The 122043-nt window shown below is 44.0% G+C and overlaps 1 protein-coding gene across 1 annotated transcript; it reads left to right on the plus strand.

Annotated features, from left to right (window-relative positions):
- Positions 1–57153: 57153 nt before the first annotated feature.
- On the plus strand, positions 57154–121323 carry IREB2 (iron responsive element binding protein 2). The gene is made up of 23 exons (XM_082255899.1): positions 57154–57242; positions 69514–69574; positions 73894–73983; positions 74121–74286; positions 77633–77770; positions 79270–79482; positions 79581–79650; positions 81169–81352; positions 84130–84269; positions 87627–87798; positions 90582–90679; positions 96590–96706; positions 98111–98270; positions 105221–105356; positions 110855–110939; positions 111033–111189; positions 114686–114810; positions 115308–115412; positions 118231–118373; positions 118482–118629; positions 118848–118970; positions 119309–119494; positions 120935–121323. The coding sequence occupies exons 1-23, from the start codon at positions 57186–57188 to the stop codon at positions 121043–121045; spliced, it is 2985 nt and encodes a 994-aa protein (XP_082112025.1). The 5' UTR covers positions 57154–57185; the 3' UTR covers positions 121046–121323.
- The last annotated feature ends 720 nt before the right edge of the window (positions 121324–122043 follow it).

The raw sequence follows: 122043 nt of genomic DNA on the forward strand, positions 1-122043 counted from the left end.
TGACAAAACAAGATGAATATATTTTCAAAGGTGCAGGAATCAAACAGGTGCTATTCCAAATAATAGGTGCAGACTCCCACCACCTTGTGGATTTCCCCCTTACCCGGCGGATGAAGGTAAGTGCAAAATAATATCCAAAAAGACTCTTCCAGTGAAACAAAACTGCAAAACCTGTGCTCTCAACTTCCAGTGAAAAAAGCAAAATCAGCCTCTTACCAGAAAAAAGGTCTATGTACGCTTGTGACTCTCCTTAGTTGGGGGAGGTTCTTTTTCCCCTTAACAGCAGATATGTAGACCATTTTATTTATACATACAGTAGCATTTATTTTTGTATGCGCTGATTTACACATGACATTACAGTAATCCCCCGCTACATCGCGGTTCAGTTTTTGCGGTCCCGGTAATTCGCGGTTTTTTTTGTAATGTTATTTTACTATATAAATCATTAAAAATGAAAGATTTTTGTGTTTTTCATAGCTCTTGCTCTGTCTCTAAGTATCTTTTATGTGTTTAAATGAGTTTCTATTGTTTTAAAAGTGTGTTTAAAGACCTTAAAATGCTTCTACACGTACAGTGACAGTAAAAAAATCATGCCTACAATGCATTTTAATAGGGTTTTTCTATTTCGCGGTAAATTTCACTTTTCGCGGCTGGGTCCGGAACGTAACCCCCGCAATGGAGGGGGGTTTACTGTATACACATTTTTTTTAACTTCATGAAACCTGACATCTACTGTTCTGGCAGTGGTAATTTTTATAATTGTAACGAGTAACTATGCAGCACAAAAAAAAAATATCGGAGTAGAAGTATTGAAATCATCTAAAAAATATAGTGAAGTAAAAGTTGGAGTAGGAGAAAAAAATTATACTCCAGGAAAGTACAGATACCGCCTTTCGGTACTTAAGTACAGTAGTGAAGTAGTTCTACTTAGTTACTATACATCTCTGCCTATATATGTGTATGTGTAAAATACATATAAGTGTGTGTGTGTGTATATATATATATATACCCCTATACAGAAGTTCAGATGTTTTGCATGCCTCCAAAGAACCCAAAAAAATGCCCAAAAAAACACCAGCGCCAAAAAAAAAAAAAAACGCCCAGGTGTGTTTTTGCAGCAGGCGTTTTTTTGGGCATTTTTTTGGGGTCTTTGGAGGCAGGCAAAACATTTGAACTTCTGTATAGGGGTATATATACACACACACTTATATGTATTTTACACTTACACATATATAGGTGTGATAGGAGCGGAGCCATATTGGTGTTAATTATTTCATTAGCACAAGTATAGTGTTCTGCTACTTTCACACCTATATATGTGTATGGGTATATATACATATAAGTGTGTATATATACCCCTATACAGAAGTTCAGATGTTTTGCCTGCCTCCAAAAAAATGCCCAAAAAAACGCCTGCGCCAAAAAAAAACACCCAGGTGTGTTATTGCAGGGTTTTTTTTGGGTTCTTTGGAGGCAGGCATGACATCTCAACTTCTGTATAGGGGTATATATACACACACACTTATATATATATATATACCCATACACATATATAGGTGTGAAAGTAACAGAACACTATACTTGCGCTAATGAAATAATTAACACCAATATGGCTCCGCTCCTATCACACCTATATATGTGTAAGTGTAAAATACATATAAGTGTGTGTGTATATATACCCCTATACAGAAGTTCAGATGTTTTGCATGCCTCCAAAGACCCCAAAAAAATGCCCGCGCCAAAAAAAAAACGCCCAGGTGTGTTATTGCAGGGTTTTTTTGGGGCATTTTTTGGGGGTCTTTGGGGGCATGCAAAACATCTGAACTTCTGTATAGGGGTATATATATATATATATATATATACACACACACACTTATATCACAAGACAGGGTAGGGGGTAAAAGAGACCTCAAACTCCCCAATGTAGAGGTACTCAATGGCAAAGGGGATAGGGAAAAGGGGGAACATTTTCTGGATTTTAGGGTACCAGTAACTAATAATAAGAGAGGGTGTATTTTATTTAAAAAACACATCTTTATTACATATAAAAATTGGAACAAAGCCAATACATGTGAAAGTAACAGTCAATGGTTACAGACATTCAAGTAGCTAGTCATACTTTTGGAAAATGACACAGAGGCTATGGAGAATAGTCGGAATGTCTCCATAGTTAATTGTAGTCTGATCTCTACATGTTTCGCGGACTAAGCCGCTTCTTCAGGAGAAGACACAATTTAAAAAAAAAAGGAGAAGCAGCACGATTCTAAAAGATAGAACAGAAGTTGTTAGATGAAACCAAAAGGACACCTTTACATATTACATGATGGACAACGTTTAATCATATAAGTGGGGAGAATTATCCATATTACCTGGAGTCACCATAAAGCGAAGTATGCCATAGGGAAAGGGCAGAATCATCAAATTGTCTCACCGGCGGGTGTGGGAGACCTTAGTAGTAATATAAAACAAATAAGTACTTGGGCAATTGATGCATTAATTTGGTGTGTCAGTATGCATATCCAAAGTCATAGTGTAGATAAGCATTAACTGATAATGTTCCAAATAAAATAGTTACCTTTCATTAGGCTTAACCCTGTTTAGACCATGCAGAGAGGGATCGAGGAAGTAGCGAGGCTATGAACGCAGCTGGGGCCATGAAAACCAATATCATATAATATATCCCTGGGGGGATTCAAAATGGGGCTGCGTAGATCCAAAAGAGATCTCACCAGGGTAACTTCATCATTGGCCTCACTTATAGTGATATACGGTATATAGTTGAGCCATCCTATCCAAGAATGTGCTGATAGTTATATCACAGGACGCCCTTACTCATTAAGGGGAAGGAGACCGTTTCCTGAAAGAAACATAAGCGAGGTAAAAATAAAGGGAGATTCCCATAAGAAGTCTAATGACTATTGTCTCAGAGTAGATAATGGCAGATTCCAAATATCCCAAATTTATGATAATTACCTCGTAGTTCGCCCTCAAGACATCCTCTCTTCATGGAGCATAAGAAGCCGACGCCGCCATGAAGGCAGCGCCGGCTTCTTATGTGTCTCCAGGCGCATCTGACGCCTCGGCGCCGCAATAAGCGGCGTCTGATGTCATACGCCCAGTCCCACCGAAGTGCGCATGCGCGTGATCAGCGCCGTTGCACTCTACCGGATTTCCGGCTCGGGGGGACACACACCCGCCGAGGAGAACTGACTCCGTCTAGTGTCCCCAGGCACACGAAGCCTAAGTGACAACAGGACAAAACAAAAGATTAATGCATTCAAAATGTACAGCATATATTACAAAGCCCATAGTAAAATACAATGCATCATAAATGGACATAAATTAAGAGGAATATGACAACCAACATAGTACATATGCTTTAGCATTGAAATATCAATACAAACACTTTTTTTGAATAAGTGATGTGTAGAATATCATCTAGGTGATGAAGGCCAACAGTATACATCAAAAGATGTATATGACATCCATTGGAGGTCAGAGAGAGTAATAAAAGGGTGAAAGTGAAGAGGGAGGGAGGGAAAGGGGAATTGGGAAGGGGAGAAAAAGGGGAGGAGAGGGAGGGGGGGAAAAGGAGGGAAAGGGAGGGGGGAGGGAAAGGGGGGGGGATTCATGAAGGGAGGAAAGGAGGATATGATAAGGCCATTCAAAAGTCTTAAAATATCGCAGAAGAGGCCAGAAAGATATCACAGAAAAGGCCTGTATGAAATTACTTCATTCAGGCCTGGAGGAATGGTGGCATTAAGTCTTTCAATCCACTTAGTCTCACATTGAAGCAATTTCTTGTCCCAGTTGCCACCCCGAGGATCTTCGAAGATGGCATCCAGAACAAAAAACTTTTACAACTTCAGGGTGGTATCTATGATGGATACCTATATGGCGTCCTACTGCTGTGAGTTTTCCACCTGAAGAGCAATACAGGTGGTCTCCTATTCTCTGGCGCAGCTCACGTCTAGTCTTACCGACATAGAAGGAATTGCACTGACAAATCATAAGGGAAATGACACCTTTTGTTCCACATTCACTGTGGAAAACGGGGTGACCACAATTCCCCATTGGGGAGTCGATAAGATGAGCCATCTAATATCCAAGGGCAGCGGGGGCAGTCGCCACAAGGGAAAGTGCCCCTGGTGCCCGTGGGACGTGGTTTGTCTGTTTGATAATGACTATGGACCAAATGGTCACGAAGTGAGGTGGCCCTCCGGAAAACTAATTCTGGAGTTTCCCTGACGTAATTCTTGAGAATATGGTGATCTGTGAGTAGATGCCAATGGCGCGAAATCACTGTACGTAGTTGTTGGTGATGTGCTGAATATTTTGTAATTAGCTTAACTGTTTGTGGTGAAGTAGATTTTCTGGAAGGATATAGTAAAGACAATCTGCTCCTGGCGCTGGCCTTGTTGAAGGCTTTTCTTAAAGTTGTACGGGAATAGCCCCTTTGAAGGAGGAGGTCCCGAAGAGAGTTTGCTTGTGTATGGAAATCATCATCCCTGGAACAGTTGCGTCTTAAGCCTAGATATTGCGCAAACGGAATACTTTGGATTAGTGGTTGGGGATGCGCACTAGACGCATGTAAAAGGGTATTTCCCGCTGATGGTTTGCGGTAAAGATCCGTAAAGATGGTTCCATCGGGTAGTTTAGCAATTTTGAGGTCAAGAAAAGTGATTTGAGAAATATGATAGGAATATGTAAACCGTAAATTCCAGTCATTTGTATTCAGCCTGTCCAGAAATAAATGTAACATGTCAACGGGGCCAGTCCAGGCCAGGAGCAGATCGTCTATGTATCTGTACCAGAATGGTACAAAAGACAAATACTGTGTTAGAGTTTCGTCTGCAAAAACAAACCTCTCCCAGCCCCCCAGGTAGAGATTCGCATAGGATGGAGCACATGTGGTCCCCATGGCCACGCCCTGCCTTTGGAGGTACATGTCCCCCATAAATGTAAAATAATTACGGGTAAGAATAAATCGCAGTAGAGCAAGGATTAAGGTATTGAGTTTCCAAGTTGATCTATTTTGTTCCATAAGGAAGCTACTCACCGTCCCCACGCCCCGCTCGTGTGGGATGATAGAGTACAGAACCTCAACATCAACAGCCACAAGGAGGGCATCAGGGGACAGCTGTACCCCTTCAATATGTTTTAGGAGGTCTGTAGTATCCTTGATATACGAGGGCAGGGCGTGGACATGGGGAGCAAGATGCGAATCAATGTACTGGCTGGCACAATCAGTGAGAGAGCCAATACCAGATACGATGGGTCTACCTGGGGGGGAGGAGAGTCGGTACCTGTATTAATTAGACCACTATAGGCATTTAATACACAACACACACTTATATGTATTTTACACTTACACATATATAGGTGTGATAGGAGCGGAGCCATATTGGTGTTAATTATTTCATTAGCGCAAGTATAGTGTTCTGCTACTTTCACACCTATATATGTGTATGGGTATATATACATATAAGTGTGTGTGTATATATACCCCTACACAGAAGTTTTGATGTTATGCCTGCCTCCAATAACCCCCAAAAATGCCCAAAAAAATGCTTGCTACAAAACCGGCAAGGTGTGAAAATAGCAAAGCCATATCCCTGTTCTATAAGTCACATAATACAAACAATCTTTTTTTTTTATGGTTCTGGACATGCTACAGACCTGAAACTTCACAGGTACACTTTTTAGACACTAAATCCAAAGTCAAAATAAAAAAAATTGCTCTTTTTTTTTTTTTTTTTTCAATAATTGGCTCTCTATCAAAAATTACAATTTTTAAGAACTTTTTTTGTGTGATTAATAGTCCCTGGGGCATGACCCAGAACCCTAGGCACTTTTTAAGGGCATTTATTGGGTTTTAGGGCTTCAAAATAGTGTTTTTTGATTACCGAAGTTCGGGTCCCATTGATTTCAATGGGGTTCTGAAATCCGGGCCGAACTTTTGGGAAGTTCGGGTGTTCTGGTCGAACCGAACTTTTCAAAAGTTCAATCATCCCTAGTTAAGATCTGTTGGGTCCAGTGAGGGCTTTTTAAGTATGACTAGTGCATGTTTAGAGAGTTGGGGAAGATGCCAGAAGAGAGGGAGAGATTGAAGATGTGGGTTAGAGAGCGTAGAATAGGGCCAGAGGGTGAACGTAGCATTTGCGAGGGAACAGGATCCAGAGGGCAAGTGGTTAAGTGGACATTAGCAAGTAGTTTAGCAACCTCGTCTATAGTGGTGGGGTTGAATGAGGGAAGTAGTGATTGCACCTGTGGGCATGAGGCGTAGAGGATGGCAGGTATCTGAACGGCAATGATCTCCTTATGGATTGTATCAATCTTTTGTTTGAAGTGGTTGGCAATCTCCTGGGCAGTGAGTGAATCAGTGGGTGGAGGCAGTGGAGGACGGAGTAGAGAATTAAAGGTAGCGAAGAGTTGCAGGGGTGAGATGACAAGTTGTTAATGAGAGTGATAAAATAGGTTTGCTTGGCAGTGTGGAGACTGGAATTGTATTTGTGGAGGGCAGATTTATATTGGTTGAAATCTTCCTGAGACTTACGCCATAGGCGCTTTTTCAGACTTCTAGTGTTATCCATTTGCCAAGGTTGAAGGGGTCGGGGTCTGATTCGGTGTGTAGTGAGGGGGGCCAGAGTGTCCAGGGAGGGTAAGAGTGAAGCGTTGTAGACAGAAGTGGCTAAGTTGGTGCAGGACAGGGGTGCGATTTTGTCATAGAGGTGTCGGTAGCAGAGTAGAGAAGAGAAGGGTTGAGATGGTGTAGGTTTCTGCGGGTAACTGTAAGGTAGCTTGCAGGAGAGGAGGTGGAGGAGAGGGAGAGAGTGAAACTAATAAGGTAGTGATCAGAGAGAGGGAAAGGATTGTTTTAAAGGTTGTGCGGAGTGCATAGGTGGGAGAAAAAAAGGTCAAGGATATTGCCTTCAGAGTGAGTAGAAGCATGTATCCATTGCTTCAGGTTAAAGGAGGAGGTTAGACTGAGAAGTTTAGAAGTGGCAGGGGTGTTAGTATTAACAGGGATGTTGAAGTCGCCGAGAATGATTGTGGGGATTTCAGAAGAGAGAAAGTAGGGGAGCCAGGCGGAGAAGTCGTCTAGAAAGGTGGATACTGGTCCAGGTGGGTGGTAGATCACAGCTATCCTTAGGGAAACAGGGGAGAAAAGATGAATGCAATGTACCTCAAATGAGGAGAGTGACAGAGAGGGAGGTGGGTGAAGTACTTGAAAGGTGCTATGTGGGGCTAGAAATCTGCGGCTCTATATTTAAATACATCCATGTTGGACATATTGTTATAGATTAGGGACAGCTGCAGTATAAATTGTCCACGGATAAGTATAATGAGAGGGGGATACTGTGCTAATGTCCCAAAAAATAAATTATGTTCTAAAGCAGCCAGCATCACAAAGGAGAAAATGTGTATACAAATAAATAACAATAAGTGCAGCGCTAATTATTAATAACACCCGTGATTATTTATACTGCACCTGTCCCTACTCTATAAAAATATGTCCAACATGGACATATTTGAATATAGAGCTGCACGTACTTTAAATACAGATAGTGTGTTTATTGTTACTAGTGGCGATACCGAAATAGGTGGACTGTTTCTGAGACTTAAAAATCTAATAGTATCAGTTACATCTACAATGGGATATAGCCTTTTTAGAGCAATATATATTCAAACAAATGGTACCTAGAAGCCTTAGGTGGAATGTTCATCCCCAGCAAGGAGATTCAGATTTTGACTCTTGGTTTAAATATTTTAATGAAGCAGGTACTACATTTCTAAACTTTTTGATTACTAAAAAAATAAATAGACTAACAACTTTTGACAGGGAGATTAAAGATCTCAAAGATAAACCTATCCCTTTTAAAAATTCAAATGAATATAATTTTCTCTCTTCCGATCTCCAGAATCATCTGGAGAAGGAGGAGAGGGAACAAAGGAATAAAAAACAGGAAAAATAGAGACGTGGGAGATTATGAATTGGGAAAGGTGTATAGCTAGCAAAAGATAGATTCATTGGATTCTACTCCTAATGATCCATCAACTACTTTGGGTACCCAAGAAAGTCAAGTAGGAGGTAGTACAGTTACCCATTCTAATGCCAGATCTATACAGACTCACAGGGGTGGTAGACCTAACCGGAGGGATAGCTCTTCTTATCAATGAGGGCGTCATCCTAGTTTTCAGACTCCGAATAACAATCAGAGAGGCAGAGGCTCTAATTATAACAGAAGAGGCGATAGAGAACACTATAGAGGTAATCAATATACTGTAACTGCACAGCCTATTGTAATAACTATAAAACTGAGAATCAGGAGAACTTCCCCTGTACGCTATGATGACCATCAGGCACCAGCAATTCCAATCTATATTATTTTAACCGACCGCCTGTTGACACATGCAATAGATACTCCCCACTGAGAGAAATTACGATGATGGTCATCATCTATATATGGAGGGAGATTTTTGATGGCTATGTTCGATCTCCATATAATTATAATCAGCAAAATCCAAGGAAATCAGGTTTTTCCCAGAGATATCCAAGGGCGAAAAAGGGGCCCAGAACCAAGAGAGGCTCCCGAGGGGGGCGGAGAATTCAAAGGAAAAAGAAGGAGAACATAGCCAGTCAAGGAGTCTTCAATCTCAGTACTAAGAATTTGAATGAGGAAGAAAAAATAATCCTTGATAAGGGTCTTAACCGGTTGCCGACCGCCGCACGACTATATACTGCGGCGGTTAGCCCCGGCCAGGCAGAGTGACGTAACGGTACGTCACTCGCCTGTCACTGACTTGCGAGCCTATCGCGGGCGGGCGCGCGCCCGCCGAGGCGCGCGCCCGCCACGGCTCGTTCACAGACAAGTCAGTGCGTGTGACCGGCGGACTCGATGTCCGCCAGTCACACTGCGATCGCTCCTGTGAAGGGAGAAAGACAGAGCAGCTTGTGTAAACAAGCTGCCTGTCAGTTCTCCCTGTGTAAAAGTGAAGATCTGTCCGTTCTACTATGTAGAACGGTTGATCTTTGCTTTTACACCAATAGTAATGTCCCTACACAGTTAGAAGCACGCCCCTAGGACACACTTAACCCCTCCCTGTCCAATAAAGTTAACCCCTTCCCTGCCAGTGTCATTTTTGCAGTAACAGTGCATATGTATAGCACTGATTACTGCAGTAATGTCACTGGTACCCCCAAAAGTGTCAAAAATGTCAGTCAAGGGTCCGATCTGTCCGCCGCAATGTCGCAGTACCGAAAAAAAAATCGCAGATCGCCGCCATTACGCGTTAAAAAAAAAACACCAAAAAATGACAAAAATCTTTCCCTTTGTTAGTAAACGCGATAACTTTTGCGCAAACCAATCAAAATACGCTTTTTGCGATTTTTTTTTACCAAACATAGGTAGCATAAAACAAATTGGCCGAAAAATGTTAAAAAATTTTGATTTTTACTTTTTTTTGGGGGGAATTTCATATAAAAAAATGTGAAAAATATTGTTATTTTTGCAAAATTTACGCTCTTTTTTTGTTTATAGCGCGTGATCAAAAAATCGCACAGGTGATCAAATACCACCAAAAGAAAGCTCTGTTTGTGGGAAAAAAAGGACATCAAATTCGTTTAGGTACAGCGTCGCACGACCGCGCAATTGTCCGTTAAAGTCACGCAGTAAAAAATCGCAAAAAAACCCCTGGTCCTTTAGCAGCCAAATCCTCCGGGGCTTAAGTGGTTAAATTTGCTCCTCCTAAAAAATTGGACAAGTTTAGTACCTTTATCGATATACACAAATATATCTGAAAAATTAACATTCCATGTTATCTGATCTCCAACCGGTATAGCAGTGATCGCGAACCTTGGCACCCCAGATGTTTTGGAACTACATTTCCCATGATTCTCATGCACTCTGCAGTGTAGTTGAGCATCATGGGAAATGTAGTTCCAAAACATCTGGGGTGCCAAGGTACGCCATCACTTCCATGTAGGAATGACTCAAGAGCTTTCCAAAACAGTCCATTCAGGTCTGTCCAACCCTTCTCTTTTCAATCCACCAGGTTCAATTGCTACCGCTCTAAATGTCTTTGGGGACTTAGTCCTTAACGATTTAGATAAACTACCTGTCAAAAAAGCCCATGGTCAATCGAAGGCTAATGATGGTTTAAAATCCCTTTGTGAAATGAAAGATCTGATTATGCGCCCCGCTGGTAAGGGGGGTGGAATTGTTGTCCTTGACAAAGTGGACTACCCAAAAGAAATTAATAGGATATTGTGCGATCATGACACCTATAGAGAACTACCTAGTAACCCCATCTCCACATATTAGAAAGATCTTGTCAAACTTATTGAGAAAGGTTATAGAGAACACATTTTAGACAAAAATAAAAGGCATAATTGGTGCCATTAGCTCCTAGAATTCCTACAATGTACTATTTACCTAAAGTACATAAAGACCTGTTACAACCTCCAGGACACCCTATTGTAAGCAGGATTCTATCACTTTGCGTATTGGACGCTATATAAATTTCTACTTATAGCCCCCTGTTAGACACACCCCTTCCTTTCCTAAAGATACTAAAGATACCATCAGGCTTTTGAAAATTTTGACATCCATGGTGACTGATTATATACTGGCTACAGCAGATGTGGCCTCTTTATATACCTGTATATCTCACCATTTAGGCATTGAAGCGGTTTAGCATTTTTTATTGTGTGAAGATTCACAGGTTTAATGCAGTTTTATTTTAGAGGTCTGAGCAGCGCAGTTTCGGTTTTCATTACCGGAAGTCTGCCGATGATGTGGTCGCGGTGTACATGCGCCTCACAGTAAAAGCGAGGCTTGACACACACGCGCCTGCATCGTTTTGCAATACACAGGAAGTTAGTCTGTTCACCCGTGTAAGTGGAGTCAATGTTTTTTTTGTCCTAATTTGGGTCATATTTCCTATTTAAATGCAATGAATGTGGCAGCCTCACACCTCAAATGATGTCTAAGTAGATGCAACGCATTGGGTTGAGTCCTGTCCATGCCACTGCTTACTTATGCTGGTTATTATTGTCTGAAAGCCTTTTTTTATGTACTGGAATGTAAGTGTTCTTAACCTTTGATAAACCTTTTACTGTATGGTTTTACACTATGTGGAGGTTTCTTGTTTTCCCTCTTTGGTTGCTGTAGCTATTGAGCGTTACAAAAGAAAAAGGGATCCAGGCTTTATTGTGATGCTGGTCACCCCCTACTGAATCGTACAATTGAAGGTGAAGGTCGAGCTTCCCTTTTGATAGATTAAGGAGAATTGTGTGGCGAGTGGTGGGAGAGACCCCTTCCCCTTCCACTTATAGGTGTTTTTACACCACTGCTCTTATTGATCCATTAGGCATTTGCCAATTGTGTCCACTTTTTCCGATAAGCCCCTGTTTTGTTGTTGGTGGTGAAATTCTTCACTTTAGTGATTTTTTATCGTGGGTTTTGGAATCATCCAGTATCCACTTGGATCAAGATTTGAAAAAATTGTGTTTCACACACTTATTTGGACTTTCAAATTTATGAACTGCACAATATTCTATGTTTTGTGTAGATATAACATATTTATTGTGTTTTGTGGTGTTATTTAGTTCACCTTTCGCTATTTTTTGAGGTTATTTATTTGTTTTATTACTTATTATCACTTGTACATGTATATTCACAATATATATATATGGAGGTAAGTGGTATTACTGATATGCTAATTTGACCAATTTGATGCAGTTTTTTCGTTAAGAATTTCCAACCTTCATGATTTGATTTACATCAAGTCATGGGTGTTAATAATAATAATTAGCACTGCTTTTTTTGTTATTTAGATCATAAAACCTGTCAAGTTCTCTAGACACCATGATATCCAGATACTTTATTTCCTCCACCCACAACAATGGGGTAAGTGAAACTGAACCCTTGCAGCTAAATACAGTGGAAACAAAACTGACTTACTCCAGTTTATCCTGACACCTGAAAAGTATCCAAACTTGTCAATGATAGCCAGAGCGGCCCGCAAGGGGAAGCTTGCATCTCTGAGGTAGAGCAGGATGTCATCTGCATAATGCGAAATCTTCTACTCCGGGGGGGCGATCCGCCAACCCTCAACAAGCTGCAAGTCATGCACCAGAATGTCCAGTGGCTCAAGTGCCAAGGCAAATAGACTCGGTGACAAGGGGCAACCTTGCCTAGTGCCCCTGGCCAGGGTGAATAGTGCTGAGATCCAATCATTAGTGCAGACTCGGGCCTTAGGAGTCGTTTACAGCATACCCAACAACATGGGACCAAAGCCAAACCTACATAACACGCTCCAGAGGAAGGGCCACTCGTCAGATTCAAAGGCCTTTTCTGCGTCCAACGATGCCACCATCTTTGTACAACATTATCATGAATGACTGAAAGATTGAGAAAGAGGTGATGGATATTTATGTCTGTGACCTTCCCCGGCATGAAGCCAGTTTGGTCTACCTGTATAAGGTGTTCAATCACCGTGGAGAGGCCGAAAGCCAAGATCTGCATCTGCATTATTAAGAGATATAGGCCTGTATGAAGCACAATCTTCAGGATCCTTACCAGGTTTGGGCACTATCACAATAAGAGCTTCAGACATGGATTCTGGTAGGGAGTCTAAAACAGTGAATTTATCAAGTAGGGATGTTAGTCTAGGTGCCAAGAGTTCTTGGTACCAGGAATAAAATTAGATGGGAATACCCTCTGGCCCAGGGGCTTTGCATTACTGCATGTGACCAAGAGTGGTCTGAACCTCCTTCAACGTAATATCTTTATCCAGCTTATCTCTATCCTTGTCTTCAAGAACAGGGAAGGCAACCCGATCTAAAAAGTCCTCCAGGGCAGAGGTCTCATAAGTCAATTCAGAGGAATAGAGAGTCTCATAAAATTGGAGAAAACAAAGATTAATAGAGTCAGGCATCGTCAGCATCGCTCCTTCAACACTCCTAATTCTGCCTATATGATTGCTGAAAATTGTCCCCTAGCAAACCACGCTAGAAATCTTCCATTTTTTTTACCATACTCAAATATCCAATGGGCTGTATTAAACAGCAGGTGCGGACAGTTGAAGAATAATGAGGAGCAGAGCATGATCCGATATTCCCCTGGAGAGGATGTCCGCAGATACCACCCACCGAAGGACCTTCATCGATGCAAATGCCAGATCAATGCACGAGAACATTCCGCAGGTGGCTGAATGGCATGTGTACTCCCTATCAGATGGGTGGAAATGTCTCCACACATCCGACAGGGCAAACACACTCGCCCAGTGAGGAAGGCCAGAGGTCCACAGAGAGGGGGAATGGAGCCTATTCAGGTCCGGGGATGAAACCAGATTAAATTCCCCTGCAATTAACACATTAGAGACCCCAAAGGAGGTGACCATATGCATAACTGTGTAAAGCAAGGCCACATCAGCTGGAGGTGGCAGATATAGACCAATGATTATGAACGGAGCACCAGAAATAGTGGCATGCAGCAGTACAAAACGCCCCCCAGGATCTGTTTTTCACTTCCAGGAGTTGAAACGGCGGGGATCTGTGAATGAGGATACTGACCCCCCTAGCATAGTTTGAGTGGGTTGCATGACAGAGAGCGCTGACCCAGGTTTTTTCAGACCAAGTATGCGAGAACCCAGCAAGTGGGTCTCTTTTAGTATAAAAATATGAGGAGAGAATCTATGTAGAAAGTAGAAACCAAGGAGTGCCTGAGACAACAAATGGGATCATTTGTAACCTAAAGAGCAAAAACATAGCAACACTGAAAGAAAAGGAATTAGAAACCAAAAACTGGAGCAGCAAGGGCTGAATCCAAGAGCCGAGCAGTGTCACGGGGGAAACCGGAGTTTCTTCCCCTTCTGTGATCGTCCGGAGGTTCTGCAAGGCATGTAGAGGAGACAGGTAGGTCTATTAGGGTTGGAAAGTTGTCAGCAGGATAAGTGTCGGAAGATTCTCACACAGAGCTCTGGGAAGCACATCTGATCAGGTCGCCATCCTTGCCACGCCCCCACCAATCATCCAACTTGGTTAAACTTCTGAACCAATCTGGAAATGTCTTGGACCTCAACATTAATCCTGACAAATCAGAAGCATTGAATATAAAATGATAGGACTCCACAGCTCAGACTCTTTTAAGATTCCCTTCTCCTTTTCTTGACAACCAAACATTTTACTTTACCTGGGAATCCAATTTACCCTTCATATATCCACTCTTTATAAATCGCTAAGATTACTGAGAGGATGGATTTGTGGTATTTCCTTTCTTGAATGGGTAGCATTACACAAATAAAAATTACTATATTAGCTAGGGTATTATATTACTTCTGGACCCTACCATTAGTATTTCCTCCCCTGATCTAAAAAAAAATCCAATATCAGATTCTAAAGTATCAGAATGTAGAAGATGCAGATTCAATAGTAAAACATTGTAAGCTCTCAAACCATTGGGTGGATTGGGTGTTCCAAATTTCATGCACTTCTCTATGGCAATCAGGAATGGTGTTCCAAGTCTGGTTGACCTGCCACAAAATCAAACGGTACTGGAAGAAAATATACACATTAACTCACCAGGTTACTGATATGACCCTTTTGAATGAACCATTTGCCGGCATCCCCAGAATCTCTCAGACACTCATTTTCACACTCTCCTGGCAATGAAAACATCTCATTACTGGAGCTTGAAAATATTTCTGATACAGAAAATAAAGGTTCTCGGACTGTGCTCCATTAAAAAGTAGTGAACATACTAAGAAAGAAACAGAAGTGGTTTGAGGGGTTCATGGATACGTTATATACAGTCCCCTAGTTGAATCAGTGGAAGTGTGAATGTTGTGAGACCTGGGCCAAGAAGAGGGATGACCCCCCCCCTCATTTTCTTTTACTCTCTTTTCTGTTTTCTATTTTTTACTAAGGTTGTTACACTTAATGACTTTTACCCCTTTGGCACTGGACAGCTAAAAGCGTGGGATGGGAAGGTGGCTGCACAGAACTGTGGATCCTTAATATATATTGGTTGTTTTTAGGTAAATGTAAGTATGCCTTTATGGGGTTTTTTTTTTACAGATATAATGTATATATACTTTTTTAAAATACTATTTAAAAATATATTTATATTATTTTTGTATGAAATCTATGTGGATGGTTACATGTGCTGACATTGAATGCCCCTAAAAGCCAATTTGTTTGCTCCTTTTACTGTAGAAATTCTGAGTGGTCTGCTTCAGGGGTCTTTCTGAATCACCACCCCAATCTTTACTCTTTTTGCATGATTGTTAACACTCAATAAAATAATGTACAAAGATTACCGGTATCTCAAATAAAAAGGAAAACCAAGCTGTGTCCCTATCAAGATTATTTACTGTTCACATACCTATGACATCAAAATACCATAGTATTTTAATACGCCATTAAAACCCATTACTCTACTCAGCACCCTGAAAAAATTGGAGAGCTCTTCTATTATCAATAAATGACAGCATTATCATATCCAGCACATATGCAGTATGTGGACATTTCACTTAATTATAAAGGACAAAACATGGTCCCGAAATCAATTAAGAACACTGAGACAGGGCACATAAATAAATACAGTAAACCCCTGCTCCATCGCGGTTCAGTTTTTGCGGTCCCGGTATATTGCGTTTTTTTTTTGTAATGTTATTTTACTATATAAATCATTAAAAATGAAATATTTTTGTGTTTTACATAGCTCTTGCTATGTCTCTCAGTATCTTTTATGTGTTTAAATTAGTTTCTATTGTTTTAAAAGTGTGTTTAAAGACCTTAAAATGCTTTTACACGTACAGTGACAGTAAAAAAAACATGCCTACAATGCATTTTAATAGGGTTTTTCTATTTCGCAGATTTTCACTTTTCGCGGCTGGGTCCGGAACGTAACCCCCGCAATGGAGGGGGGTTTACTGTACAAATAATAAAATCAAGGAACCATAATGTATTATCTATGAGTATTGTTTAAGCTGTTTTCCTTTTCAACAAATATCTTTGCGAAATATTCAAGCAGTGCCACCTTGTGGTAACTTTTTTCAATTACAGGTTCCTCTAATAATATACTGTATATTTAGACGGAATAATTTTTTTCTAGAACTACTTCTACTTTCCACCTAAGATTTATATGCTCTTGTTGGTGCTGGAGCCCCGAAAGTAAGGCTCTGGGGCTTGTGTTAATGCACATAATTCCACACAACAATGAAAATTAAAAATTGCACAAACATATATTTTAAAACAACAAATTATACAGATTTGATGGCTGTCAGCACCTGAAAACATCAATTGTTCTAGCTAATTTAGGCTCATATCAATCTCCCTTCAGAATGAGAATAGAACATATCCACTGATTCAGGGTAATTACCGAGAATATATGCCAGCCTATGGGACAACTAACATTTTATCTACAAAAAGATATTAACGTGATTATTCATATGGGATATTAAACTGGATATATTAAACTGGATGTTTACATCAGTGACAACACACCAAGACCAGAAATATAAAGGTCTTGCTGTACCCACTTAGCAACTGTTAGGACTTTTGTAGCAGGAAGAAATTGTGCTACCCTAACATTTCATATTCCTCTGCCTGTTGTACCATGTACCTAAGTATCCTGTTCTCTTTGTATTGCTTTGTTTGTGTAATATGCCTAGTGATCCTGCCAATCCCCCTACTTTCCTATTTCAAACTGACTTAATGCCTGCCTAAATAACAGCATGCCTGTCCTCCAATGATCACACTTGTGCTGACATGCCCCCTGGCACAGCCCTTCACTAGGAAGATCAGTGTGCTGCTGCTTCTCCACCTCCAGCTCTCTAAGCCTCTTATGCAGCTGAGACCATTAATTATGTGATCAATTATAAATGAAAATATTTATAATTTTATACATACATATATATATATATATATTTCCCCCTGAGGAAGACACGTGACCCTGTGTCGCCACGCGTAGTGGAGAGGCCCGGACGGTTCTCTGCTGTATCCATGAAGTACAGGAGCAGCTTTTACAGATCTTCCACTTCTGACTGGTTACCATCATACATGCTGATTAAGAAAGGCTGTTTTTAGTTTGGTGCACAGCAGTTTGGTGCACTGCAAGCACCTTTTAAATGGGAGTGCCTGTCTACATGTTTTTTATTATTGAATAAATTTAAAGAGCTATTCGAGTCCCCCTTCTTTTCATGTTACAACCACCGATTTCCATGAGGGGTGTTGTCCGGAGAGTGATGTTTTACTGAGGGGCTGAGTGTACAGCTTGTATAACAGTGTAAATTTGCTGATCCCTCAAAATAACTCAACACGCAGCCATTAATGTCTAAACCGCTAGCAACAAAACTGAGTACACCCCTAAGTAAAAATGTCTAAATTGGGCCAAAAGTGTCAATATTTTGTGTGGCCACCATTATTTTCCAGCACTGCCTTAACCCTCTTGGGCATGGAGTTCACCAGAGCTTCACAGGTTGCCAATGGAGTCCTCTTCTACTCCTCCATGACGACACCACAGAGCTGGTGGATGTTAGAGGTCTTGCGCTCCTCCACCTTCCGTTTGAGGATACCCTACAGATGCTCAATAGGGTTTAGGTCTGGAGACATGCTTGGCGAGTCCATCACCTTTACCCTCAGCTTCTTTAGCAAGGCAGTGGTCGTTTTGGAGGTGTGTTTGGGGTCGTTATCATGTTGGAATACTGCCCTGCGGCCCAGTCCCTGAAGGGAGGGGATCATGCTCTGCTTCAGTATGTCACAGTACATGTTGGCATTCATGGTTCCCTCAATGAACTGTAGCTCCCCAGTGCACTCCATGACAACATCACAGAGCTGATGGATGTTAGAGACCTTGTGCTTCTCCGCCTTCCATTTAAGGATGCCCCACAGATGTTCATTAGGGTTTAGGTCTGGAGACATGCTTGGCCAGTCCATCACCTTTACCCTCAGCTTCTTTAGCTTTAGTTTGCGTAGGGAGGGGATCATGCTCTTCTTCAGTATGTCACAGTACATGTTTGCATTCATGGTTTCCTCAATGAACAATAGCTCCCCAGTGCCGATAGCACTCATGCAGCCCCAGACCATGACACTCCCACCGCCATGCTTGACTGTAGGCAAGACCCACTTGTCTATGTACTCCTCACCTGGTTGCCGCCACACACACTTGACACCATCTGAACCAAATAAGTTTATCTCATCAGACCACAGGACACAGTTCCAGTAATCCATGTGCTTAGTCTGCTCGTATTCAGCTAACTGTTTGCGAGATTTCTTGGGCCTCATTTTTAGAATAGGCCTCCTTCTGGGACAACAGCCATGAGGACCAATTTGATGCAGTGTGTGGCGTATGGTCTGAGCGCTGACAGGCTGACCCCCCACCTCTTTAACCTCTGCAGCAATGCTGGCAGCACTCATACGTCTATTTTCCAAAGACAACCTCTGGATAAGACGCTAAGCACGTGCACTCAACTTCTTTGATCGACCATGGCGAGACCTGTTCTGAGTGGAACCTGTCCTGTGTAACCGCTGTATGGTCCTGGCCACCGTGCTGCAGCTCAGTTTCAGAGTCTTGGCAATCTTCTTATAGCCCAGGCCATCTTTATGTAGAGCCATAATTCATTTTTTTCAGATTCTCAGAGAGTTCTTTGCCATGAGGTGCCATGTTGAACTTCCTGTGACCAGTATGATTGAGTGAGAGCGATAACACCAAATTTAACATATCTGCTCCCCATTCACACCTGAGACCTTGTACACTAACGAGTCACATGACACTGGGGAGGAAAAATGGCTAATTTGGCCCAATTTGGACATTTTGACTCACTTTTGTTGTCAGCGGTTTAGACATTAATGGCTGTGTGTTAAGATATTTTGAGGGGACAGCAAATTTACACTGTTATACAAGCTGTACTCTCACTACTTTACATTGTAGCAAAGTGTAATTTCTTCAGTGTTGTCACTTGAAAAGATATAATAAAATATTTACAAAAATGTGAGTGGTGTATTCACTTTTGTGAGATACTGTATATTTTCCACTCGACTGTTCGCATTTTGAGAGTGGAAAATGATTAAGGGCGAGTGTGGGGCTGCCTCGGGAGCTGTTCTCCCAGTGATCACCCAGGGGAAGAGCGAGAAGAGGAAGTGGAAAGCAGGCTGGATCATCACAGAGCGGGGATTGCCCCGCTGTAACAACTTTCAATTGAATTGCCAGGCGCTCGCCCCCACACACAGCGCCGTCTCCTGGCCTGGCTCCTTTGATAGACAGAACACTGGTCCAGTGCCAGGACGTGTGATGTCTATCATAGGAGCAGATCCAAGAGGCAGGACTGTGTGTGATGATGAGCGTCCGGCAATGCAAATGAAAGCTGTTATAGCGGGCGAGCCCCGCTCTGTGATGATCCGGCCGGTTTTTCCTCTTCCTCTCCTCTCTCTTTCCCTGCACTGGTCAGGCTGCATTGATGGGCAAAGGTGAGGCTGCATTGACAGGTACAGGTGAGGTTGCATTGATGAGCACAGGTGAGGCTGCATTGAGGGGCACATGTTAGGCTGCATTAATGGGCACAGGTGAGGCTGCATTGATGGGCACACGTGAGGCTGCATCGATGGGCACTGGTCAGGCTGAATTGATGGGCACAGGGGAGGTAGCATTGATGGACACTGTTGAGGCTGCCTAATGGGCACTGGAGAGGAGGTATTGATGGACAAAGGTGAGGCTGCATTCATGGGCAAAAATGAGGCTGAATTGATGGGCATTGGTTTTCACTGATCAGGCTGCATTGATGGGCACAGGTGAGGTTGCATTGATGGACACTGGTTAGGCTGCCTAATAGGCACTGGAGAGGGGGCATTGGTTAGTACCTCAGGACTTGAAATTTTGAGCCCTGTAAATATATATATATATATATATATATATATATATATATATATATATATAGTATTTCACAAAAGTGAGTACATCCCTCACATTTTTGTAAATATTTTATTATATCTTTTTATGTGACAACACTGAAGAAATGACACTTTGTAAAGTAGTGAGTGTACAGCTTGTATAACAGTGTAAATTTGTTGTCCCCTCAACACACACACAGTCATTAATGTCTAAACCGCTGGCAACAAAAGTGAGTAGTACACCCCTAAGTGAAAATGTCCAAATTGGGCCCAATTGGCCATTTTCCCTCCCCGGTGTCATATGACTTGTTAGCACTACAAGGTCTTGGGTGTGTTAAATTTGGTGTTATCGCTGTCACTCTCTCTTATTGGTCACTGGAAGTTCAACATGGCACCTCATGGCAAAGAACTCTCTGAGGATCTGAGGGCCTAGGCTATAAGAAGAATGCCAAGACCCTGAAACTGAGCTGCAGCACGATGGCCAAGACAATACAAGGATTTAACAGGACAGGTTCCACTCAGAACAGGCCTCGCCATGTCGACCAAAGAAGTTGAGTGCACGTGCTCAGCGTCATACCCAGAGGTTGTCTTTGGGAAATAGACGTATGGGTGCTGTCAGCATTGCTGCAGAGGTTGAAGGGGTGGGGGGTCAGCCTGTCAGGACTCAGACCATATGCCACACACTGCATCACATTGGCCTGCATGGCTTTCGTCCCAGAAGGAAGCCTCTTCTAAAGATGATGCACAAAAAGGCCTGCAAACAGTTAGCTGAAGACAAGCAGACTAAGGACTTGGATTACTGGAACCATGTCCTATGGTCGAATGAGACCAAGATAAATTCATTTGGTTCAGATGGTGCCAAGCGTGTGTGGTGGCAACCATGTGAGGAGTACAAAGAGAAGTGTGTCTTGCCTACAGTCAAGCATGGTGGTGGGAGTGTCATGGTCTGGGGCTGCATGAGTGCTGCTGGCACTGGGGAGCTACAGTTCATTGAAGGAACCATGAATGCCAACATGTACTGTGACATACTGAAGCAGAGCATGATCCCTTTCCTGGTGATTGGGCCGCAGGGCAGTATTCCAACATGATAAAACGACCCCAAACAAACCTCCAAGATGACCACTGCCTTGCTAAAGAAGCTGAGGGTAAAGATGATGGACTGCCCAAGCATGTCTCCAGACCTAAACCCTATTGAGCCTCTGTGGGGCATCCTCAAACGGAGGGTGGAGGAGCACAAGGTCTCTAACACCCACCAGCTATGTGATGTCATCATAGAGGAGTGGAAGAGGACTCCAGTGGCAACCTGTGAATCTCTGGTGAACTCCATGCCCAAGAGGTTTAAGGCAGTGCTGGAAAATAATGGTGGCCACACAAAATATTGACACTTTGGGCTCAAATTGGACATTTTCACTTAGGGGTGTACTCACTTTTGTTGCCAGTGGTTTAGACATTAATGGCTGTGTGTTGAGTGATTTTGAGGGGACAGCAAATTTACACTGTTATACAAGCTGTACACTCACTACTTTACATTGTAGCAAAGTGTAATTTCTTCAGTGTTGTCACATGAAAAGATATAATAAAATATTAAAAAAAAATGTGAGGGGTGTACTCACTTTTGTGAGATACTGTATTTATATATATATATATATATATATACACACACACAGTATATGGGCGGCCAAGGTTTTTTAATGCACGTGAAGAGCAAAGGCTGGTCTGTGTATTCCTATCCAATTGAAAAGCTACTGTAGCTCAGATTGCTGTAAAAATTAATTTTGGCTCTGATAGAAAGGAGTCAGAACACACAGTGCATGCCAATTTGTTGTGTTTGGGGCTGTGTAGCCACAGACCAGTCAGGGTACCCATGCTGCCTCGTGTCCAAAGTCAAAAATGCCTACACTGGACATGTGAGCATCAGAACTGGACCACTGAGAAATAGAAGAAGGTGACCTGGTCTAATGAATCATGTTCATTAGGTGTGTGTGCGTCGCTTACCTGGGGAATATGTGGCATCAGGATACATTATGGAAAGAAGGCAAGCTGGCAGAGGCAGTGATCTGCTGCTAATGGCTTACTGACAGATACCACAGCATACCTTCAGAAGTCTATGATTGTTTTGTTTCTGCATAAGCAACATATAATATTTTGTTCATTGGCAATAGCCCTGCTTTAGAAGTTAAATATTATAATGAAGCTAGTATTTTCCATTTGCCACACGTAATCAGCTGTCAATAAAGGCTTATTGTTTAGTTTGTTCAGCAAAGCATGATCCAATTTGCTCCAGCAGGGGAAAAAATTCCTTCCTTTTGCCCCAATATCCGATTGCCCCAAGAGGCAATTGGATATTGCCTGGATCAACTTTACCTATAAATGTGAGTGCCCAGTTATATTAAGTTCATTAAGGAAATAATCCAGGCCTTTTTTAAAAGCAATCTACCAAGCTGGCCAGAACCACCTCTGGAGGGAGTTTATTCCACATTTTCACTGCTCTTACTGTGAAGAAACCTTTCCGTATTTGGAGATGAAATCTCTTTTCCTTTAGATGTAAAGAGTGCCCCCTTGTCCTCTGTGATGACCTTAAAGTGAATAACTCAATACCAAGTTCACTATATGGACCCCTTATATATTTGTACATGTTGATCATATCCCTCCTTAATCTCCTCTTCTCAAGAGAGAATAAATACAGTTCCTCTAATACATCCTCATAGCTGAGCTCCCCCATGCCTCTTATCAATTTGGTTGCCCTTCTCTGCACTTTGTCCAGTTCCCCGATATCCTTTTTGAGAACTGGTGCACAATACTGAAATGCGTATTCCAGATGAGGTATTACTAATTATTTGTACAGAGGCAAAAATTATATCTTTCTCTCTCTGGAGTCCATACCTCTCTTAATACAAGAAAGAACTTTGCTTGCGCTGAGTGAAGGCATGCAAGGCACCATTTGAATAGACAGGCGTTTACGGGAAAGGTGCACAGAGAGTTTTTGTCATGTACCTGTGTGTCCTTGAACTGGAAGGTTCCTTGTTTCGTAGCTTGCAGCCTTACCTGTTGTGCCACAGAGAAGCTCTGGAGTTTTGGCAGTGATTTTTCCAGCCTTAAGCTTGCCTTGGACTCACTAGCCCCACCTGCTGTCAGCTGCGAACAATGTACAATTTAACCAGCTGTGAACAATGTACAATTTACCCAGCCTTTAAATAGCAGCACTTCCTGTTACTGAGTGCCTGTTTGTTTTGCAATATCTTCCTGGGTGTGCTGCTTGCTCTTTGATAGACTTTCGTGTATGAACTTTTGCCTGTATTCGTGACCCCTCTTCAGCCTGCCGAATCTGTACTTCACCGCTGTGTACCTATTACCCTGACCATTGGGGAACTTCATAGGGAGAAAATCAGCTTCTACTTGATAACATCTCCTGCCTAACCCATTATTTTAGGTTATCCTTGGCTTAAACTCCATAACCCGCACATAAATTGGGCTACAGGGAAGATTAGGTCCTGGTCCCAGATCTGCATCTAGAACTGCATTAAAACTGCTGACCATTTGCCTTTATATAACTCTTTTGTAGCAGAAAACAATGACAAGTTTATTGAATCCTCTAAAGGCCACCTCTCTAGCCAATTGTTACAGTTTTAATATCTTCCTCCTAGAGCCCAAACTTACCCGCTGTTTCGCTGCTTTGAGCCCTGTTTGGAGACATTCTATAAGTTTCAAAATATCTTACCTCCAGCACAAGTAATGGGGGCCCTTTCCCTGGACCTTTTGGACTCTATTTTAAAGGCTAAAGCCCCGTACACACGTACCGATCGTCGGCCGAACGATCGGCCGTCTTTTGTCCAGTGTCTGTCGTGTCTGTTGAAAATTGCAAAAGACTGCACACGAATTTTGTCGGCCAACAACAGCCGACTGCAGAAGTGATGTCATGTGATGGTTAACTTTCCGTGTGTTTTTTCTTTTCTGAGCATGCCCAGTCTTGCAAATCTGCTGATTGTCGGGCCGAATTCTGTACGGACTGGTGAACAATCGGCTGTTCTGGTGTTGACCAACAAAAATTTTAATGCCTACACGACAGATTATTTTCGGCCGAAAGTGCGCTGTCAGCTGTTGAAAGCATCATACTAACAAGCCTACAATCGGCCGATCGGTCGTCGGCCGAATATTTACGGCCGACAATCGGTACGTGTGTACGGGGCTTAAGTCTAGTTTTCCTTCAAATCTGCCTCTTGGAAAGCTGTTTGTTCCCCTCCACTTTAGGCTTAAAGTGCTTCCATAAGCACATGATGCTAAGACGGCGAGACACCCAGGGATTACTAAAACTTTTTCTTTGGATTCTCATGGGCTTTGGTAGCCCTCTCTCCATAAGGACTCCTGTTCCTATGTAATAGCATGCATAACCAGTTCTCGCTCTGGATTTGCCTGTCCCTAAACACCCTTGGAAGCACATCCAGGCTAACTTGTCCTCAAGTTCTGCTGCCTCTACACTTGTCGATGTGGTCCAGTCTGCCTCTGCAACAGTTATTCCAGGCTATGCCAATTAAACCTCCTACGTTTTCATATTCTGGACTTTCTGTAACCTGTCCTCATGCTACTGCAACTACATCTGCTTAAACTGGTCTAAGAAGTTCCATCTATCCTTTGGATAGACTGCCTCATTTGGCAAAGTGAGGCCTTCCACCTTTTCTTCAAGCCAGTCTGCATCCAGCCTGTATTCCAGCTATCCAGCTTGATTCCAGTGACATGGCACCTGCTACCCAGCCTGACGTTATTGGTTCTGTGTACTATCCAGTTTGGCTCCATAGACTCTCTACCTGCTAATCAACCTGACGTCGCTTATCCCCTGATCATTGCCCAGCCTAATGGTCCTGTGCTGGATGCCCAGGCTACTCCAAGAGATCCGGGGGCCCCTCCTCGGGGAGCCTAATGTCAGGAGCATGTAGCGCTCCTGATCCTTGATAGCTGCTGGTCTTATTCAAGCATCCTGGTTTTGGCTGTGATACATTCTCCCTGTCTTTTTGTCCACCTGCACGGTAACTGATGTGGCCAGTCTCTGGGTGGAGACCAAACCTGATTTAAGCCAGCCAAGCCTGCAGTCTCATGCTTGTTATAATATGTGTAATACTACCTGTTTGTCTGCCCAGTTCCTGCTTGCTAGGTTGGATTCCCTTGTTGACAACCTTGGATTGGATAAGAACTATTCTCTGAACTCTGCCTTCCCTTTTGACTACGGATTGATCTTGACTATTCTGAACCTTGCTTGCCTTTTACCTGGACTGTCATTGATCTACTCTTTCTAGGCGAAGAACACAGAAACTAGCTTTAGTGTCTGACCATCTGTGTTGGGGGGTAAGAGTGACAGGCGGGTGTCAAGAGACACATGTCTTTTGACAGCTGCCGCTCCATAGAGGGCAATAGTTGACCCAATTGGGTCCGCCTAAAAAACTGACAGGTGGACCTGATAGGCCAGCCTGTGTGAATGGGACCACGTGCGGGGAGTGACACGTACGGGGAAGCCGCACTAGAAAGCTGGGAGCCGGGTGCCGGGAGCGGGAGCCTCAGAGGGTGACTGGGACCGGTGACCGGGGGACAGAGCGGCGGCGGCGGAGGACGGACCTGACAGGACCACAGTGACAGGGGACGTGATTAGGGGACAGCTGACCAGCTGATCAACTGATAGGGGAGGGCTGTGTGGGGGACTACAAGTACAAGACTACAAGTACTACAAGAAACTAAGAGTACTACAAGAAACTAGGAGGCTACAAGAGATTAGGAGGGGTAGCTGTAGATAGATCTGCAGTGAGCTGATCTATCTGTTCTGATCACTCTAATACAGGGGGGCTGCGTGTGACATCTAGGGGGGCGGACATAACTGAAGGGTCGGTAGGGGGAGGGCGCACTGACATCAGACTTAAACAGTTGGTCTGGGAATACATTAATACCTAAGAGTACTAGCGACTGGGGGTACCTTGCGACTGCGACTGGGAACTCTTTGCGACTGAGAGTACTGTGCAACTGGGAGTATCTGGGTGTCTGGGAGTACCTTGCGACTGGTTGTAACTCGCGACTGGGAGTAAATGGTGTGACTTGGTGTACCTGCGACTGGGAGTTACCGTGCGTCTGGGTGTACTTTGCGACTGGGAGTAACCGCGTGACTAGGAGTACCTTGAGGCTAGGAGTACCTTGCGACTGAGTACCTTGAGACTGGGACCAGGAGAAACCAGGTGACTGGGGCATAACCTTAGTGACTGGGTGTAAACTTAGCGACTAGGAGCAACTTTAGCGTCTGGGAGCAACCGCAGCGACTGGGATCAACTGTAGCGACTGGGACTAGCGACCAGGAGGACCTAGCGACCGGGAATACATTGGGACATTGTGACGGGTGAGTCACCAGCTAAGTACCTTAGCGACTGGTGAGTACCTTAGCGACTGGTGAGTATCTTAGCGACCGGTGAGTAACCTACGGGTTGTACCAGGGAATATAGAGATAGTGTAGGTAAGGAATAGCAGGTCGTTATCCTAATTATCCCCACAGGAGTACAGGGTAATAATGTCCGACAGGATTGGGGATGCCACTCAGTGCACTTCTTGCTGCATGTATGCGTTCCTTGATGAATCAATCGAGGGAGAATACTGCTGTGCAAGATGTGAGCGATTTGTTTCTCTGGAAGCCCAGATCCTGGATCAGGAGAACAAGGTAGCAACACTGCGTAGCATCAACAACCTGGAAAGGAGCTAAGACATTACCCAGCAGGTGCTGGCAGGGGCCAGCATAGAGGAGGGAGGAGAAGAGACGCAGGCACAAGAGGTAGGCAGTTGGGTGACCATTAGAAGGAGGGGAAGAGGGAAGAGTGCTAGGGAGGCCAGTCCTGAGAAGGTACACCCTAACAAATATGCCAAGTTGCATGATGATGGAGATATCAGCTCAGGGGTGGCAGTGCTGGAGCAGACGCCCTCCTCCCCCAGCTGCCAGGGGAGCGACGGCACCAGGAAGGAGGGGGGCCAAGACTCAGGAAAAGTTAGACAGGTTGTGGTAGTGGGGGACTCAATTATCAAGAGGACAGAGAGGGCAATCTGTCAAAACGATTGTGGTAGCCGAACAGTATGTTGTTTACCGGGTGCCCGAGTTCGGCACATTGCGGATCGAGTAGACAGATTATTGGGCGGGGCTGGGGAGGACCCAGCGGTCATGGTGCATGTAGGCAACAATGACCAAGTAAGAGGAAGGTGGAGGATCCTAAAGAATGATTTCAGGGACTTAGGGAATAGATTGAGGAATAGGACCTCCAAGGTGGTTTTCTCTGAAATACTGCCTGTACCTCGAGCCACACAGGAGAGGCAGAAGGAGATTAGGGAACTGAACAAATGGCTGAGGAACTGGTGTAGGAAGGAGGGGTTTGGGTTCCTGGAGAACTGGGCTGACTTCTCAGTCGGCTACCAGCTCTTTAGTAAGAACGGGGCTGCACCTTAATGGGGACGGTACAGCTCTATTGGGGAGAAAGATGGCAACAAAGTTGGAGGGGCTTTTAAACTAGGAGTTGGGGGGGAGGGTTCAGAGATAGCATCAGTTAGGAGGGAGCAAAGGACAGAAGTTATTGTTGGGGTCAACAGCGACAGTAGGTCCGTAACGTCTACAATTCGGGGGGCCATGCGGACAAACCCCATACCAAACAAGAAAAAAACTAAGCACTATTCACTATCTACTTCCACAAAACTAAGGGGGGTATACGCAAATGCAAGGAGCCTAGCTAATAAAATGGATGAGTTGGAACTGTCAGTACATGAGGAGGACATAGACCTGGTGGGAATAACTGAAACTTGGTTTGACCCCTTACAGGACTGGCTGGTCAATATCCAAGGGTATTCTGTGTATAGGAAGGACAGGGAAGGAAAAAGAGGGGGAGGGGTATGTCTCTATGTCAAGAATAATGTAAGGGTGGTAGAGAGGAGTGATATCATGGAAGGGATGAGTACAGAGTTAGAATCTGTGTGGGTAGAACTGCATAGGGAGGAAGTAAAAGGGAAAGTAATTGTGGGGGTTTATTATAGGCCATCCAACCAAAGGGAGGCGGTAGAGCTGGAATTTATATCACTGTTGGGTAACATGGCAAAGCTGGGTTCAGTCATCATATTAGGGGACTTCAATTACCCCGACACTGACTGGGAAGAGGGGACTGCACACTCACCAAAGGCCCGTCTCTTCATGGAAACCTTACAGGACAATTACATGTCTCAGTTGGTGGATTCTCCTACTAGAATAAATGCAGTGTTAGATCTATTACTAATGACCCTAATCTCAGATGTAGGTGTCCAGGACAACTTGGGTTCTAGCGATCACAGGATGATCACATTTAGCGTAAATCACAATATAGCGAGGCAAGAGGGCAACATAAGAACCCTTAACTTCAGAAGGGCAAACTTTCCCAAACTGTGCTCAATGATAAAATAAACTGGGACCAACCCCTAAGAACACTGACACAGAGGAAAAATGGGAATGCTTTAGGAACATATTAAACAAAAGCATCTCACAGTGCATTCCTATGGGAAATAAATTTAGAAGAGCCAAAGCCAAGCCGGGGTGGCTAAACCGTAATATAACAAAACCTATTAGGGAAAAAAAAATGGCCTTCAAGAAATATAAATCGGAGGGTACATTATCGGCTATCCAGCATTACAAGGAATCAAATAAGAAATGTAAATACGGAATCAGAATTGCTAAAATCAACTTCGAGAGACAAATAGCAGAGGATAGTAAAAAGAACCCTAAGAAATTCTTTAAATATATTAACAGCAAAAGAACGCAGACAGAGTATATTGCCCACATAATTAATGATGAGGGGAGGATGGTTACAGAGGACACAGAGAAGGCAACCATGCTAAATGCTTTCTTCTCCTCAGTCTTTACAGAGGAAAAGGAGGGGTATACTGACCATGACTGTTTGATTAGCAGTACTTCACTGGACATACCGCTATGGCTAACAGAGGGTGAAATCAGGGAAAGGCTGGATAAAATTAACACAAGTAAATCACCAGGCCTGGATGGCATACATCCAAGAGTACTTAAAGAACTCAGTAAGGTTATATCTAGACCACTGTTCCTGATCTTTGCTGATAGTATTTTGATAGAAACTGTAACTGGTGATTGGAGGAAAGCTAACATGATACCGATATTCAAAAAAGGGCAGAGGCATATCGCGGGAAATTATAGGCCGGCAAGCCTGACGTCAATAGTATGTAAACTTCTGGAAGGGATGATAAGGGACCATATTCAAGAGTTTGCTAAAGAGAACAACATCATCAGCAGTAATCAGCACGGGTTTACTAAAGGGCGTTCTTGTCAAACCAATCTGTTAACATTCTATGAGGAGGTGAGCTGTAGGGAGACCTGTGGATGTGGTGTACCTGGATTTTGCTAAGGCATTTGATACAGTTCCCCACAAACGCTTAATATATAAAATAAGGTCTGCAGGCATCGACCACAAGGTCTGCTCCTGGATAGGGAACTGGTTAAAGGGGCATGTGGAAAGAGTGGCAATAAATAACGCATACTCAGACTGGTCTGGGGTGGAAAGAGGGGTACACCAAGGCTCAGTCCTGGGACCAATCTTGTTCAATTTATTCATAAATAGCATTGAAGACGGGATCAGTAGCTCAATTTCAGTTTTTGCAGATGACACAAAATTAAGCAGGGCAATACCTTCACATAGTGAGGCAGGAATCTTACAGAATGACCTGAACAAAATCACAGAGTGTTCAACTACATGGCAAATGAGGTTTATTGTGGAGAAGTGTAAGGTATTGCATTTGGGGACAAAAAACATAAAAGCACAATACTCTTTAGGGGGGAAACCTCTGGGGGAATCAAAAATGGAGAAAGATCTGGGCGTCTTAGTAGAAGATAGATTTAGCAATAGCATGCAATGTCAAGCTGCAGCTGCCAAAGCCAGTAGAATATTAGCATGCATAAGGAAGGGGATATCTTCCAGAGATAAAACTATAATACTTCCACTTTATAAACTGGTCCAACCGCATCTGGAGTATTCTGTCCAGTTCTGGTCTCCAGTCCTCAGGAGGGATGTGCTATAGCTGGAAAGAGTCCAGAGAAGGGCAACTAAACTGATTAGGGGTTTGGAGGACCTTAATTATGAAGAGCGCTTACAAGCCCTTAATTTATTTTCCCTGAGAGGGGACATGATAGCAATTTATAAATACCTCAACGGTGTCGGTGATATCAGCATAGATAAAAAAACTATTCAGTCGCAAGGAATGCATGAGGACATGAGGCCATACAATGCGATTAGAAGAGAAGCATTATAACCTTAGGCTATGTAGGGGGTTCTTTACAGTAAGGGCTACTAGACTGTGGAATTCTCTACCAAAAATGGTAGTTACTGCGGGGAGTATGGCTACTTTTAAAAGACTCTTGGATGTGAACCTCAAGGATCAAAACATTCCGGGGTATGGGAGGTGATTACAGCCACGCAGACCTACTAACTTGATGGACTCCTATGTCTTTATTCAACCTCACCTACTATGTAACTGATTTCTAGTGCCACATCACATTTCCTGCTGGTTAGAAGCTTCATTCCAGGCTGGTTGAACATCAATTATTGGACAACAATTCTCAGACTTTTACATGTCAGGGAAACTGATGAAACATGATCTGTGCTTGATTAGCTGCTTTGGAGGACAGGAAAAAGATTGGGGTTCTCAGCCAATTCAGCAGGGACTGGCCAAATTGTGATTCATCTATGACCAATCCCATTCAGAGAAGTCAATTGACTTCTCTCAAACCCGCTTGTTGGAAAATTTTCCTTCTATCATCGCTACTAGAGATGGCCTTGCGGTTTGCCCGGCGGTCGGTTCGCGGCGAATTTTGCTTGTTCGCAAAAAGTCGGACTTTTGCCGATGTTCGCGAATATGTCCGCGCCGCCATTTTCTTTTTCATTCAAAAGAACTTTGACTCATGACACAGCCATCAGGTGGGACAGCCAATTGAAACATTTCAGCACATGGACATGCCCCCTACCCTATAAATAGACCTGAGCTGTCGGCCATTTCACATTCTGCATTTTGTCAGCGTAGGGAGAGGTCTGCTGTGCTCATGAGGGAGAGATTGCCAGACACAAATAGCTCTGTGAAGATCCACAAAAGTCCTTTTCAGGGCTGGTATTTCGGTATAGGTCTACTAGTATCTTTTCAGGTTAGGGGCAGGTATCCAGTCGGTGCTTTAGGGGCAGTTAGAGATCGGCAGTAGTCACACAAATCGCTCTGTTAATGTCCACAAAAGTCCTTTTCAGGGCTGGTATTTCGGTTTAGGTCCAGTCTCTTTTCAGTATAGGGACAGGTATCCAGGCTGTGCTTTAAGGGCAGTTAGAAATCGGCACCTGCAGTGACACAAATCGCTCTGTTAATGTCCACAAAAGTCATTTAAAGGGCTGCAAATTTTTTGGTATTGCTGTGCAGTGCACTAAATAGGGGGGGGGGGGTAATCCAAGGTATAATATACTTTGTAGAAAGCATATTATAGTGGATTAGTAGTATTATTGTGCACTGTGCAGCATTGTGACAGGTGTGGTGACTGAGCGTTGCTGCAGCTCTGACGGGAATAATAAAGGGGCACGCTGACCGCAATAATAAAGGGGAACTCTGACCGCAATATTAAAGGGGCACTCTGACCGCAAAATAAAAGGGGCACTCTGACCGCAATATAAAAGGGGCACTCTGACTGCAATATTAAAGGGAAACTCTGACCGCAATATTAAAGGGGCACTCTGATCGCAATATTAAAGGGGCACTCTGACCGCAATATTAAAGGGGCACTCTGAAGGGAATAATAAAGGGGCACTCTGACCGCAATATTAAAGGGGCACTCTGACCGCAACATTAAAGGGGCACTCTGAAGGGAATAATAAAGGGGCACTCTGACCGCAATATTAAAGGGGAACTCTGATGGGAATAATAAAGGGGAACTCTGACCGCAATATTAAAGGGGCACTCTGACCGCAATATTAACCACTTTACCACTAGAGCATTTTGCTGTCTTACGTCTGGGCCACTTTTTGCAATTCAGCGCTGTGCAACTTTAACTGACAAATGCGCGTTCGTGCGATGCCGTACCAAAACGAAATTTACGTCCTTTTTTTCCCACAAACAGAGCTTTCTTTTGGTGGTATTTGATCACCTGTGCGATTTTTACTTTTTGCGTTATAAACAAAAAAAGAGCGTTTATTTTGAAAAAATAACAATATTTTTAAAAAATTTTTACATGAAATTCCCCCCCCCCCCCCCCCCAAAAATGTAAAAACCAATTTTTTTTCAATTTTTGGCCAATTTGTTTTCTGCTACCCATGTTTGGTAAAAAAAATCACAATAAGCGTATTTTGATTGGTTTGCGCAAAAGTTATTGCGTTTACTAACTAAGGGAAAGATTTATGTCATTTTTGGTGTTTTTTTTTAACGCGTAATGGCGGCGATCTGCGATTTTTTTTGCGGGACTGCGACATTGCGGCGGATAGATCGGACCCTTGACTGACATTTTAGACACTTTTGGGGGTACCAGTGAAATTACTGCAGTAATCAGTGCTATATATATGCACTGTTACTGTAAAAATGACACTGGCAGGGAAGGGGTTAATTTTATTGGAGAGGGAGGGGTTAATGTATGCCTGGTGCTTACTAACGTGTGGGGGGGAGGTGACTGTGTGACACAAGGACAGATCCAGGGTTCAGCTATGCTGAACCTTGAAATCTGACCCTGCCTGTCACTTAGAAGATCCGCCCGCTCTGTTTACACAGGCGGGCGGATCTCCAAACTAGATTCCCCGACGATCGGGGAAGAGCAGCGTCGATCGCCGCCACTCCTCCCCTGGCCCGACTCCCGCTGTGACTGAAAACAGCGGGAGCGAGCCTCTGGCGGCGCGCGCGCGCCGCCGAGAGAGGGGAGTGTCAGGCTGAATGACGGCGGGGGCCACGGGCTGCATGACAGCAGTGACATGGGCTGAATGACTGGGGAATACAGACGGAATGAGGGGGGACACAGGCTGGATGAGGGGGGACACAGGCTGACAGTGTGTCCCGGTCAGAGTGCCCGTTTATATCCAGTGTGTCCCCGTCAGAGTGCCCCTTTATGTGGGTTAATTTTTGGGGCCTATACAGGCCGACACTTACTTCTGTATCCTGTGAATGCATAATGTACCTCCAGCCACCAAATACTACGTTCTTAGCTGTCAGGTAAACCAATGTGGGCTATTTTTTGGGGCCAATACTGGCCGACACTTACTTCTGTATCCTGTGAATGCCTAATGAACCTTAAGCCACAGAATACTACGTTCTTAGCTGTCAGGTAAACGCATGTGGGCTAATTTTAGGGGCCTGGAATGGCCGACACTTACTTCTTTATCCTGTGAATGCCTAATTTTTCAGACTGGAATTGAAAATCAATGGGTCTGTAAAGGTTCCGCCAAATTGTGGAATGGATGCGGACCCATTTTACAGATGTGTGAATGGACCCTATATGTATTAGACATGTATTTACCGGCTGCTGTCAGTTTTGGCTGATTTATGAAAAAAAAAAAAAAATTTTTTGCTGTAAAAAAAAAAATAATACTTTTTAGGGCAACTTTTCCAATTGCAATACTTCTGTTATGACATTGTCCATGTGCTGGGACTATTTGTGCACAGCTAGTACGTGTTTTGTGGCTGCAAATATGACCTAAAGGTTTTTAAAGTTCGCCTCCAATTAAAGTCAATGGGGCCCGCCGCAAACTCGCGGTTCGCGGACTTTTGAGAAAATCCGCGGCTGACGTTCACGAACCGCCCTGGCCGATGTTCGTCCATCACTACAGCCAATTGGCTGCAGAGCTGATCAGTGTGTTCTGACAATAAGGAGTCCCCGCTCTCAATAACACAGCAGGGAAGATTCCTTCATTCCTGTCGCTTGTGTCGATATGGGAATCCGTTCAGTTTATGATCTAAAAAAAAGCTGAGCAATGTATGGCCAGCCTTAAAGTGATTGTAAAGTTACATTTAAAAAAAAGTTACAAACATGTTATACTTACCTGCTGTGTACAATGGTTTTACACAGGGCAGCCTGATCCTCCTCTTCTGGGGTCCCCTGCCAACCCTCTTTGGCTCCTTCTCCTCTGCAGGTGCCACCAAAGGAAGCTGCCTCCCGCTGATGGCACATGTGCTGGCTTGATCCTAAACCAGGCTGTATGTGTCTACTGAAACCGCATTGCCCCGCCCCCACTCCACCAATGGCTCCTGCTGCTGCCTCTATGTTTAGTAAGGAGAGACGGAGAGGAAAGAGCAGTGCTGGATAGAAATAGGACTCAGTCAAATATTTTTAGTGGACTGGGGGGGGGGGGAGCTGACCATGGAAGGCTTTTTACCTTAATGCAGAGAATACATTAAAGGGGTTGTAAAGTCAGAAGGTTTTTTTATCACAATGCATTCTGTGCATGTCAGGGTGCCAGGAAACCAGACCACACGAAGATGCATTAAAATGAAGCAGTTTAGTAGAGCAACAACAATAAATGCACAGCAAGAGTGAGGAGCGAAATCAGGAACAGCCGGGGTCAAGTCCAGAGCGGGTAGTCAACCAAGCTGGGATTGAGTCTAGAAGCGGGTAGTCATCCAAGCTGGGGTCGAGTCCAGAGGCGGGTCGTCTGCCGATGCCAGTCATCTGCCGATGCAGATTCAAGAGCCAGGAAAGTCGTCAGGCAAGCCAGGTCATGCAGGGAGGAACATGGAGAACAGAAGACTGCTAGCAGTGGTGCACCTTGGAGCACAAACACAAGGGCAAAGGACTGCAAGCCAACAGGTGATATATATAGTTAGGTGTGTAACTGTAACGCCGAGTGCTCCGGTCCCTGCTTCTGGACCGGAGCGCTCGCAGCGTTCGTTCCAGATCCACTCACCTGTGCCCGCTCCGGCTCCCTCCTCCCCTCCCCGCTCACGTGGTTCCCGGCGCGTTCGCCCCTGCACCATAGGGCGCGCACGCGCCGGTTGTTTGAAATTTAAGGGGCCTGTGCACCAGTAATTGGTGCCCGGTCCAAACCTCCCTTCCTGTTTCCTGTGACCTGTTTCCTGTGACCCGTTTCCTGTGACCTGTTTCCTGTTTCTTATATAAACCCACTCTCCCGCCTGCCCTGACCTTCTGCTTCGTCTGACCTTGCCTTTGCCTTGTCCTACCGTACCACGCCTGTCTCAGCTGTCATTGAGGTTGAGCCGTTACCGGGGGACACGACCTGGTTGCTACCGCCGCAGCAAGTCCATCCCGCCTTGCGGCGGGCTCTGGTGAAAACCGATAACAACTTAGAACCGGTCCTCTAGTACGGTCCATGCCAATCCCTCACTGACACAGAGGATCCACCCCTAGTGTCTTCACCTGCCGCCAGTCCGGACCCTGACAGTAGATCCGGCCATGGATCCCGCTGATGTGCCGCTGCCTAGTCTCGCTGACCTCACTACCGTGGTTGCCCAGCAGATTGCCCAACAAGGACAACAACTGTGGCAGTTGACCGCCATGATTCAACAGCTTCTGCCTCCACGGCCAGCTTCTGCATCTCCTCCTCCCCGAGCTGCCGCTGCTACCGCTAGAGTCCGTCTGTCTCTCCCGGACAAGTTTGATGGGGACTCTAAGATGTGCCGGGGATTCTTGTCCCAATGTTCCCTGCACCTGGAGATGTTGTCAGACCAGTTTCCCACAGAACGGTCTAAGGTGGCGTTCATGGTCAGTTTACTATCTGGGAAGGCCTTAGCCTGGTCCACGCCGCTCTGGGACCGCAACGATCCTGCCACTGCCTCCGTCCAGTCCTTCGTTTCTGAAGTCCGCAGTGTCTTCGAGGAACCTGCCCGTGCCTCGTCCGCGGAAACAGCCTTGCTAAACCTCGTCCAAGGAGACTCTACAGTGGGCGAATATGCTATACAATTTCGCACTCTGGCCTCCGAATTGGCCTGGAACAACGAGGCTCTCTGCGCGACCTTTAAAAAAGGTTTATCCAGCCATATCAAGGATTGTCTGGCCGCACGAGTGATACCTGCCTCCCCGACTGAACTCATCCAGTTGGCTACTCGCATAGATATGCGCTACATTGAAAGACGTCAGGAGCTCCGCCAGGAGAAAGATCTTGTTCGCATCAGGCGATACCCACGCCTGGCTCCTCTCTTCCAGCATCCTTTGCAGCCTGCTACTTTGCCTTCCGCCGAGGAGGCCATGCAAGTGAATCGGTCTCGCCTGACCCAGCAAGAGAGGTCTCGCCGGATGAACGAGAACTTATGTTTATAATGTGCGAGCTCTGAACACTTCTTAAAGGACTGTCCTCTTCATCCTCAGCGTCAGGGAAAACGCTCACACCTAGTGAGCGTGGGAGAGGCGTCACTGGGTGTAAATTCTTCCTCTCCACGCCTGATCGTTCCAGTACGAATTTCTCCAGCCGCTAAAGTCTCCTTCTCTGCGGAGGCCTTCTTGGACTCTGGTTCTGCAGGAAACTTAATTAAAGCCTCCTTCATCAACCGGTTTAGCATCCCCCGTTATCCGTCTCGTCAAGCCCTTCTTTATTTCTACAGTTAACGGAGAGAATCTGAACTGCACCGTGCGTTACCGCACAGAACCCGTGCTCATGACCATAGGGGTTCTCCACCAAGAGACGATTGAATTTTTTGTTCTGCCTAACTGACTGCACTTCTGACATCCTTCTTGGCTTGCCTTGGCTCCAGCGCCACTCTCCTACCCTCGACTGGACCTCTGGGGACATTAAATCGTGGGGCCCTACCTGCCACACTCGTTGCCTCAAGTTGGTACCTACTAGACAAGTCTCCTCTCCATTGCTCGGCCTTCCTAAGGCCTATCAAGACTTTGCTGACGTCTTTTGCAAAAAACAGGCAGAGGTCTTACCACCACATAGACCCTTCGACTGCCCCATTGACTTGCTTTCTGGTACCACACCACCCCGTGGCAGGATTTACCCTCTCTCCGCTCCTGAAACCAAGGCCATGTCGGAGTACGTTCAGGAGAATCTCAAGAAACGTTTCATCAGGAAGTCTTCTTCTCCTGCCGGAGCAGGATTCTTTTTTGTTGCCAAGAAGGATGGGTCACTACGCCCTTGTATTGATTACCGCGGTCTCAACAAAATCACGGTAAAGAATCGCTACCCTCTGCCTCTTATCTCGGAGCTCTTTGACCGTCTGCGCGGAGCAAAGGTCTTCACTAAGCTTGACCTCAGGGGCGCTTATAACCTCATCAGAATCCGTGAAGGAGATGAGTGGAAAACCGCTTTTAACACCAGAGATGGCCACTTCGAGTACCTTGTCATGCCTTTTGGTCTGTGCAATGCCCCTGCAGTCTTCCAAGACTTTGTCAATGAGATCTTCCGGGACTTGTTGTATACCTGCGTAGTGGTCTATCTTGATGACATACTAATCTTCTCCTCCACTCTGGAAGAACACCGTCTCCATGTTTGTCAAGTGCTCCAGCGTCTCCGTGTTAACCATCTTTACGCCAAAATTGAAAAATGCCTCTTTGAACGTAGCTGTCTTCCGTTTCTGGGATACCTAGTTTCTGGACAAGGTCTTCAAATGGACCCCGACAAGCTCTCCGCAGTCTTGAATTGGCCACGCCCCTCGGGACTTCGCTCTATCCAGCGCTTCCTCGGATTCGCCAATTACTACCGCCAGTTCATCCCCCACTTCTCCACTATTGTGGCGCCAATTGTGGCACTAACCAAGAAAGAAGCGAATCCGAGATCCTGGCCTCCCCAAGCTGAAGAAGCCTTTACTCGCCTTAAGACCGCCTTCGCCTCCGCTCCAGTCTTGTCTAGGCCCGATCCGCTAAAACCATTCTTCCTGGAGGTAGATGCCTCCTCTGTGGGAGCCGGAGCGGTTCTTCTTCAAAAGTCTGCTAAAGGAAAAAATGTCACCTGCGGCTTCTTCTCTAAAACTTTTTCTTCTCCATAAAAGAACTATGCTATTGGAGACCATGAACTACTAGCCATTAAGTTGGCACTAGAGGAATGGAGACATCTCCTGGAAGGATCCCTTCATCCTATCACCATCTACACTGACCACAAAAATCTGTCATACCCTCAGTCTGCCCAGCGCCTTAATCCTCGCCAGGCCAGGTGGTCATTGTTCTTTGCCCGATTCAGTTTCCAGATCCATTTTCGTCCTGCTGATAAGAACATTAGGGCGGATGCCCTATCACACTCCACCGATGCCTCCGAAGCTGAAACCGTTCCTCAACACATCATTCCTCCTGAGTGTCTGATTTCAGCTGCCCCTGCTTCACTGGCACCAGTTCCTCCAGGGAAAACATATGTTCCTCCACGTCTTCGCCTCCGGACTCTCAAATGGGGTCACTCCTCTCACCTGGCAGGTCACGCTGGAATTAAAAAGACTACTCAGCTAATTGCCAGACACTATTGGTGGCCTTCCTTTGAGAAAGATGCAACTGAGTTCGTTCGGGCCTGTACTGTCTGCGCACGTGACAAAACTCCCCGCCAGAGGCCTGCGGGTCTTCTCCTCCCTCTGCCAGTGCCCGAACAGCCTTGGTCCCACATAGCGATGGACTTCGTCACTGACCTTCCCGTATCCCATGGCAACACAGTCATATGGGTGGTTGTTGACAGGTTTTCCAAAATGGCACATTTTGTCCCGCTTCCTGGTCTCCCCTCTGCGCCACAGTTGGCGAAGCAATTCTTTTTGCACATATTCCGTCTCCATGGTCTTCCAACACATATCGTCTCTGATAGAGGCGTTCAGTTCATCTCAAAATTTTGGAGAGCACTCTGCACCCAATTAAAAATCAAATTGAATTTTTCTTCCGCCTACCACCCTCAGTCCAATGGGCAAGTGGAGAGGGTTAACCAGATCCTTGGTGACTATCTGTGACACTTCGTCTCCTCCCGTCAGGACGATTGGGTCGATCTGTTGCCCTGGGCCGAATTCTCATATAACTTTAGAGACTCTGAGTCATCTACCAAATCTCCATTTTTTGTGGTGTACGGCCGTCACCCGCTGCCCCCCTCCCCATTCCCACTTCTTCTGGAGTTCCTGCCATTGATGAGTTGACCCTGGACTTCTCCATCTGGAAAGAAATTCAAAAGTCGCTCACCCTGGCCTCTTCTCGCACGAAGAGACATGCAGATAAAAAAAGAAGAACTCCTCCTGTCTTTGCCCCTGGTGACAGAGGCTCTCTGCCAAATACATCCGGTTTCGGGTCCCCAGCTACAAACTGGGTCCGCGTTACCTCGGGCCTTTTAGAATCAAAAGCCAAATTAACGCTGTCTCTTACAAACTCCATCTTCCTCTCTCTCTCCGTATTCCTAACTCCTTTCATGTATCCCTTCTCAAACCCCTCATTCTTAACCGATTTTCCCCCAAGGTCACCGTTCCTGCTCCTGTCTCTGGGTCCTCTGACGTCTTCTCGGTAAAAGAGATCCTCACCTCCAAGGTCGTCAGAGGTTAAAAAATTTTTCTTGTTGACTGGGAGAATTGTGGTCCCGAAGACAGGTCATGGGAGCCCGAGTCCAATATCCTCGACAAGGAGCTCATCCACAGGATTCTGGGTACCAAAAAGAGGGGGAGACCAAAGGGGGGGCGGTACTGTAACGCTGAGTGCTCCGGTCCCTGCTTCTGGACCGGAGCGCTCGCAGCGTTCGTTCCAGATCCACTCACCTGTGCCCGCTCCGGCTCCCTCCTCCGCTCCCCGCTCACGTGGTTCCCGGCGCGTGCGCCCCTGCACCATAGGGCGCGCACGCGCCGGTTGTTTGAAATTTAAGGGGCCTGTGCACCAGTAATTGGTGCCTGGTCCAAACCTCCCTTCCTGTTTCCTGTGACCTGTTTCCTGTGACCCGTTTCCTGTGACCTGTTTCCTGTTTCTTATATAAACCCACTCCCCCTTCCTGTCCTTGCCGGATCTTGTTGCCTTAGTGCCCTAAGAAAGCGATTTGTGTTTTGCCCAGCCTGTGTATCTGACCTTCTGCCGTTGCCTCTGACTTCGAACCTTTGCCGCCTGCCCTGACCTTCTGCTTCGTCTGACCTTGCCTTTGCCTTGTCCTACCGTACCACGCCTGTCTCAGCTGTCATTGAGGTTTAGCCGTTACCGGGGGACACGACCTGGTTGCTACCGCCGCAGCAAGTCCATCCCGCCTTGCGGCGGGCTCTGGTGAAAACCGATAGCAACTTAGAACCGGTCCTCTAGTACGGTCCATGCCAATCCCTCACTGACACAGAGGATCCACCCCTAGTGCCTTCACCTGCCGCCAGTCCGGACCCTGACAGTAACATCATCACTGAGCAACGCCCAGGCAGCAGGCAAGTGATGATGCAAACAGAGTTTATAAAAGACAGCAGTCTGCACATGTCCAAGATGGCAGCCAACAGGAAGGCAAGGTCTTACCTTGACAGAACCCTCCCCTCAACGGCCCCTCCTCCGCGGAGCAAAAAATGGTCTCTGAGGAAAGTGAGCATGGAAAGCGTGGAGAAGGGCGGGAGCATGAACATTAGTGGAGGGATCCCAGGAGCGCTCCTCAGGACCATAATCCTTCCAGTGCACCAGGTATTGAACCTGACCTTGGAACAGACGAAAATCTAAGATGCTGCAAACCTCATACTCCTCACGATTGCCCACAGGAATGAGACGAGGGTAAGTAAGAGAAGAAGTATAGTGATTGCAAACCAGTGGCTTCAAAAGTGACATGTGAAAGACATTGGAGATATGCATGCCAGGAGGAAGATCAAGGGCATATACCACCGGGTTCACCTTATGGAGGATGCAAAAAGGCCCAACAAAACGGGGTTCCAGTTTAGGAGTGGGTACCCTGAGATTGAGATTACGGGTCGACAACCACATCCTCTCCCCGACCTGGTACGAAGGAGCAGATAAACGTCTCCAGTCTGCCTGGAGCTTCTGACGCTGTGCAGAGACCCGTAAAGACTTTTGAATCTGCACCCAAGAGGAACGGAGGACACAAGACGATCCTCAACAGTTGGGATGTCCTATAGCGAGCGAGACTCAGGCACCACAATGGGTTGGAACCCATAATTGGCCATGAATGGAGACAATCCTGAAGACAAGTTGATGGCAGAGTTCATGGCAAACACTGCCCAGGGTAGCAGAGATATAGAAGCGGAGAAATTGCTCCAGAGCTTGATTGGAACGCTCAGCTGCAAAATTGGACTGCGGATGGTAGGCCGAGGAGAAAGAGAGTCAAATAACCAACTGGGAGCAAAAGGCACACCAGAACCCAGAGACAAACTGGCTCCCACGATCTGAGTCAATCTCCTTAGGCAACCCGTGTAAGCGGAAAACCTCTCTGGCAAACACAGAGGCAAGCTCCTTACCAGTAGGCATCCGCTTAAATGGAACACAGTGGCACATTTTGGAGAACTAGTCGACAACCATAAGGATAACCATGTAACCTCAAGACGCTCCACAATAAAATCCATAGCCAGGTGAGACCAGGGATGCTCATCTATGGGAATGCAATGCAGTAGGCCCAAGGGAAGGTGCCGCAGAGATTTGTTCTGGGCACAGACCGAACAAGCAGGCCCATACGCAGCAACATCAGTGTGGAGAGATGGCCACCAGAACTGGTGGGAAATAGCCCAGAACATCTGGTTCTTACCAGGATGACCGGCAGTCTTGGAATAGTGGTACGTGTGCAACAGTCTGATGCGCAACCTCTCAGGTACAAAACATTTTGCCAGCAGGTCTCTCTGTGGGAGCATCAGGTTTGGCAGCCAAGATCTGTTCCCCAAGAGAAGTTAAGTTGGTGCGGATGGCAGCCAGGATATGATCCAAAGGTATGACTGGTGTCGGCATGGAGTCCTCCCTGGACAACCCAGAATACTGGCGAGACAAGGCTTTAGCGTTAACATTCTTGGAGCTGGGCAAATAGGAGACCACAGTTAAAATGAGACAAGAATAAGGCCCATCTGGCCTGTTGGGGTGTGAGCCTTTTGGCCTCTGAGAGATACGTCAGATTCTAATGATCATTAACAATGAGAACTGGAACCACAGAACCTTCAAACAAGTGTCTCCACTCCTTGCAGGATAATGGCAATAATTTCTCTGTCTCCAATCTTGTAATTGCATTCAGCTGGTGACAGCTTCTTGGAGTAGAACCCACAAGGAAGTAAGGGTCCATCAGATGTCCGACACTGAGACAGGAGGGCGCCTTCTCTCGTCTCAGACACATCCACCCCTAGGACAAACCAGGATTGGAACGAGACAGAATGGAAGCTGAAGTGAAAGCAGACTTGAGGGCCTCGAAAGCTTGTATGGCAGCAGTCGTCCAATTGTGGGAATCGCTGCCCTTCTTGGTCAGATCTGAGATAGGTTTGGCCAAAGAGGAAAAGTTCCTGATAAATTTCCGATAGTAGTTGGCAAACCCAAGGAAACGCTGAATGGAACGGAGAACACTAGGGCGAGGCCATTGTATAACAGCCAAAACCTTCTGAGGGTCCATGAAGAATCCTTCAGCAGAAATGATGTAGCCCAAGAAGGCAACCTGGAGACAGGTGGAATTCCCATTTCTCAAGCTTAAAGAAAAGCCCATTCTCACGTAACCGTTGCAGTGTAATGTTCTGGTACCTTTGGGTACCCTAATTACTCTTTCATAAGTGTATGCGCCCCACCATTCTCTTTTGGTAAGGTGCGCATACACCTTTAAGACTGATGCTGTCATCACTGAGCGCCGGACTGGATGGCTATTTAGATCGCCGGCTCTCACTCACATGTGTTCGTTCAAACTGCTTTGTGCCTTGATGCTAACCTGTCTTGAAGCTCACATGCTTGCAAGCATACCTCACTGTCGGAACCACGCTGCGCTGATCCCTTTATCCCGCTACCGGATCATCCGCTCTTGCCGAACCTCTCCTCTGCTACATTGCTATTAGTGATAAGTACCCCACAGGGGAAACCTCTATAACCTTTATACTAAAGCTTACACTAGCTAGCTCTGCATACTAAGGACTATTACTACATCTGCATTATCTAAGATTGCTAGCTCTTGAGCCTACTACCACCTGTTCTTGCACTGGGTTGATCTCTCTTGTATGTCCACCTGCTACTCTGTCATCTACTACCATACATGATTGCTAAACCTATCTGCATCCCATCTGCTACTATCTTACTTTCAAGAACATTTCCTTTCAAGTGTCTGTCATCTACCATCTCTACCCAACCTGTCTCTTCAGCCTATCATCACTGTGTTACTATATACATAAGTCACTCTAGGAAACATCTTATTGAGTGTGTGTATTTACTTGCTGAATTGAGATCATCCATACATGAAGAGTCATTGAGAGTTGGGAATGGTGTCTCAGCGTTTCTCTACATGACTACTGAAGTGGAATATTTCTGCAGCTGAAAATCCACATCATACGTAAAACGCAGGAGCGTTACAGATTGAACGAACCACAAATGGATTCAGCAGAAATAACCACTCAGATGACACAATTAAAACAGCAAGTAACTGCGTTAATACACGCACTTGCTGAATTAAAAGAAGACAATCAGGCTCTGTCGCAGCAGGTAATTAGACTGACACAACTTACCTCTGCTCAGTCCCCTGAACCCAAAATAAATCCTCCTTTGGTATTTACAGGCGATCGCAAAAAATTTCGCGAATTTAAAAACGCATGTGAGTTACTTTTCTTGCTAAAACCCCGTACCTACCTTACTGATCACATTAAGGTTTGTACTATTATTTCTTACCTAACAGGCGATCCTCGGGCCTGGGTAGACTCTCTTTTTGAGAAAAACGACCAGCTTCTCAACTCCTATGCCTTGTTCCTAGCAGAACTCACTAGCCTATATGATGATCCCAATAGGCAGAGTACTGCCGATCTTCAATTAAGATCCTTGAAACAAGGTGGGAGACCTGTAGAAGACTTTGTCGCAGAATTCAAGAGATGGACCCTTGATTCAGAATGGAATGATGCATCTCTGAAAACCCAATTTAGGCTTGGCCTATCAGAGGCCGTTAAAGACGAGCTCGCCCGAGCGGATCTGCCAAAAACCCTGGATGCATTGATACAACTCAGTATCACCATAGATAGAAGACTACGAGAAAGAAAGGCTGAGAAAATGGGAATGCCATTATCCAGTTCTTCTCGGATTTCGGCCGTTGACCCCGTTCCTATGGAGGTAGGAACCATACGCCCACCTCTATCAACTATGGAAAGAGCCAAAAGACGATCTGGTAATCTCTGCTTGTACTGTGCATCCCCGGATCACAAGATAAACGTCTGTCCCCTAGTCTACAAAAAGAAGGGTGAGTGTTCACATGTCCTCCTAGGGGGATTGACAACTTCAATCACTAACCCTTACCTTTCTGTTTGCTTAACATTACAGTGGGACCAGAACAGGATTACTACTAAGGCCATGATTGACACAGGATCTTGTGGAAATTATATTGACATACGTTTTGCTGCTTTAAATAAAGTTCCTATTATTTCTAAACTTAAACCTGTCTCAGTAAGTCTTATTAACGGTGTTCCTTTATCCTCTGGTCCGATCACTGATCAGACACAGGCACTCCTAGTCACTACTACCGGGTCTCATATGGAGACCACTACCTTCGATCTAATACCTTCACCCCACTTTCCCATTGTGTTGGGACTTCCCTGGTTGCACACACATCAACCAACCATAGATTGGAAGGAACGGACCCTGGCCTTCCTCTCTTGCTATTGCGAGGGTACGTGTAACCTCCCGTCTTTCGGGAAGATCCTGTCTGTGGTGACAGATGAGATTGCACCACTATGTTATCAGGATCTCTCTGAGGTTTTTCTTGAGAAAAATGCTCAAGCACTACCTCCCCATCGAGACTATGATTGTAGCATTGATCTACTCCCAAATAGCAAATTGCCGTTCGGTCATGTTTATCCTCTTTCACATGATGAACTTTCCCATCTCAAAGACTATTTGGATGAGAATTTGAAGAAAGGTTTTATTAGACCTTCCACTTCTTCCACAGCAGCAGGACTCTTTTTTGTCCGCAATAAGGACTCAAGTCTCAGGCCTATCATCGACTATAGGCAATTGAATGCTATTACAATAAAAGATTGCTATCCTCTACCGCTTATCCCTGAGCTCATTGAGCAGGTGCATGGGTCTACCTATTTTTCAAAATTGGATCTGAAAGGAGCATACAATCTCATTCGAATCCGTGCTGGACACGAGTGGAAGACTGCATTCAGAACCAGATACGGATTGTTCGAATATCTTGTAATGCCATTCGGGCTATGCAACGCCCTTGCAGTTTTTCAACGATTTATAAACGATATTTTCAGAGACTTACTAGATGTCTGTGTTGTGGTATATCTGGACGATATACTTATATATTCACGATCCCTGTCTGAACACATAGGACATGTAAGACTAGTATTATCGAGATTGCTTGCACACAACCTTTATGTGAAACTGAAAAAATGCTTGTTTCATAAAGAAGAGGTACTGTTTCTAGGCTACATCATATCCAAAACAGGAATCGAGGTGGACATGAGTAAGATATCCTGCATTCAGGATTGGCCTACACCAACCACACGCAAGGCGCTACAGCGATTCCTTGGATTTTCGAATTTCTACAGGAAGTTCATCAGAAACTTCTCTGCCATTGTGAGACCCCTCACACAGCTCACTAGCATTAAAAAACCATTCAAATGGTCAGATGAAGCAAATAAAGCTTTTCACCTGTTAAAGACAAGGTTTACTTCTGCTCCCATATTACGCCATCCAGACCCATCCCTCCAATACATTCTGGAAGTAGATGCGTCAAACATGGCAGTAGGGGCAATACTCTCCCAACGACCAACTCACACTTCACCACTTCATCCAGTCGCCTTTTTTTCTAAATCCCTAAGCAGTCCAGAGATAAATTACCCCGTGGGTGAAAAGGAACTGCTTGCTATAAAATTGGCTCTGGAGAATTGGCGACATCTACTCGAAGGCACCCAATTACCAATACTTATATACACGGACCATAAAAATCTCCAATATCTTCAGACTAACAAAACTCTCTCTCACCGACAGGTACGATGGTCACTATTCTTTCTAAGGTTTAACTTCCTAGTGACCTACACACCTGCAGATAAGAACAAAAAGGCGGATGCACTATCACGACTAACTGAAGAAAACTACTTCGAAATCCCTTCCGTTCCTATAATACCTCACAAACGCATTATTGGAGTTGTCCGTTCCTTGAAGGAAGAGGTTTTGCATGGTATAAGTTTGGATTCACCCCCACCACAACTAAATACTGATGCAGAAGGCTTCCTCTACTACAACGACAAACTTTACATACCACCTACCATACGCACCAAGATCTTGGAATTATCGCATGATGTGCCTATGGCAGGACATATGGGTATGACAAAGACTCTTAATCTGATTACCAGACAATTCTGGTGGCCTGACATGAAAACATCTATACAAAAATTTGTCTCTTCATGCAATGTCTGTGCCAGGTCCAAAATTGACACTACGAGACCATCCGGTCTACTATGCAGTCTACCAATACCCCAAACTCCATGGGAAGTTGTGTCCTTGGACTTTATAGTGGAATTGCCTCCTTCCAAAGGATTTAATACCATCTTAGTGTCAGTGGACCATCTGACAAAAATGGCACATTTCATTGCTATTCGCAGACTACCTTCGTCCAAACAAACGGCAGAACTCCTGATGAAACATGTCTTTAACCACTTACCGCCCGCCCGCCGTCATATGACGGCGGGACGGTGCGGCTATTATCCTGGGCGGACGTCATATGACGTGACCCAGGAAATGCACGGCAGGCGCGCGATCGCGGGCGCGCCGCCGTGCACTGCCGGTGTCGGGGTGTCTCCGGGACACCCCCCGTCACCGGCAGGGGGGAAACAGCCACTGGGCGTGGCTGTTTCCCACGTGATCGGCTGTGTTCCAATGACACAGCCGATCACAATGGAGGCGGCCGGGAGATGACCGCGCATGCGCGATCGGGAGCGCGCAGCGCGGTCATGTCGGTGGCACTGTGTTCCGTAGGAACACAGCTGTCACCGGCAGTAGTAAACAGTCACTGACAGTTACTGTTTACTATGTGATCGGCTGTGAATCCATTCACAGCCGATCAGAAAATGTAAACAAAGAGCAGTGACTCAGTGTTACTAGCTCTTCTCTCCTCATACAGTTTCCAGTGTGAGGGGAGCAGAGCTAGAAATAGTGAGTTACTGCCCTGTACACAGGTCAAAAGTAAAATCACACTAATAAAGGTCCCCCCACACAGTCCTCAGCCCCCCCCCCAATGTCACCTGTCACCCAACAGTCACCTCATCAGTGCCCAGAAATTGACACCCATAACGTTCACATGTGAGCGCAGCGATCGCGGGCAGAATCACCGCGATTCTGCCCGCAATCCGGAAATCATTGCAAATTGTGGGACGCCTGTGCTTTGCCCGTGATTTGCAATAGCACCCCAAACGCTGTGCAATGTTGCCACCATTTCCGCCTGCCGAATCGCGGTAACATCGCGCAAACAACGCATGACGCCCAAAAAAGGTACAAGAGTTTCTTTGGGGCGTCATGCGTTGTTTGCGTGATGTTACCGCGATTCGGCAGGCGGAAATCGCAGCAACATTGCACAGCGTTTGGGGTGCTATTGCAAATCACGGGCAACGCACAGGCGTCCCGCAATTTGCAATGATTTCTGGATCACGGGCAGAATCGCAGTGATTCTGCCCGCGATCGCTACGCTCACATGTGGACATAGCCTAAAGTTCACCGGTCACCAGAGACTGCCATCAGTACCACCGTGCACCAACGCCCGTCACCTGTCACCCATCAGTGACCATCGCCCGTCACCCCATCAATCACCGTCACCTGTCACCCCATCAGTCATCGTCACCTTTCACCCCATCAGTCATCGTCATCTGTCACCCTATCAATCATTGTCACTTGACACCCCATCAGTGATCGTCACTTGTCACCCCATCAATCATCGTCACATGTCACCCCGTCAGTGATTGTCATCTGTCACCCCATCAATCATCGTCACTTGTCACCTCATCAATCATTGTCACCTGTGACCTCATCAGTCATCGTCACCTGTCACCCCATCAGTCATCGTCACCTGTCACCCCATCAGTCATCGTCACCTGTCACCCCATCAGTCATTGTCACCTGTCACCCCATCAGTCATTGTCACCTGTCACCCCATCAGTCATCGTCACCTGTCACCCCATCAGTCATCGTCACCTGTTTGCCATATACATGCAATCACTTACTGACCGCCTAACGACTATATGCGTCAGCCATTAAAAGCTAAATACTGGGGTTATGGCAGCAGATAGCCCCCATAACCCCGGTATTTTTTGAAACGGCGGGCGGTCGGCTTTCAGATAAGGGTGGTCCCAGTGGCGGATTCGCCGCGGAATTACCCTTACGGTGCAGGGGAAGAGGTGCCCCCCCCCCCCCCTCCTGCCGCGTCCCAGACGTTTTCCCAGCTTACCGGACCCGCCGGCAGCGGGGAAAACTATCCGGTCCCGGATCCTCAGAGACATGAAGTCGAGTGAGGGCAAGATGGCCCTCACTCAACTCTATGGTCTTGGAGGACCGGAGCTACGTCAAAAGACGTTGCCTAGCAACCGGTTTAAAGGGCCGCTTTTTTTTTTTTCCTCTTTCAACAATTTTTTTTTTCTTTTCTTTTTTAGTGTAGTTGTGAGGTGTGAGGTCTTTTTGACCCCAGATCTCACAATAAAGAGGACCTGTCATGCCTATTTCTATTACAAGGGATGTTTACATTCCTTGTAATAGGAATAAAAATGATCAAAACATTTTTTTTTTTAAAACTGTGTAAAAATAAAAAAATAATAAATAAAATAAATAGGAAAAAAAAAAAATTAAAGCGCCCTGTCCCCGTTAGCTCGCGCGCAGAAGCAAACGCATACGCAAGTCCCGCCCACATATGTAAACGGTGTTCAAACCATACATGTGAGGTATCGCCGCGATCATTAGAGCGAGAGCAATAATTTGCGCCCTAGACCTCCTCTGTAACTCTAAGCTAGTAACCTGCAGAAATTTTTAAAATGTTGCCTATGGGGATTTTTAAGTACCAATGTTTGGCGCCATTCTGTGAGCATGCGCAATTTTGAAGTATGACATGTTGGGTATCTAATTACTCGGCGTAACATTATCTTTCACATTATGGAAAAAAATTGTGCTAAATTTACTGTTTTCTTATTTTTTAGTTCAAAAAAGTGAATTTTTTTCAAAAAAATCGCATCTGGAAGACTGCTGCGCAAATATGGTGTGATAAAAAATATTGCAACGATCTCCATTTTATTCTCTAGGGTCTCTGCTAAAAGAAAATATATAATGTTTGGGGGTTCCAAGTAATTTTCTAGCAAAAAAAATGATTTTAGCTTGTAAACACCAAGTGTCAAAAATAGGCCCAGTCTTAAAGTGGATAAATGGACAACTTTGTGTAAAGCGCTACTTGGATGTTAGGCCTATGTGTGTGTCCAGGCTGTGAAAAAGTGTTACACATGTGGTATCGCCATACTCAGGAGGAATAGCAGAATGTATTTTGGGGTGCAATTTTTGCTATGTACATGCTATGTGTTAGAAATATTGCATAAATGGACAGCTTTGTGTAAAAAAAAATGAGTTTTCATTTTCTTTCCACATTTTCCAAAAACTTGTGGAAAAAAATGACATATTCAAATGACTCATTATGCCTCAAAAATTATACGTTGGGCTGTTTGCTTTCCAAAATGGGGTCATTTTATGGGGGTTTCCATTGTCCTGGTGCTCCAGGGCCTTCAAAAGTGCGATAGGTTGTCAGGAAATTATATGTGTAATTTGTGCTCCTAGAATGCCGGACGGGGCTACTTGAATGTTAGGCCTCTGTATGTGGCCAGGCTGTGAAAAAGTCTCACACATGTGGTATCGCCATACTCAGGAGGAGTAGTAGAATGTGTTTTGGGGTGTAGTTGCAAGTATACATGTGCTGTGTGAGAGAAATAACCTGTTAATATGGCAATTTGTAAAAAAAAAAAAAAAAAAAAAAAATCTTCATTTTGCAAAGAGTTGTGGGAAAAAATGACAACTTCAAAAACTCAACATGCCCCTTATTAAATACCTTGGAATGTCTACTTTCCAAAAAGGGGTCATTTGGGGGGTATTTGTACTTTCCTGACTTTTTAGTGTCTCAAGAAATGAGATAGGCCTTCAGTACATCAGGTGTGGTCAAGTGTGATCAATTTTCAATGATTCGCACCATAGCTTGTGGACTCTATAACTTTCACAAAGACCAAATAATATACACTTACTTAGGTTATTTTTACCAAAGATAAGTAGCAGTATAAATTTTGGCCAAAATTTGTGAAGAAAAATGACTAATTTGCAAACTTTTATGACAGAAACAAAGAAAAATGCGTTTTTTCACGATATTTTCAGTCTTTTTTTATTTATAGCACAAAAAATAAAAAACCCAGTATTGATCAAATACCATCAAAAGAAAGCTCTATTTGTGTGAAAAAAGGGACACAATTTTTGTATGGGTACAGTGTTGCATGACTGAGTAATTCTCAGTCAAAGTGTGAGAGCGCTGAAAGCTGAAAATCGGTCTGGGCAGGAAGGGGGTGAAAGTGCACTGTAGGCAAGTGGTTAAGTTACATGGTATCCCAAAAACTCTTCTGTCTGATCGTGGATCACAATTTATTTCCAAGTTCTGGCAAGAACTATGTCACATAGTACGGATCGAGCGGAAGCTCACTTCTCCTTACCATCCGCAAACCAACGGACAGACTGAAAGAGTCAACCAATGCATCGAGCAATATTTACGTTGTTACACTTCTTACCAACAGGATGATTGGGTGGATCTTCTCCCTCTGGCAGAATTTGCCTACAACAACGCAATCCACAGTACGACCAAGCAGAGTCCGTTCTACTTGAACTATGGGTTTCATCCCTCTATTCTTCCACCACGCATCCTTCCTTCAAATAACCCAGTAGCCTCAGACTATCTTACCCAAATAAAGGACTCTCTGGGTTTGCTTAATACTACCATTGCACACGCTCATAGTCAACAAAAGAAGTACTATGATCTTCGCAGAAGACCTTCTCCTCAGTACGCTATCGGGGACCTCGTTTGGCTCTCAACAAAAAATTTAAGACTGAAAATCCCTAGCAAAAAGCTTGGACCTCTGTTCTTGGGACCTTTCCCAATCAAGAAACTTATTGGAAAAGCTGCAGTACAGCTTACATTGCCAATAGACCTCAAAATACATCCCATTTTCCATGTGTCGCTACTGAAGCCCCATGTTCCTGACCAAGGAATAAGGCCTACTATCCCACCTCCTCCTCCTGTACAAGTTGAAGGTGGAGAAGAATATGAGATAAAAGAGATTCTGGATTCTCGTATCCACAGAGGAAGACTTCAGTACTTGGTTCGATGGAAGAACTATGGGCCCCAAGACGACACCTGGCTAAACACCTCTGACATACATGCCTCTAGATTAATCCGCAATTTTCATGCGAAGTACCCAGACAAACCAGCTCCAGAGGCCTTCAGGAGCCGGCCTTAAGGGGGGGGGGGGTACTGTAATGTTCTGGTACCTTTGGGTACCCTAATTACTCTTTCATAAGTGTATGCGCCCCACCATTCTCTTTTGGTAAGGTGCGCATACACCTTTAAGACTGATGCTGTCATCACTGAGCGCCGGACTGATGGCTATTTAGATCGCCGGCTCTCACTCACATGTGTTCGTTCAAACTGCTTTGTGCCTTGATGCTAACCTGTCTTGAAGCTCACATGCTTGCAAGCATACCTCGCTGTCGGAACCACGCTGCGCTGATCCCTGTATCCCGCTACCGGATCATCCGCTCTTGCCGAACCTCTCCTCTGCTACATTGCTATTAGTGATAAGTACCCCACAGGGGAAACCTCTATAACCTTTATACTAAAGCTTACACTATCTAGCTCTGCATACTAAGGACTATTACTACATCTGCATTATCTAAGATTGCTAGCTCTTGAGGCTACTACCACCTGTTCTTGCACTGGGTTGATCTCTCTTGTATGTCCACCTGCTACTCTGTCATCTACTACCATACATGATTGCTAAACCTATCTGCATCCCATCTGCTACTATCTTACTTTCAAGAACATTTCCTTTCAAGTGTCTGTCATCTACCATCTCTACCCAACCTGTCTCTTCAGCCTATCATCACTGTATTACTATATACATAAGTCACTCTAGGAAACATCTTATTGAGTGTGTGTATTTACTTGCTGAATTGAGATCATCCACACATGATGAGTCATTGAGAGTTGGGAATGGTGTCTCAGCGTTTCTCTACATGACTACTGAAGTGGAATATTTCTGCAGCTGAAAATCCACATCATACGTAAAACGCAGGAGCGTTACATGCAGCACCCGCCTGACATCAAGGTAGTGTGATTCAATGGAGTCCGAGTAAATCAAGATGTCGTCCAAATAGACTACCACGCATTGCTGCAACATATCACAAAAGACACCATTGATGAACTCCTGGAAGACAGCGGGTGCATTGCACAAGCCAAAGGGCATCACTAGATATTCGTAATGACCAGTTCTGGTATTAAACCCGGTCTTCCACTCATCGACCCCCTTGATCCTTACGAGGTTATACGTGGCCCTTAGGTCAAGCTTGGTAAACACTGTTGTTCCCTTGAGGTGGTCAAAAAATTCAGTAATTAAGGAAATTGGGTATGCATTCTTAGCCGTGAAGCGATTGAGGCCCCTATAATCAATGCAAGGTCTCAACTCACCCCCCTTCTTCTTTATGAAGAAAAAACTGGCACTCACTGGAGAAGTGGACTTGTGAATGTGCCCCCGGACAAGTGCATCCGCCACATACTCCTCCATGGCATTATTCTCCGCAACGGAGTATAAACCCTGCCACGAGGGGGAATGGTACCAGGTTTTAAGTCTATGGCACAATGATATGGACTATGAGGGGGAAAAGTACCTTGTCAAATACATCTTGATACTCATGATATTCAGTAGGCAACACTGAATCCGAGGAGGTACAAAGTACCATAACAGGCCCATGAATACAAACAGCGTCACACTGTAGAGATCAAGAGAGGATCTCGACCGACTGCCAATCAAAGGTCGGATTGTGTTTCTGAAGCCAAGGGTACCCCAAAACAACAGAATAGTGTGGGGACAATATAACCTGGAAACAGGTTGACTCCCTGTGAACAGCCCCTATCGCCATGTCAACTGGAACAGTCTCATGGGTAACCTGTGCTGGTTGCAGGGGTCTGTCATCAATCACCTCGATGACTAGTGGAGAAACACAGGGCTGCAAGGGTATTGAATTTGCAGCAGCAAACGTACTGTCAATAGAGTAACTGCCAGCACTGGAGTCTACCAACACCTGAGTAACCACTGAACCTACTGTCCAAGAGAGGACAACTGTGATCAGCGGTTTATCTTTACAGGAAACCGGGGATGAGGAAATTCCACCTAACATCTGCCCCCGACAGGACCTTAGGTGTGAGCATTTACCGGATGGGTAGGACAAGATTTCAGGAAATGCCCACCAAGGCTGCAATACAGGCAATGGCCCTCCCTCCTCCTAAAGACCCGCTCAGCCTCGGAAAGGTAAGTGAACCCCAGCTGCATGGGTTCACAGCCAAAGCACCATCCCCAGGAGGCATGGGAGGGGAGGGAGGAATGGGTGGGGAAGAAAACGTAGGAACCAATCTGGTAGGAAGCCTGTGCAGGCGCTCCTTAAACGATGATCTCTCCCTGAGCCTGGTATTGATCAAAATCATAAAAGAAACAAGAGCCTCAAGCTCGTTAGGGAGATTCTTGGCTGTTATCTCATCCTTAAAAGCATTGGAGAGACCATCATTATTCCAGGCAACTTCTGCTGTAAGGGTACGAAATTTGATGGCATACTTGGCAACGGTTTCTATACCCTGCTGAATGGAAAGGAGCAGTTAGCAGCAGAGGCAGAGTGAGCAGGCACATTGAATACCCTACTGAAGGAGGCAACAAAACTCAGGTAATCAAGTATCATAGGGGATTAACCCAGGCCAAGGCCTTGTCCGAGAGCAACGAGATTAGGAAGCCCACCTTGGACCTGTCAGAAGGAAACGCCTGAAGAACCATCTCAAAATAAATGCTGACTTTGTTTAGGAAGCCACGACACTGACTTGGTTCACCCCCATACAACTGCAGGAGGGGGGGGCTGAACCAGTCATCCCTCTGGTAGGAACGATTCCAACTGCAGGAGCAGGAGGGGCAACAGGAGAGGCAGCAGGAGGAACCACTGGCCTAGCAGCACCAGGAGCAAGGTGTGCTCTGCATTCAAGCAACATCTGCGCGAAGTGACCCAAAAGGTGATCTTGTTGATCGAGCCTGGAAACCAGCATGGGGAGCGTAGGAGCACCAGCATCATCAGGATTCATGGCCCTTATGTATTCTCAGGGTGCCAAGAAACCAGACCACATGAAGAGACAAGTAAAATAACGCAGTTTATTTCAGCAACAACAATAAATGCACAGCAAGAGTGAGGAGCGAAATCAGGAACAGCAGGGGTCAAGTCCAGAGGAGCGGGTAGTCATCCAAGCTAGGGGTGAGTCTGGAGGCAGGTAGTCTGCCGATGCTGGGTCGTTTGCCGATGCCGGGTCATCTGCCGATGCCGGGTTGTCTGCTGATGTAGAATCGAAAGCCAGGAAAGTCGTCAGCCAAGCCAGGTCATGCACGGACTAACACAGAGAACAGAAGACTGCTAGCAGTGATGCACCTTGGAGCACAAACACAAGGGCAAAGGACTGCAAGCCAACAGGTGATCTATATAGTCTGGTGTGCAACATCATCACTGAACGACGCCCAGGCAGCAGGCAAGTGATGATGCAGAGTTTATAAAAGACAGCAGTCTGCACATGTTCAAGATGGCTGCTAACAGGAAGGCAAGGTCTTACCGTGACAGTGCATTAAGATAACAATTCTTCTGTGTGTAGCAGTCCCCTTCAGCCCCCTAATACTTACCTGAGCCCCCTCTCTAGCCAGCGATGTCCACCAATGCCTCAGCTGTCCGGGACTCTCTCTTCTGATTGGCTGAGGCACAGCTCCCGCTGCTGTCAATCAAACTCAGTTAGCCAATCAGGAGAGAGAGGGGGTGGGGCCGATCAGCACCTCCATGTCTGAATAGATACAAAAGCTGCTTGCTGTGGGGGCACTCAACAGGAGGGAGGCCAGGAGCACTGAAGAGGGACCCGAGAAGAGGAGGATCCGGGTTACCCCGTGCAAAACCAACTGCACAGAGCAGGTAAGTATAATATGTTTGTTATTTAATAGAAAAAAAAACATGACTTTACAATCACTTCAAGGTGAAAAACTTCACTCAAGTGTGTCCACCACTCCAGTCTTGACATGTTTGGTATCTCTTTACTCAACATGACCTCATCTTTTATATTCTCCCCAGGTGACACTACATTTAGTGCCAGGCTGCGGGTGGCAAATGGCACATTGTATCTGGTGGCAGGCTGCGGGTGGCAAGTGACACTGCATTTGGTGGCAGGCTGCGGGTGGTAAATGGCACATTGTATCTGGTGACAGGCTGCGGGTGGTAAATGGAACATTGTATCTGGTGACAGGCTGCGGGTAGTAAATGGCATATTGTCTCTGGTGGCAGGCTGCGGGTGGTAAATGGCACATTGTATCTGGTGGCAGGCTGCAGGTGGCAAGTGACACTGCATCTAGGGGCAGCCAACGGTGGCAAATAATAAGCTGAATCTGATGACAGGTGATAGTGGCATGCTGAATCTGGTGGCAAGTGAAAAGCTCATGGCTCCCACTGATTCTGCAATATGGTAAGTTGAACTATTTCATTATATATTGTAATGTAATAATAGAAATAGAAATAATGTCATTTGTTCATCCAGACAGCGTGGTTTGGGAGTGATTTAAGTGCTAACACCAGCCATTTGCTTGACAAATCACCCGCTGCCGAATCCCCCATCAACCCTGAGGCCCCTTTCACACAGGCGGACCGTTCAGATCCGCCTGTCCGTTTTTTTGGCGGATCTGAACGGTCCCCCCATGCATTCCTATGGGGCATCGGATGTCAGCGGAGACATGTCCGCTGGCATCCGACCCGATTCGATCCGTCAAATCTGGACGGATGGAAACCCTATGGCTCCTTTCACACTGCCGCTCCGTGTGAAAAGTCCGCTGCGGGACTTTTTTTTTTTTTTTTTCCACGGAGCGGATGACATTTCTGTCATCCGCTCCGTGTGCCCGCATATCATCCCATCCGTTTGCGGATGATATGCGGACCTAATGTAAGTATATGGCACTGCGGATGTCAGCGGATGACACCGCTGACATCCGATTTTCCTTCCTTTCCGTTTTTTACACGGATGGAAAAATGGGGTTCTGTTCCGTTCCAAAAAACGGAACAGAACTGAAAGGAGGAAAATCGGATGTCAGCGAATGGTATTCCACTGACATCCGCAGTGCCATTCACTTACATTGATGTCCGCAAATCATCCGCAAAAAAATAGGATGATTTGCGGACACACGGAAAGCAGCGGAGCGGCCGTGTGAAAGGACCCTTTTTTCCATCCGTCCAGCGGATCGGATGGGTTTGGGTGAGAACGGACTGACGGTCCGTTGACATCCGATTTCCCCCATAGAGATGCATGGGGAACTGTCAGCTGTGTCTCCGCACACCAACGGACAGAGTGTGTAGACTTCATTCCGCAAATGCCAAAATGGCATGCCAAAAAGGTTGGGGACCACTGCTTTAAAGCGACATCACTTCCTCCGAGAGCTCTATGGTAGAGATAGCCATGCAGGAGGGAAAGGGGTGACACATTCCATCGTCGGCAAGAGTTTTGAAAACATAATTTTAAGGGGGGGGGGGGTCCCTAAATAGTAGTCTGGAAATTAGGAAGGGGGGTCCCTGAATAGTAGTTTGGAAATGTTGTCACCCTAGTCACCTGAGAAGAGGAGGTACTGTCAGATGTTCTCTCCTGCCTGTACCCCTGAAGATATAACTTCCAGACTTCCTCTAGTAACAAGCTGACAAGGAGAAGGGGGAAACCCCACTCCACTGTACAGGTCCGTACACCAGGTGTCCCTGACTGTCCTGACACAATAAAACACTCTGCCTAGAAATGTTTGCCATTTACTTTTTCAATAAAGTTTTATTGAAGGTACATCAGGAGCCTTTATGTCGTCTTTCAACATATTGAATAAAGTTGTTTAGGAAAAAAAAAATTGACGTCATCGCACTGCTGGCTCCGGCGGAGTCAAGATGGCGGCCGCTGGGTCGGAGGGCGATGGGAAAAACGGGGAATTGTCGCCCGGTTCGGTAAGCTGTGTGTCCGGGGTTTGGGGGTGTAGCTCCGTCCAGGCCGGATTCATGGCTTTCTAACCTCCTTGTGCTATTCATTGATCGTGTTACGTACAATGGGCCGCCCAGACATTGTGCGATGTAGTCGGCTGTCCCCCTTCCTGTGCCTCTATTTGCATGTTATCTCCTCTGCTGCATGCATTCTCCTCATCATCATGCCCGTCCACCCCTCCGGGTCTGTAACAGAAATAAACATCTCCCGAGGGAAGAGTATTTCTTCCAGTGTGTCTTCTGTCTGTATATCCTATATACACCACCTCCATACACATACCCCCCCCCCTCCATACACCCCTCTCTGATCTATCTGTATATCCTATATACACCACCTCCATACACATACCCCCCCCCTCCATACACCCCTCTCTGATCTGTCTGTATATCCCCCCCCCCTCCATACACACCTCTCTGATCTGCCTGTATATCCCCCCCCCCTCCATACACCCCTCTTTGATCTGCCTGTATATCCCCCCCCCCTCCATACACCCCTCTTTGATCTGTCTGTATATCCCCCCCCCTCCATACACCCCTCTTTGATCTGTCTGTATATCCCCCTCCCCTCCATAAACCCCTCTCTGATCTGTCTGTATATCCCCCTCCCCTCCATAAACCCCTCTCTGATCTGTCTGTATACACCCCTCCCCTCCATAAACCCCTCTTTGATCTGCCTGTATATCCTACATACCCCCCCCCCCTCCATACACCCCTTTCTGATCTGTCTGTATATCCTATATACACCACCTCCATACACATACCCCCCCCACCTCCATACACATACCCCCCCCCCTCCATACACCCCTCTCTGATCTGTCTGTATACCCCCCTCCCCTCCATACACCCCTCTCTGATCTGTCTGTATATCCCCCCCCCTCCATACACCCCTCTTTGATCTGCCTGTATATCCCCCCTCTCCATACACCCCTCTCTGATCTGTCTGTATACATACCTCCCCTCCATAAACCCCTCTTTGATCTGCCTGTATATCCTACATACCCCCCCCTCCATACACCCCTTTCTGATCTGTCTGTATATCCTATATACACCACCTCCATACACATACCCCCCCCCCCTCCATACACCCCTCTCTGATCTGTCTGTATATCCCCCTCCATAAACCCCTCTCTGATCTGTCTGTATATCCCCCCCTCCATACACCCCTTTCTGATCTGTCTGTATATCCTATATACACCACCTCCATACACATACCCCCCTCCCCTCCATACACCCCTCTCTGATCTGTCTGTATATCCCCCTCCATAAACCCCTCTCTGATCTGTCTATATATCCTATATACCCCCCCCCTCCATAAACCCCTCTTTGATCTGCCTGTATATCCTACATACCCCCCCCCTCCATACACCCCTTTCTGATCTGTCTGTATATCCTACATACCCCCCCCCCCCCCTCCATACACCCCTTTCTGATCTGTCTGTATATCCTACATACCCCCCCTCCCCTCCATACACATACACCCCCCCCTCCATTCACACCTCTCTGATCTGTCTTTATATCCTACATACCCCATCCATACACCCCTTTCTGATCTGTCTGTATATCCTACATACCCCCCCTCCCCTCCATTCACACCTCTCTGATCTGTCTGTATATCCTACATACCCCCCCTCCCCCCCATACACATACCCCCCCCTCCCCTCCATACACATACACCCCCCCCTCCATTCACACCTCTCTAAACTGTCTGTATATCCTACATACCCCCCCTCCCCCCCATACACATACACCCCCCCCCTCCATTCACACCTCTCTGATCTGTCTGTATATCCTACATACCCCCCCTCCATACACACCTCTCTGCTCTGTCTGTATACCCCCTCCCTACACACCTCTCTGATCTTTCTGTACACCTCCCTCCCCTCCATACACACCTCTCTGATCTGTCTGTATATCCCCCTCCCCTCCATAAACCCCTCTCTGATCTGTCTGTATATCCCCCTCCCCTCCATACACACCTCTCTGATCTGTCTGTATATCCCCCTCCCCTCCATACACACCTCTCTGATCTGTCTGTATATCCCCCTCCCCTCCATACACACCTCTCTGATCTGTCTGTATATCCCCCTCCCCTCCATACACACCTCTCTGATCTGTCTGTATATCCCCCTCCCCTCCATACACACCTCTCTGATCTGTCTGTATATCCCCCTCCCCTCCATAAACCCCTCTCTGATCTGTCTGTATATCCCCCTCCCCCCCATACACACCTCTCTGATCTGTCTGTATATCCCCCTCCCCTCCATAAACCCCTCTCTGATCTGTCTGTATATCCCCCTCCCCCCCATACACACCTCTCTGATCTGTCTGTATACCTCCCTCCCCTCCATACACACCTCTCTGATCTGTCTGTATATCCCCCTCCCCTCCATACACACCTCTCTGATCTGTCTGTATATCCCCCTCCCCTCCATAAACCCCTCTCTGATCTGTCTGTATACCTCCCTCCCCTCCATACACACCTCTCTGATCTGTCTGTATATCCCCCTCCCCTCCATAAACCCCTCTCTGATCTGTCTGTATATCCCCCTCCCCTCCATAAACCCCTCTCTGATCTGTCTGTATATCCCCCTCCCCTCCATACACTCCTCTCTGATCTGTCTGTATATCCCCCTCCCCTCCATACACTCCTCTCTGATCTGTCTGTATACCTCCCTCCCCTCCATACACAGCCCCATATATACGCATTTATGAACATAAAAGTAGTCGTCTGGGTGCCTATTCATGAAAACGCTGATTGCGATACACGTTACATATCGCCGCCCATGCCGGAATGAGAGCAATATTTCTAGATCCATACTTCCTCCATAACACTAAATGTATAACCTATAGGGGCTTTTAACAGTGTCCCCTATGGAAAATATAGGGTACTGAAGTGCATCACCATTTCATGGGTGCGCACAAATTTAAGGTTTGACTTGTTGGGTATCTATTTTCTCAGTGCAACCTCGGCTTTTATACATAGGGTATTTTTTTGTGTTTGCAAGCCCTAAAATGACCTTCATTGTATTTTTTACTGAAATTTTGCGTTTCCTAGACTTTTGTGGTAATATCATGTGACCTAAAACATTGGAACTACCGCTATGTTTTGGGGGTTTTATGTAATCTTCAGGACTAAAATGCTTTTTTTTAACTACCGCCGGCCGTATAGACAAATGATGGCTGGCTGGTAGAGCTGCATGGTTCTGGCAAAAATGAGAATCACGGTTTTTTGGCTTTGAATTAAAATCTCAATTCTCAAAATCTTTTTTTATTTGAAAGATTTACAACCTCTGAACATTAGGTTTTCACACACTATTGCAATAACATAAGGCATAACACTCTGCTTCAAACAAATGTAATGAAAAAGGTAGTGTTATGTGCAGTCAGACAATTTAAACTTAAAAAAAATTATTATTAATATGTGTATCTATCTATCTTTAATTTTTTTTTCAAGGATTACCCCCCCCCCCCCTCCTCCACTCCGCTGTCATAGATTACCCCCGCAGGTGATCGAAAGTTAGCTCACACATGGCGTGGCATGGCATGATGAATGGAGTGCAGTGTCTCTGGGGCCTCTGAAGATATGCAGTACCGCCCATCAGTGGATGCGGTAGCATCACGTTGTCTCTCACTGCTGACATCAGTTCCTGTATTGGCGGCGGCGCCATTTGCGTTCCAGGCTGGCCCCGCCGCGGCTGATGGCTTCCCTTACCGGCACTCAGAATCGCAGAAATTTGAGTTTGAGATCGCATAGGGGGGTGAATCGAGATTGTGATTCTCAAACGATTAATCGTGCAGCTCTACTAGCAGATGCTCTGTTATTCTGGGACAATGTCATATGAGGTTGCCCCAGTCTCTCTGCACTTGCGCACCTGCAGCGCAACGATCTTGGGCGCGCTTTGTCCCTGGGACATGGTGTAACCCTGATCTCGGTAAAGAGCCAATGATGCGGCTCTTTACCAATGTGATCAGCTGTGTCCAATCATGTAAACAGGAAATGCTTGTTATCGGCTTTTCCTCTCTCACAATGACCGTTCAGCTGCATCTCCTAACAGGGGAAAGAGTACAGATAATCAGGGCACTAATTATCAGTGCAGCCCCAACAGTGACCATCAGTGATGCAAGTCAGTACCACCCATCAGTGCAGCCCCATCCTGCACACATCAGTGAAGGAGGAAAATGACTTATTTGCAAAATGTTCTGACACAGTTTTCATTTTTTTTAACACCAAAAGATAACTCGATTTGTGTGAAAAAAAATGATATAAATTTAATTTGGATACAGTGATGCATGACCACGCAATTGTCATTCAAAGTGTGACAATGCTGAAAGATGCAAATTGGCGTGGGCAGGAAAGGGGTAAAGGTGCCTAGTATTGAAGTGGTTAAGCATGTGTGCAAAAATGTCTCTGGCAGTGAAAGAGTTAAAAAAGAATTTAAGTTATGAATCATTTTGCATAGTTACATTTGTGGACCTGTAACTATGTATATGCCAGACATGTGGGATCCCCTGATAGATGGAAATCCCTGTTGTAGACAGCGCTACTCCAGTGATCTCCATTTGCTTCCAGGTCTCGTGCCGAGTGGTTGGCCTGCTGCATTGTGAACACCGTTCGATACGGGCACCAATCAGAGTATGTTTTGTGTATTTTATTTTATTTTTTTCAGTGAAGGTAAAGTGTTCTCTGTTTGGACAAGGTGGAGATGTCACCACCCTTCCTTTCCACCTCATCCAATCCGAAAAATGCTTTGCATTCATTGCAAAAATACAAGGCATTTTCTGTATGGTGCCTGTGCCTAGTGGCTGACCTGTGTTCCTGCTTGGCATGGGACCCGGGAAAAAGAGATTACTGTAGTATTGATGTCTTCTAGTGTGATTTCCAGCTTCTAGAAGGACCCACAGGTATGGTATATTTTTAAGTTTTGGATTGCATAGGGAAGGGTTAACACCCCTGTACCATTTGTTTTGCTGTCTGTAACCCTGTTGAGAAGAATTTTTGGTTGTTGTGGAAACAAGGATAAAGCTTCATTGGAGACACCTTTTTCCCATGACAACTCTTACAGGAGTAAATTTCCCTCCTTAGGGGTAGATTTCCTCTTACTTCCTGTTGTCTCCCTCTGCTTGCAAGTAGGAGTCGTATGTAAGTTGGATGTATGTAACTCGGGGACTGCCTGTACATGCATAGTTACATTGGTCCAAGCTAGACCACAGCTGTGTAAAAATATCCATACTTGGAATTCTTCTTTTTAAATACTCATCAAGTAAGTCTATTGGTAGAATATTAGGTTGTAAGGCCTCATGCATATGGGTGGTTTGGCCATTCAGCATCAAATCTTGTCATTCTCGGGCATCGGGGAGGCACTGGTGCATCGTCCAGCCCCACTTTAAGCATTATTTCAAAATCTACAACAGGCCAAACTACACGGAGGCTGTACTGAGCAGTACTCTAGTTTAGGGCCCTATGCATTTAGAATTCCTGTTTTCAGAGAATAAATCCCTGAAAACTTTCAGTCCCAAACACAAGGACCACTCAGTACATCATCTAGCTGCCACATTTTTGGCCAGTTAAAGATTTTGACAGGATATGGCACCTGTGCCTTCCGGGCACCCAAAAACATCATGCTTTGATGTTGACAGGCAAAATGCTTAGCTCAGTCTCTCTGCTTCAGCAACCTCCCACCATTTTTCTGACCAGTCCCCCCAAAGCCTGCTTTCGAAGTTGCTTCGGCCTGCAGTCACATACTTGCATCCCCAGATATAGTGAAGGACTAATAGTACTGCATTGTACATGATAATGCTGAGGATGGAGCCAGCAGGAGCAAGGAATATGCTTAATCCTAGTACACACCATTTTTTTTTTTTTTTTTTTGCGTTGAACGAAAAAAAATTGATACTTCAGGTCGGAGCTGCTGTACTAACAATCCGATGTTAGTAAAGCGATCTCCCCTGCTGAGCTATTGTGTTCTGACAGGACCGGCTTTTGGATCAGCTGTCGTTCACCCAGGCCAAATGTCGGCCAGTTTCTATTGAACTTGCCAACATTCGGCTTGTGTGTACTAGGCTTTAGAAATTCAACCTCTTCCTCTACGCCCTACAGTTGATGAGCTATTTAACCCTAATTAGACAATAATTGTTTTCTCTGTGCCCTTGCATTTATGCTATGCAGAACAGTGAAGCTCTGTGGTTATGGTCTGAACAAGCCCTAAAGGGCTGTTTAATAAAATTGCGGGTTGCATGAAAAGAAATGAAGTGTGTACCAGGCTTTAGGCCCCTTTCACACATACGGTCCGTTCAGTTCAACAGTTCAGTCACATCAAAATGTATCTGTTTTTTGTCCCTTTTTCCTCCATTTGTCATGCGTTTTTTTTTTTTTTATATCCACTACCAATTCAAAAAACGGATGAAAAACGGGCCGTTTGTCCGTCCGATCCGTTTTTTTGACGGATGAAAAATAGGGCATTCATCCGTTCCAAAAAACGGACATTGACGGAAGCGGATGAAAATGGATGTTAACCACTTAAGCCCCGGAAGATTTTACCCCCTTCCTGACCAGGCCCTATTTTGCGATTCGGCACTGCGTGATTTTAACGGACAATTGTGCGGTTGTGCGACGCTGTACCTAAACAAATTTGATGTCCTTTTTTTCCCCACAAACAGAGCTTTCTTTTGGTGGTATTTGATCACCTGTGCAATTTTTTGATCATGTGCTATAAACAAAAATAGCGACAATTTTGAAAAAATAACAATATTTTTCACATTTTTTTATATGAAATTCCCCCCAAAAAAATGTAAAAATCAAAATTTCTTAACATTTTAGGCCAATTTGTTTTCTGCTACATATGTTTGGTAAAAAAAATCGCAATAAGTGTATTTTGATTGGTTTGCGCAAAAGTTATTGCGTTTACTAACTAAGGGAAAGATTTCTGTCATTTTTGGTGGTTTTTTTTTTAACGAGTAATGGCGGCGATCTGCGTTTTTTTTTTTTTTGCGGAACTGCGACATTGCGGCGGACCCTTGACTGACATTTTTGACACTTTTGGGGGTACCAGTGACATTACTACAGTAATCAGTGCTATACATATGCACTGTTACTGTAAAAATGACACTGGCAGTGAAGGGTGTAACTTTATTGGAGAGGGAGGGTTTAATTGTGCTTTTAACTGTGAAGGGATGTGGCTTGTTGTGGAACTACAGAGATATATACGATCCTACATAGCAGGACCGTATGATCTCTGCACTTACACAGGGGAGAATGACAGGCGGCTTTGTTCACATTAGCCACCTGCCTTTCTCCCTCTGCAGTGGACGATCGCGGGTGGCCGGCGGACATCGGGTCTGCCGGTCACACGCGCCAGGATCACAGTGAACATCCGTTGTCATCCGTTTTTACATAGAGATGCACTGATGTCCATTTTTCATCCGTCGATGGATGACAAACGGACCGTATGTGTGAAAGGGGCCTTAGTGTTAACACACACTTTAATTGTACACTCCCACCTAATTAAAAAATGTTTTTGTTACTTCCAGCATGAGGCTCCTTTCATGTGTGCACACTTGATTGGGCTGCCCTATGTACAACAAACCCTCCAAAGAAGCTCCAGTTTTTTGAACTGATCTTGGTGCATTTTTTCACTATGCGTTTTGATGCGATGTTGTAGTGCCCTTGCCAAGTGACAAAAAGCGCATCTGCTTCCGCCGCATGGGGTGCCATTAACATTTAATGGCACCGCAAGCTTGACATGCATTTGCAGCGCATTTTTGGAACTCACAGCAAAATGCGTGTTTTGTTTAGCTTTGTCACATGTTCCAGAAACACCCAGGTGTGAATACAGCCTTACTGTGACACGCCACCCATCTCAGCTGGCATTCTGGAAACTCCGATTTATGTGCATTTATAACAGCGAGTAGTCTGATCATGCTAGTTATCCTAAGTTTATGGAAGGCCTAGAGGTCGTGTCAGTATGGTGATGACATCACTTTTCATCCAAGCACACCATTTGGCTCTCTACAGTTTTTCCTACACCTGTTCCCAGCATGCTCTTTTGACACGAGGGAAGTCAGATGATTCCACAGTCCATTTCAGTAATCTGTCCAGTGCTGCAATGATAAGAAGCTGGGTTGAAAGCGTTTCCAGGCCAGACAAAAACACTAGATGGTCACTGATTGATGTGCTTTTTTTAAATTGAATTTTAATGTATTAAAATGGTTGTATACCCTTGTTCATTTATTTAAACTGTATACTGGCATTCACCTTGGTAAAAAAGGAATTCAGCAAATATATAGGGCAATTACGAGTTTAAGCAGAGTTCCACTGGCTTTTGTGTTCATTAAAAGTCAGCAGCAACAAAAAGTGTCTGACTTTTAATAAACGCATACTCACCTGTCCCACGGTCCAGCGATGCGGCCTGGGGTAGCCTTGGTTTTCTCTGTGGTGCCGGCATCTCTAGTGTGGGCACCCAGCTGCGGCAGCTTGCGGCTTCACAGCTGGGTGCGCACTGTGAGGTGTCCCAGAAGATTGCAGGGAGGGAGGGGAGAGGAGAACTTCCGCCTAGGCGGCCCGAGCGGAAGTGGGAGCCGGTGCCTGTCAAAACTAGGTACCCCCCCCCCCCCAAAAAAAAAAAAAGACATGCCAAATGTGGTACGTCAGGGGGTCAGGACCACCTAAAGTGGAAGTTCCACTTTGAGTAGAACTCCGCTTTAACCCTATCTACCAGGGTGAGCTGCAGAGAATGCCAGGACATGCATTGCCAGGAAAACTGAGGCAGCAGGGGTGCCAGGTTAAGATCAAAGTAGAGTCCGCTTCTCCCCAACCTGAACACCTAGGATGTCATGATTCATGTACTATCCCTATGTTTTCTCTCTTTATTGTCTTACTTTATTATACTGGGAATATTCAATATTGGGAATGAAAGATGGAGGTGTCATGTGACTGTACAAGTTTTAGTTTACCTGCTATGCCTGTTTACCTTGCATTGTAGTAATGCCCTCGAGCAGGAATGATTCAAGACAGCTGCAGCCCTAATATAGCGTTGTAAATTCAGATGGTTGTTTATCTTAATGCATTCTTAAAGATAAAAAGCCTTCTGTGTGAAGCAGCCTCCCCTAATACTTACCTGAGCCCCAACTCTTTCCAGCGATGTCCACGAGTCCCTCGGCCATCTGGGACTCTCCCTCCTGATTGGCTGAGACACAGCCACGACGCCATTGGCTCCCGTGGCTGTCAATCAAAGTCAGTTAGCTAATCGGGAGAGAGAGGCGTGGACACATGGAGCTGCAGCTCGGCTCGGGTGCCCCCGTAGCAAGCTGCTTGCTGTGGGGGCACTCAATAGAAGGGAGGGGCTAGGAGCAGCAACAAGGAACCCGAGAAAATGATCCAAGCTGCTCTATGCAGGAAAAATAACATGTTTTGTTAGAAAAAAAAAAAGAGAGACTTTACAATCACTTTAAGTAAAATGTTAAAAAAGGACAAGAAGTAAAATTGGTTAGCAAAGGGGCAGCTTGAACACAAATTATTTGTGGATAAAGAATTTAGAAAAAGTGTAATAACATGGTTTAATCTCTTCACGCCCGCATATTGTAACAAGAACCACTGCAGGTTGTTTGTTGCCTCTGTCTGAGGTGGTATAGGAAGAAGACCCTCTCGGTGAACCCACAAGGTGTTCTCTGCATTCTTGCTGCAGTTTGTTACATTGATTCAGTGTGGAGTTTCTGATTTTAGCACAGCTGCAGTATTTGAATAGCATTAATAGTTCACTCATTGCTTTTACTTGTTGCTTGGAACTGTGTTTTATACCCAAGTGACTGTTTGGTTTTTTTTAACATATCTGACCGGTTGTGAATACAGCTATCATTAAGGCTCGGTTCACACTTATGCGATGCGGGAAGGCTGCGAATTTGCAGCCTGTTCCCGCATCGCAAACGCACCCCTGGCAGTTCACACTGCCATATGCAATACGCTGGGGGTGTCAATGTAATCTTAACGACACCCCCAGTTTGATCGCATATCGCAGTGCAATCTTGCAGTTCACACAGGATCGGATTGCACAAGTGTGCGGCTGCAAAAAAGGGTCCTGTGCGTCTTTGCTGAGGGTGCGGTGCGAATTTAGCCATACAAAGTGTATGGCTAAACTCGCACCGCACAGCCGATCGCATGTAATGAAGGAGCAGTGCGCTCCGACATTACATGCGATCGCCGCAGCCGCACATGTGTGAACCGGCACTAATTGATTGATTTTATTTGAGAGCCCATTCACACTAGCGCGACTTGTGAGGCGACTTGTGTGCCCTCAAATAGCCCCAAGTCGCTTGACATAACAAAAGCAATGTTAATCAGTGGCGTCTTAATTGGCACTACTGAAGTCGCTCCGACTTCAGAAAAGGGTCCTGTACTACTTTGAGGCGACTTGTGATCCGACTTGTCCCATATACTTCAATGGGAGTCGCCTCCTTATCTTAATTGAAGCGACTTATCAGACTTTCCAGGAAGAAGAAAGAGATTAGCCAGGCATTCCCCACATTGCAGCCATGCCTATATGGTGTGTGTGTGTGTGTGTGTGTATATATATATATATATATATATAAAATGTGTGTGTGTATATGTAATGGTATATATATTCCATTATCTCTGCTTGTTCTGTGTGAGTGGCACTGGTGGACAAAGATAAGTGGCACTGATTCGTGGCACTGGTGGCCACTGATACGTGGCACTGGTACGTGGCCCTGGTACGTGGCCACTGATACGTGGCCCTGGTGGGCAGTGGCACTGGTGGACACTGATACGTGGCCCTGGTGGGCAGTGGCACTGGTGGACACTGATACGTGGCCCTGGTGGGCAGTGGCACTGGTGGACACTGATACGTGGCCCTGGTGGGCAGTGGCACTGGTGGACACTGATACGTGGCCCTGGTGGGCAGTGGCACTGGTGGACACTGATACGTGGCCCTGGTGGGCAGTGGCACTGGTGGACACTGATTCGTGGCACTGGTGGGCAATGAGGAAATAGGTAAAAAAAAAAACAGAAAAGGGGAGTTAGGTCACAACACGTCATATTCTGATTGGCCAAATACAAAGTCGTCTGTCATATAAGTCTATAAGTCGCGCAAAATAATTCACAAGTCGCGGTAAAAAGTCGCTCCCACATGGGGCGACTTATGGTCGCGGCAGTGTGAACCGGCTCTAATTCTCAAGATATCATTTTATCATAGTCTGTTTTTTTTAATATCTTTTCCAAACTTCAAGATTGGTAAGAATAATGAGTAGGCTAGAAATAATTCATAGTTAAAATATCATGATTTAAAATGTGTACAATTTTTGTCTTCCAATTGGGAAATAAGAATTGAATTTGTGACTGTGTGTGCAGTATATTAGATTATTTTTATCCGATGAATTGGGTAATTGATGGAACTGTCTACTACATTAAAATGTGAAAATAAATGTTTGAAAGATTTTGTGGCAGAATACTATCAATATATCAGGTGGAACTACTTTGCTTTTCAGGCATTCTATCTAGATGACTAGAAAATTCCCGGCACTTCCAAGGCCATTTCTAAAACTTTTTTCTTTTTTTTTTTTTTTTTCCCCAATGCTGATTTCTATTGTATTTTTGAGATTCAAGCAGGTGCCAGAGGTGCCTGCATAGTTTATAACCATTTATATTTAACCAATGTGTGTGCACAAATCTTTCTAAGGAACGAGTTCTGATTTTTAAGGCCTTCATTTTACATCTTCGTACAAGGACATCTAGTTGTTGGTCCTCTGTAAGGATCAACGTTCTATTTGGGATCTAACACCATCAGCACTGGTCCTATTGCTAAAGCTGGGTTTGGCAGGGGTGGCCAATTCCAATGAAAAATTGCCATGCCAGCCATGGAATTACCTTTTTTCGAATTGGTATAATTAGGCCATTATTAGTGAAAGCTTTCAGTGCACTCAGGTGGTTAATCATATAGTATAGACTGTATGGGTAAGTATGTCAGATCTTTCAGTGATAACCAAATCCTAATCTCGTTGCCTGTTTCTAAATAAGATGCTCCGTGTCTTAGTAGTCCTGGTTTACAAACCGTCATTCTTTCAAGATTAGTATAGCAATTAGCTGTAGCTCAACAGGCATAGGCATTATCCTTCTAGACAGAGAAACGTAATACTGATTTTATAGACTGTACTTAATTAGTGAAATGTTCCATCTTAGGCTGATAAAACAAATACTTCAGTGTAAGCATTCTGTGTGCTCTTTGCTTAGGCTGGTAGCATCTCTGAACAGACCGATAAGAAGACGATGGATTTCGCAGCCAACTTGGCAGGTATGTAAAGCACTATTTTATTAAAAATATGATGGCTTTTCTTTGTGTAATTGGAGGAAACATATCAGGAAAGGGATATGGGAGCTACCACTGCTGGTTTGTTTTTGAAGGTACATGCTGGTATATAGACACTTGCCATCCACTTTATTAGGTAAACCTGTTCAATTGCTTGGTAACACAAACTGCTAACCAGCCAATCACATGGCAGCAACTTAATCCATTTAGGCATCTATACGTGGTGAAGACGACGACTTGCTGAAGTTCAAACTAAACATCAGAATAGGGAAGAAAGGGGATTTAGGTGACTTTGAAAGTGGCATGGTTGTTGGTGCCAGCTGGCCTGAGTATTTCAGAAACTGCTGATCTACTGGGATTTTCACGTACAACCATCTCTCGGGTTTACAGAGAATGATCCAAAAAAGAGAAAATATCCAGTGAGCGACACTTATGTGGAAGAAATGCCTTGTTGATGTTAGAGGTCAAAGAAGAATGAGCAGCCAAGTTCATGATGATAGAAAGGCAACAGTAACTCAAATAACCACTCCTTACAACCAAGGTATGCAGAATACCAGCCCTGAAGCAGAAGACTACACCGGGTTCCACTCCTGTCAGCTGAGAACAGGAAACTGAGGCTACAATTTGCACAGGCTCACCAAAATTGAACAATAGAAGATTGGAAAAATGTTGCCTAGTCTGTTGTCTCAATTTCAGCTGCGACTTTGATGGTAGGGTCAGAATTTGGTATAAACCATATGAAATCATGGATCAAGCCTGCCTTGTATTAATGGTTCTGGGTGTAATGGTGTGGGGGAAACTTTCGTGGCACAGTTTAGGCCCATTTAGAGCATCATTTAAATGCCACGGTCTACCTGAGTATTGTTGCTGACCATGTCCGTCACTTTATGACTACAGTGTACCCATCTTCTGATGGCTACTTCCAGCAGGATAATGTACCATGTCACAAAGCTCAAATCATCTCACCACTGGTTTCTTGAACATGACAATGAGGTCACTGTACTCCAATGGCCTCCACAGTCACCAGATCTCAATCCAATAGAGTACTTTTGGTATTTGGTAGAACAGGAGATTCGCATCATAGATGTGCAGTCGACAAATCTGCAGCAACTGCATGATGCTCTCATGACTTTATGGACCAAAATCTCTGAGGAATGTTTCCAACAACTTTGTTGAATCTATGCCACAAAGAATTTAGGCAGTTCTGAAGGCAAAAGAGGGTCCAATCCGGTACTAGCAGGGTGTACCTAATAATAAAGTGGCCAATGAGTATATTTAGAAAAAAGGAATGTATACCAGCGCTATGGAGTTTTTCCGTATACTGAATCAGGCTTAAAAGGTTTAAAAAGGTGGTGTAAGCTGCCTCCAACCTACCTCTGAGGTAGTAAAATAGAAAGAATTGCAAAAATGTTGGGACCGGCGCTACCACTTATAAAACGTGCATGTGCAAAATAGAAAGTGCATATAGTGCTAAAGGTGCACGCAATGAATATAAATATATATATATATATATAAAGTGCTACGTGCTGTTTATGGGCTGTGCCTTGTGTACCATACTGTAAACATCATATGTTATGCATATACTTATACAAATAAAGTGCCGAGTGCTGATATTGCCAAAACCCCGTGTAGTGATTAAGAAATCAAACAAAGTATGGTGTCGGTAGGTGATTCACCGAAAACACCGCTGCTTACCACACTCTTTTGGCCGATACCTCGACACTTCTTCGGTCACTAAAATAAAGGATAAGCCTCCATTGCGTAGCATATGTTATGTCCAGACAAACAAACGTAGCATCCACTCACAGTTAGGGAGTTCACTATCAGCTTGGAGAGGTGTTCGCCGGACCGCTTCCGCGTTCCACCGGCTCAAACCACCGTTCCTGGAAGTGACGTATTGACGTACGTGAACCACGCCCTACGCGTTTCGTCATACGACGTCATCTGGAGCGTGCCGTCCATCTCTACTCCCGGTCTTTTTATAGGCTGGGATGGCGCCACCTTGGTGTACCTACTTTGCGACCGAACACGGCGGCCATCTTGGTATACCTATCCCGTAGCCTAGATAATATTTACTCATCATGTGAACTCCCTTCATGCTGTGTTTGCCGTACTTATAAAACAATAATCTTTATTAAAACGACAAGTACGACTAAACATAAATGACTATTGGTAATTAAAATGAAATTTTTAAGGATTTTTAAGGAATTGTTTAGGAAATAGTCCTCCTTTGTATGGAAATTCACGAACCACAGCCTCTTGTCTTTTAAAGATACAGTTTTAAGGACATACTTTTGAGTATATATATAATTTTTCCCCTGTATACACATTTTTTATACATATCTTTCCCATTTTTATCATTTTTACCTATTTTGGAATATTTATCGTATATGGTCCCCTATATAACATTTATTGGGTCCTCTGGAAAAACTTGGATCTATAATGGATTTCTACTACATACCCGTTCAGAATAACAAAGTTTACAAAGATATGGACTTACAGCACAGCGGATGGACTTACTGAGGAATTGCCTTTTAAAAGATTAATCTTGTTTTTAAAAAAACAAAAATATTTTTCAGCACGATTTCTATCTCACCGATTAGATTGGTATATGTATGGGCACCTTCTTTATAGTCTAGCACTATTTTGCGTAGACACGTGGGCCCACGAGCTTATATTATATTAAGTATAATTAACACACACCACTAGATCACAATGTCACCACAATAAAATTATTTTGAGTATTTTTATTTGTATCAAGGCACCACTGGGAATCGGCTCACTACCGATTAAACCAGACACATCACTTTTAGCACATTTCATTTTTATAAACTTTTAATTTCATTTTAATTACCAATAGTCATTTATGTTTAGTCGTACTTGTCGTTTTAATAAAGATTGTTTTATAAGTACGGCAAACACAGCATGAAGGGAGTTCACACGATGAGTAAATATTATCTAGGCTACGGGATAGGTATACCAAGATGGCCGCCGTGTTCGGTCGCAAAGTAGGTACACCAAGATGGCGCCATCCCAGCCTATAAAAAGACCGGGAGTAGAGATGGACGGCACGCTCCAGATGACGTCGTATGACGAAACGCGTAGGGCGTGGTTCACGTACGTCAATACGTCACTTCCGGGAACGGTGGTTTGAGCCGGTGGGAAGCGGTCCGGCGAACACCTCTCCAAGCTGATAGTGAACTCCCTAACTGTGAGTGGATGCTACGTTTGTTTGTCTGGACATAACATATGCTACGCAATGGAGGCTTATCCTTTATTTTAGTGACCGAAGAAGTGTCGAGGTATCGGCCAAAAGAGTGTGGTAAGCAGCGGTGTTTTCGGTGAATCACCTACCGACACCATACTTTGTTTGATTTCTTAATCACTACACGGGGTTTTGGCAATATCAGCACTCGGCACTTTATTTGTATAAGTATATGCATAACATATGATGTTTACAGTATGGTACACAAGGCACAGCCCATAAACCGCACATAGCACTTTATATATATATATATATTTATATTCATTGCGTGCACCTTTAGCACTATATGCACTTTCTATTTTGCACATGCACGTTTTATAAGTGGTAGCGCCGGTCCCAACATTTTTGCAATTCTTTCAATGAGTATATTTATACTTGTTCCACATCATTGGCACACTGAGGTCATTGTGATGCAAGTATAAATATTTAAATGTAAAAAGAATGGGGAGGTACCAACCTGATACAGTAAAAACTAATACTATTTTAAATATTAAAGTATTAAAAAGATTGAATGTGATTTTACACAATCTTTTAATACCTAATAAAGTTTTCGTTTTTAATGAAAGAGCATGTAAGGTACACACCATTCCAAGGCCAACCTGCATGAGATCCAAAAACACTAATTGTGCCAGGGTGCCAGCCCAGTCCGCAGCCGTGATCAGTAGAAATGGAAGACAGAGATGGTGGCACTCCAACATACAAAATATGGCTTCTTGATTAAATTATGTAGATAAAATGACAAGACACGGTCAGTAAATGCATTTCACACGTCAGTGCTTATTCATTAATAATAATAAACTTTTATTTTTTATAGCACCTTTTTAAGGGTAGCTTCTCAAATCACTTTACAAGGAAAACACAAGAACTACACAGGATAACATACAGGAAAAAGGGCCAATTATGTGAAAGCTATTCTAAAGAAAGTTTTTAGATTTGTCTGTCTGGTAAGAGGGTTGTCCCCAGGACAGGATGTTTTATTGTGTATAGATACTTTATTCTTGCCAGTAGTTTTGACTGATTGTGGGTTGTCGTCCTTTAGGTAATCCCTTCAAGTATTTGGTGGAATCTCTTGATTGCAGTCCTGACAAGAAATTCTTTAATGTATCTAAACTGCAGACATCAGATTATGGTAAGTTGGTTTCTACAATTTGGATTTTTGTTTTTTTAATTTTAGGGCTCTTTTATCTTTTTATTATTTGAACAAGTATTCAAAAATATTTTCTACATAAAAAAAAAGAAACATTTTTGTATATTGCCTTTCTGCAGACACTTTGCCATACTGTATCCGTGTGGTGCTGGAAACTGTGGTGCGAAACTGTGATGGTGTCTTGGTAAAAGAAGAGGATGCCTTCAAAGTCTTGGAATGGAAGAATAAATGTGAAAGTCAAGAGGTGCCCTTCCTTCCAGCTCGTGTAGTTTTGCAGGATTTCACGTAAGTAACCGAAGTGCTTTATGAACTTTTAAATTTTACAGGAGCTAGCTTCTATCGCAGTGATGGTGAACCTTGGCACCCCAGATGTTTTGGAACTACATTTCCCATGATCCTCAGCTACACTGCAGAGTACATGAGCATCATGGGAAATATAGTTCCAAAACATCTGGGGTGTCAAGGTTCGCCACCACTGCTCTATAGTATAGTTTTCTGTTTACATTACAAGCATTTAAGAGTAGAGAGCTAGTCTTCCTTTTCTGATCCTTCAAAGGGAAAAAGTACTGTGGTAGCCACTATCCATTCACTAAGGCATGATGCAAAAACAGCTGTTAATTTTGATTTATGTACATTTCATTCTTACATGGCTGTTGATATGGCTATACCTTTACTCCGACGTAACACATATATGCCGCCCACAGCACTGGGCTTCCAGCACAGAGACCGGGGTCTTACAGAGAGAGAAGCTTGCCCTTGTTATTCTCTCTCTGTTTATGGAGAGGAAAGATGCATTGTATTTTTCTTTCCCCTCGCAGAGAGAAAAAAGTGTGTGTGTAATTTTAAAAAAAGAAGAAATGTGAAATAATAAAAAAAAAAATACCTAGATCAAGGATCTAGGTTAGTGTTTGGGTCAATTAAGGGTCAAAGGTCAAGGTCAGTATATTTTGGGCAGAATGTGCACTTTTGTTTCAGGGCTGTACTACGGGTACAAACCTAAAATAACACACATAATGTGGGTATGGTTGCGATCGTTAGGAGGAGGATTTATTTTGAGTTGTTGAGTGGTAGGTTATGGTAGTAACTAGAAATATACAGATAAATATACAGATAAATTAAAAAAAAAAAAAAAAAATATATATATATATATATATATATATATATATATATATAATATTATTATTATTATTAATTTTTTTTTTTTTTTTTTTATAATTAAAAAAAAATAAATCAGGGAATATCCATGACTATTTAACACCAAATGAAAGCCCAATTTGTCCTGAAAAAAAACAAGGTATTATCCACCTGGATTCACAAAGTAGTTATGTTCAGTTTTACGAACACATGCCAAATTGTGCTCCGGCAAAAATAGCTGTTTTACTCTTAGGCGTGAAGGGGTTGAAGTGCATTTAAAACCTTAGGCCCCATTCATGTTTTTGCTGGTTTCCCTGTGCTTTTCTACGCAGAACCCCTTTCATTCCAATTGTACCTGTTTACACTTCTTTGCTGCACGCCTAATGCTCAAAAAAGTATGTGAGCTTTTTTTCAAGCATATTCAGGTGTTTTTTAACCCATAGACTTCAATGGGAACACCTGTAAATGTGTGAAGTGCGTGCTTACATCTGTTTTTAATGCCTTAAGTATTCCTCTATAGAACTACTCTCTTCCCCCTTTGTCCAGCCCAGGAAATAACTCCTTTAGATTGAGACGTGCAAAAACGCCTGTAAAACTTCTAAAGGGAAAAAAAAAACTTCAAAATCACTAGTAATACATTCTGCTTACGTGTGAATGAGGCTTAATTTAACCACTTCAGCCTCGGAAGGTTTTACCTCCTTAATGACCAGGGCATTTTTTTGCGATACGGCACTGCATTGCTTTAACTGACAATTGCGTGGTCATGTGACGCTGCACCCAAATAAAATTGATGTCCTTTTTTCCCCACAAACAGAGCTTTCTTTTGATGGTATTTGATCCCCTCTGCGGTTTCTTATTTTTTGCGCTATAAAGAAAAAAAGAGCCACAGTTTTGAAGAAAAAAATATTTTTCGTGTACGTGATTTTGCGCAGTATATGTACAGTGGGTGGTCCTTAACCTCCCTGGCGGGGTCTGATTATGTCAGGATTTCTGTGCTAAAAATGGTACATTGTTTTGCATGTAAATCTGTTTTATATTTTAAAACTCGCCTTCCCCCGCTGTGTGCTCACCCGATGCCGGCATCTGTCTTCTGGTTCCCCTTCCCTGCGAGCGTTGCGACGCAGGGGGGTGGAACCGGCGGCAATTTCAAATATGTAAATAAACCAAATGACATGATACAAAGCTGTGATCCTAACCGATTACACTGTATCATGCCATTTCACCACAGGATTGCACCTGGTGACTTTTCCAGTGCCCTGCCTGTGCTTTTCCAGTTCTTTGTGCCTGGAAAAAGCGTTCTTTTTGCTTAAAAGCGCTTTTAAACGAACTGGAAAACAGCGACAGCGAAACTGAGTTACTTGAAGAACTGAGCGATAGCGATTCGTGGGAAAATTCATCATCAGGTACGGAAAGTGATGACGACAGCGACGATTCTGATGTCTCTTTCTGGCACATAGCTCCGTTGGAAATTCTGAAGAATCATTTAATATACTTCCCAAATTCCACAAGCTATGTGCCAGAAAGAGACATCAGAATCGTCGCTGTCGTCATCACTTTACGTACCTGATGATGAATTTTCCCACGAATTGCTATCGCTCAGTTCTTCAAGTAACTCAGTGTCGCTGTTTTCCAGTTCGTCTAAAAGCACTTTTGCAGAACGCTTTTTGGACCCCATGGTCATTCTCTATTTTCTAGGCACAAAGAACTGGAAAAGCACAGGCAGGGCATTGGAAAAGTCACCAGGTGCAATCCTGTGGTGAAATGACATGATGCAGTGTAATCCGTTAGGATCACAGCTTTGCATCATGTCATTTGGTGTATTTACATTTTTGAAATTGCCGCCTGTTCCACCCCCCTGCGTTGCAACGCTCCCTGGGAAGGGAACCGGAAGGCAAGTGCCGGTATCTACAGAGCGGGGAGAGAGTGTGAGTATAACTGCAGGACGGCGGGGGATCGCAGGGAAGGGAACTGGAAGGCAAGTGCTGGTATTTGCCAAGCAGACAGCGGGGAGAGTGTGAGGAAGGCTGGAGGAGGGCGGGGGATTGCAGGGAAGGGGAGTATGACTCTGGGGTAATCCCGAGTGTTGCTCGGGGTTACCGCTTTTGGTACTGAAAATTAACCTTGAGCCACACCGGGAATACTGCTAGGGAGGTTAAGTGGTTAAATTAGCGAACTACTTTTCAGGTGCATACTTGCACATTATGACAAATATCCACATATCCATCCCTTGCAGACTTTAGTTCCACTTTAAGATTTTAGTTTTTTTTCAGTTTTTATAAATAGGCATCATTGTGTGTGTAAATGAAACTTTCATATTCCCAACTTTTCTTGCTCTGGAATTGGCCTGCATTTGCTAGTAACAGCTAAAATATTTCTTAAGATATGCTTGACTTTTTTTTTTTTTTTTTTTTTCTACATACTAGTATTTCGGTTCTACCTAGTAAATCATTATTCCTTCTGATAAATGGCATATTTTTTTGTATTTTTCTTATTCTAGGGGTATTCCCGCTATGGTTGATTTTACTGCCATGAGAGATGCTGTGAAAAAAATGGGTCGAGATCCTGCATCAGTCGACCCAGTCTGTGCAACAGACCTCATTGCAGACCATTCTTTACAGCTGGATTTTACTAAATGGTATTGCATAATTCTGTGAGAATGAATATGTTCTGTGTATGTCAATTACATGTTAAAATCATTCTAGTGGCTCTTCTTGATTAGCCATTGTTCAAATATTTAATAAGGGGGCTGTTGAATGAGAACCTCTAACAATATATTTCTTTGAATCTAGGAGCCAGCTAAAAAAGTTAGGAGGCAGTTTTTTCTAGCTGCCATACACACGGCCGAATGGTGGCCAGTTTTTAATGAACTGGCTGATGTTGCCCGGCATTCGGCCATGTGTACTTGGCTTGATGGTGTGATGGGCAGTGGCTCACTGGGGAAGGACAGTGCAGCAAGGTTGAGGCGATAGAAAATACATTAACTCATGCCACCTTGGGCACCTTTCAAATGAAAACCTCCGCTAAGCAGAATCCGCTTGCTCAGCGGAGATTTCTCTGCTAATCCCCACTGAGCAGGCAGGTGACAGGTCTTGTCCGCTCCGCTATGCAGAGCAAACATGGACAAAGTCCCGCTCTCCTCTATGGGGCAGTCGGATGGAAATGGACTGCCTGTCCATTTCAATCCGATGCCATCTGACTCGATCTGTCGGAAAGATGGAATGTAGGGCCACCACATGTCTATTTTTGGCCGGCAGGATCGGATGGCGATGGTTGTCAGCGGACATCTGCCGCTCCATAGAGGACACTGGAGTGTCCGATCAGGCCTGCCTGAAAACCTAATAGGCGGACCTGATTAGACAGCCTGTGTGAAAAGGGGCTTCAGCTGTGTGGCATGACAGGGAGAGAATTTAAAACAATAAAAAATATATTTTAATGGAAAAAATAAAATAAACTGTTTCCATCTTTGTGGGGTTGTAAATGAAACTGAGGCCGTTATGACCAGCTGTCCCACACTCCCTGTCCACTCACCGCTAAGGACAGGGCGCCAGATCAAGCCCTCAACATCTTCAACCTCTTCTCTTGGGAAAGAGATGGGCAGGCAGTGAGAACAGGCAGGGGAAACCCTCAGCGTTGCCAATGACTGCTATTTGCAGCCCCCCGGCCACCACAAGAGGGCGCCAGTTCCCCGATTAAAGCGCCTTACATCAGGCCGCAAAGCCGCGGCCTCAATTACCAGCTGGCATGGCATCTTAGTCTTCGCATCTGCGGGCGGAGGCCGCATGAGGACAAGACACCTGCCGCAGTGTAGCCCAGACGCCAGGCCGCCAATGCGACCTTGTGCCTGGGGTTTGTCGAGCCCTGGTTTACGCTCTGAGAAGCAGATTTGGAGTCATTCCAGAGTTGCGTACAGTCTCGAGGATTCTTTCTCATTTACAATAGTACAGTTCTATTATCGGAGCTGCAATAAAACACATTTTCACTACCCATCCATTTTACGTTGGCTCAGAATATGCAATGCAAAAAATTGATTGTTTGCCTTTAGTATATGAACGTATTTTAAAAAGACTTTCCTATTGATGGAGCGGAGTCTAAGACTACTGTTTTAATCATTTGTAAATTCCTTCTTTACTCCAGTGTGGCACAGAATGCCCCAAGTGCAGCTTCTGCGGATTCACACAGACTCCCATCCAAGCTTTCGCCGGCAAAACCGGCAGTTTCTAAATCTCAGTGTAGAGGACAGAGTGGATGCAGGGGAGCCTGTAATGCTGGAACGACGAGCAGGAGCTCTCAAGAGCAGATTGAAAACACACCAATGCTATGTCCTTTCCATTTACAACCCATTCCAGAGTAAGTTTGAATGAATCTGTGAGTACATCATCATTTTATACTTATCAGAAAGCATAATAGTTATATTAACACTTTTTTTTCCCTCTGTGCTGTCATAGGCCTGAAGCTGCACTGAAAAGCCTTGAGATTGAATTCAACAGGAATAAAGAGAGACTTCAGTTTTTAAAGGTATAATAAAGAATGATTTACTACAATCTGTTTAGTTGGACAATAAATGGTATCACCCTAAATACAAAGTCTACTTTTTTTTTCTTAAGACATTTTATAGTATCCAGATTTTAAAGCACATAATGGAGAATATAGCCCTCAGTTTTCATAACCAGTGACCCAGAAGAAGCTTGTGTATATTGAAAAATTGTAGGAATTACAGTTTGCACTTTCTGTAACAAATCAACATTGACAATTCTCATATTGTTGTTTTTGACAAGATCCATTTAAAGTTGTATGCAAGAGCTAAAAATGTCTACCTTTTATTTGTTGACGACGTCCCATGACTGCATATATTGTGTACTGCTAAATCATTATAAGCAAGAGACCGGCAGTGTGAACAGGTTGCATCTAATGGGGTTCTAGAGAAGTTTGCTGGTACTATGTGTGACACGGCTTCACGGACTACAGTGTCTGCCCCTTGTCTTCCCTATTGTCAAGCCTAATACATAAAAACAAGTTTAAAGCTAGGATCCAAGTGAATGACCCACTGGAGATAGGATGATGACTTGCACAAATACATCTAAGCAACCCTTGCAAAATGATTTAGAGAGTCGCTCTGTTCTCTATCAATTTTGGGAAAACTGGCAAAATTAAGTAATCCTAGGCCTTTCACTGTAGGGGATGTTTTGAACATGACTGAAATGTTCTATTGCTGCTGCTTCATATTACTTGTTAAATAGATCTGAATTCTACTTTTGAGGGGATAGTTCTCTGGTAAGGTTTTTATTACTCCCTGGGGGTCTATTAGAAATTTGCTCTAATTGTTCTGATCAATAAGGTCATCCAGAATGAAAGTGAGGATATTTTTGAAATACTTGCCACCAAGAAGAGAATGGAGAGGAAAATGTCCAATGGTGATGTTCGTCCACATAACTGTCCTAGGGTATTTTATATTGCTCTACATTGGAAAGATATCTTCTCGCTTCCTGTTGAGTCAACAGGACAGGTAGTGAAGGGTAATCACCCAAATAGCCAAAATAAAAATGGCAGGGGTTTTTACCTTCCTTACTATATCCAAAATAAAAAAAAAAAAAAGGTTTTAGATTCTGAAATGCATTAAGCATGGTTTAAAGCAAGCTTGTTCTTTGCTTTAATCTTGCCAAATACCTACAGCATATACTTTCCTTTCCTTTGCTGTCCCACTATTATGTTCAGTGCCAGGAGCCAACCAAAGAATAAACATGGTAGGTTGGTTATGGACAAACGTGATAGTGTGAGGCCAATCGTTGCTGACACACGGGAGTCCATGGCCTTTTGCAAAGTTAACATCGTCCATCGGCTGAACAGAAAACGGGGTGGGGGGGGGGGAGTATATCCTACTGGGAGAAGGGGGCTACATTAAAAAAAAAATTTGCTTTGCTTGAGCAAAGTTACAGGTTCCCATTAAGGAAATTAGTATTTTGACCATTTGCTTTAACATTTTATATGCTGCATTTGTTTATCACAATGTGTGTGTATTTTGCTTTATTTGCTCAGTGGTGTTCAAAGGCCTTTCAGAATGTGACCGTGATTCCTCCAGAAACTGGAACTGTGCACCAGGTGAATCTGGAGTACCTGTCCCGAGTTGTGATGGATGAGGGAGATCTCTTGTATCCAGACACTGTACTTGGCACTGACTCTCACACTACTATGGTGAATGGCCTTGGAATTTTGGCTTTGGGTAAGCATTTTCATTTTTTTAACCTTTGATTACACTAATGGTACAGTACAGGACAAAGGCAGAATGTTCACACCCTGTGGGTTATAGACATGTACCTTCATAAAATTAAGTCATCTCTCCATCTCCAGCATTTTCGTAGTCAGCACATGTTCATACACCTAAGCCTGACTGACTTATAGTACTGATTCTCCCTCTCGCAGTCTTGAGTGCTGCTGTGCAGTGGATTGCAAAAGGCTACTATCAAGACAGGATAAAGTACTTACACTGCTTGCTTTCAAAAGTACACTTTAGGGCTTGTTTTCATTCTTTGTGGAGGCCTGCATTTTTCTGCACCTGATCAATCCGATCCATGTTACTACAAGGTCACCTAGAAAGCAATTGTTTTCTATGTACCCCATTCGCACCACAAAAACTCACCTGAAGTCATTGTTGGTCACATGTCATTTTAACATTTTAATAAAGTGAAAAAAAGGTCACAAAGCAAGGCATCACACCTCGGATATTCAGTTGCATGCTATTTATTTTTTTTAAAATTAACTTTTAAATGTAAGTTGTGCTTTTATGGCTGTCTGAGATCCAGCTTTAAATTAAATCTTCTTTAATTGCTCGAACGAATGTGGTTGATTCCCTACCACTAGATAACAGTGCAGTAAGTGACAAAGTTACAGTAGGCTTCCGTGTTTAGGCCCTTATGCTCATGGATGCTTCTGTGTGGTAAGGCCTGACATCCCTGGCACTTTCTGGCACCCAAGGAGCTAGGTGTGCTACGTAAAGCTGCCAATGCAAAGAAATGTCTGTACATGGCCTTGCACGAAGAAGCACGGTACGTGCAAGTTCAGTAAAATGCCAGTGCAGAAGCCATCTGCACCTTTTTTTTCTCCCCATTTTAGTTAACATCAACATTTTTTTTATTGAATATTAAAGGCAGATACAATAAAGAAATTCCACAGACATGTCAATATAACCGCTTACAGATGAAATGGAATGTATTGCTAATGAACGCCAATTATCTGAAAGAAAAGAATCACCTGGTATACCCATCAGATTACAAAGAAAGAAAAATAAAAGGCCATGTTTGTACAATATTGTATCTGAGAGAGCTTGACCTAATATTTAAGCTCATGATATACACCACGGAGCAATAGACGAACCACCTCCACTACTACAGATGATATATAAGTAACAAAAACATAACGTTATAAAACAGTAAAGAACAACAGTGAATCCTCACTTGCCAATAGCTAATCATCTGTTACCTCTAGTATAAGCAGATTGAACCCATCATTGTATTATTGGCAATTGGTACTTTGTGATCCAAGGATCCCAAGTGTATTGGAAGGAGCATTTTTTCCCCTGTTCTAATGGATATGAATATTCATGAGTGCATTGTATATGGACCCGAGACACAACCTCTGCGAGTGCGGGGGCCATGTCCGTCTTCCGTTGACCTTAAATAGTCAACCGTGCTGCACAGTATGTGTTTTACATTGCTGGAGTGACCACAGTTCCGCAAGCATTACTTAGTGACATCAGGATAAATTTTCACTAACCGAAGCGGAGTCAAGTATCATCTGTATGTAATCTTAAATGTTTTCCCAATGTAAAACACAGTGGGATACTGTAAGGTGCCATCTGCAACTTTTGATGCATATCAAAACTGTAGTAATTTCAGACATAAAATAGAGTGCCTGATGCAAGATATTTTTGTGACCAGTATTCTTGATTCTTCAGGGGGATCTTGGTAATACAGCCACTTTATAAGCAATACACACCTCAACCTTAAGTGCATCAGCATTTATCTGATGTTTCTAGGGCAGATTTAAATGTGTTAGGGAGTCACTGACTGGAAGATAGAACAGGCTGTGGTTGTCAGGTACTTTATAAATGTCAATACACTTTATATAGATGCTTGCATGAATTTTTGCATTTGGTTGTTATTCAGTAAACCAATATATCCATATATTAAAAATGTTTCTATGCCCAAAAACGTATTGTTTTTATTTTGGGGAAAGGTGAGAACTCCTGTCAGGTTTTGCTGCTATCCGATGCTTAGAGAGATTTATGCCTGCTACACACAATAAGAAAATCAGACGAAAAATACTGGTTTTGATCGACCGATAATTAATCATTAGTACACAGCTTTCGAGAGTGGTTTATGACCATTAATGTGAAAGGAACAAGCAGGAAAATGTTTCTTGTAGGATAACGGAGCAAACTGTTTTCGTGTAATTAGTATGGTATTTGTACGAAAAAAAGTCGCCTGACCATAAAGACCACGCATTCCATGAAATTAAAGATTAATTTACAATACGATACATACATCGCTTCTGTAGTTGTGTTCTGTCGAACAAGAATTTTTGTAACTTTACCTAATGGTTTTCGATCTAAGACTAGCAAGCAAAAAAAAAAAAAAAGACAATCATTCGCCCGATATTTTTATCTTGTTTTGGGGACTGTGTTTTACCAGATAGGAAGTTCGGGAAAAACTGCACAATAAAACACTGACTGGCTCTAGCATTCCCATACTTGGTTTAAAAAAAAAAAAAAAGGTTTACTTAATTTTGTGTTACTGTTGGAGAGATTACTTCACTTCCTGTTTGGTAAAAAGGTGTTTTTTTTCCCCCTTGACAGGAAAGGGAGGGTAACTTTCTCTAGCAGGACCATGGACAGGAGTAAAATCTGAAAGGAGTTCTAATCATTTCCCACTCCTTCCCAAGTTGAAGGGAAAAAAAAAAAAAAAAATTAGCTAAACACGCTCTTAAACATTGATCTTTCAGGCATGGGTGGAATAGAGTCTGAAGCTGCTATGTTGGGGATACCCGTTACATTAAGCTTACCTGAAGTTGTTGGATGTGAACTGACCGGCTCAATCAGTCCATTTGCTACTTCTATAGATGTTGTTCTAAGCATCACCAAGGTAAGATATGTTGTTGAATATTGTGTCCTCTGTTTAAGTAAGCAGAGTAACTTGCAGCTACAGGTTTATTACCTTTATCCCCAACCACATTTATATTATGATAATGGTTAAAGGAGATGTACAGCCAAAGCTAGTTTGGCTGTACATCTCCTATGGATCACAGGAGTGAAGTTTGTTTTGCACTCTGCCCCATTTTCAGCAGAGAGAAGGCTGAAGTCTGCTCTCTGCTGACATCACAGATGTTGGCACCGCGTCATCACTGCAACAGAGTCAGGATCCACCAGGTGCCTGGACCGATACCTGGCGCAGCCTGCCAGCAAGCCGCTGAGAGCCTGAGCCGGCCGCTCCCTGCCCCTCCACAGCTCAGCACTCCCCACCCCTCCACAGCTCAGCGCTCCAATGAGCGAGGAGAGGGCAGATCCAAGAGCTGCTGACTGACAGTCAGCAGCTCTCTGCTCGAGGAGCTGTCAGAACCGAGCAATCGGCGGTGTTCGATCGCTTGGTTCTCAGTGCAGAGGCGCAGGTGGACGATGCTGCATCAGCCTAGGTAAGTATACATGAGGGGAAAAATTAAGCCCCATACTTCTCTTCTAAAGTCCAATTCCAGCTGAAATGTTTTTATTGCATGGGTTAGGTTAGACCAGGGGTGCTCAACCCATGGAAACCTCTGATGTGGCCTGCGACTTCAAACCAAGGAAGCGTATGCCTATGCTCTAGGACTGCAGTTCAGCAAGCCCAGATCATGATCAATGGGTTGCTGACTCGTCATCCCAGAGCATCAGAGTGCATGGAGTCTGCTCTGGTAGTGGAGGGAGCAGAGCATCATAAGCCGATGCTTCCTCTGTAGTGCTGGCTCCTGTCCCAGGCAGAGTGATACCAAGTGCGCTATGCCTGGGACTTTTCTAGCAGCCTGGAGAGCGATGTCAGCAGAAGTTGCAAGAAGTCAGTGTATTACACATCACATTTTGCAATGGGCATATTCACATTTAAATCATGGTGCAACAGTGTGAAATCAGCCTTATAGGGAGCTCAGGACAGTAAGGGCCCGTTTACATTTGCTGTTTGGAGGGACGGTAAAACCCTATAGTTTATTGTGGCTTGCGACTGGTTAACATATTACTTAAGTGGCCCTCGCTCTTCAAAAGGTTAAGCACCCATGGGTTAGACCATTTGTCAGTTCTGTACTGGGCCATCTTTTCCTGACAGGAATGGGAACATAGACTAAAAAGCTCAAAGTGAAAAAAATTGTAATTTTTAGTAATAATTTTATTGCTGTTCACACTTGCATGTTCCAGTGACAACCACACGCCCCAATGTATTGTATGGGCATCACAGGTACAGAAAATGGACAAAATTATTTGTAATGAGATCAGACAGGAACTAATAGAATTAAAGTGTATGTAAACCCGATTCGTGAAATTTGACCTGGGCACATATATCTTTAGTGTTTACTTATCTCTCTCCAAAGCCCTGAGTCCCGTGTCTTTATACTGCTCTGTTCTTCTGTTATCCGCATGATAACTTCTGACAATTTCTCAGAGACAGGAGATAAAAGCAGCTGAAAATTTGTGTCCAGATGGGTGCTATAAATTAGCAGAGAGGTGGTCTATTCGCATTACAGCTCTGCACATTCTTTCCTTCCTCTACCTATGTGGAAAAAGGGGGGGGGGGGGTGTGCGCCTTTCCTCCAATCAGCTGTCACGCAGTGTATGCCAAGACTACACTCACAGCTGAACCTGGAAGAAAAAAAAAATCGAACACAATGTATACTTTCTAAGCCGTATAAAGATAAAGACAACTGATATTCAAATAAAACTTTTTATAGGGAGCTTTGTTTCATCTCTGTGTATCATCTGAGGCTATTCAATTCACTGGGTATAGAAGGGGGTTTACATCCACTTTAACCACTTACCGAGGCTTGCTCCCGCTGTATTCAGTCACAGCGGGAGTCAGGCCAGGGGAGCAGACCAGCCGCTCTTCCCCGATCGTCGGGGAATCAAGTCTGGAGATCCGCCCGCTTGTGTAAACAAAGCGGGCGGATCTCCTAAGTGACAGGCAGGGTCAGATTGCAGGGTTCAGCATAGCTGAACCTGCGATCTGTCCTTGTGTCACTGTCACCTCCCCCCACACATGTCAGTAAGCACCAGGCATACATTAACCCCTCCCTCTCCAATAAAATTAACCCCTTCCCTGCCAGTGTCATTTTTACAGTAACAGTGCATATTTATAGCACTGATTACTGTAGTAATGTCACTGGTAACCCCAAAAGTGTCAAAAATGTCAGTCAAGGGTCCGATCTGTCCGCCACAATGTCGCAGTCCCGCAAAAAAAATCGCAGATCGCCGCCATTACTCGTTAAAAAAAAAAAAAAACACCATAAACGACAGAAATCTTTCCCGTAGTTAGTAAACGCAATAACTTTTGCGCAAACCAATCAAAATACGCTCATTGCGATTTTTACCAAAAATATGTAGCCCGAAAACAAATTGGCCTAAAATGATAAAACATTTTGATTTTTACATTTTTTTGGGTGGGAATTTCATATAAAAAAATGTGAAAAATATTGTTATTTTTTCAAAATTGTCGCTCTTTTTTTGTTAGCACAAAAAGTAAAAATCGCACAAGTGATCAAATACCACCAAAAGAACGCTCTGTTTTTGGGAAAAAAAGGACGTAAATTTTGTTTGGGTACGGCGTTGCATGACCGCGCAATTGTCAGTTAAAGTCGCACAGCGCCGAATCGCAAAAAGTGGCCCAGACGTAAGACAGCAAAATCCTCCGGTGGTAAAGTGGTTAAAGGAGTTGTAAAGGCAGAAGTTTTTTTTTTATCTTAATGCATTCTATGTATTAAGATAAAAAGCCTTCTGTGTGCAGCAGCCTCCCCAGCACCCCCTTTTACTTACCTAAGCCCCATCTCTCTCTAGCAATGTCCTTGAGTCCTTCGGCCATCCGGGACTCTCCCTCCTAATTGGCTGAGACACAGGAGCGACATCATTGGCTCCCACAACAATCAAATTCAGTTAGTCAATCAGGAGGGGGGGGCGGTGCCAAGTGGCAGCTCCATCATGCCTGCAGCTCGGCTTGGGTGCCCCCATAGCAAGCTGTTTGCTGTGGGGGCACTTGACAGGAGGGTGGGGCCAGAGGCACCGAAGAGGGACCTGAGAAGAGGGAGGATCCAGGCTTCTCTTTGCAAAACCCCTGCACCGAGCAGGTAAGTGTAACATGTTTGATTAAAAAAAAAAAAAATTAGACTTTACAATCACTTTAAGATGTCCTTGGAGGAAGGGCCACCCCAGGTAGGATTAGGTAGGTGTGTATTCTTTTTATGATGATCTTCTATCTTCTCTTTCCATACAGCATCTACGAAAAGCAGAGATATCTGGGAGATTTGTAGAATTTTTTGGAGAGGGTGTGTCTCTTCTTTCAGTAGCTGACCGCAACACAATCGCCAACATGAGTCCAGAGTATGGGGCCACGGTGGCTTTTTTTCCAGTGGACCAAGTGACCCTTAGTCATCTAGAGCAGACTGGTAAGAAAACTGCATCTGCTAGATAAGTGTTTTTAGAATAAAAGGGTAAGTTAATTAACTTGGATAGTGAGGGTTATAACCCCAGTCAGATTTTTCAATTTTCGCCATTTGCGTCCTATTGCGGAGATTTCCCTTCCTGTCCCATAGCCAAACAGAAAGTGAGAGGAAATCCCTGCAAGTTAAGGGAATTCCTTGGGGACCCCTAGGTTTCCAGAATTATTGTCCCTATTGGAAGCCCCCCCTATTACTTTTCTGGAGACAACCCAAAAATTGGGATTTTCTTTTATTTTCTCTTAATAATAATGGCAAACAGGACAAATAGAGGGGGGGAATCTCCTTAATAATGACACGTGTTCTAATCCAACTCCACTCTATCCAAAACTAAAAAGTTTTTTGTCTTTAACTTTAATAGGAAAAAATATAGTAAATGAGGATTGTTACTTATACAATTGCTACACAAGCCATATTGTAATTTAGTGTTCTTAAAAAAAATTCAGAGTGCAACTCTTTACTTTGCTGTAAATTTCAATGCAATAAGGCAACCTGGAGGGGCTTTTTAGATAGTTTGTATACAGAATGCCACCAGAAATAGTTTTCTGTTTGGGCGAGGAATTCTGCACGAAGATACAGGTCAGGTTTAAGGCATTCTCTGCAATAAAATTATCTTTTTTTGGCGAGTTACTCCTTAACTTAAGCGATACAGACACTGCAACTTAAAGCACACCAGCAGATTAAAATGAATGGTACTTTCATTCAGAATCAGTATCCAAAGGATGTAGTGGAACAAACAGCCTTTTCAGAGCAGAAACGGGTAGGAGGGAATTTTGTTCTTTTATCAACTAAAGTGTAGTTACCCTTTTAAATGCTTCTTGTCCATTGACTTACCGGTAAGTTGCTGCATAGGAAGGATGATATCTTGATCATTGCTGCTCGGTCATTTATTTCAGCCAGCGATTCCCTACAATTTAAAAGTAATCCTAGCAGCTTTGGACCTGCTGAATTACTTTAACAAGTGGCAGAAGAGGTTTACACCCCCCTCCTGCTGCTGCCTTTACCAGGCTCTCCCATGCGATTGCGGAGTCTGGTAAGGATGTGATTGGCGGCTTTTGGATCCTGGGACACAGTGAGAGGAACTGATGTTCCTCAGATTGTGTGATGTTGAACTGGAAGCGACCAGGATTTTGTCACTTCTGGTTTCAGGTTTTTTTTTTACCTTGCCGTTACCAGCCAGTGAAACAGCTGATCAGACTGATCTGTGTCTGATCAGCTGCATTGAAGGCCAGAGGAGCAGAGTTGTATAAAGTACTCAAAACCCATACTTGAGTAAAAGTACAAGTGCTCGATCAAAAAGTGACTTGAGTAGAAGTACTAAAGTATTCAACATTTTTTGTACTTAAGTAATGCAAGTAGTTTTTTTTAAAAATTTTGCTACTCAAGTACTGAAAGTAGAAGTACTGTGTTATGTAGTTATTAAAGAAAGAAGTAAAAAGTTTGAACATCATATTGTTTTTAATTATTTCAAATACAGCTTTTATTTATACATACAGTAGCTTTTATTTTCGTATGCGTTGATAATACACACGTTTTGAGCTTCATGAAACCTGCCATCTACTGTTCTGGCAGTGGTAATTTTTATAATTGTAACGAGTAACTATGCAGCACAAAAAAAAAAATATCAGAGTAGAAGTATTGAAAGAATGTAGTGAAATAAAAGTGGAAGCAGGAGAAAAAAATTCTACTCCAGGAAAGTACAGATACCGCCTTTCAGTACTTATGTACAGTAGTGAAGTAGTTCTACTTAGTTACTATACATCTCTGCAGAGGAGTGATCTGGGGTCTAATAGATCTCTCTCTAAAGAGGACCTTTTTTACTCCTCTAAAATTCAATATATTTTACCATACAAATGGAAAAATTACTTTAAATTGGACCTTCACTCTTCTTTAGTATTTTTTTTTTAATCTTTACCACCCTTTTCACATTTGTAAATCCATTTTTTCTATTTTTTTTATTTATTTCTAAAACCACTGGAGTTTCCCCTTTCTCACCTATGCAAGAATGACACAACCTCAGCTGCCAGCAGTGTCCTGGGATCCCCATGTCACGCATGCCACGGGGCTTTGAACAATAAAAGCCACTCTGTGCATGTCCGGGAATTATCCAACACACTGTGCATATGCTGGAAATTATCCAGCATACTGCACATGCATCGTGGCATTTCCTGAGGGGGCAGCAAGAAAAGACTGCTAACTTGGGAAAGAAGGCAGTGAAGGACCCGGTGTGCAGTGGTGGAGTAACAGATTACAGCACACAATGCTGGATTTGTTGGGTGAGCCAATTTGTTTTTCAAAGACAACCCAGCAGACGAGGTAAGATGGGAAAGAAAACAAATTATTCGGTGGGGGGACAAAGTTCTCTAATCTGCCTTGATATTACTCTGCTGTTTCTGAAATAGCGCGCAGACTGGTAGAGGGAGGGGCAGCACTAGGATAGGAGCTAATCAGGGGAACATGACGGGGCAGAAACAGACAGAAAAGAGTGAGTAACTTATCAGTGTGTTTCTGCATTGTCCAATCAGCAGATTTGTAGATGGGGAGCCGAAAGAAATGTATCTGTACGAGATAAAATATTTTCAACATTTGGCTATGTTGTCTACACATTCTTTGGCATAAAAGATGGTTCACCTGGGTGTATTTTAATGGTTTATTTAGCTGTTTGCCTAGAGTTGAACTTAAGTGTACAGCCTAGAAATTTTCCCTTTTTTTTTTTTTTTTTGTCTTGATAGGTGTTGGTGCTCAAAAATTAAAAACATGTGAAGCCTACTTAAGAGCAGTAAAGTTGTTCAGAGATGAGAAGTGTGTGAGAAGACCTGACTATTCCAAGGTAATACAAAGCTAACATGATCAGTGGCAGCTCTTATCTAGGCAGAAATAATATTTCTCTAGCGCTCATCGACAGACGTAGTCCTCGGTGATACACCACCTTCGGGTTATGTTACCTCCGCAGGAGCAGGACTAGACAGGAAATTAAAAAGCTCTGGCCACACCCTAGGGGCAGTCCCAGAGGGTATATCCTCTCTCTCTCTGCCTCAGCAAATCAGTTATTTTCTGTCTAGTTAGGAGTAAGGACCTAGACACCTTGCTGGGATCTTAGGTCCTGGCAAGATTTTTTTCTTAAAAAGATTTTTTAGACCGCTTTTTTCTCCAGTGTTCCTGTGAGATCTTCAAGCAAGAAAGCTGAACTGGGCGACGGGCTGGATGTTGAGATCCGGTGGTCACCCCAGTTCAGCCTACGAGCGCGTGCAGGCCATAGCTCCGCGCTGGGTCGGCCGCGACAAAGTCCCATTAAAGGACTGTCCACGCGAGTTAAACGTCTCGCCGAAACGCCAAAGACCATGAGTCACGGCGTCCGTATCGGTCGACAGCCCTCCCGCCCCGGTGGAGAGGGGTACTGTCAGGAGTTGGTGCCCGCCTGGTTCCGGTATGGTGAGTAGTATGTTCCCCCTTTTTCCCTGACGGGTTTTGTGGTGAACGCGGGCCCCTCTCTGTATGGTAAGAAAGAGTCCTTTCTATCCTATAACATGTCACAAATCCTCCTACTTTGAGTGTGATTTATGTGTGCAAAAGCCAGGAGGCTTGGCTTGGGAGCTAACAATCTATTGTATACATGTTTTAAAGATGTAATCTGTGGCATTCTGGGAATCTTATGGGTTAAGTATAAGCTACCTACCAGTCAGAAGCCACGGACATGTAGACTGCCTTCCAAATCAGATCTCCAGCTAAATAGCAGGCCTCCCGAACGGCCACGCGGTCCGCCAGGGCCGGTACCGCCAACCACGCCATATCCCCATGCAGAGAGAGTGTTGTGTGCCCTGCAGCACACCGCTATTCAGTTTAGGCCGCCGCCATTTTTTTTTGCTGGATCGCACGAGCCGCCATTTTGGCGTAGCCTCGTGTCTCCAGCATGGGGGCGGCCATGTTTGAGGTGATCCTACACCTCGTGGAGCTTGGGGGAGGCGCCGGAAGGCGTGCAGAGGGGCGGAGCCGCCTCCTTTCTTCCTGGGCAGCCAGCCAAGAGACTTCCTGTTTGTCGAGACAGCGCTGTAAGCTGTTGCAGTTTAACTCTGAGCATCAAGTGGTGAGCCTGGGGGTCTATCTCTCTCTCTCTCGATCGATAGGGATCCCTAAGCAGGTAACACTAAGGGGTTTTTTGTGGCGCTGGGGGTCAGAAAAAAAAAAAAAAAAAGTTTTTTTCTTTACTTTTGAATTATATTATCCAGGAAGTAACTGGAGTTATTATGGACCCTGCCACACATATTCCCCCACCTGTTTCCCTCGAGGGGGCCTCGGGACCCGCCGGTGCACAGAGTATAGAGTCATTTACAGCAATTTTGGAGTCTATGGTGGCTCGGGTGGAGGCGGCCTGTCAGGGACGGGGGTCTAGGAAGCGACCCCCGCCTACCCCTATACCATCTGACACCTCTGACTCAGATTCAGAGATGGTCACGGCAGTTGCAGGTTCCTCTGCAAGGGCTGTTATCCCAGGTAAAGCCCCCTCAGACAGTGAGGAGGACGCTTCTTCTCTTGCTATAATTCAGGAAGAAGCATTGGTGGACGCACTAGTTGTGGCAGTGCAAGAAACCTTAAAACTTGAGGCTTTACCGGCAGAGGCAACTGAAACAGAGAGGCCTTTTGGGACTAATAAGCCCATCAAGACGGCGAAGGCTTTTCCTGTACCTAAATGTTTTGGTAATCAGATTAAAGGAGAATGGGAGCATTCTAAGCGTACCTTTACTATTTCCAAGCGTATTGCTAGACGCTATCCGTTTGAGGAATCCATCATTAAGAAATGGACGGTACCACCAGTCGTGGATCCGCCTATTTCCAGGCTGAATAAAGCCACGGTTATTCCAGTGGAGGACACTTCGTCCTTTAAGGATCCGGTGGATCGAAAGATAGAAGCAGAGTCCCGCATCTTTTCTCTGATAGGGTCAGCATTTAGACCAGTAATCGTTATTGGTCTAGTTTCCCAGACACTTACGGAATGGGCGAAAATGGTACGCCAAGATCTTAGGGGGAAAGATATTCCCCAGGAGACATCTGATTTGATGGAACAGATCATACAAGGGCTACGGTTTATCTGTGACGCAGCCTTGGACACTACTCCCCTATTAGGGCATGCATCTAAGTTAGCAGTGATCCTCAGACGTGTGCTGTGGTTAAAATGCTGGTCAGCTGACCTAGGTTCCAAAAAGACCTTGACCAATCTCCCCTTTCAGGGGAATCGTCTATTTGGAGCCAACCTAGATGAAATCATTAAGGATGCCACTGGGGGCAAGAGCACTTTTTTGCCACAGGCTGCTAAAGCTAAGGGACCTCGCAACAAGCGAGGACCTTTCTTTACCGCCCATAAAGGGCGCCCGGCTGGTACTAGCGGGAAAGGCAAGACTCCTCCAGGAGGGTTCAAGAAGGGGACCAACCCAGCCAAACCCGAAGCAAAGGAGTACACAGCCTGAAGGTGCGCCCCCACCCGGTTTCAGGGTGGGGGGACGTTTTCACCGGTATTCAGGACATTAGATCGAGCATCAACCACTACTACCGGTGCGATTCTTCCCTTCCAACATTTAAGTACCACAGGAAGCGGTAGTTACCGTTCCCTGAAAAGATCTTTTCCTTTACCTTTTCCTAAGATTAGTCCCGATACCTCACAGGAATCGGATCTGGTTGACCAGATAGGTCAAGTAGCCTCTAGTCGGGTGACTTCGGTCCCTGAGGTTCAACCAGAAAAGATCACCCTTCCTGATAGCAATCAGGTATCTGATAAATGTGTGGGCATGTTAGTCGCAGACGTTCCGTGGGAACTTCGTCTCAGGGAGTGTCTGTGGTCTCAAGGACCAATTTACCTTCGTGCTTTACAGTCGCTGGTTTTAATGGCCTGGCCATTGAGACCCAAGTACTGAAGGACAGAGGTTTGTCTACTTCAGTCATTCCTACCCTTATTAAAGCAAGGAAAGCGACTTCCAGCAAAGTCTATTATCACACATGGAAGACTTATATTGCGTGGTGCGAATCTTTAGGATTTCCTCCACGTACCTATTCGGTGACTCGAATATTGGCCTTTTTGCAACAAGGGGTTGAGCAGAAGCTAGCCTTGAGCACCATCAAGGGTCAAGTTTCAGCATTAGCAATCTTCTTTCAGAAGCCTTTAGCTACCAAATCCTTGGTGCGGAATTTCATCCAGGGGGTGCGGCACCTGGCTCCTCCAGTCCGCGCGCCCTTACCGCCCTGGGATCTTAATTTGGTTTTGTCGGTTCTACAGAAACCTCCCTTTGAAAACATCAGGGAGATTCCCTTGCTTACTCTATCCCAGAAGGTGGCCTTCTTGGTGGCTATTACTTCTGCTCGCAGGGTGTCAGAACTGGCTGCATTATCATGCCAGTCACCATACCTAGTGATTCATAGGGATTAGGTAGTACTTCATCCTAAGCCATCTTTTCTTCCCAAGGTGGTTTCAGATTTTCATCTGAATGAAGATATTGTACTACCTTCCTTGTGTCCTCAGCCCAAGCATCATCGGGAACATGCGTTGCATTCCTTAGATGTGGTTCGGGCAATCAGGGTATACCTGAAAGCTACGGAATCATTCCGTAAGACGGATTCACTTTTTGTGATCACGGATGGCCCCAGAGAGGGTTTGCCTGCATCTGCCGCGACCATTGCCAAATGGATTAGACAAACGGTGGTACAGGCTTATTCTATTAAGGGTCAGAGTCCTCCGTTCCCTGTTAGGGCGCACTCCACTCGAGCGCTCAGTACTTCCTGGGCCTTTCGCCATCAGGCGTCAGTGGTCCAGGTATGTAAGGCGGCCACCTGGTCGTCGGTACATACCTTTACAAAATTCTATAAAATTGATGTGACGGCATCGGCGGATGCCTCATTTGGCCGCAAGGTTTTGCAGGCCGCAATTTGAGGAGACCGGTGGTCTACCTCGAGGGTTTTTTCTGTTTGAAAAAAAAAAAAAAAAAAAATTTTTTCTCTTTTTTGGTTGAGTCTCATCATTAAGGATGAGCATTGTAAACTTCTAGTTGGCACCGGTTGGGCCTTCTAGATTGGGATTGATTTCCATTTTCCCACCCCTCAGTTGTGATACTGCTCTGGGACGTCCCGAAGGTGGTGTATCACCGAGGACTACGTCTGTCGATGAGCGCTAGAGAAAAATGGATTTTTGTAAAATCTTACCGTAAAATCCTTTTCTCTTAGCTCATCGACAGACGTAGTCCCCGCCCCTCTGTTTTGGAGTTGGGTTGGGTTAAATTCTCTAAGCACTGCTTTTTCACATAACTGATTTGCTGAGGCAGAGAGAGAGAGGATATACCCTCTGGGACTGCCCCTAGGGTGTGGCCAGAGCTTTTTAATTTCCTGTCTAGTCCTGCTCCTGCGGAGGTAACATAACCCGAAGGTGGTGTATCACCGAGGACTACGTCTGTCGATGAGCTAAGAGAAAAGGATTTTACGGTAAGATTTTTACAAAAATCCATTTTTATGTGAACACTGATTTTACATCCCGGGGTCTATTCACACTTTTGTGTTGTGCGACTTGTCATGCAACTTTTCGGTCTGGTATGGATTTTAAGGGGAACGTCATGCCAAAATGTAAAAAAAAAAAATGTTGTGGGGTCCCCCCCAAAATCCATACCAGACCCTTTTCTAAGCATGCAGCGCGACAGGTCAGGAAAAGTGTGTGTGGGGAGGGGGGCGAGCAAGCCACATGCGCTTAACATGGGGAATTGCCAAAGCACCTTGTCCCCATGTTGATGGGGGCAAGGGCCTCTTCCTCACAACCCTGGATGGGTGCCCCACCCCTTAGTTTATTAAGTGCTATCACACGGCAGAGCTGGATGATGGGGCCAAAGGTTTGTTTTTTTGGATCGGTGTTGGCGGCGGGTGGCGTGATTGTTGATAGATCTGCACAGGGGGACTTTTTTAATAACTGAATTGTCAAAAAGTTGTGTTGTGATAAGCCTCCCCGCCTGCAGACCCCCACAACCACTGCCCCCCTGCTCCAAAGCACCCCCCCCATGTTGAGGGCATGTGGCCTGGTATGGTTTGGGGGTGAGGGGGTGCGGGGCGCTCGCTTGTCCATCAGTTCCATCCCCCCTCCCCCTTCCTGGCCTGCCAAGCTGCATACAAGGGTCAGGTATGGATTTTGGGGGGGACCCACGCCATTTTTCTTCATGAATTCTTCATTGCCAGCATTATCTCCTTCATTCTGAAATTTGGGATTAGTTAGAAATAAAAAGAAAACAAATGAAACCACATTTTTCCATTCTGCACATGTCTAACGACTTTGTAGAGCACAAACAATACGATGACATCCAAAAGCCAAAATCTTAACCAATTCGCAGGGTAAAGTCGCAATGGAATTTGCACAATTTTTAAGTTGCACAAGTGTGAATGGAGTCTTAAAGAGCATGCTCACTGTGGTTGTAAGAAACATAATACTTTAAGGATGTTCCACTTTTTCTCCCCTGTGTCTTAAATTGTAACATGCAGTGGAATGGCATTTCTTACACAGTTAAGCGGGGTAGAATTTTACGGAGATCTTTATTAGAAAGTTATACATGTACAAATGCAATAATAACGGCTGTCGCTAATATGGAATATTTATATTTTGTGTGATGGTTATGCTCCAATTGTTTCTGCTCTCGGAATGTTTCAGATGCAGACCTTTTTTTTTTTTTTTTTTTTTTTTTTTTTTTTTTTAGTTCCTAACTTTTTTTTGTTTTTTCTCAAGATCATAGAAATTAACTTGAATTCCATTGTGCCATATGTGAGTGGCCCCAAGAGACCTCAAGACCGGGTAGCTGTAGCGGATATGAAAAAAGATTTTGAAGCATGCCTGTGTGAAAAGGTGCGTGAGACCATAATTTGGTTATTAGTATGTTTTTTTCTCTTTTTCATTGGAGGATCCATTTAGGGGTATAAGCTCTTAGTAGGATGGACACTTGGCAAAGAAATTCCTGATTTTTCTGGCCAATACCATGTACACAGGAAGCTTGTGTACCCGACTTACTATCTTTGGAGGTAGGATATTGTGGGACAGGTCTCTGTTTTCCTATAAAATTGTCAATGTAAATACCTGAAATAAATAAAAGGCTGCTGCAGACTTTTAACGGGTGCGCCACAGCAAATGGGTGTGGGAAGGTCTTAAAGTGCCATCAAATACCAGGAGGGTGCTATAACAGCGTGCAGATTTCAGGAGAGTGCAGGTTCCACCTCCAAATCCCCATCTTTGATAGAATGGTCTTCCCCCTTCTAGCTTATGAGTCCCTCATCTCTCCCAGTACAAATCATCTTCCCCTCCCAGCACAGCCCCCCCATCCCCCTTTCAGTACAAATGCCACCATAAATGCTTTTATTTCTCCCCTTTCAACAAATCTCACGTATATTTTGGCTTGATGCAGGGCAGGAGATGTTCTTCCTCCCAGGCTCCTCCATGTGATCTGTCGTAAGACACATCAGAGCTGAGGAGGAGCCTAGCACAAGCTTCCCCAGCTCTAGTGTGACAGGCGGCAGTGAGAGATGCTGCGGGTTTTGAAAGTCGCAGCGGGGTAGCACCTGGATTCTTAGCGATGCCATTTGCACCCCCTCTGTACATTACAGCAGCTGCTCCCGGGTAGGTTTCAGTACAGTTGCCCAGACAGGAGCACTGTCACTTCTAAATGCTTCTGTGTTTTGACGTAACAGTAGTAAGCGAATATCACAGGGCCAGCGCTGGAGGTGAGGCGGAATGGAGTTCCACCTCTTTCTGGCTGAAAAAAACCCTGCTTATCCTACTGTCCTAATTAAAACTGACAAATTCTTACTCAACCACGTAGCAGCCCCCCTCCTGTTCATATTGTTGGTCAGTCTCTCCACCCTCCACAGTGCTGGGGTCCTGTAGTGATGTGGAAGGCAGTGTGCCAGAGCCAGTGATTCAGGAAGTGGAGTCTGTTTGCAAATCAGCATTATTCTGGGTACACTCACCATGTTCCATAGAGAATTTGACATTACATGCAGGCTTAACTGTATATCTTGTTTTTTTCACAATGCATATATAAAAAGCTGCATAAATATATTGTTTAGAGAAATTGGTATTTAAAAAGTGTTAAATGTTTAGTAGCATTCATGTTAATTGATGGCCTGCAAGCTGGACCGTGGATAAAATATGGTTAGATAGGTTTTGTATGTTGGCAGGTTTGCATTGGAACAACTTTATTTGCATTTCCTTATTGAGAATCTCTGAAGGTGGCAGCACAGTTTCTTCTTTTTCTAGGTGGGCTTCAAAGCATTCCAAATTCCACCAGAAAAGCAGAAAGTAGTGGTCCCAGTCACCTATGGAAACTCCGAATACTTGTTGTCACATGGCTGTGTCCTTATTGCTGCTGTGATTAGCTGCACCAACAACTGCAATCCTTCTGTCATGCTGACTGCAGGTAATGCATACAAAGATAAAAAAAATAATTATACACCAGTTCCTGATTATTAATATTTAGGAAATGTTGAGTCCGTATACTGTTGGTGTTATTTGGGGAATAGTAGGAATGTTTTTGCTGTAATCCTGCAGCTGATTAACAGTTTTTATTTTGTAAAATGTATTTTCTGAAAGGGTGAAAAGCAGATTTAAAATATGAGTAGCTTTCATGTGGAATATTTGAGCACATCATAATAATTGATAAAACAAAAAACTGTGGTGCAGTAAGTAGAAAGTTGCTCCTCCTATAATGTGCTATAGAGGAGAGAATACGATGACGGAGGCATGTAAGCTAACCACTGTATCATAGATCAGGAGCCATGATTATCGTGGTCAGCAGAGATGGGGACACAGGAACAGGAATAAGGACAAATTACACGGCACAAGCACTGTGCTATTTAACAAGCTTTAAAGGAACAGTATGTATGTATGTATGTGTGTGTGTGTGTGTGTGTGTGTGTGTGTATATATATATATATATATGTATATATACAGTATCTCGCAAAAGTGAGTACACCCCTGAAACTTTTGTAAATATTTTATTATATTTTTTCATGTCACAACACTACAGAAATTAGACTTTGCTACAATGTAAAGTAGTGAGTGTACAGCTTGTATAACAGTGTAAATGTGCTGTCGCCTCAAAATAACTCAACACACAGCCATTAATGTCTTAACCACTGGCAAGAAAAGTGAGTACACCCCTAAGTGAAAATGTCTAAATTGGGCCCAATTAGCCATTTTTCCTCCCCGGTGTCATGTTACTTTAGTGTTACAAGGTCTTAGGTGTGAATGGGGAGTAGGTGTGTTATATTTGTCGTCATCGTTCTCACTTTCTCAAACTGGTAACTGGAAGTTCAACATGGCACCTCATGGCAAAGAACTCTCGGAGGATCTGAAAAAAAGAATTGTTGCTCTACATAAAGATGGCCTAGACTATAAGAAGATTGCCAAGACCCTGAAACTGAGCTGTAGCACGGTGGTCAAGAATATACAGTGGTTTAACAGGACATGTTCCACTCAGAACTGGCTTCGTCATAGTCGACCAAAGAAGTTGAGTGCACGTGCACAGCGTCATATCCAGAGGTTGTCTTTGGGAAATAGACGCATGAGTCCCGCCAGCAATTGCTGCAGAGGTTGAAGGGGTGGGGGGGTCAGCCTGTCATTGCTCAGACCATATGCCACACACTGCATCAAATTGGTCTGCATGGCTGTCGTTGCAGAAGGAAGCCTCTTCTTAAGATGATGCACAAGAAAGCCCGCAAACGGTTTGCTGAAGACAAGCAGACTAAGGACATGGATTAATGGAACTATGTCCTGTGGTCTGATGAGACCAAGATAAACATATTAGTTTCAGATGGTGTCAAGCGTGTGGCGTGGCAGCCAGGTGAGGAGTACAAAGACAAGTGTGTCTTGCCTACAGTCAAGCATGGTGGTGGGAGTGTCATGGCCTGGGACTGCATGAGTGCACTGGGGAGCTACAGTTCATTGAGGGAGCCATAAATGCCAACATGTACTCTGACATACTGAAGCAGAGCATGATCCCCTCCCTTCGGAGACTGGGCCGCAGGGCAGGATTCCAACATAACGACAGGGCAGGATTCCAACATAACGACCACAAACACACCTCCAAGACGACCACTGTCTTACTAAAGAAGCTGAGGGTAAAGGTGATGGACTGGCCAAGGATGTCTCCAGACCTAAGCCCTATTGAGCATCTGTGGGGCACCCTCAAACGGAAGGTGGAGGAGTGCAAGGTCTCTAACATCCACTAGCTCCGTGATGTCGTCAAGGAGGTGTGGAAGAGGACTCCAGTGGCAGCCTGTGAAGCTCTGGTGAACTCCATGCCCAAGAGGGCTAGGACAGTGATGGAAAATAATGGTGGCCACACAAAATATTGACACTTTGGGCCCAATTTGGACATTTCACTTAGGGGTGTACTCACTTTTGTTGCCAGCGGTTTAGACATTAATGGCTGTGTGTTGAGTTATTTTGAGAGGACAGCAAATTTGCACTGTTATACAAGCTGTACACTTCTTTACATTGTAGCAAAGTGTAATTTCTTCGGTGTTGTCACATGAAAAGATATAATAAAATATTTACAGAAATGTGAGAGGTGTACTCACTTTTGTGAGATACTGTATAAATTTTATATATAGATATATATATATTAGTATCTCACAAAAGTGAGTACACCCCTCACATTTTTGTAAATATTTTATTATATCTTTTCATGTAAAAAAAAAAAGGGCCGCATAACGACCCCAAACACACCTCCAAGATGACCACTGCCTTGCTAAAGAAGCTGAGGGTAAAGGCGATGGATTGACCAAGAATGTCTCCAGACCTAAACCCTTTTGAGCATCTGAGGGCCAATTTGGACATTATCACTTAGGGGTGTAATCACTCTTGTTGCCAGCGGTTCCCCAGTAGCAATAAAAACTGTGCGAAGTGACCCTCCAGGGTTAGCTGTAGCAGTTATTCTCGCTGGCTGTATTATTTAAGGATGGAATACCTCTGCTAGTACTGCATTAGGCCTCCTGGCTAATTTTTTTCAGACACTTTAAGCCTTTTGATCTAATGGACTTAAGCCCCGTACACACGCGTCGAAAATTGGCAAGGAATTTTCGTCCGACCGATCTGCCGATTTTCGGTTTGTTAGTATGATGCTTCCGACAACCAACTCCGACTTTTCGGCCAAAAAAAAATCTGGTGTGCAGGCTATAAAATTTTTGTTGGCCGTCAACATAACGGCCGATTTTCGTGCAGTCAGTACAGATTTCGACAGGGAAAAATCTGATGAGCAAGTCTGGGCATGCTCAGTGAAGAAAGAACACAAAGAAAGCAAACCAACACATGACATCACTTCTGAAGTAGAATTTTGTTGGGCGAGAAAATTTGTGTGCAGTCTAGGCACATTCCAACCAACAAAACACAACTCTGGACAAAAGACGGACGATCGGTCGGTCGATAATCGTTGCGTGTGTACGGGGCTTTATTCCCAGATGTTTTCCATCACAAATGCTGCTGCTTGTAGATACTTGATATGGACAAAATAGGATCATAGTGGTTCTAGAAGGCTTTAGGGTTCCTGTGAGTTTTGCAGACTTCCCTTGGCCTTTTCTGGACTGTCTTGATCCACATTTACAACGACCACTCTTTCACTTCCATTATTCTTTGTCTTTAATAGCATAACTGGTAAAGTCCCAGTTTTAAAGGAATGAGTTTTGACACAGTTTTTTACATTATGCTTTGGGGCTATAGAGGCAGTAGACCTTTTATCTAGGATGGTCTACCATTGTAAATGGCACTCCTATTTCAGGTAGCGTCAATTACAGCTTCATCCCAGTTTGGCTTTGATACTTTCTTGCTCCATCAACAGTCAAGTTTTTGCTTCATCTGCGCTTTTCTTGTTTACCCTGACCAAATCCCTCTGCAGTTTTTTCCTTAAGGTGCAGCACTCGTTCCTTCTGTAAGACTAAGCTGAGAGAGCCCCTCAGATGTACTTACTGCCTTATCTTATTTCCGCCAGATGAAAAAAAAATTATTTATGAAATATTTTGGCCTAGGACAAACCAGGAAGCAACTGAACGAAAAAAAAAAAGGTTACAATATATATATATATATATATATATATATATATATATATATATATATATATATATATAATATACCTTTTTCTATTTGTTAATAGTTAAAGCATATGTGACGGAACCATCCAGCACACAGCTTTGGTGCCTCTGTCAAGATTTATAGCTTCCTCCAGTCTGGACCCAAGAACAAGATATAGCTGATTATTGCATAGCTCCCAAGAATCTAGCCAACACTAGCTTAGAGACTGGGACTTTATTGAAAACTCACACAGGATTTATAGTATACCAGCTTAGGTAAACCTGATCACATTATCGTATACCGTAAACAGGAATATAATTAACATAGCTAATTAAACAACTAGCCACCTAAGTGATTCAGTGCCCATCCAGACAATGTTGTGATTAACACCTTAATAAACAGACAATAGCAGAGGACCCCAGTAACAGATTGGCTCCTACATTGGAGTACATGAAACAGAGGCCAATGTGACCATCTCTTTCAATGAACATGTATAATTTCGAATCAACGAAACCAGAAATAGTCTTCAGGGCAAATACAAGAAAACAGTTCCTCACAAATATAACAAAGATAAATATAGTAATAACAGGATGAATGCGGGCAGAAAAGGTCCCTGCAGCCAGTGTTTGTGACAGTGCCCCCCACCCCATCCCATAGTCCGTCAGACCCAGCTAGATCCACCACTGGTCTGCTTGGGGCTGTCCGGGAGCATCTTATAGTTCCTTTTGCCGGGAAAGTCCATCAGCGTTCCCATTCTGCTTTTCTGGCTAATACTGGATGGGGAAATTGTAAGGCTGAATTTAAACATCCCCAAACTCTTGCCTAACAAAACCTCTGCAGGTAAGTTCTGCATTATCCCAACTTCCACTTCTTTGGCCTTTGAACCCCACTCAAGGTGAACTCTGGCAGTGAGGATCCGCATAACATTTTCAACCGCACAGCCAAAGACCATCCAGTCTGCTCTGCCAGGGTAATTATCTGGGGCTTCATAAAGGTAATAGTAGCTCCTGTGTCCTGCAGTCCCTGGGCAGCCCGACCATTAATCCACACTGCTTGTTGATGGTCTTCCTAATGTAGAATTTCAATATTCTCATTGCTTGGGTAAGTCCCAACATCTCTTTCCAGAGAGTGTGCAGCAGCCCGGGCAGGTGCAAGGGGTCTGTGGTTCCACACATCCTGGGAATAATTCTGCGGACAAAACCATGTCTTAGCAGCGGCAGTTCCCCTTCCCTTGTGAATAGGGTAACTGAGCGGAGCAGGGGATCGATGGCTGGTGTGGGGGGGCAGTGCTCTGCGGAATGTTGGAGACAGGCCAAGCAGGGGCCTTAGCATCTGGTTGTACAGTCCACCTTGAGTCAACGTATTGTTGGGCTAGGATGGCCGATTCCTCTTCTATGAGAGGCCGCCAATTCAGTACCCAGTCTCCTAACTGCAAGTGGGCTATGATCGTAGAATTGTTCCAAGAGGATTAGCTGAAGTGCATCTGCCATGGTAACTGCTTTGCACCTGGTCATCCAACTCTCCGCTGCTGGTGTCATTTGATGATCCCATTCGGTTTATGGCTCTCCCTCCTTTTGGCGGAGATTGTGAAACCTCAAACGGTGAGCCTCTGGCGTGATGCCGAAGCGGGCTAACGGTTTTTCACCCGGTCGTAGTCCTGGCTGATCTCATTGGGGACGTTCTTTTTCACCTTCGCAGGTCTTCCTGTGAGCCAGCTAACCAGGAACGTGACCCAATCTGCTTATTTGACACCTTGGAGCCCACATTGCTGCTCAAACATTTACAGGTAAACATCCATCTCTTCTTCCCCATTTTGGAACATGTGGAAGATGGCATAATAGGGTAGCTTTTTGCAGGCATCTGGAGCTGCCTACTTGGACAAAACTGGCTGTTCCACCCCCTGTAGGTGAAGAGGGTCCCGGTGGTTGTGTTTGGGTGTGCCTAGGCGAGAGGAAACATCCCACCGCTTGCCACCAAATGTGACGATACTGTCCAGCTTTGGTGCCTCCATCAAGATATTTAGCTTCCTCCAGTCTGGACCCAAGAACCAGATATTATAGCTGAATATTGCATAGCTCCCAATAATCTAGCTGACACTGTAGGGCTCTGGAACTGGGACTTTATTTAAAACTCACACAGAATTTATAGTATACCAGATCAGATGAGCCTGATCACATTATCGTATACTGTAAACAGGAATATAATTAACATAACTAAACAACTAGCCACCTAAGTGACTCAGTGCCTACCCAGACAATGTTGTGATTAATCAGAGATCCCACTCCAGGTCAGACTGCCCGGCCCCAAGGTCACAAACTACATTACATTACACATTATCATAAGTAGAAACACAACACCCTAATAAACCGACAATAGAAGGAGACCCCAGTAACAGATGGTCTGGCTCCTACATTGGAGTACATGGAACAGAGGCCAATATGACTAGCTCTTTGAATGAACATATAGAATTCCAACTCAGCCAAACCAGAAATAGTCTTCAGGGCAAATGTAGCATTTCTATAGTAACACTGCACTGCTCTAAAAAAAAAAAAAAAAAAAAATATATAGGTTTTCTTGATTTTTCAAAAAGCTGTGGCAAGAAATTACAACTTCAAAAAAATTACCATGCCTCTTACTAAATACCTCAGACTGTCTTCTTCCGAAAAATGGTTCATTTGGGGGGTATATGTACTGTCCTGTCATTTTAGGGCATCCGGAAATAAGATAAGGCAGGGAGTACATCAGGACTCATAAAAAATATTTTCATATGCAAATGTTGCATAGAGAGTGGACTCTATAACTTTCACACCGGCTCAAGAATATGCATTCATTTGGGGGTTTTTTTGTTTTTTTACCAAAGAAGTGTGGCAGTATAAATTTTGGCTTAAGGTTATGAAGAAAAATTGCCTATATGCAAAATTTTATGGTGAAAAATAAGAAAAACGTGTATGTTTATTTTCTTTAATTTTCTGCCTTTTTTGTTTAGCAAAAAAAAAAAAAACTCATTGGTGATTTAAATACCTCCTAAAGAAAGCTTTATTTGTCTCCAAAAAAATTATAAAAATTTTACTTGAGTACAGTCTTGTCATTCAAAATGTGATAGTACAGAAGGCTGAAAATTGGCCTGGGCAGGTAGGGGGTGAAAGAGTCCAGTATTGAAATGGTTATACACTAAACCAAATGTTAAATATGCCTCTTATTTTCCTATTTATTTTGTATAATGAACTATAATAAAATTACTACTTAGTAATAATCTTAATTAAGGTACAGCAGGTTAACATGTAGCCTTCTTTCTGATAGGGCTTTTAGCGAAGAAAGCTGTAGAAGCAGGACTCAAGGTGAAGCCTTATATAAACACAAGCATGTCTCCTGGAAGTGGTACCGTTACTCATTACCTCACTGCTAGTGGTGTGTTGAATTTCTTGAACAAATTAGGGTAAGTAATTTCTTTTGCTTAACATCATACTTAAGAAAAAAAAAAATGAAACACAGCTTCAAGATTGGAGCCTGTCCCATGTTAATTATTCCTTGGGATCTGGTGGGAAGTTGTCTTGAATCTATTACTTGGTTTTAGTTTCAAATATACACTTTGCTTCTCTTAGCACCCATTTATCTGTATGTTAATGTAATTTCACCCCCCCAATAAATATATATATATATATATATATATATATATATATATATATATATATATACACATATACACAGTGGGTACGGAAAGTATTCAGACCCCCTTACATTTTTCACTCTTTGTTATATTGCAGCCATTTGCTAAAATCATTTAAGTTCATTCTTCTTCCTCGTGAATGTACACATAGCACCCCATACTGACAGAAAAACACAGAATTGTTGACATTGTTGCAGATTTATTAAAAAAGAAAAACTGAAATATCACATGGTCCTAAGTATTCAGACCCTTTGCTGTGACACTCATATATTTAACTCAGGTGCTTTGCATTTCTTCTGATCATCCTTGAGATGGTTCTACACCTTCATTTGTGTCCAGCTGTGTGATTATACTGATTGGACTTGATTAGGAAAGCCACACACCTGTCTATATAAGACCTTCCAGATCACAATGCATGTCAGAGCAAATTAGAATCATGAGGTCAAAGGAACTGCCTGAAGAGCTCAGAGACAGAATTGTGGCAAGGCACAGATCTGGCCAAGGTTACAAAAAGATTTCTGCTGCACTTAAGGTTCCTAAGAGCACAGTGGCCTCCATAATCCTCAAATGGAAGACGTTTGGGACGACCATAACCCTTCCTAGAGCTGGCCGTCCGGCCAAACTGAGCTATCGGGGGAGAAGAGCCTTGGTGAGAGAGGTAAAGAAGAACCCAAAGATCACTGTGGCTGAGCTCCAGAGATGCAGTCAGGAGATGGGAGAAAGTTGTAGAAAGTCAACCATCAGTGCAGCCCTCCACCAGTCGGGGCTTTATGGCAGAGTGGCCCGGCGGAAGCCTCTCCTCAGTGTAAGACACATGAAAGCCCGCATGGAGTTTGCTAAAAAAACACCTGAAGGACTCCAAGATGGTGAGAAATAAGATTCTCTGGTCTGATGAGACCAAAATAGAACTTTTTGGCCTTAATTCTAAGCGGTATGTGTGGAGAAAACCAGGCACTGCTCATCACCTGTCCAATACAGTCCCAACAGTGAAGCATGGTGGTGGCAGCATCATGCTGTGGGGGTGTTTTTCAGCTGCAGGGACAGGACGACTGGTTGCAATCGAGGGAAAGATGAATGCGGCCAAGTACAGGGATATCCTGGACAAAAACCTTCTCCAGAGTGCTCTGGACCTCAGACTGGGCCGAAGGTTTACCTTCCAACAAGACAATGACCCTAAGCACACAGCTAAAATAACGAAGGAGTGGCTTCACAACAACTCCGTGACTGTTCTTGAATGGCCCAGCCAGAGCCCTGACTTAAACCCAATTGAGCATCTCTGGAGAGACCTAAAAATGGCTGTCCGCCAACGTTTACCATCCAACCTGACAGAACTGGAGAGGATCTGCAAGGAGGAATGGCAGAGGATCCCCAAATCCAGGTGTGAAAGACTTGTTGCATCTTTCCCAAAAAGACTCCTGGCTGTATTAGATCAAAAGGGGGCTTCTACTAAATACTGAGCAAAGGGTCTGAATACTTAGGACCATGTGATATTTCAGTTTTTCTTTTTTAATAAATCTGCAACAATGTCAACAATTCTGTGTTTTTCTGTCAGTATGGGGTGCTATGTGTACATTCACGAGGAAGAAGAATGAACTTAAATGATTATAGCAAATGGCTGTAATATAACAAAGAGTGAAAAATGTAAGGGGGTCTGAATACTTTCCGTACCCACTGTATATACAGTGTGTGTGTATATATGTGTGTGTATGTATGTATGTATGTGTGTATATATATATATATATATATATATATATATATATATATATATATATATATATATATATATACACAGTTTTTGGAAAATGACATGTCCCAATGATAGTGTCATAAAGCAAATGTCCCCTATGGTACAAACAGCAGTGTAAACATGTGAGGAGTTGTAACCTTTCTTCACTCCTAAAAGGAAACCTTTTGGCTGGAATTATACTTTAAAGTAGTTTAGCAAAACTTTTTTTCTCTTACGTCCTCTGACAGTCGCTGCCCATCCATTTAGCCTTCACTATTGGGTAATGGCGCCCTCTGCAGGAGTAAGCTAGGCAGTTTTAAATGTTAATAAAAAACTTTTCTATACTTAGACACACCCCTAGGGGGCCGTCCCCAGCCATTATCTTGATCCAGTTACCACTGGTCCTCAGCTTTATGCTGCCTAGCGTTAGGAGTAGGCTAGCTTTTTCCTTGCGGGGACCTAGCTTCTCGGTTTTCTGTTTTTTTTTTTTTTTTTTTTTTTCCACCAGACGTGGTTGGCAGAGGTGGTTTCCTTGCCGATAAACGTCTTGGAGCTCCGAGCAATCAAGCTCTGTCTGTTCCGTTGGTCATCTCGACTTCGAGGTGTCCGTTCGGGTACAGACAAACAACGCCACGGCTGTGGCTTATATCAATCACCAAGGGGGCACCAAGAGTGCCTGAGCGGCCAAGGAAGTGGCCGAGATCCTGTCTTGGGCCAAATCGCACGTTCCGGCGATTTCGGCGGTTCACATTCCGGGTGTGGAGAACTGGCAGGTGGACTATCTGAGTCGCCAGATCTTGGACCGGGGAGAATGGTCCCTTCATCCGTAGGTATTTCGCCTCCTGTGTGCCCGGTGAGGGACTCCAGATGTGGATATGTTTGCGTCCCATCTCAACAAAAAGGTGGGAAGGTTCGTGGCCAGAACCCGCGATCCTCTAGCGGACGCCATGGATGCATTGGTGGTGCCTTGGCACCGGTATCGGCTGATGTATGCCTTCCCTCTGATTCAGCGGTCGTCCAGGTTCCTCCACAGGTTGGCGTCTGAACGGATCAGGTCATTCTGGTGGCCCCAGACTGGACGCGTCGGTCCTGGTACGCGGACATCGTTCAGATGGTCGTCGAACCTCCCTGGTGGCTTCCGCTTAGAGACTATCTTCTGTCTCAAGGGCTGATCTTCCATCCTGCTTTACAGTCTCTGGCTTTCACGGCGTGGCTGTTGTAAGCCAGGTCTTGAGTGATAGGGGACTTCCGCATGCGGTCATCCCTACCTTGTTGAAGGCTCGTAAAGCTTCTTCTAGAATGATTTGTCATCACACCTGGACAGCGTATATTGCCGGGTGCGAGTAGCATGGTTTCCATCCTCGCTCCTTCTTGGTGGGGAAGGTTTTGGCCTTCCTGAAGGAAGGGGTGGATCAGCGTTTGGAGCTGACCACGATAAAGGGTCAGTTGTCGGCCTTGGCCGTCTTTTTTCCAGCGTCCCTTGGTGACTAATTCTTTGATTTGCACTTTTATTCAAGGGGTGCAGCATCTGGCTCCCCCCAGGAAGGCTCCCTTGCCTCCCTGGGACCTGAATTTGGTGTGGTCTGTGTTACAACGACCTCCCTTTGAGAACATCAGAGAGATTCCTCTGTCTGTGTTGTTCCAGAAAGTTGCTTTTATGGTAGCTATCACGTCTGCTTGCAGAGTGTCTGAACTGGCGACTTTGTCTTGCCGTTCCCCTTATTTGGTGATTCATGGGGATATAGTGGTTCTGCGACCCTATCGGTCTTTTGTTCCCGAGGTGGTCTCGTCTTTCCACCTCAATGAGGATATTGTGTTGCCTTCGCTTTGTGCGAAACCCAAGCATCCCAAGGAGGTGGCTTTGCATTCCTTGGATGTGGTCTTGGGCGATCAGGGTTTCCCTTTCTACCACGGACTCTCTTCGGAAGTCTGATTCCCTGTTTGTTCTTCCTGAGGGACCTTGGAAGGGCTCTGCTGCATCCGCGGCGACCATTTCTAAGTGGATCAGACAGACGATTGTTCAGGCCTATTCCATCAAGGGTCAGGTTCCTCCTTTCCCTGTAAAGGCCCATTCTGCTAGAGCTGTCAGTGCCTCTTGGGTTTTTCGCCATCAGGCTTCTGTGGCTCAGGTGTGCAATGCGGCGACCTGGTCGTCTGTGCACACTTTCACACAATTCTGCAGAATTGATGTACTGGCATCCTCTGATGCTTCCTTTTGGCCGCATGGTTTTGAGTGCGGCGGTTGTTTGCAGAGACCTGTTTTTATCTGTCTCTTCCTTGGGGTGTTTTTTTCGTTACCTTTCAGTTGGTTGCGTCTTCCCACCCACCACACCTGCGCTGCTTTGGGACGTCCCAATAGTTGAAGGCAAAATGGATGGGTGGCGACTGTCAGAGGAAGGAAGAGAAAATAGAATTTTTGTAAGAACTTACCATAAAATTATTTTCTCTGAGTCCTCTGACAGTTGCCGCCCCCGCCCCTCTGTTTTTTTTTGGATCTGGAAGTTATTGCCTTCCGATACCGCTTGCTACAAACTGAGGACAAGTGGTAACTGGATCAGGATAATGGCTGGGGACGGCCCCCTAGAGGTGTGTCTAAGTATAGAAACGTTTTTTATTAACATTTAAAACTGCCTAGCTTACTCCTGCAGAGGGCGTCATTACCCAATAGTGAAGGCTAAATGGATGGGCGGCGACTGTCAGAGGACTCAGAGAAAATAATTGTATGGTAAGTTCTTACAAAAATTATATATATTTTTTTTCATTTTGGATAAGGCGGGGGGGGGGGGTTATAACTCCTGTCAGATTTTCTTCACCATCTGTGTCCCATTGTGGAGATTTCCATTGTCCCATTGTGGAGATTTCCATTCACTTCCTGTCCCATAGCCAAATCGGAAGTGAGAGGAAGTCCCTGAAAATTAAGGGAATTCGTTGGGGTCCACTTTATCACCAGAACTAGTGTACCCATTGGAAGGTTTTACTTTTCTGGGGACGACCCACAATTTAGAATTTTCCTTTACTTTCACTTTCATCGATAATGGTAAACTGGACAAATAGGGTGAATCTCCTTAACCAGTTCAGGACTGCCCACCACATATATGCAGCAGGGCGCCAAAAAAAAAAAATTGCAGAGGTGATCGAATACCACTAAAAGAAAGCTCTATTTGTGGGAAAAAAATGCATCAATTTTAATTGGGTACAGTGTCGCACAACCAGGCAATTATCAGTTTAAGCAACGCAGTGCCGTATCGCAAAAAAATGGTCAGGAAGGGGGTATAATCTTCTAGAGCTGAAGTGGTTAACAGGGGCACAGACAATAATAAAAACTGACAGACATTCTAATCCCCCTCCACTCTATCCTAAACTAAAAAAAAAAGTGTTTATTTTAGTTATACTTTAAATTTTGTGATCTCATTGGCAGTAAATAGAGGGTCCTGCATCAGACCAACCAACATTGACATGCACATCTGTAGAGACAAGTGCATATCTATTCATTAGGGAACAAAGCACTTAAATATATATCCCTGTTCATTCTCTGATCCAGGTTTGACATTACTGGTTATGGATGTTCAAGATGTGTGGGCAGCTCCAGTCCTATACCAGAGGAAATTTTCTCTGCTATTAAAGAGGTATGTTGACTTTGTGTTTTTTAAATTCTAAAGATATATTTGAAAAACTTGAATGTTCGATATTCTGAAATTTCTATTCATTTTAACTTTCAGGGGGAATTGGTAGCATGTGGCGTTTTTTCGGGAAGCAAGAACTTTGAAGGCAGTCGGTGCAGTTGCATTCGTGCCAATTACCTGGCTTCTCCACCTTTGGTTATTGCTTATGCTCTGGCAGGCACTGTAAACATAGATCTGCAAACAGACGCTTTGGGTGAGCCTATAATAATTGAATAATATGCATATTTCTAAAACACATAGTTGGTACATCTGCTTCATGTGTAAATGATAGCCGAAGCAGCATGCTACACACAGAGCTGTATGTGGCACCTTGTGAGATTATAGAAGTGCAGACTGCAGGCCTTACAAATGTTATTATCTGCAATGTACACTTTACTGCATTCATGGAAATTGCCCCTTTCCAGCTTGAACATGTAACTTCTGCCATCATGTGATCAAGATTCCTCAATAGGTCATGCAAAGTATGAACAAAATGTAAAAAGAAACGACGAGCACTCAACTTGCCAGTGAACAAAAAACAGAAATGAAGATAAAAGGAAGGCAGTTGGCACTCAATGGGTGACCACCCTACTAAAGCTATAATAAACAGTCCAGTGCCAGAAAATAAATGTTACAGTGCATGTACCAATTCTTCGTCTACTTTATTATAGTACTTAAAATGACACAAATGAATCAATTAAATTAAAGCGTTCAAATGAAGGTGCTTAGTTAAATCATCCAAAAGTGAGAGTCCATATAAATAGTCCACGTTCCAAAAATACGGCACGTGTTCACACTCTCCTTAATAAAGTGCTTAGTGCAATGAAACAAGAAGAAAATAGTGTGCAGTTCAATACATAAATCCAATGGTGCAAATCCTCCACCACTTTCCACTGACCAGAAGACTAATGGTAATTAGCCTATACCAGAAGACTAATGGTAATTAGCCTATACCAGAAGACTAATGGTAATTAGCCTATACCAGAAGACTAGTGGTAATTAGCCTATACCAGAAGACTAATGGTAATTCGCCTATACCAGAAAACTAATGGCAATTAGCCTATACCAGAAGACTAATGGTAATTAGCCTATACCAGAAGACTAATGGTAATTAGCCTATACCAGAAAACTAATGGCATTTAGCCTATACCAGAAGACTAGTGGCAATTAGCCTATACCAGAAGACTAGTGGTAATTAGCCTATACCAGAAGACTAATGGTAATTAGCCTATACCAGAAGACTAATGGTAATTAGCCTATACCAAAAGACTAATGGTAATTAACCTATATGTGCAATCCACCCTTTCAGATGGAGCTGCATGGTATCTGTCCTAATAGAGAAATGCTCACCACCAGGAACAAAAAATGCAGCATATATTGTAGTATTTATCAAAGCTCTTGGATCACATAAATTGTTCACAAGTATATAATGTAAAACAGCTGTAAAAACAAATGCGGCCAGCACTTACTCCAATGGCCACGGTCACGTGGATTAAAAAAAAATGTACTTAAGGCATACACTGGTGTTCAAGTTGCATATTATTATTAAAGTATGTTAATGTCTCCTTCCCCCTCCTGCTACTTATGCTAATTAATGTGTAAAAAAAAAAAATGTGTATACTTGCCTTATTTTTTTTTTTTAGCCCATTCTGTTCCAGTCACTTGGTTGGCACCCCTGTGTCAGTCAGCAGCAGCTGCATGGGAGAGGAGGGAGCGCAGACAATGACTGGGACATAAGAGCCTATGTATGACGTCACCACTCCTGGAAACGGCAGCCATTGGGGAGCGTTCTATCCTGTTTCCTGCAGCTGCCACTGACAGACATAGGGGACCATGTGACTGCCCTGGAACAGGCTGAAAATAGGGAAGTATGCACACTTTTCTTTTTCAAAGGTTAGTCAGCATAGGTAGCAGAAAGGGGGTGATGTTTTTAGGCTAGTTATTGTTAGGCAGGAAAACTTTAAACTTCTTGAAAGGTTTCATTGGGTACGTTCAGCTTTTGGAGAGGTCAGATGACAGAAGTGCTCTGTGTGGGACAGAGTTGGTTGCTGTAGATAACCTGAAGACATCGTCATTTTGGAGAAAGTCTGTCAACCTTGTGTGGCATTTTTATGTAATGGCTATTACCAGAGAGAGTGAGAAATTGTGCTGCTTTACGGGGAAAGTAAATAAAATATTACTAAAGTCACCAATACTTGCTTTCCCTCCAGTAAGGTGATGTTCACAAGCTCTCTCGCCCTGACCTCTTTACCCAGACTTCCTTTGGGTTCGGCATCTTTAGCGAACTTGATTAGTGTTCAGTGAAAATGCCATCAGATAGCAGCAATCTGAGCATATAAGTTTAATATTGAACGTGCCAATCCTAGAATTTACTACATAGAAAAATTTTTGGAAGATTGGGAAGGAAGGATTTTCCAGGCACATAAATTACTTAAAAAACAATTTTATTCAAATTACATAACACATAATATTGAAAAGGGTAAGCAAATGATCACAAAACAAAATGTGAAAAATGTAATAAAATTGACTGAAACCAAAATTGGCTAAACAGTCAAGTAAGTAACATACAGCAGTTCTACTCGATATAGTCATACACAGTTGAATACCAATGGCGGCGGTTCCCCATCCGGAGTGGACATCATGGAGGTATAGGACAGAGCCGATACAAGGACATTGATACACCATTACCTGCTGGTATACTTTGCTGGCTTTTTTCCACTAAATGCATGGAGATATGCTTCCATAGTGCAATGTTTGGTGGCACCCAGGCTTTACTACCCCTGGGCTAGTCCTTCCTTTTTAATATCGAGCTCTGTACCTATCCATGAATGTCCCTTCGTTACTAACTACCATGTTTCTGCGGTGACGTGTGTCCTGCATAACAAATACACAGAATTAACCATTCTAATTACAAGCAGGCTCCAGACGAAGCCTTTACATGATTCGAAACATGTTGAGCAATTCGAGCAATCGACTTACTACTCTTTGTCACCATTACTTAAGTATATAAACATGTGTATATATAGTCGCAATTTATGACCCATAGTATTCAACTGTGTATGACTATATCGAGTAGAACTGCTGTATGTTACTTACTTGACTGTTTAGCCAATTTTGGTTTCAGTCAATTTTATTACATTTTTCACATTTTGTTTTGTGATCATTTGCTTTCCCTTTTCAATATTATGTGTTATGTAATTTGAATAAATTTGTTTTTTAAGTAATTTATGTGCCTGGAAAATCCTTCCTTCCCAATCTTCCAAAAAATTTTCTACAAACTTGATTAGTGGGTGCTGGAATTACGTAATTACTGCGCATACACACCGGTGTTCATTTGTTCCTGCACTGAGACCAATAATGTCATTAGCAGGAGGTTAAACTGGGGGTCCTGTTGAGCAAGTGTCAATGTACAGTAATGAAAAGCTATAAATGGCTCATTTACCGCCTGGTTAACGAAAACCTCATTAAACGTTTAAGCATTACTGTATGTATACACATAAGTGTCAAAAGTTACCTCCCATTGTACTACCCCTGCGTAGCCCATAGAAATGAATAAAAGGATGGTAGTTTGATCATTGTTGGACTTTACAGGGTACAGTTTCCCTTTAGAGCACAACCATATTTCAGATATGAATATTGGATCCAATGTATATGCAGATAGCCACATAATTTGTGAGAAAGTTCATTATTTCTATTTGTGTTTGTATTAGGGGAGAATGCTCAAGGTAAGAAGATCTTTCTGCGGGACATTTGGCCTAGCCGTGAGGAGGTTCTACAAGTGGAGGAAAATGTAGTCATTCCATCTATGTTCAAAGAATTAAAAGTTAAAATCGAGGTACAAAAGGACAGTCTTTGGCTTGTTGGACATGACTGTACAGCGTGTAGATTCTTTTTCAATGACTCCCGGGACTCGCTGTTTCTGTGTACAGCTGTCCATTGAGATGATTTATAAGATCTAGCTGTAGGCAGTTATACCGTGTGGGTTGTGTAAAACACCCACATGCACACTGACATGCTCTAATTGCACACTATCTGCGTTCAGAGCACATGTCAGTGGGCATAAGGGTGCTCTATACAACTTCTGGCGAAAAACCACATACAGACGCATCTTCTAATTCTTCCCTATGGGTGGCTGTAGGTCTCAGGAGAGACATTACGCAGGCTGTGAAGTAGATCCCCTGTATGACAGTGTGCATGAGTCTTTAAGCACAGCTTGATGTTAATCTGAGTAACAGAGGATTTTTAGTATTTTACAATGACTGTTGCTGTATTTTTGTATGAACATTCTTATATATTGGCTGATAAAATTCTAAATATTTATTTATCTTTTAGAAGCAGAATACTAGGTGGAACCTTCTTGATGCACCTGAAAGCACTTTATTCCCTTGGGATTACAGATCCACCTATATCAGAAGTCCACCTTTTTTCCACAAACTAGTAAGTATATCAAAACTTCTTTTTGTAAAAAAAAAAGCATATCAAAACTTCAGATGACTGGAGCCCCTATTGACACTGTAGCCTTTGTTCATTGGTATTGCTCTTAGGTTGCATTCACTTGGAATGATGTCCGATATGAACAAAGTCCTGGCAGATTTTGCAGGAGCATTGGTTGTCCACAATGCTTAAACTTCCTTCTGGAGATTATGCTTGTCTAGGCCTAATGACATGGGGAATGATCTGTAAATTGTTTGAAAAATGTGGCTGTTGTATGTAGCAACTGTCGCATATGTTCAGGGAATATGAAACCTCGCTGCAGCTTGTACACTGGAGATGTGCTCAGAGGCCGCACCTATGCAGGCTACAGTATAGGAACACACGAGATGAGGATTTGGGAAAGCATGGAATACTGGTCTCGGGAATAAAAAGGTGGCTAGTGCTGGTCTGTGCATGGGTGCGGGCATTGCAGGAAGGTAGGAGTATTAGTAAAGGAGGCTTGCAGCACAGGGCTCACTAGGAGACAAGAGTCCCAGAGACTGCAGATACACAGGAGTCTAGGACAGGGAGAATACCTGATGGTACTAATGGGGGAGTTCACCTATACAGTGAAAATGAAGGCCCTTTGGAAGGGCCAAGGCACAGAATCTAAGGAACTGCCTTGTCGTTTTCAGAGCCCCTGAAGGTGGAAATAGGCTGCACTGCAGATAGTCCCCAAATTTCGGCCTTCTAACTTGCCTAAGCCAAGGACCACAGGTGAGAGTCCCTTGCAGGGCTGAGATTCTGGGATCACAGGTCAGTAGGTAGTACAGCTCAAGCTGGCACGAGTACAAGGACACACAGAGGCATTTGGGATTGGAATTGATGTGATTTACTAATGCACAGAGACTGACAGGAATCGCTATAAGCAGGCAGTAGTGCATGGAGACACAGAGCAAGAAACAGACTAGGAATACACAGAAACAAACTGGTGTACATGTACCGATAATAAGAAAGGCAGGCTGAAACTCACTGGGGATCACAGAGGTGCCGGAAGGCTGCAAGAAGTCAGAGGTACACAAGAGAAGCAGAAGTATGATGGAATGCTCAGAGGAGACAAGGATACATGTTACAGACAGAAACACACACAGGCTGGATGAACCTAGAAGTCTGGAGACTACACTGAATTGGCTTGGAAGACACTTGTGAAGGCACTTAGAAAGGGGGGGGGGGGGGGTTACAGCTAAAGGAACCTTTTAGAATCTCTGAGTCTCATGGAGAGTCATGGACACTAGGAAACTTTGGAGGGGCTTGGCACTACAAACACCAGCTGTTGCTCAGGCAATGCCTGAATGAGGGCTTAATAGAGCTTTGATATTAAAGTCTTCTTACAAAAAAAGAAGCATATTATACTTACCTGCTCTGTGCATTAGTTTTGCACAGAGCAGTCCCCCTCCGGCACGCCTGGCTCCTTATGCCTTCTAGTACTCCTCCCCCCTAGCAAGCGGCTTGCTGGGGGGGTACTCGTGCAGGTTTGCTCTTGCGCCGCGCTCTGTACATCTATTGACACACACAGTTCGGCGCAGCCCTGCTCCCTCGTCACTGGATTTGATTGACAGCAGCGGGAGGCAATGTCTCCCGATGCTCTCACTGAATTCAGTGAGGAGGGAGAGAGCGCACGGACTGAGATTGGGCTCAGGTGAGTATTTAGGGGAGGGGAGCTGCATCGTAAAGGTTTTTGACTTTAATGCAGAGAATGCATTAAGGTAAAACTTTAGGCTTTACAACTACTTTAAATAAAAATGGAGATGGCTGGGACTGGGTGTAAAGAAAATTAAATCAACAGCAGGTGGATAACCAGGCTTTATGCACGTCTTGTGAGATAAATGGGTACAAGGAGAACCTTGCAATTTAAAGCTTTAGAACTACATTTATCAGCATGCCATCTGGTTTTTGGGAGTGAAGGTGACCGATCAGCAACCTGTTAAAAGAGGAGTTCACCTTTGGGAACATGTTACACGTTCCTCCAGATTTTAGGGTGAAACATGTAACATTTTCAAGGTGCTGCAGCCGCCGCCAGTAAGTTCCCCGTACTAGCTGTCACTGTTTGAAAACAGCATGGCAGTGTGGGGCTCAACCCACGTGGCTGCAGCAATTTTTACACACAGCTCTGTGTGCCTGAATGAACTTCAATCCCCGACATCCTTTAGCGGTTGTCTGCTTGTAGTTCTCAATAAGCTACAACGGCGCTGTGGAGCGCTATGTTTTTTCTTTGAGTCTTCCTGTCGGGGAGTATTGGCTTACCTGTTTGAGGTGTACAGACATACAGATACACTGACAGTGTGCAGGAGACATTCATGGCATCAGCGATCTGATCACTGGTGCAATGCTTTCCAGGCTCCAACTATAAAATAAAATAAGTGCACATTTTTGTACATGTAAAAAAACAAAACACATTTATTTTTTTAAAGTTTACTTACCCTTTAAATTCTACAAAAAGAACCTTTTTAATCTTGCTGTATTATTATTATTATTATTATTTATTTTATAACTGTGATCTATGGATTTTCAGCTGTGCAGTTCAGTGCCTGTTCTTACCTATTTAAAGGCAAACTAACCGTGTTTGGCTTCAGTATTGTTTTTTTTTTTTTTTGATTATTATTGTGACTGCTTTATTTCTCTTTTTAAATTTAGCTGCATGTATGCTTTCTGTCAAAGTATGAATTTGCTACCTGTTCATTAAAAAAAAACCTTCTCTCCCTTCACATACATCAACTCATGCGTCCTATCTTCCTGTGCAGAATTTTGAGTGTGTTTTTTTTTTTTCCATTTATTTTTTTAGGACAACATCCCAGCACCTCTTCAGCCAATTGAGAAAGCCCACGTGCTGCTTTATTTAGGAGATTCAGTGACTACTGATCATATTTCTCCTGCAGGAAGCATCCCTCGTGCCAGTTCAGCAGCCAAGTACTTGGCTCAAAGGAAGTGAGTTATGTTGAGTGTTGTACTTTGTGTAATATTCTGAATTTATTTAATGTCTGTGCTAGTTGGATTTCATGTTGTGACAAACCCATTGTTTATCAATTCTTGAAGCCTAGCACCCAGGGAGTTTAATTCATATGGAGCCCGAAGAGGCAACGATGCAGTGATGACTAGAGGCACATTTGCAAACATGAAGCTTCAAAATAAACTTGTTGGAAAAACGGGGCCTAAGACCATTCATTTTCCAACTGGACAGATGGTGGGTACTAGAGACATATATGTTCATGCATTTAGGTTTGTTTTTTTACTTGTTTATCTGCTGTCTTGTGTCTGATTTGTGTTTGCATTATATGCTTTGCCTCTGCAAAGGAACCATATAATGCTTTGCATAGGTAATAGGAACTGTATAGTGCTTTTATTTTGCACGCATAACAATTTATTTTTAAACTAATATGCTAATTGGGTATTATGTTGCAGATGGATGTATTTGATGCTGCAGAACTTTACCAAAAAGCAGATATTCCACTTATTATTATAGCTGGCAAAAAGTATGGATCAGGAAACTCAAGAGATTGGGCAGCCAAAGGACCATTTTTGCTGGTATGTTTTCAGATGTTCTAAATTTTGGAGTTTTTTTAGAATATGGATAGTTTATATTGGAGGTCAGGCATGCTAGTTTGAGAGTCTTGTCATATTAACTAGTTATTTATGGGGTTGTACACTGTTTCATACAGAAAATTGCACATACTGTATCAGGTGAGAAAACATGAAAATGAAGCTGAAGTTAGATTAGAAAGTGAGGTTATACACCTTACCTGTTCTCCCCAAGACAGCTGGATTTCAGATTTTTACCCATTAAAACACATATACACTTTTAAGGTATGTTTGAAAGTCAGGACAAACTGAGTGTTCTTCCTAACATTTGTCATCTACAACAGGGTGTCCGGGCTGTCATAGCTGAAAGTTATGAGAAGATCCACAAAGACCAGTTGGTTGGTATTGGCATCGCTCCTTTTCAGTTCTTACCTGGAGACAGTGCCGAATCACTCGGCCTTTCAGGAAAAGAGCAGTATTCGATTTCTATTCCTGCCAGTTTGGCTCCTGATGACACAGTGGAAGTCAAGGTACATATTTGAGTGTATTTTTTATAAACAGACTTTGCATTCTTTCATATTTATTAATAATTGGATGTTGTTTTCCACTGCGATAAGATCTATTTTTCACCAGATAATTTTCTTTTACAGTATATTGCTTAGGTGTAGATTTATATTGCATAAATTTAGAATGAGCTTCTGAAATGAAATAGTTATTGAACTACTGCAAGCCTTGTTTCCCATGAATCAGTATTATTTTTTTTTCTGTACTAGGGCTGCAACTAACGATTAATTTGTCTGTCGACTAATCTATTGATTATTTTTACGATTAGTTGACTAATCTAAGGATTATTTTTATTTTTTTTTGCTTAATTTAATTTTTTAATGCTTTAATTAATCCTGTAATTAATACAGACCCCTCAGTAAGCCCCCCTCCCAGTACAGACCCCTCAGTAAGCCCCCCTCCCAGCACAGACCCCTCAGTAAGCCCCCTCCCAGTACAGACCCCTCAGTAAGCCCTCCCACCTAGTACAGACCATTACAAGCCGCCACAGTACAGTACAAGCCGCCATCTTTGTTTCAAACTTCAACCACAACTTTATTAATACGAACAAAAGCAAACCTGAAAAAAATGTAAACTTTTTTTTCACTTGGTTTTTAAAACAAATGAGGCTGACCATTTTATAGCAGGAAATGGAAAATGTGAATACCAGAAATTGGAAGCAACCATTGCTATGCAGAACTCAAATGTGGGGGTTTGAGTTTCTGGCCGGAAGGGTTTGGAAGGGACACATCTGGTGTAGCACCGCACATATGACATCTCTGAGTACCTGGGTGATCGGGGAGGATGGCGAAGGTGTTGCGGCAGAAGCTGTGGCGGAGTACGGGGGTGCTGGAGACGGTCAGCGCTCACCCTGAACAGCTCCTCAGGTATTAATGGTCCTCTTGTCTCCGACATCGGTGTGGACAGAGCCGGGGGGGGGGGGGGGGGGGAGAATTTCACCCGGTCGGGAATGCTTAAAGCGTCGCTGCGTCCGGCCAGGGGGGGCGTGTGACGTCACGTGTTGACGCTTCGACGCCTTTTACGCACGTCGACGTAGTTGCAGCCCTATTCTGTACTAGTTATCTCCACCAAAAATGTTTACATTAGACATACAAAAGCCTAATATGAATGGAAACTTTATTATACATGAACTTGCAGTCTTTTTTTTTTTTTTTTAAAGTTTAGGGCAACTCTGATTTATAAGCAGAGCCGGGACAAGGTCACCCAGCACCCAGGGCAAGGATGCCAAATTCCCCCCCCCCCCCCCCCCCTTCCCTTAGGTTTAGGATCAAGGTGCCCCCCCCCCCCCCCCCCATCCCTGCAATAAACCATGGTGCCCAGGGCAATCGTCCCTCCTGCCCAGCCCGGTTTATAAGCTTCTGACAGTGCTCAAACACACTAACTTTTTTTCATTTGTCTCCTTTCAGACAACCAGTGGAAAGTTATTCAGTGTCACTGCCGCCTTTGATAAAGAAGCAGAAATCACATTCTATAAGCAAGGAGGAATATTGAACTATGTGGCTCGGAAATACTTATAGTAATTTCAACAACAAACTGACTTATGAATTTTTCTGATGCTTCCTGTGCTCTAATCCTTCATTTTCCATGAGGCAGTAAAGAGGAGTCAGCGAAGTGTCCTTCAGCACTTTTAGTAGAAGACTGGTGCTATGGATATGCCTTCCTTAGTCCAACCAATGGATTACCAAGAATCATCCCAGTTTCATCAACTTGCACATTTCAGAGCAAGTGAACTGTTCTACTGGCCCTGAAATCTTGTGCACAGTTCTACAACCTGCTCACCGCTGTTTTGATGAACTTAAAATGACATTTTATTTAAACCTATTCTTCCATTTGATGCCGTCTAGGTTTCCATTCTCGCATGGAAATAAAGACTTGTTTACTTTGGAATTAGTTAACACCGGACTCAGTGTTGAGTATGTTATGAAATAAAGATGCCTAAATCTACATTATCAGATTTTGTTTACAGTGTTTATTCGTTTGACTGTAAACAGGTAAGTGAGTTTGAAATGATTTTTTACTACTAAAGTTATGATCCACCCACGATTGAAAATCAAGATTTGAAAAGCATCCCAGGAACACGTACCTTTCAGTGCATATTTTGTTTTTCCTATGCAAACATAGCTACAGTGCAATACGTTACTCTACTGCTTAATATTGCCTTGTTGCAGGTAGTCTGGTGTATGGAGACCACAAACTGCTCAGTCACATGAAGATCTGGCGAGGTGTTCAGTCCCGCCTAGACAAAAACTCCACACGGTTTCTCATCCACTAAGAGAAGGCAGTTGCATGTGCCAAAGTCATGTGAGAAGAAACTGCGGAATCTAGACAGGTGTACATTTTCACATGACTCGCTTTAAGTAGAATGAACTTTCTAACCTAAAGCGGTAGCAAAGGTTAAAAAAAAAAAAAAACCTTCAAAGTAAAGACATAATGTATAAGTATGCAATGCATTATAAAAGATGTACCTTGAAACAAAGTCCTCCAGTAGCGCGCTGTTACCGCCGCAGTGGCTTCT

The sequence above is a fragment of the Pelophylax lessonae genome (assembly GCF_965119305.1).
Source record: "Pelophylax lessonae genome assembly, chromosome: 4".
NCBI classification, from domain to species: domain Eukaryota; kingdom Metazoa; phylum Chordata; class Amphibia; order Anura; family Ranidae; genus Pelophylax; species Pelophylax lessonae.

What these genes read in the sequence shown, in the direction of transcription:
- IREB2 (XM_082255899.1), top strand. Translation starts at nt 57,186, where the DNA reads ATGGCGGCCGCTGGGTCGGAGGGCGATGGGAAAAACGGGGAATTGTCG. An exon ending in CATTTACAACCCATTCCAGA is followed by an intron (nt 79,483 to 79,580) that starts GTAAGTTTGAAT and finishes GTGCTGTCATAG; the next exon opens with GCCTGAAGCTGCACTGAAAA. An exon ending in AAGCATGCCTGTGTGAAAAG is followed by an intron (nt 96,707 to 98,110) that starts GTGCGTGAGACC and finishes TTCTTTTTCTAG; the next exon opens with GTGGGCTTCAAAGCATTCCA.